We start from the raw sequence: 144,179 nt of genomic DNA, 5'->3' as shown, positions 1-144,179 counted from the left end.
TGGTGGAGAACTGATTAATAAAAAGGAGTCTAACCCAAAAAAGAGAGCACAGCACCTAGATTTGGGATGAAACTAATGTTTACTGAAGGGAGGAAGGAAATGACTGTCTTTTATCAGAAAGCATGCTTAAAGGATTTGGTGCCGTTTGTATTTCGGTGAATTTCTTGCTCTGCATCTGTTTAGGGTGGTGCATTTTTTTTGGGTGCATGTAACTGGAATATGTAAGATCATGGAGGATGTGTGCCAGAACAGAGTAAGGGAGCAAGTCTCCATGGAAATCAGTGCTAGAATATGGAGTTAAAAATACCCAAACAGCCTATTGTGAAAAAGTTCAAGATTCTTTTTAGAAAGTGAGATTTTTCTATATCAGAAATGTTATTCTAATTTTAAGCTAGTAAACAAAGGAATAAGAAGCAGTAAATACTTCGGAATATGAGATGGGTAATAATACAAGTCTTTATCTCCTCCTCACCTCCCCCTCTTTTTTTTTTTTTTTTTTTTTAAATAGAGGTTATTTCAGGATGCCAGTTTCACTTGTACAGGATTCTTTGAGATTTTAGCAGATGTGGCTTTAAAATTTTTTGTGACAAAATCACTTGGAACTCAAAGCAGTTCTTTTAAAAGGCATTTTTCCTTTACCGGTGACTTCCACATTATAGTTTTAGGTGCTGAATGCACAAAGAAGAGAGGAAGAGTAAAATGAGGAAGCTTAAAACCCAGTAAACTGGTGGGGTTTGGGATGTGTGTGTTTTTTAGGCAGGTGACTAAAATGAGGGAGGGGATTTAAAACAAAGAACTGAGAGAAGTGGAAGAATAGCATATTATGGCTGTATTTTTTTTAATCTTACGAAAAATATACCCCATATCTTTAGGTTTTTTCTGCTTGTGTGGAGCTGATTCAGAATACAGTTCTATCTTGTGAGATCCTAGATTTAAGATGATGAAACCATAGACACTTAAAAAAGGGTTTAGGTCTCCTTCTGCCTGCTAGTCGCTAGACAGCCGAGTTGGTGTGGGGGGCAATAATAAGAAAGCAGTTCTACCCAATGCAGAATGCCCAGGCGGTGTGCATAGATGAGTTTTCCCCCTCTCCCTTGCTGTGAATGAATGGGTCCTTCTGTGCCTGGGCCCAATAACTGCAACAAGATGGCGTTTTCATCAAGGCAGCAGCTTTCTCTTTTTCAGAAAGCTCTCTCCTCATCACAGCTTTACTAAATTACATTCTGGGGTTTTGTTTGTAATTTTGCATTTGTTAGTTTTCATTTGCTTTATTTGAGAAGACTTCAAAAGAGGGAGAGAAGAAGGGAAGTGACTAGGTTTCTTCCTATTTTTTGAAGGGCTTCTCTTCAGAACTGAAGACCAGTGGGAGGAGTAAATAGTTCAATTGAAAATTCCACCTATATGGTAACTAGAACATCTGATAATATGAAATTTTGCTTGCTATATTACTTAGACTTATTAAATATATCTGATTATCTTGTTTACATTAGCTTTTAAAACATTTTATTAGCTCAGAGCTTAAACATTTTGAATTTATTAACAATACAAAAATAGAAGATTTCCACCTAATCTACTTGTTGCTAGTTCTTTGTAGCTCATCTTTTGGGAAGGTTTTCAAAGATCTTAATATTGTTTACCTAACATGTTTTTGTGGATGGTTTTCATTTAGTGAAAGAAAATGGTCATTGTTTATACATTTTTTTGCAGAAGTAATGTGTATTACTGACCGTTAAGTTTGGTTGGGGGGGGGCGATTTATAAGACTTTTTGTATTTTAAATTCATTATACACAGTCACAAATATGACATGATGATCTGAAGTATTGTGTAACAAAACAGTATTGTTTTTATCAACTTTATTAATAAAATAACTGATAATAGTTTAGAATGTTTTCACAATTGTGAAATGTTTGATTTTGACCCCTGCTATCTGATATTCTTTTTATTTTTCATTGCTTATGTTACATTAGTATATAGAGCATAATACAGTAATCTTCTGGCTAGGATGAGGGAGACAGGCCCTTGTTTGAGAGTAAAAATTTAGTATGCAGAACTTGTTAAAAGCAGGGGGTGTGCAGAGTTGGGAGGGTGGAAGTAGAGAAATCTCTTAAGATAAACTAGTATTTTTTAAGAGTAGTTTTGGGGGTTTTGGTTTGCTTTTTTGCCATTTGGTTTTAACACTTGCATTTTGTATGTAGGTGGGGATGAAATTGCCTTGGTCTGTATTGCTCCAAAGGCCAGAATTAGGATCTGTGGGTAGGAAGCTTCAGGCAGCCAGATTTTAACTTCATATAAAAATTTTCCAATAGAGAAAATCTCAAATATAATGGGCTTTGCCTTTCTGAGGCCGGCAAGAGTTTTCAGACTTAGGTTGGTTCTATTGTTCAGGTACAGAGAGCCTTGGGCAAGTGTCTTCACCTTCTGGAACTTTTTTCTCTAAAATGAAGGGGGAAGGTGTATTAGAGGATTTCTACTGTTCCCCTCTGAAGCTCAAAAATCATGTGCTTCTCTATATAGAGATTCTTGAATTAAACTAGAAGTTGAACTAGATCTATGATGTGGAAATAGATCAGTGAGATTGCATATTGATTTAGAAAACCAAAAATTAACATTATCTAAATTGCATTGTATTTTTTTCTGTTTTGTTTAACATTTCTCAATTACATTTTAATCTGGTTCTGGCCAGTCTTGGGAGTTTGGGGCAGATACTGCCCCTTGTCAGTTTGACTCCTCTCAACTTGATAGTTTCCAAGATCCCTTCTTGTCAAGGGATTGAGATTCTAGTTACAAAGGAATTTTTTGAAGGTAAGACTTAGGAAAAGTAGGAAAAAGCAAAGTAGAATTCTATATTTGCTACTAAAACCACTTTGATTTATCCTTGCTTACTAGTTAGGTTAGTGTGTAGCATCCTGTCCTTGAAATCTAATACCTAGTATTAGTAGTCCGTTGACATTTTGCTGGAATCAAAAGATACACTGCCTTTTGTTAAAGGAATTAGTACTGGCCTTTCAGAGGCTTGAAGAATTGAATTTCTTATGCGTACATACCCATATAGCAAAACTATACTTGTTTATGCCAGAGTAGTACAAGTAGAGTGTACCAGCCCAGAAAGGCTTTGAGACCAGCTATGGACTCTATGTCTATCATCTGAGGACCAACCTTACTCAGTTTGGAGGCTCACCAGAAGTGATGGATTTGAGGGGAACCATCTACTAAAGGTATATAGCAAGGTCATGATCTGCACTGGTGCACACTGATGAAATAATGGATCTTTAAAGTAAGTATTCCTATTTATGCAGTATCTGATTTTACAACTTTTTTCTATCTTGCTGAATTACAAGTCTGAGCCTGTATGATACACAGCCCATTGCTGTGTACAAGCAATATTATTGTTCATATTGTAGTGTCATACAGCACAGTGCCTTGCATATAGAAGATATTGTTTTAGATTTTTCATTTGAATTTAGAAATTATTAGGAGCAAAGTTACAAATTACATATTTTTAAAGTGTTATTCTTTTCAATTTGCTTAATGGTATTATTTTCCCTTAGAAAAGGGTAGCTCCAAGTTATCTTTTAAATTGCTAACTTTATCTGTCTGAATTATATATTTAGGTTGACTTTTTAAGACAGTATATATCTTAATGAGGAGTAGTACTGATATTTTATTTCAGAGTTACAGTATTGGTCTTCTTCAAATAATTGGTTTTTTCCTCTCCTGATGAGCTTGGCTCATGTTGCCCTCTAAATTGGATTAAATTCTTACTGACAGTGGACTCTAGATTTTCAGCTTTAGTGGATTGGTAATTGATATTCTTAGTATTAGTGTTATTAGTATTCTTCTAGGTTTGGCCACATTAGCACCAGTGAAATTTTGACATGACTAGAAACAAAAATCCCCTGGTTATATAGTTGAATTAGAATTGGACAACAAAATTGTCTTTGGACTTTTTATCCTTTGAAAAACTGATGTTTATTTCTGTTGTTAATACATTAGGTGGATAGACATGGGGCATTGACAGACTTAAAAATATGAGATGTTGGTAAAGGATTAGCAGATGTTGATGACTCTAGTCTAGGGGGAAAAAAGTCGTAGTAGACCTAGTCCTAAAAGGAGATAAGAGAAGTTGTCTCTATTTCTAACCTGAAAAAATTTTCCTGGTTTAAAAAAAATTGTCAAATTCAAAATCTTTTCCAAAGGATAGCATTATGTTAACTGTTTTTGGACAAGGGATAGGGCGAGGACATGGGGATAGGATTTAAAAGCTGAGTTTTGCTACTTAAACCTCATTTTAGAAATACAGGCAATTTGTAGAAATTTGAGTCAGCCAGTGGATTAGTAGAATATTAAAAGCTTTTTAAAAACCTTTGAGCTATCCTGTAAGCAATGTCTCCACCATTAGGTGCCACAGTAATCAGTGGGAATGATTGCTAGGTGTTTCCTGATGAAATAGTAAGCATGCTTTAGGGAAAAGAAGTCTGTTCTTAATTTTTTTTCCTTTTAGGCAGCTACTAAAATATTGCTCTATTCATTTTTAGTAAGACATGTTACATTCTACTGGTTTAAAAGACAATCAAGATCCTCTGAGGCATTATTGAACAGTTTATAATCTGAAACTGCCTTACCATTGATAAAGGGTTATTCTGGCTTAAAATGAATCAGTTCAAGTTGAGGGAAGACTTTAGTATGTGAAGTCTCTAGCTTTCCAAACGTAGAATACTCAGTTGTAAAGTATTTAATGCCATGTACTTGGTTACCTTACATACCTTGTTTTCTTTGGCACATCCACATTAGTATAGGTGTGTTTTCCTGGCTTTGTCTAGCATGTCTAGCAAAAGGATAAGATGACTATAAAATATATGCCTGTGGGTATAACAAAAACCATCTAACTGATTTAGAAAACTATGAAGGGGGAAATCCAGGATTCCCTTCCTGTTAGAATGTGGGCATGTGTCCCTTGTTTAATAGATTTCACAAATTTTTGACTTCCATTTTGGGGGAAGTAGAAAAATTTGTTATAATTTAATAAAAACAGCCCTAGAATGCTTAACCCTTTGTTTCTTTAGACGTCTCCTTTATATTAGATGATTAATTGAAAGCTTTTTAAAAAAATTCCTCATAATTAGGGTGGCTAATTCAGCATTTTTGAGCTTTCGTGTATGTTTCTCTACACAGTCTCTAAGCCATCAGTCTCTAAGCCATCTTTAAAATGATGGAACTGGATTAGATGTTCTCAAAAGATCCATTTCCAAATGTTGTAAAGTCATATGACTTCTACTTCTTTGCCCCAAAGTTTTATATATCATTTCTACTAGTGCTACCCTCCCCAATTTTCTTCTTCCCCCTCACTTTTTTCTATAGCCTACTTATCTAGGCTCTTTATTAATTCTTAGAGTATAGCATCCTCTTTTCTTTATTGATGTCATTTTCAACTGTGACACATCTTTGTATTTTTTACTCTGCTAGAAAATCAGTAAAACATAGATTACTTATCTCAAAAATTTTTACATTGCATACAATTTCCCTTCTCCTAAACTCATCTTTTTATGTTACCATATCACTTAGCTTCTTCAAACTTTGATTACTGATTTCTTTTGATTGATGTTTTCCATTGACTGGTAGTAATGTTTTAAAAGATTTTTCATTTGTTCTTTTTCATAATGGATGTTACTGGAAACAAACTTTCATTGCTAATTAGTTTTAGATTCAAGCCAGAAGCATATATGCAATAAATCATAAATCTATTCATTTCACAAGCTGGCTTTCAACTTTTAACCTTGTTTGGATCTAAAATTTATTACAACCCTTTTCAACTTTAAATTTTTTTTAAATTTGATAAAAATTTTAGGGCAGAGGTAAAAGGCAGATAATTTTAAAGGCATTAAGAAACAGATTTGAGGAAAGTATATAATTCATAGTGTTTCAGATCTTGAACTTGTCTCTATTCCATCTTTTTACTTATAGCAGATGAATTCCTTCCTTGACTCCACTGAAAATCCAGCCCATCTAACATGAGGTTATTATTACCCTCTGCTTCATTATGGCCCTGTCTCTCTTTCTTTTTATCCTTTCAGTCTGAGGAAGATGATTTTTCTCTAAACCTAAAACTTCTCTATGGGTTCTTTATTTTCTCTATTTTCTCTTCTTTTTTCCTGAGAGGTCTGGAACCAATACTCATCTAGTTCTTCTGCAATATCTTCAAGCTTTTCTTCTCTTGTCTAGCTCCTTTTACCCTTCAAACATGCGTCCATCTTGCCTGTCTTGGAGGTGGGTGGGTGGGGGAACCTTACACTTGACTGTCACCTCTTGTAAATTTTATGTCCTACTTTTCTCCTTAGTTCTCAGGCTGTCTCACTAATGAAATACCTTTCCTTTCCTCACTGTTGACTCTCTCCTTAAGACCTTGTCATTGGCATTCTGCTGCTACCATTGCCACTAAAATTGGTTGTTTCTGTTCCACAAATATATAATGCCTAGTACTTGCAAAGTCTCCACTTGGTGCTCATAATATTGCAAAGACAAGAGAAACAAACATTCCTGCCCTCAGATCAGCATTCAACCAAGAGTACAATAAATGTACAGGGAATTTATATGCAAAATAGTTTTAGGAAGAAGAAAGCACTAACAACTAGAAGGATCAGAAAAGGCTTCTGGAAAGAGGACTTCGGAGGAAGCTTGGACAGAAGGCCACCTATTGCTGGCAAGGCTGGAGGATAGCCTGTTAATGCAGAATGAAGGGAATAGAGCAAGTTGGCCAGTTTGGCTGAAGGTAGAGACAGTGGTGGTATTATTAGGAAAAAGAAAGGGGAGAGAATAGAGGTGGGACAGGACCTAGCACCCAAATGATTATAGGAAATGAAGGAGACAATAAAAAATGACTGGAATTTGGAGCCTAAGTCAAGCAAAATGCAGTACCATTCATTGAAATTGGGAGGACATTTAGAAAATGAATGAATGAATGAACGAACAAATGAACAATTTGCCCACTTCACAGGCTTAAAATTTTTTTCTATAGTAATTGCTCAATACAAATATACTTCTTAATTTAAAAACAAAACAGTTTTATGTAGTTTCTTTTTTAGCAGCTTATCTCATTTTAAGAAAAGCTTCCTGAATTGCAGCAAACTATATTAAAGTTGTATTACATATTATAGTCCATTAAATGTTATCTCCCTTAGTTTTATAAAAGTAAGAATTTTTTATAAATCAGTAATTACTCCCTTTATGGATAAAGAACCAATAAATTTATAAGTTGAAGTGTTAAGAAAAATTAAGGCAAAATATCTGTAAAATTATATTTTAGATCAGTGGGAGCATTAGTCTACTTAAGGATAGATTTTGGAGAAGTACTTAATAGTGAATTTAAACCTGTGTTGCTTTTAAAACTCAAAAATATATGCACTGAAACTTTTTGTTAAGGAAACAGTATTTAAATTTTTTACTTACAAATCAGAAGAGGATGGAAAATATTTTTTTAAAAACAATTTAGTTTTCCTGTGCTAGTATAAAAGTGAATGCCCTGTATTTGGGCATTTGAGAAAAACTCCTTACTTATAGAAAGAATACCTACAGAAAGTTTTCCTTTTAACACCCTAACCTCCCTTTAGAATGTAAAGTTTTCTAAAATTTGGAAGGCATGAGAGGAAAAACATTTTTAAGGGGTTGAAGGAATGATAAGAATAGTATAGAGGGACTGAAATTTTCATGGATGGGTTTTAACAAAATTAACACTTGGTATCTTATCTAAAGTCTTTTTTTTTTTTTAAGCTTAGGGGAATAGAAAGGTATGTTTTGTGTGGCACTTAGATTTCAGAGTGGTTTCACATTTCCCAATTCATCCTCACAACCTTCTAAGAACACTTATAATTCCATTCCAAAATTCAGTAGTATCATTAAGGCAGTGTATATATTCTGTAGAAAGAGCATAAGATCTGCCATCAGCTTCACTTGATAATTAATAGCTGTGGGACCTTAGGCAAGTCACTTTCCTTCTCTAGACCTCAGTTTCCTTTGCTGTAAATTGAGGAAATAAACTCTGAGGGCAGGGACAGTTATTTTTAACGTCTGCCATGTGCCAGGCACTGTACCAAGTGCTAGGGGTACAAATGAGTTTTTAAAAAGAAGAAAATTGATGCTCAAAGAACTCACAAGTCTAGTGGGTGAAACAATATACCAACAACTTTGTATACATCAAATACATAGAGGATGAACTAGAGATAACCTCAGTGAAAAGGCACTGGCATTTAAGGTGAGCTGGAAAAAACTTGTTATAGTAAGTGGAGTCGTAGCTGATACTTGAAGAAGGTCAGGGCAGTCAGGAGGCCGAGAGACAGGGACAAAGCATTCCTTGCCCTTAGCATATAGAACAGTGTTTGGTGGATCAGAGCAGTCCACATCAAAGATTCTCCTTAACCTAGGGTTTTTGAACTGGTCTTTTAAAATAGATGTGTTGATAACTCTTTCAACAGAACTCATTTCTTTTGTATTCCCGTGTATTTATTTAAAACATTCTGAGAAGAGTACCATAGGCTTCACCAGACCAAAAAAAAAAAAATGAGCTTTATGACACAAAAAGGTTAAGAACTCTTTTCCAAAATGATTGTAGAGGTCCCTTCTTCTTATCCTGTTAGTGACTGTCATAGGTTATGAAGCTAGTAAGTGGCTAGCCAGGGCTAGAGCCCAGGGCTTTTGACTACTACTAGTCTACTGTTCTTTCTGTCATTCCCAGCTATCTTGATAAAGTTATCATATTTGCTATGATGGAGTTAAAGGAATAATTTATTTTTACAGCAACTGTAAATTTGCTAATTTAATTTACTTTTTTGTGATTGATATAACTTTATGCTATTTGGATTTTTAACCCTTACCTTCCATCTCAGAATCAATACAATATATTGTTCCAAGGCAGAAGAACAGTAAGGGCTAGACAATAGGGGTTAAATGACTTGCCCCGGGTCACACAGCTGGGAAGTGTCTGAGGTCAGATTTGAACCCAGGACCTCCTATCTCTTGGCCTAGTTCTTAATCCACTGAGCCACCCAGCTGCCCCCTAAGCTATTGGACTTTTAAGGGCTTCATTGAACCAGACCTTAACTTCCATTTCCCATGTTCAATACAGGCTCCTGTGACTTTTGAGCAATTAGAGCATCAAATTCCTTTTTTCTAAACTCTACAGTAGAGCTGTCAAAACACAAGGCTGGCAAGTGACTACACTCCCAGGTGCTGACCAAACTAGGTTAAAATTTAATTGAGAGGGGGCAGCTGGGTAGCTCAGTGGATTGAGAGTCAGGCCTAGAGACGGGAGGTCCTAGGTTCAAATCTGGCCTCAGACACTTCCCAGCTGTGTGACCCTGGGCAAGTCACTTGACCCCCGTTGCCTACCCTTACCAATCTTCTACCTATAAGTCAATACACAGAAGTTAAGGGTTTAAAATTTAAAAAAAAAAAAATTTAATTGAGAAACATTTCACAGGATAAATAAAAATATAATAAATATAGTTAATATTAAGTTTAATATTCAGCCCACAGGGATCTTTATTTGAGTCAAACACCCTTTCTCTATAGGAAGAGAGAATAGTGGTCACTCTTTTCCTGGTCCTTTCAAACCTAGTCAGGAAGGCAGAACTATCCTTCAACTTGATCAAGTGTCTTAGGTGGAAATCCTCAGGTAAAGAGTGAAGATAACTGCAGCAGAGTATTACTTTCACTTTCTCCCTTAAGTGTAGGATGTTGCTGATTTTCATTGTAGAGAAATTCTGATGATTTGAGTGATGATTTTTACATATGATTGACATTAGAAGGGTTCCAGCAGAGCACACACCCCCTTTGTCCTCTAGTTTTCTATTTTTCTAATAATTTGAACAGCACCTTTTCTGTTCCGACAACTCTCTGATGACATTTCTTTTGCCATTTCTTATGCACAAAGAGATCTAGAGGAAGGCCCCCAAACACTGGATGGACTCCCATAGAGGATTTATGGAAGGATACAAACAGTAGTCACATGGGATCAAAAGGCATGGATCAGTGGCCATCTGTACTGTTGGCAAAGGATGTCAATGGATTATCAAGACAAAAAGTAGTAGCAATTTATTAATACCATAACAATATTTTATTTCTTATCCTTTTAAAATTATAATTCTCGTTCTTCAGTGTTTTAGAAAAAAACATTAGTCACAGTCCAAAAACTTCTTCTCTATCATATTTCAGTTTGCATCATCCCTCTTCCTTTCAATCACATTTTACTCTTCGGGCCTTCATATTTTGTCATTAATTCTAAAGACAGCTCTTAGGATATGTAGAAAATTGGTGCAAACCAATTTCATGTTGAATGTTTGCAGCACAGTTGATAGATTTAATAGATAACAAGAAGTTACTTATCAAGTGTCACAGCCATTTAAATTGTTTTCTGCAGCAAGGCTTTCTAGAATGCTACTTGCTTATTATACTCTATAGAAAGTTCAGAGACAGAATCCACAGCTTCCTTCAAGACTCAGCCCAATTGCTGTCATCTGTAGGAAACCCTTACCCAGTCCACCCCACCTTCCCCAAATTGATTGCTATAATGATAAAATTTTGTTATTTCAAGTTTTTGTTTGAGCTAAGAAAATGGTGATTGTGATAGATAAGTTTAGTTAAGTACATGTTTGACAGTTTAAGAGAGTGGCATGACCTTATCTATACTTACTGGAGTATTCTAATGATTCATTTTGACAAGTATGTACTATGCTATGGTAGAAGCTTGGGATACAAAGACAAAAAATGAGAGCTGCTCTTCTCAAGCAGCTTCCATTCTGTTGGTGGGATGCAATATGTAGTAAGTAAATACAAAATAATTTGAGGAGGCAGGGACTGTATAGAACTGAACATTGTCCTGTGAAGGGGGTGATGCTTGAGCTGCTCTGAAGGGAGCCAGGGGGTTCTCTGTGTTGGAAGTGAGGAGTGAGTACATTTAAGACTTAGAAATCTTTTAGACAAACCAGAGTTCTATATGAGGCAAGTTTGTGTAGGAATAAGCATTTTAGAACTCAGATATGTTTGGAAACAGCTTCACAAAAGGGAAATGGCACCAACTGGAAATTGCTTCTGACACTTATTCTAATGGGTATGATCACAGTTCAGTCTTGTTCAGTCTTAGGTTCTATTGTTATTTTTCATGGATATTTCCTTTTCAGTCCCCACTTTGGTCTCCTATGCTTCTTTGTTACCTAACACAATACAGTATAATTACATACTATATTATGATATAGATTTCTGGAGAGACAACTTTTAGAAATTCCCAGTGCTGTATTAATACAAAGTTTAAAGAAAATTACAGATTTCAGATTCAACAAATGCTTACTAAATGCAAGATGTCTTGGAGAAGAAAAAGATTAAGGAATTGCCTTAATACCCCACCCTTGTGGAAATTCCAGTCTTAAGTAGCGATGGGACATACAAAACAGATTAGAGCATAAGTGTATAATAGAGAAATAAACAGAAAGAGCACTTCTAATTGTGGAAGGGATTCAGAAGATAACGAAAAGTTTTTATGAAAAAGAATAGGATTTCATCAAGTGGCAATGGAGAACGAGGGGAATCATTGCCCTCATGGGAAACATCAATAAAAGCACGAAGAGGCAAGAATATGCAGGGACAAATCAAACTGACTGAATCATTAAGTGCATGGTGAGAAATAATGTGAGAGTGAATTAGAAAGATTAGGTGGTATGTTACATCCTGCAGGGCCATGTTGAGAACCTTGAACTTTTTTTTTTTTTATCATTTTTTTATTTAAATAAAACTTTTTTTTTTTTTTTTTTTAAGAAAAATTTTCCATGGTTACACGATTCATGTTTTTACTTTCCACTTCACACACACCCCCCCTAATATCCAACGCACATTTCCACTGGTTTTAACATGTGTCATCAATCAAGACTTATTTACATATTATTGATAACTGCATTGGTGTGGTCCTTTTGAGTCTACATCCCCAATCATGTCCCTGTCAACCCATGTGTGCAAGCGGTTGTTTTTTCTTCTGAGTTTCCACTTCTGTAGTTCTTCCTCTGAATGTGGGTAGTGTTCTTTTCCATAAATCCCTCAGAATTGTCCTGGGTCATTGCATTGCTGCTAGTACAGAAGTCCATTACATTCAATTGTACCACAGTGCATCAGTCTCTGTGTACAATGTTCTTCTGGCTCTGCTCCTTTCACTCTACATCATTTCCTGAAGGTCTTTCCAGTTCACATGGAATTCCTCCAGTTAATTATTCCTTTGAGCACAATAGTATTCCATCACCAACATATACCACAATTTGTTCAACTATTCCCCAATCGAAGGGCATACCCTCGTTTTCCAGTTTTTTTGCCACCACAAAAAGTGCTGCTATAAATATTTTTGTACAAGTCTTTTGAACCTTGAAGTTTTCTATTGGTGTGGAGGGAAAGGAATATTAACAGATTTTGAGCAGAGCAATGGCTTGATGATTTTCTGCATACCAGGAACAGTAATCTATGGAAGATGGAGTATTTGGGGGAGAGACTGATTAGGTTATTGCATAATTGTCTAAGCAGGTCATAAAGAGAATTCTCCACAAGGTTATTGACAGTGTGAGAATGACAGGAAAAGTATGATGGGGATTGTGCTTCTGTGCACTCCCACCAACATCATTGTCCTGTCATATGGTATTAGCACCTTAGTATAACACTCTTCTGACTTATTCAACCTTCCTAAATGTTCTAGTGGACTTATTCTCTTTTGGATTCAGATCCTTAACATGACAACATCCAAAGGAAGTTTGATATTAAGAAAGCAAATTAGCTCAAATTTACTAGAAGATTTAAGTGTTAATTTAACTTTATATTAATGACTTTTTTTTTGTAAATTATTTTGCTTAACATGCATTTTAATGGGACAGTGAATTCATCTAGCAAAAGAGCCTTTAAACTTCTCTCAGTTGTGTCCATATTCTGGATATTTTACACCAGGCACAAATATGTAGGTCCCATCTATCACTTGAGAAAATTTTTATGTGATATTTTATCAGTTTTGAAAAGGATATGCACTGTTGACCATATCAGCAATTTAGTTTTAAAGTTATAAATTATACATATTATAGATAGGGGAAAATGTGATGGGGATTTATATTTGAAGATAATGCTACTATCAAAAATAATGGTAATTTTATACTGACCAAGCTTCTACACTTGATTCTAGTTCCCTTGGGTCCACTGGCAGAATGTAAAATGGCTTGCCAGGTTTGAGTACTGAGTTGAGTCTGTAACACTTAAACACATTTACACATTACTTTAACCCAGAGGTCTCCAAAGTAGGAGCCATGTTCCTCCATGACCCCATTGCCTTACTAAGAAGTATGTGATTAATTGGGGTCCCACTGTACTTTTTCCTGAGATGGCCAATTGTGATTAGGCATCCTTCATTGCTCCTCCATTCACCCCACCCTCACCAGTGGGTGGAGGGGTAGGGATTAGAGGGGAGAATGTTGACCTCTTAGGTTTATAACCTAACTTTATTTATTTTATTTTATTTTTAAAATTTTTGGAGTCAATACTGTGTATTAGCTCCAAGGCAGAAGAGTGGTAAGGGCTAGGCAATGGGGTTCAAGTGACTTGCCCAGGGTCACACACAGCTAGGAAGTGTCTGAGGTCGAATTTGAACCCAGGACCTCCCATCTCTAAGCCTGGCTCTCAATCCACTGAGCCAGCCAGCTGCCCCCTATAACCTAATTTTAACTCAGGCATGTAACTGCTTGACTGTGGCAAGAGCCCTGCCCTTCCCCCTTCTTTTCTCCTAATCCTTCCTTTCACACAGGGTCAGAGTTAAGTAGTACAAGGTGAGTAGGTATGGATGAGTTGTGTCCTACATCTTATTACCTTGTCTTTTTCGACAAACTCATCCCTCTTCTAAACTTCCCAGTTACTTCTTAGGAAACCACTTGGTATTATCTTCAATGCCTTACTCTCTCTTACCCCATATATCCATTCAGTTGCCAAATTATATGTTGTTTTTATCTTCACAACATCTCTGTATAAGTGTGGAGTTTGATTTTTCAGCTAAAAAAGATTTGCTAGTTCTTTGATTATGAAATTCTGTATATTAGGTAATTTGATGAGGGCTAGCATTAGAATGTTGAATCATCTGGTAATAATAGCTAACATTTACATAACATTTTTTAAGATTTACAAATTACTTGATGTTATTTCATTTGACCCTCACAGTTACCCTATGAGGTAAATACTTTTTATCTCCACTTTACAAATGGAAAAACTGAGGCAGAAAGAGTTTAAGTGACTTACCTACCATAATACAGCTAATAAGTGTCCAAGGCAGGACTTTAACTAAGGTCTTCCAGATTCTAAGCCTATTGAGATTTTTTTTTTTGGTTTATTTTTTTGCTTTGTCAGATAAGCTGTAGTATCACTCCTATGGGTTAAACTTTGTGAGGTTTTTTTTTTTGTTTTAATAATATTTACTGATATATAAATACTTATGTCTGAAAAATTTTATTTTGGCTTCTGATCTAATAATAAGCTCATTCCGATTTATATGGCTGCATTATCTCCTAAAATAATTTTTTAACAGCTTAAAAAAGAAACCTGACCTTATATGCCATCTTCCACATTCATTGGCCACTTATCCCTGCAAAGAAGTGGCATAGATCCCTTCTCTGCTTTGAAGCCAAACATGGTCATTATAATTTCACAGCATTCAGTTTTGATCATTTTGTTAATTTTCTTCCTATTTACTTGCATTGTTGTAATCACAGTACTTATTGTTTTCCTGATCCTGTCTACTTCATTTCTTATCAGTTCATGTCTTCATGCTTCTCTCTAGTCATCATAGTTTCCTACTGTAATATTCAATTACAGTCATGTCACACTTTGGTTAGCCATTATCCATTTGATGACCATTGTCACTGTTTCTAGTTCTTGCTACTATTCAAAGTACTTCTATAAATATTTGGGTGCATATGAGGCTTGTCTTTTTTGTCATTATCTTCTTTGGGGTAGATGCCTACCATTGAACTCTCAGGGTCAAAAGATATGTATCTTTAGTCACTTTCTTTATATAACTCCAAAAAGCTTTTCATTCAAAATCATTGGACCAAGGGGGCAGCTGTGGAATGAGAGCCAGGCCTAGAGATGGGAGTTCAAATCCTGGGTTCAAATCCGGCCTCAGACACTTCCCAACTGTCTTGACCCCCATTGCCCACCCTTAGCACTCTTCCACCTATGAGCCAATACACAGAAGTTAAGGGTTTAAAAAAAAAATCATTGGACCAATTAATTCTTAGCTCCAATCAGTAGTGCATTAATGTGCCCATCTTTCTACAACACCTCTGACACTGGCTAGTCTCATTTTTATTATCATGTTAGCTAGTTTGCTAGGGATATGATGAAACCTTGAGGTAGTTTCAATATGTATTTCCGTTATTAATGATTAGAAGCATTCTTTCATACTTGTTAACAATACTCAAAAAAGAATTGCAAACTTAACTATTCATATCCTTTGATCTGTATTGTGGAATAGCTTCTGTTCTCATGTATTCTATTAGTTGTTGATTTAAAGGCAACTAGGTGACTGGGTGGATAGAGCACTGGGCCTGGAGTCAGGAAGAGTTTTAAATCTGGCCCCAGACACTAGAGCAATGTGAGTCTGGGCAAGTCCCTAAACCTCCGTTTGCCTTAGTCTGCTGAAGAAGGAAATGGCAAACCACTTAGGTATCTTTGCAAAGAAATCTCCATTAATAGCATTGGTGTGCTATGGTCCACAGTTTCATAAAGTGTCAGAGTTTTGGTAGAAAGATTTTTCCCATTCAACCAATTCCTTTTACTTATTTGCATTAAATTTGTTCATGTAAAAGCTTTTCAATTGCATGTAATCAAAATTACTTATTTTATCTTTTGTAATGATCTCTTAGCCTTTGGTTAAAAATTCTTTAGCTATAGCTATGAAAAGTGTATGATATTTGTTTCTAATTTCTTAATAGTATGAACCTTAATAATCAACCTGAGAAATGAAAAAGTTGTATATACTCTGTGTGGATCTGTAACTCTTGATACTAATACAAGCTATAGCATAAAGTTATTCATGGCATAAGACAGAAATATAATGTAGTGGTTAAAGTCCTGCTTTTGAATCAGGAAGACCTAGGTTCAAGGTCTCTTTCTTACACATGATTAGTTTTATGATCCTCAGGCAAGTGTCATGACTTATCAGTGTCCCAAGGAACTCTCTCCAGATGGCAAAGAATTGTAGATCTATGTTGATGGAAGGAACTTGCAGACCAGAGGTTCCTTAAACCAATGATCTCAAATTGACCATACTTCAAAAAAAGTCAGGTGACATTATATAGTGGAAAGAATTTAGTCAGACTGCAGTCACATCCCATCTCAAACTTTTAGGTATAGAAACTGGCAAGTCACTTAATATCCCCGACCTTTGCTTTCCTAAGTATGTAAAATGAGAATAATAATTAGCTGACTGTCTTGCAGGGTGGTTAGAAGGAAGATGCTTTGTAAACCTTAAGGTGTTAGATAAACATATTAGGGTAGCTAAGTGGTGTTACAGTATACAATATGCTGTATTACAGTATACAGAGAGAGCACTGAGCCTGTAGGATGGCTTCTCTTCATGAGTTCAAATTTGATCTTGGATATTTACTAACTGTGTGAGCCTGAGCAAGTCACTTTACCCTATTTGCCTTAGTTTCCTCATCTGTCAAAAGAGCTAGAGTAGGAGCAAATGGCCAACTACTCCAATATCTTTGCCATGAAAACCCCAAATGGAGTCATGAAGAATCAGTCACAACCAAAAATAATTTAACAATAACAACAGATGTGTTATAGGAAGATGGATACAATTGACTTAAATTCTTAGTGGTAATAGGGAGATTAAATTCAAGCACATTCTATTTGTCCAAAGCAAAATAGTTGTAAAGCAAATTCAAGATAAATTTGGGCAGGAGGGTACTAAAAAAAAAATGAGTCAATTAGAAAAGGCCCCATGTAAAAAGGAAGCACTTGAATTTGGCTTTGTAGGAGTTGTAAGAGATAGAAGTAAGGAGGGGAGCCTTCAGACAAACTTAGGGCTGGTGTACAGGCACTGAAATAGGAGACGGGATGTCCTGGAAAGACAACATCTAATAGGTCAGTTTGGCTGGAATGTAGAATTCCTGAAAGAGAGAGGAATAATTTATAATCAATCTGCAAAAATAGTAGGAATCAGATTGTAATGATTTTTAGAAGCCAAGCTGGTGAGTTCATGTGTTGTTAATATTAGGGAGTCACTGAAACTTCTTGAGTCAGTGACAGGCTTTAGAAAAGTGTAACACATCAGCTTCACCTGACCATCTAAGTCAGTGATGGGCAAACTATGGCCCACGGGCCAAATGTACCCCCCTGAAATGTTCTATCCACCCCACCCACCCCCCACAACATTATTCCTAATCTGACGAATACAATGAGTAGGACACAATACAATGAGACTTCAAAAGAGTTGCCTTAGAAACAGACTGACAGAGGAGCATTTCCTTTCCTTTGGCCCCTCTTTAAAAAGTTTGCCCATCACTGATCTAAGTGATGTAACCACACCAAGATACCTCTGCAAAAAAAAGAAGGGCGCATATTTTCTCATTATTTCTTTAAGGAAAAATGGTTAGAATCATACAGTATTTGTTTTTTAATTGTGCTTGTTTATACTGTTGTAGTCATCATGTATATCAGGGGTCGGCAATGTATGGCTCTTTCTGCAGGAGCCATAAAGTCCATTTTTTTTCAGGCGCTGTTACAGGAGTGGCACTGTGAGCACTGTACGGCTCTCACGAAATTACATTTTAAAAAATGTGGCGTTTATGGCTCTCACGGCCAAAGAGGTTGCCAACCCCTGGTGTATATTTTCAATTCATCCATTCATCTTAAGTCTTATCAGCCTTTTGAATTCTTCTATTTCCAGTAAGATTCTGTTACATTTGTGTGCCTTTGTTTGTTTGTTTGGTTGGTTGTTTTTAGCCATTCCTTAGTCAATGAGCTCGTTTCAAGTTCTTTGCTAGCACAAAATGTGTTTCTATGAACATTTTCTTAAGTTTAAAACTTTTCTGTTTTTAACTTCTGTGAATATGTGCTTAACAGTATAATCCCTGGGTCATTTTAGTCACTTTATAGAATGGTTGGATCACAGTCATTTAACATGCATTATTCTTGTCCTGTAGCCAGGATTAGGCATACCTTCCTCTGCTCCATAGAGTGCCTGTGAATTCAGTGGATCAAGTGCCTTCTCCAGCTTTCCTCCCAGTGGCCCTCTCCTTACCACTTTTGAAGGAAACCCAGATTCCTTATTCAATTCAGACTCTGAAACCTACTTACCCTAAGACAGAGACCTTAAAGTGGAAAAGGTCTTCACCTCCACCCTAATTCCCTATACACATGGCTATTCCCACTGCTTGGATGAGCAACGGAACATTCTTCAAGTAAAATGGAGGCCCTCCTTATCTTCCTTGCCACTGCTATCCAAAAGTCTTTTAGGTCTCACTGTTTACTCAACCAGTTTTGTCCTGAGCATTGCCATCTGATCTGCTGATGGCTCTCTAAGGACCCTTGTCATCTGCTCTACTGCTGTACCCTTAGGACTTCTGGGTCTTTCCATCTACCCTGCAGCAGAACTCTCCTATTATCTTTGTCTCCCTTAACTAGAGTATGAGCTTTTTTAGGAGGGGCTCTCCTGTTTTCTCCCCAATATTTAACACATTTATTGGCATAAAGTAGGTGATTAATAAATGCTTTTTCATTCATTAATCTTTTGCCATTCACTGAGTGAAACACTATGATTTCAATTTGGATTTCTCTGTTTATTAGTGATGTGAAACAAACTTTCATTATTTTCTTACAAAAGATTTTTATTGATACTTTTTTTTGTACCTTGCCCAGGTTTTCCCCTATATTCCTTCCCTTCTTCCCCCTACTCCTGCTATCCCTTATAAAATAGAAATTTTTAAGGGAAGGAGGGAGAGAAAATACTCAGTTGAAAAAAAAAATACCCATTGAAAAAATTTTATTGTTAAATATAGTGTTCTGCACCTGTGAACTCCTCCACAACTTCTGCAAAGGAGGGAATGGAGGAGAAGAGACTAGTCTCCTTGTATCTCTTTGAAGAACCAAGCTTGTTCTTTATACTTTCTTAGCATTTTTTTGTGTGGTTCTTTCCAATTATTTTGTTGCAGTCATAATAGCTTGTAGTTCTTTTGAGAACTGCATGTTCTTATCTTTTGACTATCCATTGGGGTAAGTTTCATATAATTGAAATTATCTTTTATCCTTTGGGATTGCTTCTCTCCCCTGTTTGATTGGGAGCACCCTTCCTACCTATAACTATGAAAGCTATCTTTTTTTGGTTCAAATGGTATATCTATTTGGACTTTACTGTGCTGTATGGTATAAGATCTTGGTAAATCTAATTTCTGCCAAACTCCTTTCTGGTTTCCCAGTCAAATTAATACTCCTAAAGTAGTCATCTGACCCTATTGCTTTTTTGTTTAAGAAACTTGAGTGGCTCCCCAGTGATTCTAGGGTGAGGCATAAACTCTTAGAATATTGAAAGCCTTTTATATTTTGTCTCCTGGTGATTGCAAATTATTCTTCTTCCTCTTATCACCCATACGCTGATACCTATTATTATTATTTCATAAAAAAATCTAATCGATTATTAACCAGATGTCATAACAAAAGGACCTAAAGATTCTAAACATCAGGAAACTATTCATCCTCTGGGAACTTAAATTCTTTGATGAAAAACAAGATGTACACATAGCAAAAAACAGCATGTGTACATGGTCAGTACAAAGCAATTTGAGGGAAGTTCCTAAAGCCAGAGGAATTGGAAAAGGCCTCTTATTGGAGAGAAAAATAGCAAGCACTTCAGCTAAATTTTAAAGGGAGCTGAGGGTTCTAAAAGGGAAAGTTGTGGTAGCCACTGGCAGCACTGGTTTAGAATATGAAATAGTCATTCATGTGAAATCTTAGAGGAAAAGAAATTGAACCATATTGCCTCATAAACATTAAGAAGCAGTGGATGGAAAAATCATTTTAAGTAAAACTGGAAGAGAGCACCAACATGAAAAGTCAGCCCTAAGAATATTTGTGGATAAAATTGGAAAGAGAACAAGAAACAGAAGAAAGTGGCAAAAATCTTACATTTTTATAACAAACCCTTTACCTTTATGGATAATAGAGTCCAGCTCTTATCACAGTCCCAGATGTGCTTAAAGAAGAAATTGAAATAGCATTGAAGATGACAGAGATAGGAAAAGGTGCTAGACTGAACTTAAATCTACATGGAGGAGACACACTCGTGAGGGCATTTGAAGGATTAGTTTTCACACTATTTTATGGAGGGGAGATGTGACATGCACATGGAGCAGAAATTTCAAATCTTATTACTAAAAAAGGATAATCTATACACACACATGAAGGGCATCCTTGATGATAGTATTAGCAGAGGAGCCACAGAGGTCTTTTGGTAGCAATATCCCACAGTAGACCACATCTTTTTGAAGAGTTGTGGAACTGAACCTGGGATTTCATTACTTCAAGGAACTTTCAGTGAAGAATCCTTACAAAGTTTCTTCTAATACAGATCTATAACTACTCTTCAGTTTATAATCTTGTCCATTCCCTGGGGCACTGAAAGATTAAGTAACTTGCCTGCCTACGGTCACAGTCCATTATATGTCCAATAGGAGTTGAACCTCACTATGTGGTTAACTCTTTGTATACACTCTGCTGTTTTGCCTTTTTAGACCACATCTCAACATCACAGAGTTGACTAAGTTCTAGACAAAACAAGAAGATTCCATTGTTCTTTTTGCTTGATTTTTTAAAAAAGCATTTAAATTGTTATGAATGAAAACACATTTATTAAGTTTTTACAGTGTTTTAAGTTCTTTGTTGAACAGAATTCAGTCAAAATGTCTTATAGGTTTTTAAAGCTTTGGATCAAAACTTTGTCCTCTTGGTTAGATCTTATATTTTGATTGCAAGTAGATGGACATTTTACGTATTGACTTTTCATTTGTCTTTCCATTGGTGATGAAAGGCAGCTTAAGCATATTTTAAGGTTTTAATTTATCACTCTTTTCCATATCTCATGCCTAACAGGGACTATCACATAGTAAGTATTTAATAAATTCTAATTGATCGGTCTTAAAACTCAGTTTTTCATAATTCTAAGAGCAGGCTCCTAACATAGCAAAAGTAATCTTTTTTTTTTTTTTCACATTCTAGGTGCTCTTTCTCATCTGTATATTGATCTTTTCCCAGCACCATCAGGAGAGCTAGCTTTAAACAGGCAGCTAGGTAGTTGTAGACACTTGGCTCAACATGTATCCCTGACCTTTTTCTGTTTCAACCGTGAATCTCCAAATGCCTGCTGTATGTTTCCATTTAAATGTTTTGCTTTAAATTCAGTTTCTAAAATGGAACTTCTCCAACCCCTCTCAAAAAAAAAAAAAACTGCTCCTACTTCTGACTTCCCTATTTCTGTGGATGATGACACTGATCTTCTTGTCCCTCTTGCTCTTCATTTCCTCACCCCCACCCCCATCCAGTCATTGGTACATTCTTTAGTGCTTTCACAATGTTTCTCTACATAAGTCAAAAATGCTCAGTAATCTCTTTCCATCTGTTCCTCTTATTTCTCTTCCTTTTGGTGACTAAACTTGAGTCCATAAACCCTAGGACCAAACGTGAATTGGTGCCCAGTTTATCCTTCTTTTATCCTTCTAGGCTCTAGTTAAACTGATATTGAGCCATCTCCCCATCCCATCACTGCTTCTTTTCATTTTGTAGTTAGTTGGTCAGAATTTATCTAAGAGCGATTAGTCCCTCCAGATCCAAATGAGTTTCTTTGGGTGGTTTTGTTTTTGTTAACTCTTTACTTGTGCATGTTAGGGTGGCCTTCTGATGTAGAGAAAAGGTTACTGGGCCTTGAAGTCAGACCATTTGGGTTCCAATCTTGACTCAACACCTGGCAGATCATTTAACTTGTGAACATCAGACTCCTGAACTAAAATGAGGGTTATATTTGTTACTACCTCCCTTTCAAGATTGTTAAGGAAAGCATGCTTCAAAATTGAACATTTAGTATAAGTGTTGACTGGTATATTTGTAAATACATACTCAAATTTAACTACCTCCTTAACTTTTCCTTTTTCAAAAATAATTTTTCATTGTAAATTTAACACTCAAAAAATTCCAGTAAAATATTGAAAATGTGATTAAGGTAGGTAGGTGGCACAGTGTCTAAGAACAGAGTGAGTAAGAAAGTAAAAAATGGTGTTAAGGAAGACGTGAAAATTTCCTCTCTTTACCAATTCCCAAATTGCCATTTTAAAAAGAAAGAAAAACAAATCTTTTATAACAAATATGCATACTCAAGCAAAACAAATTCTTGCATTGGTCATGTTCAAAAACTTGATGTCTCATTCAGCTTGAATCCTTTCAAAGTTGTTTGTCTTTACAGTACTGTTCATTATTTCCATTTTCCCCTAGTTCTTTTTACTTCACCCTGCATCTGTTGTTCATACAAGTCTTCTGAATCCTTTCTACAACACTGCTGACAGAAAAGTAAAATCCAGAAGTAATGAGACTTCTTGAGGCAGTCTATTCCATTTTCTGGATAGCTCTCAGTGTTTGGAAGTTTTTCCATCATTTTTGCTTTCATGTACCAAATCCACCTTCTGGAGGCAGGCAGAACTGTCTAGTCCGTTTTCCACTTGGCCAACCCTTCACTTAATTCAGGACAGTTACTTTGTCCTAGTCTTCCAGATCTCTCTCTTTCCTGGTGCTCTTCCTCTACCTATGTTGCAGCTTATAATGTTCTTTTGAACATTGATACATAGGACTGAACATAATATACCACACATGGAGTGCTAAAGATGGAGAGGAATGCACTGAAATCATGTTCTTTTCTGCATTCTCTTAGTGCATCTTCTAGGGATAATGGGCCCAATAATGACTCATTGAACTTTGTAACCTATTAAAACACACAGGGCTTTTCTACCTGCACTGTTTTCTAGTCATGTCTCATTGTCTTGCATTTTCATAGGGGTTTTTTGTTTTGTTTTGTTTTTAAACTCAGAGGCAAGATTTGGAATTTAGTTGATTCCACAAACACTTATTAAGTGATTGTGGTGTGCCCCAGCACTGTGCTCAATTCTAGGGATGCAAAGAGAGGCAGCTGGGTTTAGAGTACTAGGCCTAGAGTCAAGAAAACTTGACTTCAGATTTGGCTTCAGACACTGTTGTTGTGAGGATCCAATGAGACATTATATGGCTTTTTTCTTCTTCCTTCTTCCCTTCCTTCCAATGAAAGGCCTGCCCTCTAGGATTTTCAGTATAATGAGAGAGAAGATGTACAATTAGGAGTCTACCTCAAATGGAAAGAACTAGCATTGAGGAGGACTAGGAAAATTTTCTTGTAGAAGCCAGGATTTTAGTCAAGTCTTGAAGGAATGAATAAGATCTTGCCCATATTTTTACCCTATCAAATTTGGTCATTATCACAACTGTGAAGGATTATCATTGAGACTTAAACCACAGGGCTTTCAGATCCTAAGTTCACCACAGATTCATGTCACATTTGCATTTTTTGTTTCTCAACATTCATAATCATCTAACATTGAGTATTTTGTAGACTTGGGAATGGTGACACTGAACTAAGAAACATACTTGGTGATGTTTTAGAGTACTTTCATGTAGAGCTCAGATTGTGGTTTGCTATAGATGCCTGGAAAGAAACTAATGAATTTTAATAAGATCAGGTTTGTCATGGACAAGCAAAACTTGTTTATTTTGAGAGTAATTATAGTATGATTCTATCTGAATTATGACCTAACAACAAAGCATGTTTACTTCCATTTAATTTAATTCATTTTTTTATTTTCTGGAAGAAATGAGGCATTGTGTCAGTCTACCTAATGCAATTAAAATTTACTATGCTCACAGTGTTTTTTATTTGAAGTTTTCTAATGATTGTGAAAAGAGACAGGAGGTCCTAGGTTCAAAGCCGGCCTCAGACACTTCCCAGCTGTGTGACCCTGGGCAAGTCACTTGACCCTCATTGCCCATCCTTACCACTCTTCCACCTATGAGCCAATACACAGAATTTAAGAGTTTTTTTAAAAAAAGGAAATAAAAATAATGATTGTGTAAAAAATAACTATGTTAGAGAGTCATATGCTTCTCTTTTCAAGGTTCAGGTACATCCAAGTAAATTATTTGTATTTTAATTATTAATTATTTTTAGAATTGGGGGTGTTAATTTCATTTTTTGTGTGTATATGGGGGGTAAACACACACTCCTATATCGGGGAAAGGGGATATGTATTAGTTTCTAGACTTTTCTGATAGAAAACAGTGATAATTAATTCTTGATTACTAGCATATGCAGTACCTGAAGGAAATTTCAGGTTAGCACACACCATGATATGACATAGACTTGTAGTCTACCTTTCATGGATGTATTTGTATTAAGGGTATGTTTATTTTTATATCTGACTATATAAAACCATTATGAATCTTTACTCCCTTCTACCCCTCTTTCAGAATAAAGTTAGTGACGTATTCCCAAGCCAGATATGAAAACTTTGGGGGTTATATCTTTTCTCACATCAAAAAGTTTGGAAAATCTAGAATTGACTGCATCATTTATGTCAAAACCTACGTGAGATAAATTAATCTTTTAAAATATTTTCTAGTTATTTTTAAAATATATTTTATCCTATTAAAGTAATTTCATTAGGTTACCATCCCTTAATTATATTTAGATTCTTTTTATGTTTCCAAATCATTTGTGCTAAGAAATTTTCATTTGATTTTAAGGTACAGATTGTGTTGGACATTCAGGTGTGTGTGGGGGGGGTCTAATTCACCATCAGTTTATCACAAAGTAGGAATAGGATTTTACCAGGTGTATCTATCAATGATGAGGTAAGAGAAGACGTTCTAGATGTTCAAAATCTGGGTGTTTTGGAAAACCACAATTTAATGTCAAAACAAAGGCTTACAATTTTGTTCTGGTTTAGAAGCTCTCTTCCATGTAAATTGCTTATAGTTATCCATCAGTAATTAGTAGAGTTGTGTCAATAACTTTCAGAGTTGCCTGAAGTGCACTGAGGTTCAGTGACTTGCCCAGGGTCACACAGCTAATCAGAGTCCAAGATGGGTTGAGCCATAGTCTTTTTGATACAAGAACAGCATTCTACTTAACCATCCTACCTCACAACTCACATTTTTATTGGTTGTAAATCAATAGATTGATTTCCATTTAAGTACCACAAGATAGGACACAAGGGATGCTATGTGATCTTTGGTGTAGCAAGTGAAGCTTTTAGCAGAGAGCCAGGAAACTCAGGTGTTCTAGTGTTAATTGCTACTGACTAACCATGTGATTGATCCTGGGTAAATCTCTCCTCTCTAATATCTGTTTGCCTGTGAAGTGGAAGTAATACTGCCCGGACCTGTAGCACTTTTTTCCCAGGATAGTTATGAATCTCAGCCCTTTATACACCATAAAATGCTATATAAATTGTCAGCTCTTCTTACCTTTCATCATTTTTGGAGATGATTGTGTGATTAGTATGCTAAGTCATTTTACTTTTCAATCATTTATTCAACAAATGTTTATTGACCTTCCTATTTGTTCTTGATGTAAAAGGCTTTAGTAGACATCGTATGCAAAGAAATGTTGAACCATTATTGCTATGCCACCCTGTTGAGTTTGGGCTCGGATATATTTGGTTTTCAGAGTCAGTTTTCATGAAGAATGTGTCCTTCATGTGAGACTTAGAAAATTATCCTATTTTAATTTGGATAGCTGTATGATACAAAAGTAGATCTGGAAGGCTTTTTACTCTTTTTTGTTGTTGTTGTTGTTGTTGTTTTTAGTGCAAATAAGATATTTACTTAATAAAATCACCCATTTGTTCCATGTATATGTATTACTTTTAATGTGGGAGCATTAAAACAGACCCTTATGTGCATGTTTGCTTTCTCCCAAGTAAATTTGTACTTATTTATTATTGATATCTCCCCTTCCTGTATCCAGGATTGAGCTAGATATATTTCACTAGATATACTTCAAAATTAACTTATTTCAATTAAGTCACTTTATTACTGCTTTCCTTCTTAAATCTGTTTTGGTGCATAGTACTATAGCTCCCTTCAACACTAAGCAAAAATGATATAATTTAAGGAAAAAATAATTTGTAGCTATAATTTGAAGTTACGGCATACTTCTTTTAAATACAGAAAATAACTAGTACTATTCAATTATACAGTTAATAGTTAATACAGTTGACAACATCAGTTCTCAGAGAGAGTTGGTGCATGGAGAAAGTGCTGGAGTTGGTGTCAGGAATTGTGTGATCATGGACAAGACTGCTTGATCTTTTTGAGCCCGTTTCCTCACCTCTGAAATCGCTGTGCTACTTACTATTAGAGGTTTGTGAAAAAAGGATTTTGAAACTTCAAATCACTGTGTTAATAAGCAATTTTCATTTTAAGAAGCAACAGTGTAAAATTGCTTATATTATTCTGATTCCTCTTCAATTTCTATTAGTAATCAAAAATAATTTTTAACTCGTGAATATTAACAATATTTTTATGAGGAAGAGTGGTAAAGAATAAACTTATAATATTGGGTTTGTTTTTTTTAAATAAGAAAAATGCTTAAAGCAATGGGTTTAGAACTAATATGTTTATTTTCTTGAATGCAAAACTCTCCTTTAAAGCTGACTCTGATCACTTTAGTTTTAAAAAAAGTATATAGCTCTATAACACCCAATTAGAAATTAGGACATTTTTGTAATACTAGTATAAGGGAATGGACTTTTATCCTGAGTAAATCATGACATAAACCTAAATTATAGGCAAATTGTAAGAGTGACAGTATTCAAATAAACCAAGTCTAAATATTAGTGTTAAATGATTTCCAGATACTTCATGGCACTTCTTTTAAGATATTCAGAAATGGACATTGGCTAAACTCAGTTGTGATATACAGCTATGTTTAGGCAAGCTCTTTTTGACCACTTCACCTAGTTTATTAGAATTGTGTTGTAAGGGTGATTCAGTTTGTCCAGATCTGGCTTGAATCATTTATGTCTTATAAAGGTTAATGGAATTTGATTTGGGAATTACTTGTTTATCTCTTAGAGCCAGTGGTTAGCAGGTGTTCATCTATTAGTTAGTTAATAGCTTTTGCCCAGTGGATTGGCATGTGTGTTTAGAAAATGGTACCAGGGGAGTTGGGGAGGATCTTAGGGGTTTTATACATGATGAGTAGCATATAATTATAACTTTCATTTGAGTTCTTAATAACATATACCTTATTTAGATAGCTAGAAACTGAATATCCATTGTCTTAAGATAAAAAATAGATGTAAGTTTTTTTCTTAAGATTTCTGGGAGAGGAAGGTGAAGCTTTGTCATAAAAATGTTTTCTTTTTAATTCAAAGATATTTCCCAATCATATGTAATAATTTTCAACATATGTTTTATGAGAATATCTTTGTTTCCAGAATTCTTTTTTTTTTTAATTTTAAACATTTATTAATATTCATTTTTAACATGGTTACATGATTCATGCTCCCACTTTCCCCTTCACCCCCCGCATCCCCCCCACCCATGGCCGACACACATTTCCACTGGTTTTGTCATGTGTCCTTGATCAAGACCTATTTCCAAATTGTTGGTAGTTGCATTGATGTGGTAGTTTCGAGTCTACATCCTCAATCATGTCCACCCCAACCCATGCGTTCAAGCAGCTGTTTTTCTTAAATGTTTCCTCTCCTGCAGTCCTTCCTCTGAATGTGGATAGCGTTCTTTACCATAAATCCCTCAGAATTGTCCTGGGTCATTGCATTGCTCCAGAATTCTTAAATCTGTCTTCTGCCAGGCCCTTGCTCTTCTTCTCTAATGTTTGTGTGAGTTGATTAGTGTGTTTTGCTGCCTTTTTCACCCTAAAATGCCCACTAGGGTCCAGGCACTGTGCTAAGTGTTGCAAATACAAAAGAAAGATAGAAACATATTCTCTGTCCTTAAGGCGCTCCCTTCTAATGGAGGAGGGTCATGCAGATAGCCTGGTAATCCAACATATGTACAGCATACATGGAAATTGTAGTAAGGAAATTAGAATATTGATTAAGATATTGATTAAAATAAGATATTTGATAAAGAGATCTCTGAGGGTACAAGCAAGGTAGAGAGCAGTGTGTGAGACCAGAATTTAGAAGCAGTAATACAGGAAAAAAATTCTGTCAATTAGTGAGGTCCTCTCACTTTGTCACTGACTCACTGGACTTCAGTTGGTGAGCTTGCTCTCTCTCTCTGGCTACTGTTGGAAACAGACATCAGACTTTACTCTTGGCTGTTGAAAGGGAAGAGAGACCTCTGAATCCCATCTGAAGAGGATTTCTACTTTCCTGATCAAGAAAAGTCATATCTAAGAAGAAGCTGGTAGATCTACTTTGTTGGATAACAGTTTTGGAGGAGAAAGATTGAAGTTGTTTGGCTGGACTCTGGGTCATATCAGGGCTACCAGATTGTCAGTTAGCAGCTGCCATCTTGGCTGACTGAATTTATAAGTGCTTGGAGAATCTCTTTATCAAATTAAGTTAATTGAATAAGGATTTTAGGTAGATTTATAGTCAGATAGTGTTTGGGGTTTTTAGTGTCATTGTAGGTTTAGTAGAGCGGGAAGAACAGAAGAATCCATGGTGAGGTGGACTTAGCAGGTGGGTGGAGACAGTTTCCAGTTAGTGTTACGGTTTCCTTATTATTAATCCTTATTTTCATATTTTTAAACATAAATTGTGTGTGTCGTGTTATGTCGTGTTGTGTCGTGTATCTCCAAGAACCTTCCATATTGACCTAAGGAAGGGAAGCCATCCCTGGCTTTCCTTCAGAGAGGAGAGTTAAAAGATACTTTGTGGACACCAAAGTGTCTTATCACATCATCCTCCTTACAACTCCAATTTATAGACATTATTTCTTCAAAGGTAATCTCAGAGGGAAGGAAGTAGCAGAGGTTGGGGGCTGGGGTGGAGACAAGAATTGAACACAGGACAAGGAAGGCTTTCTAAAGGCTTTTTGTAGAAGGTACGATTTTAGCTGGGACTTGAAGGAAGCCAGAAGGTAGAGAAGAGGAGAGAGAGCATTCCAGGCACAAGAGACATTCCAGTGAAGGTCATGGAGTGAAGAGATAAGATGATTAAGTGTGAGGGAACTGCAAGAAGGTTTACATTAGCACATTTCTATAAAATATTAGTGTTCTCTAAGGGAAACATTAGAGGGACATATTAGATTGGATAACAAAAGAGGCCAATAAAGCAGTCGTGCAGAGAGCTATGATTCACTTACAACCTTGGTAGAGGACTTACATGACACATTAGAGGGCCTCTACATGTGTATGTCACATGCCGTCTGTTATTGATTGCTTTCACCATGTAACAGCCTGCCTCCTTTTTTTAATCCTGCACACAAATCATCATTGGTAAAAGTGACTGCTGTCTGGTTTTTAATCATCTTATATTTGTACTAGAGTTTGACTTAAGCTGAAATTTTTATTCTTCTGAGACTGTGATATTGCATAATTTTTATAACATCACTAGGACAATATTAGTGTTAAAAGATAGACTTTTGTAACAGAGAACAACTTGGGAGTAATTCAGAGAATTTCCCAACTACCTAGCCTACTTTTCTCCACCAATTCAACTTTGGGACCAGCACATTTTACAATTAGTTCAAGGCATCATGTCCTAATGCACTGACTCAACCCATACAAATATATGTCTTCATCTGGCAATATACATACTTTATTATATTTCTGTCCAGGGGTCTTACATGAGGAGACCATGTAACATTCTAGAGGCATATTGGTGAAGACATGGCACAGGTGACCTGGTGTTCCAGAGGTAGCTATACCCACCTTTCCCCCTCTGTTCCCCTTCTCTACTGTGCCTGGGGACAATGTTCCCATGCCTGGCCCTCCTCCCAGCATCCCATTGCAAGTACTTCCTCCCTCCACTGTCTGGGGTTATGGGGGTAGGGGAGTGGCTCACAGGCACCTTGAAGGTGCACTTTGGGCACATGATCTCTAAAAGGTTTGCGAATGTATTCTAGGGTATATTGAGGTATAGTACAGTACATCTGCAAAACCTCGCTGACTCCAAGAGCATCCTTTTGTTGAACATAATTTTGTACTGTTTTTTATGCTTTGCTTTATATTTATACTTGAATATCACTGATAAAATTTTATCTGATTGCATTTATATTAACATACTCATGGAAGATACTTTGAGGAAAACTTTAAAACTACTTTTTCCCCAACCAAATCAGATTTTTTTTTTTTTTTTTTGCACTCAGACACTCAGGATTCTCAATTGTTTTGCTGTGAAAATGTGGTTTTCTGTAGAAAAATTATCTGTGAAAGCTTTCCTGTTCTCTTATGTTCTAACCAGTTACCTTTGGCACCATGCATAAACTCATTCTCATAGAGATGAGAAGCACATATTCTACATGTAATTCTAGATGGCTTAGCTCTTTTTTGGTATAATAATATTACATGTGATCTTCTAGCCACTTTTCCCAATTGCATGAAATGCCATTTGCCATTTCCTCACAGCCCACTGGGTATTGGGGTAGTAGAATTCAAAATGTAGAGATCATTCTCCTCAGTGCTAGAAAAGGTAGCTGTTAATAATGGCAATTCCGGGTCCATTTCTTACCTATTTGTTGCCCTCTTATTTTCATGTTTAAGTGTTTCTGGGATGGTTAGCGCTCATAATAAGTTCTTTATAGGTTTAATTTCTCCATCACTGCTATTTGCTATTTTATGAACACATTCTGCTTATAATATTCCATCCTTTTCTGTAATGTTTTGCAGTAGAACTTATAGTCTAAATCGCCATTGCCTTTGGCTACTTACTTCTCTGCTTAATGAGGAAATCTTATTGCTGGCCAGGAATGTTGGGGATACTTTTTTTGTTTGTTTTATGATCCATTAAATATCTTTAAGATATAGTGATAATAGGTGTGTTGATATCTTTTTTTTCTGATAACTTTCTTTGAGTTACCACTTTTTACATTGGAGCTATTATGACTGCAGTACATCTCATCTGACCCACAAAAACTTTTCCTTGGACCCTGTGACTTCCTCATATACATGGTTTGTTTTTTCATATTTTAAGCGTTTCCCTTGTTTTGTTTTCTGATTTGCTTATTTTTACCTTTTTTCTAGCCAGTTCTGAAATGAATTCTTCAATAGAATTTTTTATGGTTACATTAGTTTCTTGCCAATTATAGAGCATTTAATTCTCTTAAAGGAAGTATTGAAGAGGGGGAAGCTGGGTAGCTCAGTGGATAGAGAGCTGGGGATGGGAGATCCTGGGTTCAAATTTGGCTTCAGACACTTCCTAACTGTGTGACTCTGGGCAAGCCCAGTTGCTTAGCCCTTAGCACTTTTCTGCCTTGGAACCTATACAGAGTATTGATTCTGAGGTGGAAGGTAAGGGTTTAAAAAATATATATTGAAGAGAATTTGGTAGTGAAACATTCCTCTTGCTTTTCAGTAGCAAAGAGTTATAATAGGCTATTGTGTGCTGTCTTCCCCTATTCTGTGGTAAACTCCTTGAGGGCAGGAAATGGCTTTGTTTTTCACGTTTAAATCTCTCACACACTTAGCACAGTGTCTAACTCATAGCATTTTTTTAAATAAAAATTTATTTTCCCCCAGTTATATGCAAAAAATTGTTTAAACATTCTTTTTTATTGTTGCTCTTATTCCAGATTCTCTCACTCCTCCCTGAGACAGTATGCAATCTGATAGAATGTGCATTCATGTGAAACATTTCTATATTGGTCATTTCATGGAAGTGAACTTAAGTGAAAAAAAGAAGGAAGAAAGAAAATGAAATATAGTGTGTTCTGGTTTGCATTCAGACCGATAAGTTCTTTTTTTTGAAGGACAGGTGGCCTTTTTCCTCCATAGCCTTTGGGATTATCTTGGATCACTGCATTGCTGAGAATAACTAGGTCATCCACAGTTGTTCATATTATAGCTATTACCATATGCAATGTTTTTCTGGTTTTACTCACTTCACTTTGCATCAGTTCATGTAAGCCTTTCCAGATTTTTCTTTCTTTAAAAAATTGAATAGTGTACTTTATTATTAACATATCTAATGTTGGTAATGTTTTACTGTATGTTTTTTCTTTATCAATTAAACCTTATTGTACATATGTATGTATAAGAAAATCATTATATGTGAGTCAGTAGGTGTTTGTTTATATTTTTTGATTCAACCATCCACAATAAGGTTTGGAACATATTCCCCACAGATATTTGGCCCTACTGCTCTTATTTCCTTTTATTCATGGGAATCTTGAGAATTTATTAATATTGAAAAGGTATTCTTGCACTCAAAAAAGTTGGAAACATTTGGCTTATTTTCAGACTTTTTCTACAAGTTATAAATCAGCCAATTTTTCCATTAATAAGAAAATCATTATCCAACTTAGGGTATTTTCAGATTTTTCTATCTCCTTTTCTTTTGACTTCCTAATCTTTTTAGTTTTAGATTTTTTCCCCCAGTTTTTTTTTCAATTACATGTAGAAACAGTTTTTGACAATTTTTTGACATTTTAGAATTCAAATTTTCTCCCTACCTATCCTGTCCCCCTTCCCCAAGACACTGAATAGTCTGATTTAGATTATAACTGTTCTTTCATGTCATTCATATTTCTCATATCATAATAGAAGACACATCACACATAAAGTAGAAATCTTCTGGAGAAAATATAGTGAAAGATGGCATGCTGTGATCTGTCCTCAGACTCCAGCAGTTCCTTCTTTGGCTGTACATAGCATTTTCCTCATGAGTCTCTTGTGTTCATCTTGGAGTCTTGCTTTGCTAATAATTTAGGTTTAGTCCTTCACATTTGATTCATCATATAATATTTCTGTTACTATATACATTGTTCTCCTGGTTCTGATCATTTCATTTTGCATCACTTCATATGTTTACATCATTTCTTAAAGCACAGTAGTATTCAATCACTATCATATACCACAACTTATTCAACCATTCACCAATTAATGGACAACTCCTTGATATCCAATTCTTTGCTACCACAAAAAGAACTGCAGTAAACATTTTTGATTAAGTGTATTTCTTCTCTTTCCCCCTCTCCACCTCCCCCTCTTTTTTAAAAATCTCTTCAGGATACAGACCTAGTAGTGGTATGGATCACAGGGGATGTACAGTTTTAGAGTTCTTTGGGCATAGTTTCAAATTGTTTTCCAGAATGGTTGGGTCAGATCACAACTCCACAAACATCCTAGCACATACTTTTGACTGACTTAACATTAAAATTTTGAACAGTGAGTTAAAGTTTGTACAGTTAACAAAAATTCTTTCTTAGTGTCATAAATCTTCCTTTTCAGTTACCAGCCACCATATCTTGAAACAGAATTGTGTTTCATCAGACTGAGGGTCATTTATCTATTTGGTGATTTGCCATATACAAAGAATTAATTTCCTAATAACTCACCTTCTTTTGCTAAGCATTTAAAATAGTCATCAGTCAGCAGACACAATGGGTTATGAAGTCTCTAGCAGAAGAAGCTCTTTATCATTTGGTTTGGACCTGACCAGTGCTTGTCCCCAGCTATTAAAGCCTTTGAACTTCAAGGTCACTTCCTAATCTTTCTGTGAGGCATCTGAAGGAGACTTCTATGAAGAGCTTTAGTATCAGTCATCTTTTTTTCCAATTCTATATCTTGCCACCATTTTCCAAGCCTTTTATTTTTTCTGAGGCAAAGTCTTTATAACATATTTGAAATAATTTTCATATTCTTAGACAGAACGTCCATAACTATCTCATCTTCTTGAAACGTGAGAGGAGTTAGCACTTGTAGGACTAAAATGCTTAAGATTTGTAGGTAAGTATTCATAGTCCCTTTCCTTATCTTGTATGCCCTTCCCTTAATTATTTCCAGTTGCTGTTAGAGAGCCAATGGTTTATTAATCATGGGTTTTTCCTGACCTCTTATTATAAACACCAGGGAGGAGAGGTGAGCCCAATTTCTTTGGATATCCCTTTTCTCTAATGCAAATGTTTCATCCCATTTAGGCCCCATGCCTTCTGATTTTATCATACTTGGCATAGCCTGGGCTGTGCATTGGTTTTTTTGTTTTTGTTTTTTAAAACCCTTACCTTGACCTTGGAGTCAATACTGTGTATTGGCTCCAGGGCAGAAGAGTGGTAAGGGTAGGCAATGGGGGTCAAGTGACTTGCCCAGGGTCACACAGCTGGGAAGTGGTCTGAGGCCAGATTTGAACCTAGGACCTCCCGTCTCTAGGCTTGGCTCTCAATCCACTGAGCTACCCAGCTGCCCCTGTGCATTGGTTTTTAAAGCTTTCTTTTTCTTTAGCCACTAACATAAACTTCATACCCAGATGTTGAAACTGAGACACCTAAGACCAATGCAAGAATGGCTACTTGTTCCCTTCAGTAAGAAGATAGGTCGATCCCTTAGTTCTATAGGACCACAGCAATCTATGCTGGCAAACAAGAAGTTGCTCTTAACATGCACAAATGACCTTTAGAGTCCCTAAATCAGAAAGACTCATAGAGAAGAGTTTTTCAGCTGTCACAGTAATACTCGATTTCTAAGTGTCCGGTAGACTTCTCAAAGTTGATGCTTGTACATGAGTGATTGGATGGATGCAGGTCATCCCAGCCAACCTCCTTATTTTACAAATGAGTAAATGTCATGCAAATGGCAGGGCTGGCTTTGAACCATTCTACTCCAGGGCTAGTGCTCCTTTACATCCTGGGGTAAAAATCAGTAATAGGTAGATGCTTTATTATGATTTGTCTTTTAAACAGTTCTATCTCCCATACCTACAAACTATCATCTAGCCTGAGCCAAATGAATTTTTATAAGATTTTAACCAAACACTTAGGGTAGGGTTAATAATAACAAGGCTGCTGAAAATTTCAGCCAGTGTGGAGATACATTTAAAGCCCCACAACAGATTTTTTTTAAGTTCTTCATAAAGAAGGAGCTGGATGCTCTGAGAAGAAAGTAACTGCCCTCCAAAGAATGATTTAGTAGAGGGGTAGGGATACAGTAGATATTGTGCCAAGTCTGGAGAAAGGAGGTCCCAGGTTCAAATGTGACCTCAGGCACTAACTGGCTCTTAAACCTATTCACCTAGCTCTTGCCCTTCTGTCTTAAAGTTCTTACCAGGACAGAAAGTAAGGTGTTGTTTTGTTGTTTTTAAACAATCAAATGATATCCTAGAGCCACAGGAACTAATAAGTGAGAAATCATTCAGCAAATGTCTGGAGAAGAAAAGAGTTGTACCAGTGGGTAATTCTCTGCCCAGCAATATTGAAGCAGCTATTTGTTGACCTGATAACAACAATAGAGAGGTCTGTTGTCTTCCCAGGGCATTTGTCCAAGACTTAACAGAAAGCCTTCCAGAATTTACCAAAATGGATAATCATTGCCTACTCCCTATGATTCACATAGACACAAATTATACTGCCAGAAGGAACCTAAAGAATATTGCTTAAAATTAGCAAGTATTAACTAAGAAACTAAAGGTCATAAGGGCACAAGTTGGACTGGTTTTTTTTTTTAATTATTTATTTATTTATTTGTTTGTTTGTTTGTTTGCTGTTGCCCATTGAAGGCAAGGGATGCAAAAAAAAAAAAAAAAGACTTGGTTTGGGAAGTGAATTCTTGGCTAAAATGAAGTGGGTTCTAAAAATGAGGTTTGATTTATAGACTACAGTTTAAAATACAGAGATTAAATGTTCCTGGCCAGAGTTGAAGCATATCTTAACAAGGCTGATACAGGAGCACCTAGGCGGTTCAGTGGACTGCAAACCAGGTCTAGAGACAGGAGGTCTTGGGTGAAAATATGAATTCATAAACTTCCTAATATGTGACCTTGGGCAAGTCCCTTAACTTCCATCACTTAGCCCTTATCACTTTTCTGGCTTGGAATCAATACATAGTATTGATTCTAAGATGGAAGGTAGGGGTTACTTTATTTTATTTTTAATTGAAGAATTTTATTAATTTAGAGTATTTTTCTATGGTTACATGATTTCATGTTTTTTCCCCTCCCCTCCTTCCACCCCCCTTCTATAGCCGATGAGCAATTGTACTGATCAAGACCTATTTCCATATTATTAATATTTGCATTAGGATGATCACTTAGAGTCTACATCCCCAATCATATCCCCATTGACCCATGTGATCAAGCAGTTGTTTTTCTTCTGTTTTTACTTCCACAGTTCTTTCTCTGGATGAGAATAGTGTTCTTTTCTCGTAAGTGGTTGGGGTTACTTTAAAAAAAATTATTGACCTTGTGTCTTACAAATCTAACAGAAAGGATTTTGAACTATAAAAGATAAGGAGATGAATGAAAAGAATGTTTATCTCCCCTGAGATAGATATAGAGAAGGACTTATCTAAGCTAGGGTCTCTGAAGTTGAGGGGTGGGACAGTGTTTGGCTTATTATTTTTAACCTTTTAATAATTCTATTTAAGTATAATTGTTTTTTCATAATCTCTATGTATTCTTGCACTTAAAACATTATTCTGAGGAGTCCATATACCTCACCAGACTATCAGAGCAGAGAGGGGGAGTCCCTGAGACCAAAAAAAAAGGTTAAGAACTCCTTACATAGAGAGTACAGGAGACAAAGCAGAAGAAAGGAGCCCTTGGTTTCAAGTGTTCATACACAAATGCCTCAGATTTCTTAAACAACAAGGATAAATTAGACCTATCAGTGAGTCTTAGTGGGATGAAAGCTATGACCAAGGATAAGTACAACGTTTTCAGAAGTAAGATGAGTAAAAGGGGGTGATGGTGGCATTACATATTCAAAAGGTATACTTAGGAGAGAAAGTTTGGGAAGCAAAATGGGAAAAGCATTTGAGTGAAAGAAGAGAAGAAGAAGAACAGAGATTTTTGTCATCACTTGGACAAAGAGGAGGAAATAGGTAAATTTGGGAAATAGAGCACAGGTTTGGCCCAGAGGCATAATAGAGTGATTTCATTTAGCCAAACATCTGTTGGAATTCTCATCCAAAAGCAGAGTAGCTAAGAACTTCTTGACTTGCTTTAAAAAAAATTTCATCCTTCAAAAGATGTAGAAAAATGTAGGAAAATTCTGTTTTGGTACTGATTCTCACTAGCTAGAAGGAACTCGTTGCTGGGATGGGAATGAGAACATGGGGAGGAATTGACTATAACCCTCTAAAGTTGGTGTTAGAGCAGAGGATATTCAGACATATCCAATGTACACCCTAGATAAGGGGAAAGCGCAGTTTAGATGTACCAAGTGTTAGAGCAGAGGATATTCAGACATAATCCAGTGTACACCCTAGATAAGGGGAAAGCGCAGTTTAGATGTACCGAGGGAAGTCTTGATGGGATCCTAAGGGAAAGTCAGCCCAAGAAGACTGGAAGATGCCCAAGAATGAAATTTTGGAAACAATTCTGTTGAAGGGAGGGAATGTGAATTGTATGGATTCATAGGAACATCACTAACCAACTTAGATTTTTTTATAATGTACAGAAAATAGGAAGAAGAACAGGTTACAGAGAATGAATATAAAAGAATGGCATGATACTGTAAAAAGCGTCAAGAATGTGAAAGCTTGAAATGAGCTGAGATTGGCAGAAGCTAAGAACTACAAAAAAGGATGGTATGTTTGGGTTTTTTTTTTTTTTTTAGTTGCATTGGGAGAAGAGAGAAGGCAAAAGAAAGGCTAGGACCTTTGCTTGGGTTGGATGGGATGATGACACCTAAAAACAGCTTCTCAATTCTTGTCTTTTTTTCTCTGTCATAAAGAATTATCTTTGTACCGAAATTGACAACAAAATGACTAATAGTAAGTTGATATTCAAGAAAGTGAGGACAAAGTAAGAGAGCACCTTGTTGCCTTTGAATTCAAGTCATCTGGCCCAGATAAACTCTGTCTTCTGCATCCTGAAAGAAAAGGCAGAGAAGATTGTTGAACCACTGTTAGTGATATTTGAGAAACCATGGAAAGTGGGAACAGTTACTACAAGATTAGAAAAGGACAAATGTCCTTTTTTTTTTTTTTTTTTTTTTAAATGAAGAAAACATAAATGGCAAACTACAGGCAACTCATTTTTGATTGCTGGGGAAATTCCATCACAGATCATTAAGAGAGATGGTTGGTGTACATCTAGAAAGGGAAGTAGTGATTATTACAATTTGAGCTAGCATGTCTTCATCATGAATATATTGTGCCACACTCACTTCATTTACCTTTTTGAACAAGATTTCTAAAGTGGTAGTTGGAATACTGTGGTTAATATCAACTAAGCAATTATGCCATCCTGAGTGACCTGCAGAGGGTGACATCCTTAGTGAAATAGGGAAGTTAGAAGAAGGATGTGTATGAGGACATGGCAATAAGTTTTGTTTAAGACATTGGGGCTTCAAAGAAAAAGTAACCTAGGAGGCAGATAACAATGCATGATCAAAGATTAAGAAAAAAATGATTAGATATTGAATAGTTTTTTGCATGTCTAAGAGTACAAATAAAGTAAACAGGGAACTTTTATTTTTAGCTCTCATTTTCTTAGAATCAATACTGTGTTCCTATGCAGAAGAGCAGTAAGGGCAAGGCCATGGTGGTAAAGTGACTTGCCATGGGTTATATTGCTAGGAAGTGTCTGAGGTCAGATATGAACCCAGGACCCCTAGGGTCTGGCTTTCAATCCACTGGGCCACCTACCTGCCTCCAGGGAGCTAACTTTTTATACAGGAAAACACAATACATAAAGGGAAGCTGAAAAGGATAGCATGTTGTAGATAGCCCAGAAGTGTGGTGGTACCCTGGATCCAGACATGATAAGGCCCAAACTGACCTATCAAAGCCCAGGGTAGTTCTAGGGACAGAGTTCAACTTCCTGGTGACAAGAAGATGGTGATGGCCTGAGTGAATACCACATGTCATGAAGATGTGTGAGAAATATTCTAAGTTCCTCCTATTTGCCAGGCACTGTGTTAGGCACAGTAAGACACAAGTACAAAAAATAAAATCACTACTTCCAAGGAATTTATGTTCTAATAGTGTGGGGTGCATGTATAAATATATAGAAAAGGTAAGAAGAGAACATGCAGCATTATTTTGGGAAGGAAGACAACAAATAAACTGAACAGAGGAATGTAGGCATTTTCTCTTTATTTCTAAAGAAAGACTGTCTCTTGGAAAGATCCCCACCATTTCTCTGGGAGTCATGAGTAACAGAACAGTTCAGAGCCTAGAGTAGTATCCTCTTTTAATATATAATGTGTATATTAAATAAACATAATAACTACTGTATTATATTCAGTAGGGATTGCATAATACATTAAAATACATACTGACAAGCCATTAATTCTGAAGGAGCCCTGGGGAACACATATGCTAAAGGAGCAGGAAATGGATAATAATCTAGCAAAGGAGACTGAAAAAAGTAAGATATATAAGAGAACCAAGAAAACATGGAATGGAATTTGAGGGAGGGGAGAATCTAGGAGGAAGGTAATAGTGGTCTACAGTATCAAGAGTTGTAAAGAGGTGAAACTGAAAGAATTGAGAACTGAGAAAAGGCCTTTGAATTTTAAAAAGGGAGAGAGTATTGGTAACCTGGAGAGAGTAGTTTTGTTGAGTACTGGGATCAAATGCCAGATTGCAAGTGGGTGGTGAGATAGTGGAGGCAGTGAGTGTAGTTAGACTGTTCTTTCTAGGAGGAAACAGTGAAGGGGAGGAGAGAGCTAAAGGAGAGATGGTAACATACAGGAATGGGCAGGGAGGGTCAGGAGAAGTATTTTTAAAGGATGGAGCCAATCTGAGTTGTTTCTTGTCATGAGGAAATAACTGATAATTAAGTAGTAAGAGACTAAAGGTGACAAAGAGATGAATCGATGATCACTGAAACAAGCTCCTGAAGGAAAGATGAAACTGAAGTCAAGCTGGAATTAAAAGTTTGAGGCAAGGAGGGTGAAATTAGAGGTTAGGATTGAGATATGTTGGGGGAGAGAAATTACCTGAGAATTGCATCTATTGCATTTTGGATGTACTTGAGTAAGATAATTGAGATTTACCACTTATGCAATGGACCGTCTATTTTTAGTTAAACATTACAAGAATATAAGAATAATTGAGATGTACCATTAGTCAACCTTAATAAATTTTATAGCTGTTGTGTACTTTTTTTGTTCTTAAAAATGGTGCTAGTGGAAACAAAAGTCAAGAGGATTTGTTTCAGTTAGACAAAGATGTTAACTGTGCTTCACCATTCACTTTTGCTTGTTTTTATTCATAATAGCATGCCTGGTAAACCAAATTCATGGATCAAAAAACAAATTTTTTTTCTTCTTCCGCTATATGACTATCTGCTTAGCCTTCATTTGGACACAGACTGAAAAAAAATCATAATTGCATTCTTAGCAAAATCTATTTTTGAAAAGAGATTTTATGACTTCAGGCTATTTCCTCCTTATGAAATTATTACAATTAAATGGGGGAAGAGGCACCTTAGATAAATAAAAAGAAGCATTACTGAGCACATGCACAGATTACACAACATTTTAAAGATAATAAAAAGCTTATTTCTTGAACCACATACATCCACATGTATAGTAGAATGTGCTCAAAGTTGAAACAGGCTTAGTAGCTGCTTAAAACTCCTGTTGTAGTGAGACGTACTACAGTGATTGAAGATACTTTGTGATAGGATGTTATATTTGTTTTTATTGGGCTCCTTTAAACTCTAGGCATATGCATAGATGCAGAAGCATGAAAGTGATCTCTGCACATATAGGGACCCTATATTTATTAGTGCTTTTTAAAATCCCCTTACTCCCCAAAAGGTGAGTGTCAGATAATAAGGCAGCCACTGGCACATACCCTGGAAAATATTTTGACCTGCTGTATTTGAAGTACTCTTTGGATTTGGTAACAAGCATTACTTTGGGAGAGGAAACGAAAAATTATTATTCCTTGGAAAAACTTTTTGACCTTTCATAAAAGGCTCTTTAAATACCTAAGCTTTGATCTGTGATCTCATTAGTATAGTCAGTCCCTCCACTGGTGCATATTGCAACATATCCATACCCTCTCATTTGCTGCCATTCTTGTCTATGTTTTAAATTCTTCATAGAGTATCTATTCACTGGAAGTCTTTCTCTGCATATCAGTGAAGTCAGGGTTTATCTTTTATCCTTTACTTTTATTATGTGACTTGTCATTTTTTAATCATACATATCCTTGATGTCTTTTGTGCAATTTATCACATACCTTGGTCATTCATGGAATGGACAGAGTACTAGACCTGGAGTCAGCAAGACCTGAGTTCACATGTGACATCAGACATTTGTTAGCTCTGTGACCTTGGACAAGTCTCTTCACCTCTGTCTGCCTGAGTTTCCTTATCTTTAAAATAGGGATCATACCACCCACTTCCCAGATCTAAGGAGAAGTATTTGTCAAGAGCTTTGCAAACCTTAAAGCACCAAGTGTTAGCTTTTGTTATTTATTATTAACATTTTACAACCTTCTTAGACTCATCATTTCCATTGTCACCTGCAATTGTTATTCATAAGGAATGGTGTGGTTCCATGATTTGAAGCCAGATGGCATCATTGGAGAGAATTATTGATGTTTTTAAAGGTGAACTTTTGTGGCAAAGGGGCCCAGGATTATTCAGAGTGCTGCACAATTTCCCAAATACAATCCACCTTGATTGCTTCTTACTCAGTTATGGTCCTAGCATGTTTGGTTTGCAGACTTTGTCCAAGACATATTTATAGACTGACTCATTAGACCTGTTGTTCCATTGCATGGTATCATGTGAGCAGTGGTCAAATCTGGCCTCAGATATTTTGAAGCTGTGTGATCCTGGGCGAGTCACTTTACCCTCATTGCCCTTTTGCTTTGGAATCAATACATAGTATTTTAAGACAGAAGGTAATGGGGGCAGCTGGGTAGCTCAGTGGAGTGAGAGTCAGGCCTAGAGACAGGAGGTCCTAGGTTCAAACTCGGCCTCAGACACTTCCCAGCTGTGTGACCCTGGGCAAGTCACTTGACCCCCATTGCCCACCCTTACCACTCTTCCACCTAGGAGACAATACACCGAAGTTAAGGGTTTAAAAAAAAAAAGACAGAAGGTAAGGATTTAAAAAAAAAAAAAAAAAGTAAGTGGCTTGGTCAATCTCTTGAGTGCTCCTGGATCTCATTGCAGAGGTCCTGTGGCCTTATAGTGCTTTTTATAGTGAATAAATAATGCTGTATGTCACTGGTGAATATATATATCCTTGTTTTTATGTTTCTCGTGATGTTGCTACTCAGAGTAGATCATTGAACACAGGTATTTCAATTTCTGCCATGAGATCTTGGATAATCTTAATGTTTACAAGAAACTTGTAAGGGCTTGACTGCAGAAAGCCATTAAGAGATTGCATTTTATGTCAACCAAGTTAAATGCATTTTTATAATCAAATAATAAAGAGTGGAGATCTTATATTCTCTGCCTCACATCCAGTTATTTGCCTGAAGATGTACTCTTATAGACTAGAGTCTACAAAGGCCTCTTTGTTCTCCCCTTTTTAAACAAAAAATTAAGGATCCAGGGGGGCAGCTGGGTAGCTCAGTGGACTGAGAGTCAGCCCTAAAGACGGGAGGTCCTAGGTTCAAAGCCAGCCTCAGACACTTCCCAGCTGTGTGACCCTGGGCAAGTCACTTGACCCCCATTGCCCACCCTTACCACTCTTCCACCTAGGAGCCAATACACAGAAGTTAAAGGTTTAATTAAAAAAATTATAAAAAAAAATTGGGCAGCTGGGTAGCTCAGTGGATTGAGAGCCAGGCCTAAAGATGGGAGGTCCTAGGTTCAAATCTGGCCTCAGACACTTCCCAGCTGTGTGACCCTGGGCAAGTCACTTGACCCCCATTGCCTACCCTTACCAATCTTCCACCTGTAAGTCAATACACAGAAGTTAAGAGTTTAAAATTAAAAAAAAAAAAATTAAGGATCCCCCTAGATTTAAGTATAAATCTTACATATTGATATTTGTCCTTCCTTTCACAGCCAAAATCCTAGAAAAAAGATATCTACACTTGTTTCTACTTCCTCTCACTCAATTTTCAACCCAGCAGTCTGTCTTCCAAATTCATCACTCAGTTGAAATGACTCTCCTGAGTTATCACTGATCTCTCAATTACAAGATCAGGTATACTTCTCAATTCTCATCCTCCTTGACCTCTGCAACATTTGTAATGATGACCACCTTTTCTTTCTAGTTATTCTTTCCTCTTTGGATTTTCATGAGACTGATCCTCCTCTTTTGCTGTATCACCATCTGTACCCCAATCCCTATTTGTGAGTGTACCCCAAAGCTCTCTCTGGGGCCCAGTTATCTCTATGCAAATGACTCCTAAACATATCCAGCCCTATCTCCTGAGTTTCAGTCCCAAATCATCAACTGAACTAGAGAATCCTGTAAGGACCTCAGACTCACCTTGTCTGAAATAGAACCCATTCACCACCACTCTCACCTAACCAAAATCTATCCTTTTCTAGAATTTTCTATCAAAGGTGCTACCATCCTTTTCAGTTGCCCAGGTTTGCAACTGGGGTTGCATTGACTGTTTCTTCCCACTTGCCTCACATATCTAATCATTTTCCAAATCTTAATTGATTCTGCCTGCATCGCATCTCTAATTATGGGCTCTTTTCTCGATTTATATGGCCACCATTCCCACCACCACCACTCAGTTGAGGCCTTCGTTATTTTTCTTCTACAATTTTTTTAATCCTCACCTTCTATCTTTGTAACAATTCCAAGACAGAAGAGCAGCAAGAATTAAGTGACTGTCCAGGGTCACACAGCTAGGAAGTATCTGAGATCAGATTTGAACCCAGTTCCTCCCAACTCCAGGCCTGGCTCTCTCTTCACTGTGTAGCAACCTAGCCCTTCATTACTTTTCAACTAAACTATTAAAGTAGTCTCCAAATTGACCCAACTCAAGCTCTTCATTTCTTCATTCCATTCTGCATATAAGTGCTAAATTGATATTTTCATGGTTATTTCCCCATTCTTAAATCTTCACTTTATCTTGCTATTTCCTCAAGTTATCCTATATCTTTTCTCTACCAACCCTCAGAAAAAGATAGTTGCACTTACTGACTCCATTTCTTCACTTCTTATTTACTTCAAAGTCCCTTGAATTGATTTCTGCCCTCATTACTTGGCCAAAGCTTCTTTCTTTAATATATCAGTCATCTTTTAATTGCCAAATCCAGGGACTTTTTCTAATTCTTCATTCACATTGATCCTCCTGCTGCTTTTAAGAACCATCCCCTCCCCTACATGGTTTTCTGTTGTCCTTCAGTAACCCAAGCCTCAGCCTTCCTTGACTCTTTTCCTCTTCTCCCTGCAGTATTCAGTAAATTGCCAAGTCTTGTTGATTGTAATTTTATAAGAACTCTCAAAGCTGTCTGCTTTTCTCCACTTACATGGCCATTATCTAGATTAGGCCCTACTTAACTTCTTCCTAGATTACTTTAATAGCCTCTTAATGATTTACCTTTTTCCTTTCAAATCTGTCCTCCACAAAATTGCAAAAATAATCTTCTTGAGACACAGGTCTGACCATATCACTCCCTTCTCAAAAAGCTGCTCTGGCTCCCTTTTGCCTCCAGGATAAAATGTAAATTCCTCTGTTGAGCATTTATTCTTGAGAAGTGGTATAATGGAAGACCTGCTGAACTTGGAATCCCAGGATTGAGTTTAATTGCATTTTCTCATCTGCTAAATGAGAGATTTGGGACAGATAATCTCTCGAGAACTGTCCAGCCCTAGATCTATGAATCTGTTCCCTTTTTGTATCCCTAATTCTAACCCAATAGGCCTGCTTAAGTTCCTCAAACACAGCTGTCTTCTTCCTATGCTAGGGTGTAGAATGTACTCCCTCCATGGTGTAAAAGAAAATTTTGCTTCCTCCAACACAGGGTAGAGTCTTCTAACAGGGATCTGGAAGATTTTTGGTTTCCTCTAGTTCAGTGGTTCCCAAACTTTTTTGGCCTACCGCCCCCTTTCCAGAAAAAATATGACTTAGCCCCCTGGAAATATTTTTTTTATTTTAATAGCAATTAATAGGAAAGATAAATGCACCTGTGGCCATCACCGCTCCCTGGATCGCTGCAGCACCCACCCGGGAGCGGTAGCACCCACTTTGGGAATCACTGCTCTAGTTGTTAAAATGCCCCCTCCTCAAATTTCACGTTTTACCTGTCTCTCAACTAAGAACCTTCCCTCATATTTTACTGAAAACATTGAGGCCATTCACCAAAAGTTCCCTCTTCTCTCCTTCTTAATTAAGAAGTGACCTTCTTTGCCAAGGGTAACTCTTCTATCTTCACAAGAGTTCTCAACCCATCCAAATTTCTCCAGCAGACTTCTCTATCATCCTACTCTATCACTTCTCTTCAGTCTCTCCCTCTCTACTGACTCATTCCCTACTGCCTAAAAACATGACTACGTCTCAACCATCTTCAAAAAACCTTTCCCTTGACCCTTCTGACTTTGCAATTTCCCAATTTTTGTGTCTAAAGTCTTTGAGAAAGCCATATATACTTTTCTCATAAAAGAGGGAAAGATAAAGCAAAGAAAACCATAGAACATTATGATTAATTTTTAAATTTTAAATACGGTTTTAGCTAGGATACTGGCAACTTATTTTTAAAAAATCTCTTTTTACCAAGTTGGATTTATTTCAGGAGTGTAAGAATGATTCAATAATAGGTAAAAAACAAACTACACACACATATCTTGCTAAATGCAAGGAAAAAAAACCCTGGCAAAGCACAACACTTATAAAAGAATTTTTTTTAAATATAATTTCTAAATTTCTAAAACCAAAAGCTAGCATTGTATATAGTAGAGAAATACTAGAAGCTTTCCCAGTAAAGATTGGAATAAAGCAAGGATACCCACTTGCACTGCTATTATTTGACATTGTTCTAGAAATACTAGCAATAGCAGTAAAGCAAGAGAAAAAAATTAAAGATGTAATAATAAATGTAATAACAAACAAAAGGAGATAAAACAATTTGAGGATGATGATTTAATTAGAAAATCCTAGGGAATCAGTGAAGGAACTAATTGAAAAGGTAGTAGCAGATTACAAAATAAACCCACAAAAAAAAGCAGTATTTTTATTATAAAATCTAGATGCAGTGAAAAAAAGAATTATATCAAAGCACACTCACTGCCTATGCAGATAAGTAATTACTCCTAAAGAATGGTTCAATTAGCCACATTTGTACCTGGGCTATGACCAGTATAATAAAAGGCAGTATTTCAGAAATTAATTTTCAGATTTAATGCTGTCAATCAAGTTACCAAAAGGAGTCCTTATTGAAGAAGGTAAAATAAAAACAAAATTCATTTTTAAGGAACAATGAATCTAGGATTTAAAGGGAAATAATTTTTTTAAAGATATGAATGAATGGAAAATAGTACTTTCTGGTGTCAAAACTTAACTATAAAGTAACAGTCATCAAAACTATTTTCTTGTTAAAAAATAGAAAAGATGATCAGTAGGACAAACTAGACATGTAAGAATCAGAAATAATTAAATCCAATAAACCAGTGTTTTATAAATCTGAAACCATTAATTATTTAGGAAAGAACACCTCACTTGGTAAAAACCTGCTCAGGAAAAGCAGTCCTAGAAATTTGGCCTAAACTAATCTCTCTTACCCTACATTCCACAGTAAACTCCAAATGAATACATTACCCAAATCTTACACATCATGCCATAAAAAAATTAGCAAAATACATCATGTGCCTGTCACCACCACACTGGCTTCTAGGATTCCCCTTAAACTCTCCAGCCTCCTTGTAGAGGGCAAATCTATCTCCCCAGTGCCTCAGGCTCACAACTCAAAAGAAAAAATGTTCATCATCTCCCAATTCACAGATCCAAGCTATTGCCCAGACCTGTCATTTTTACCTTGCTCCTAGACTATGGGGGGGGGGGGGGGTATAAGACCAGACGCTATTCCTCAATAGATAAATGGTTCAAGGAAAATTGCCAATAATTCTGGAAAGCAGTCTGAAATTATATAAAGGAAGAATCTTAAAATACTCTTTGACCCAGAGATTGTTATTAGATATTTATCCCCTCAGGAAGGTAGTGACAAAAAAAAAAGGGCCTTTATACAATAAAATGTTGTTTTTGTAGTAGCAAAAGACCAGAATCAAAGTAGGCATTTAAAAATGAAGACAGGATAAGTAAATTTTAATATGTAGATGTAACTATATTAATGTATTACATGTAAGAAATTATGAACATGGCTTTAGAGAAGCTTGGAAATACATAAGCTGGTACAAGGTGGAATAGACAAAACAAAGATTATACAAAGTCATGGTTTGTCAGTGTCAATGGGAAGAATGATGACAACAATGAAATGACCAAAACTGCTGTGGATGACTGAGGTTGGCCACAAAGATGATTAAAAAGACTTCCTCCCCTCATTCCTTTGCATAAGTGAGAGTATATAACTAGATCTTTTTGATAAATTCAGTTTTGAAGAGCATTTAAGTTTTTTTCTTTATTATTAAAAATGACTGTTCTTGGGGAGGGGTAGGCAATACATTAAGAAATATAGGTGAGATAAAAAAACGTGAATAAAAATAAGTTTTCACAGGTTTTCTCCTTTCTCCCAACAAGGCAAGATGGGTTTTTTTTTTTTTACAAAAATGTATTGAGGATATAACATCTAAAAACTTTATTCAACATTGTATGGACAACTCTGAGGGACTTATGAGAAAGAACTGTGGGAGTAGAAATGCAAAAGAAAAACATGATTTATCACATGATTCTATGGGTATATGATTGGGGATATTGACTTTATTTTTATTTTTATTTTTATTTTTTATATTTTTAAACCCTTAACTTCTGTGTATTAGTTCCTTGGTGGAAGAGTGGTAAGGGTAGGCAATGGGGGTCAAGTGACTTGCCCAAGGTCACATAGCTGGGAAGTGTCTGAGGCCGGATTTGAACCTAGGACCTCCCCTCTCTAGGCCTGGCTCTCAATCCACTGAGCTACCCAGCTGCCCCCAGGGATATTGACTTTAAATGATCACTCTATTGCAAATAGTAATAATATGGAAGTAAGTCTTGATCAATGATACAAACCCAGTGGAATTGCTGTTGGCTCTGGGAGAGGGGAGGAAGAAGGTGAGGGAAAGAACATGAATCATGTAACCATGGGAAAATATTCCAAATTAATTAAACTTAAAATTTTTTATTCAAAAAATAATAGCTAGAATATATGTAATTTTGCAAAATGCCTTTACATTTTTAAAGTTTTCTCATGATCCTCTTAACAACCCTAGGAGGGAGATGCTATTATTAGCCTCATTTTACAGGTGAAGAAACTGAGGCAGACAGGAGTTAAGCGGGTTGCTTTGGGTCCTACAGCTAGTATTTGCACCAGGATTTTGCCTGGAGTCTTCTTGACTCCCCAGTGCACTGCTTTATCCACTCACTGTTCACCTAAACTACCTAAAAAGGCAAAAAAAAAAAATCAAGAAAATGGAGTCAGTTGGAGCCCTGTTTAAGTTGGAATTGGATTTTCCTGTGTTGAGATTTGTGCAGTAATTGAAACTTTGACATATCTCTGGGATCAGCATGCAGTTGGTTTTAATTCAACGACCAGTTCTTGGAGTCTAGCCAGAGTAAGCATAAAACAATCCCAGGAAGGGGTGTAGGATTTGAAATCATGTGATTCTGACAATTGTTGACCATGATCAGTTTATGCATCTTTTACATCATGTTTGTGACAGTTATAAATTTGAGAGGAATCTGTTGTATATGTATGCAGTGTTTTAAATTCATAATTCCAAGATGATTAATTTTTAGAAAAAAATTTGACCTTTAATTAAAATTTGGCTTACCCATAAGCAATATTTTTTAATATCCTCTTGTAGAGATTAACTATACACTCTCAAGAGCATGTCTGCTAAGTAATCAAGATGATATATATCTGTGAAGGACATACTGGTGCTGAAAAGGGGAACTTGAGAGCTACATTGCAAACACATATTAATGAATCATTGGAATTAGTGGGGAAAGTTGCTTTGTGTTATTGGGGGGAAAACAATGTATTTAGTTGGTTTTACCATGTGATTTTTTTAAATATTTAAATTGAAAATTAGGTAAGTGATGTGGGAATTAAGGATGTTTAAAAGTAGTAATGCCATACTGAGACTTCTTGAGGATTTACAAGAAAGTAGAATTCCAAATATGCAGACAACTTGGATCCAAAATAGTTGCTGTTTAAGACAAGGCAAAACTGACTGGAGAAAATGGAGCCTTGACTTAATTAGCCAAGATTAGGACATAAAAATGGGTGGTTTTCAGCATTCGTTTCTTATTTTAATATTAGAGATTGACTGACATCCTTGCCTTATAGTTTTGTATTTCAAAGGAAAGATCATCAGATTATTACCTACTACTCTTTGGTTTTATTCCTTTCCTAGATCTATTTTGTTGCCTTGTTGTCAATTTTCTCTTCTGATAGAAAACATAAGAAGGACTTTTTTGTAAAAAGTATATAACATATTTTTGTAATCCACTCAGTTAACAGATCTCTACAATCTGTTTGTTAATTCCTTGTAGGAGAAATAATTTAATTGGAGTGAGAACATTACTAGCACCTAACAGAATTTTTTAAGTAACCAAAAGCCAAAATCATGCCTGCTATCTATGAATTTTTTTTTTTTACTTAACCTTTAAATTTTATTTGGTGATTTTTGAAACTCAGATTTGAACTGGAACATAAATACTGCTTGAGACAGTGCCCTGACAACAGGTTTTCAAGGAGGTAGATCCACTACATGCCAAGTTGTCAGAGCTGTGGTGTGAGTTAAAGGGATTTGGTCTATAATGTTAACACTGCTTTCACAAGATTATATTTTATCTAAAATTGAAAACATCAGACACTTGATAGTTCCCTTATCTTGGCTCCTTTTAACATTTTAGTTTGAACTTGTACACTCGGAACAACTAGTAGAAAAATAGAACTTTCAGATAAATTCTATTGAAACTATTCAAATCTTTGCACATTATAGAACAGACTTTCTCCTTTTAATTATTGGGAACTGTGCCAAATTTTTAGACTGTGTGGTTAATACGTGAATGTATGCTCTTAACTATTGTGATTATAGTTTAGGACACTTGTGCATAAACGATTATTTCGTTATAATAAAAGCCTTTCAAAACAATGTTACACTGTAATACCATCAAACTTCAATGAGATACAGTTTGAAAAAAGAATAGATCCTTTCTTTTCGTCGTATTTTAAAACAAAGAAATTATATGCTTATCAGATCTGAAGACAATAAAAAGCAGAGAGAGTGCAGTTAGCAGATTAGTTGTGACTGGATCCAGAAAGATCCCAATAGGTTAGAATATTAATCTAAAGATGAAAGTCTTGGTTTTGTTTTCCTTTTGTGGAAGCCTATGACTTTATTTGTTAGTGAAACTCCTGATATAGAAATTCTTCAGTAATGGGGAATAGGCAGATGGATCACCTGCAATTTAGACTTGGGAAATGCCTGAGCCACAAATGTTATTTCATTTGATCCTCTCAACACACTGATACGGTTCAGTAATACAAGACTAACTAACATCTTATGGTTGAAGAAACTGAATCTCAAAGCCCAGCTTTATTCAAACCTAGTTCTCTGCTGAATCCCAAGTCCAGTGCTCTATTGTACAGTTTTACCTTTCTGTATAGTAAATGAGGGAGTAAGGTGTAGTGGGCTACAAGTTCAGTGTGAGTCTCTGATGTCTTATAATAGTGGTAGCTTCAGGAATCCACTCCTATTTTATAATGTTTTATTTACTTTAAACCCTTATTTTTTTGCTTAGAATTAATACTGAGTATTGGTTGCAAGGCAGAAGAGAGGTACAGGTTAAGTGATTTGCCCAGGGTCACACAGCCAGGAAGTATCTGAGGCTAAATTTGAACCCAGGACCACCTGACTGTCCACTTGCTGATCCACCTAACTGGCCTGTTATATTTATTTTGAAAATAAAAATCCTCAGTCAAGTCTTAGGGGAATTTTTTGTTTTTAAGTAACAAGAAAATAGACTGCAAGCTGATGGTTATAAATGTCTACCATTTAGGATTACTATGTGAAAAATATGACAGCAGTAATTTTACATGTGCACATCAGTAATGTAAAAAGGGAAAATGGGAAGATTATAGTTGGACTGGATATTTAAAGTTTGGTCTCCAGGGATTGATTACTCAATTCCAAAATAAGAGACTCAAGTCAGGATGACTTTTATGGTGGTTTATTTACAATTAGGAAGGTTGAAGGTAGGGAAAATGAGAGAGAGAGAGAAACTCTGGCCTGGACTGGAGGCCAGAACTAGATAGGCTTCAGGGGCCCCAGCAGAGGGGGGCACAGAGGTTGATTAAATAAGGCTTCTAGCCACAAGGCCTCCTCTAAGAAGAGAGACCTTCTTGAGGCTAGAGCCTCCAGAAACTCCAAGGGAAGAGAAAAAGTCAGCCTAACTTACCCACGTGACAACTTAAGGAAAGCAGTCTGAGGTCTCACCCAAGCACCAAGAGCCCCTCACAGGAAGTTGCCATCATGTTGAAAAGATAGCAAACTTCGTCACTTCCTGCATCCACCTCCAGTTTCACGGGGACAAATGGTAGCCTCCACCCTGTTTTGGGCAGTCCCTTGTTTTTGATTTGTCACTTACTATCACATGTGGGTCACAGACCTCCCCCTCCCCACTTAATTCTAAGTTGGGTGGGGTGACATTATTCCTGGTGGCTAAAGTCTAAATGAATGAGAGTGAACTAATTTCATTTACAGTAGCAAGATTCCAATGTAAACATAGTAAAAAATGACTAGCAAGTCAATTCATAGGCCTTCACAACTCATTTGATTAGGACAAGTACAAAGAGAATTTAAATTATTTTTTGAAGATTATGTTTTGTAATGAAGATTAATGTTTATTGAATACTTGATCATAAAAGACATTACTTTTATTCATCAAATTTTTTAAACCTTAAACTTTTTTCTCTAAAATTGGTGATATCAGAATTTAAAGATACAAACTTTAATAATACCAATTTTTTGAAAGCTTGTATTGTTATAATTAACAATGATAAAGACCAATATAAATATAGAAAGTAGTATTTTAATTAAAGCCATGGCCATGCTGGTAAAATCATTAGACCATGCAACGGTAAGTATTCAAACTCCTGCCTCAGGCATTTTACCTTTTCGTATCTTCCTGCGCTCAGGTAGCTTACTTTCGGATTTCCTCTCATTTAAACTGTCCTCTGCGTGGTGACGCAGGCTTCCTCACGCCCAAAGAACCAGAAATGGAAACCCGTTGGACCACGGGAAATGTAGTTTGATAGTTCCCACGTGTCCATAGAAAATATATATATATTTTTAGATGGCATCTCCCAAATTCCAATTTTACAGTATGCACACCTATTAATCAGATTTTTAAAAATTTTTTACATTACTATTTCTTACCAAATGAACCTGATAAAATAACTGGTATTGAGAATCAAAATGTCCTTCAACTTTAAGTTGGAGCAACTAGGTAATAGTTGATAATGCCTGGATTTGGGAGAACCTGGGTTCAATCTGGCCTCAAAAAAATTCCTAGTTATGTTACCCTGGGCAAGTGCTTAACCTCAGTTGGCTAGTCTATTTTTCTGTCTTAGAATCCATACCGAGATAGAAAGTGTTTTTGAAAGAAATAAAAAGGAAAATGAAAAAAGAAGCAAGCATTTTGTTTTCAACCCATTCTGATGTAAATCTCAGATAATTTAAAAATAAAAACATAAATAATGAAGGCATTGCTATTGCATTAGACTGAATTACAAAACATGCATTATATTCAAGACTTAATGTTCAAAAGAGAATGTTTAACATTGTAGAAAGCTTCTTTAGGTATTTGACCCAAAAATGCACTCCAGGGTCCTCACAAGGACATCCATCCCTTATGAAATGGTTGGAGCTTCAGATTTAAGTTATGGCCCAATCCCCATTTTGGCGACTGACTAGATCTCTCCACTTGACCCCTCAAATGCACCAAGCTTATTTTAAATCCCTAATAGACCTCTAATGTCCTTTCCTCTCCTCCACATAAAAAAAAATTTTTTTTTTAATCTACCCGTTCAGTGATCATATCACCATTCTCACAGACACCCAGGCTCAAAACCTTGGAGTTATCCTTGATCCTTCGCTCCCCCTCTCATCCAACATGATCTTTTTGACAAATTTTTTAGTATTCTATTTCTCTAATATCTTTAATATTCTTCCCCTTATTCCTTTACCACTAAAGTAAACACCCAAATTGTTTGTATAATCAGAGCCATAACCAGAATGAGATAATGTGAGCTTTTACTGCAACCTCAAAATTTCAAGGATCCTGACAGCATTTGTATACCTTAAGCAAATTGTTTCTCCTTGCAGTACCCTAGGGCCTATCCATGGGAATTAGCAACCTGGGTTTTTTATCTTCCTAACAATGGGATTTGCAGGGGAAAACTCCTACAGAGCTATTGTTTAGAATCCATCACCTCTCACTTGGACAATGACAGTAACTTCTTACTTGGTTTCCCAATTATATCACTTTCCAACTTATTATGAGGTTTCAATCCTTTTACAATTCCAATTTTTCTTTTAAGCTCTTATTATTACTTTAACATGGAATTTTTAAAGATCTAGTAATATTTTTCATTCATTGGTCAATTTATTATGTTCTTCAGTTTCCCAGACCATCACCCATTTCTACTACAATCAAAAGTTTATGAATAATTATTCAATTTCTTTGGTAAAGTATAGAATTTCACTCTTGTAATTGTGGAAGTTTTAGTTCAGCCGTCTTATTTATTCTTGTGTCCCCTTTATACACATATAAAAGATTAATAACTTTACCTAAGAAATGGACCAAAATGTTTTTGGTTTGTTTTTGGTTTGTTTGTTTGTTTGTTTTTTCCTGTTGAACCACATTGTCCTAGATCAGCATTGGTGAAGGTTTCAAGTTTGCATGCCCAAACTGCAACATCAAGCTGCCTGTGAGCCCCCTGCACTGCCCCAGAGAGCAGAGGGAGGAAGTGCTTGTTTGGGGTGACTGGACTGAGGGACAGAACATGCAAAAAATGTCCTCAGGTGCTAGGAAGAAAGAAAATGAAACAGCTCCCCAAGTGCCTGCTCAACACACTTGCTAATTCTTCACCAACACTGTCCTAGATGATCAACAGGCAGATTATTTCTCATGGATACACGTGGAAATCCAAACATAAAGCATGCCTAATTTTGGATTTTTAAAAAAATTTAGAGCTTTTCCTCCTTTTGTACATCAGTAGTGTTTTAAACTTGTTCAATGATGTAATAGGATTTGAATGTGTGCATTATGCTATGGTGGATAGCCATATAAAGCTTTGAAAATTCAGCTGTGTGAAATGGTTTTCATTTTTGTTATTTGTGGGATTTGTACTCCAGAGGGGTTTTTGGCAGAGGTGAGAATGAAGGTTAATGGAATGACAGACAGCTCTGATTTAGCTATTTACTACCCCAAAAATTGTGAAATACATTCAGTTTGCAGAATTACTTTTGATGATGTTGTATAAGAAGATCCCTCCTGCAAGAGAATCTTTTTATTTTGTCTGCAGCTATGTTTTTAACCCAAAAAGGTTAAAGGTGGGTAAATGTTGATCCCTATAGGTAATGGGTTCTAGAAAAGTCACATGTTAAATCAACATGTTAAATACAGTGAGGAAGATTTCCTAAATAAGAGAAATTCTATGATGAGTTATTTTGCTAAATGAATCATCCTTCATATTTGGTGAAGTAAGGCACTAAGTTCTATTTTTTTTAAGGTTTATTTTATATATTGTGGCGGACTCAGTTTGGAGGAAAGATTTAGATTGTAAGACGTTTAGGGATTGAAAGATTTCAGATCTATTACTCTGTAGAAACTTGTCTAATAGTGTGTGTTTTTAATTACCAGATCACACCATTGAGTAATTTTTCTGTAGTATTTCTTTTCTTTAAAATGACTTTCTAATTGCTGTATGAAAATAGAATCTAAAGGCTTCATCATGTTTTTTCCAAAGAAGAAATTCAGATCAATGTATACACATTGAGTTTAAATTGCAAAGTACACAACATTTGTTTGGGGGAGATGGGCAAGGGATTACACAGCCTAAATCTTAGTTCTTTGAGATTTAAAAATTTTAAGTAATGTGTATCCCCTTAATTGAAATGCAAACTTTTTCCCTTTATTACAGATAAGTTTACATGTATTGCAGACCAGACCAGAAGCACTTCTGATTTAAGGTAACGAATATAATTTTAAACTAACTAGTATTTTTTTTTTTTTTTAGGAAAAAGTTGTTTGTTTGTTTTTTTTTACTAACTAGTATTTTTAAAGTAAAATATTCTCCTTGTTATGATTCAGCTTCATTCTTCCATATCACTAAAGTTCAGATCACTTTTGTTTTCTGAGCCAATTTCTTATTGAATAGTAATTCACTCTCAGGATAATATATGTTCATTGACTCTTTGAAGGAGGTGTCCGGTTACTGTTCAAAAAAAATCAGAAAGTGGTCTTAGAAGTGGTCGTGATTTAAAGTCCCCTGGCACCTTGATTTAGGGTGGGGTTATAAGCAAGATCTCTATGTTGGTTGACTGCTTTTACATGAGTCATTTTGGCTTCATGAGTGATATAGCTTCTACCTCTGACCCACAGTAATTCCTCTCTTCTCTGAACTCCTGTTACATTGTATCACACCAAAGGTTATCTCTTAACTTTCCATTTTGGGGAAATATAAGGCAGGTTTTCTTTTCTTTTAATTGAAGGTTGCATATGTCATAAAAGCAAAGCTATATCTTTAAACTTGTAGCTATTTAAAATCGAAAGTGTGCTTTAAATCCTATAGAAAGGACACACTGGTGAGATGGCAGCCTTCAGAAAGCCTTAACATGCAAACAGTGGAGAATGCAACTCAGTTGAATTGTAAATTTGACATGAAGAAGAAGGTGCTGGCTATCATAATCAAACATCAGGCATGATTTTGCTTGCTTTCTGAGGATTTAGGATTTTTTAGATGATTTTTAGATAGCTCTGGTCTTCTCAAACTTTTCTATATATAGCTTTTTAAGCTGGTGCCTTTTTTTTCTTAACATGTTTTCTTATAGCTTAGGCATCCAAAATATACCAACATGACCTCAAAGGTAGGATTGTTCTTTTTAAAAATAGACATGGAAACATTTTAAATGTTGAAGGTACCTCTTAAATATGGTCCTCGTGTTATCATTGTTATCTCTGCCACCTCTCCTGCTGGCAAATTACATAAAAGGCAGCCTGAGGATGTGTGTAAAGGCAGGCTGGCCTCCTTTGCCACAGATAATGATAGGGATTGTGTATGGGTTAATGGTATAGATATCAATCTATGGGTTTCTTTAGCATGAACTGGTAATATTAAGCTAGTTCCTTCTCTCTACTAATACTTTTTTCCTTAAATATCCCAGACATATAGAAGGTTTTAGCAGCAAGTCAGATGGGAAGATTCTGTGGACTTTAGGGAGCAGTGACAAAGCCAGGTGGTATTGCACCTTCTTTACTGTCATTTCCACTGATAATCAGATTGGGTTCTGATTTTGAGCCCGAAGGTAATTGTGATGAGAACTTTCTTGTTGGGGTCTTCAATGGACATAATCTTTCATGCCTGCAAAGACAATTACCAAAGGAACTGCTTGCAAGGGTGATGACTGCTAGAAGGCAGTACCTTTGGTTTGGAGAGGTGCTGCCTGCCCTTTGGACACGGTTGATCAACAATCCTTTCTTCGGCAATTGCTCTCTTCAGTAGCGGCTACAGGGAACTAGGCTTTGGAGACAGGGATAGTGATTTCAGGGTTCCAGGCTGTCTCCATTGGAGTCAGAGGGGAGGTGATGGTGCAGTTGATGGTAGTTTGACTTGCCCAGAAGATGCCGTCTGCTGTCTCTCTCATGTTTCCTTGCTGCTTCAGCAAGCTAAACTTTACTGCAGTTTGTAGGGTGCTAGGCTGGAAGAAGAAGCATTGAGTGAAGCTCTGTTATATGCAGTGGTGGAAGACGATAAGTGTGGAATGCTATGCCTAATATTCTACTGTATGTATGTATGTATGTATGTATGTATGTATGTATTAGTGTTCCTGAGCTTTTTTCTCCTTTTATTTTTTCAAATTTTCCTTTTTTTATTGTGAACTGAAAAAAATCAATTAGCACTAACATTTTAATATAAAAAGGAGAAAAGTTCATATGAAAGATCTTAATGAAATTCTCATCACTTAACATTTCCTAGATTAATCTTCCTCTCTACTCCTTCCAGAGAGCCATTTATATAATAAAAAATTAAAAGGAAGTAAAAATTTATCAAAACTGACATGTCTCAGAAAAGTCTGACAATCATGTGTAATAGTCCACAAACACAATCTTCCTCTGCAAAAATGTGATTAGAAGCTATTCTCTGATATCCTTTCTTTGGAGCCAGATTCTATAATCGTCATATTCCATTATTTAGTTACCATCATCTAGCTCTTCCTCCAGTCAATGGCAATCTACTTTTTTTCTAATTCTTTGCTACAAAAGAAAAGTTTTGGTGTGTATGAGGCCATGGTATTTTTTTAATGGCAGAAATATTAAATCCTTTCTTTATAGATCATAACATAATAAATTAGTTATCAATACAGGAAGCACAAACCAAAAAAAGGAGAATTAACAACAAACTCTTCAGTAATGATTGAGTCAAATAACAAAAAAATGAAGAGAAAACATACTAAAATTTCTAGGAGTCAACTAAAGCAATCCTTAGAGCAATAATTTTTTTTTTTAAACCCTTCCTTACCTTCTGTCTTGGAGTCAATACCGTGTATTGGCTCCAAGGCAGAAGAGTGGTAAGGGCTGGGCAATGGGGGTCAAGTGACTTGCCCAGGGTCACACAGCTGGGAAGTGTCTGAGACCAGATTTGAACCTAGGACCTCCCGTCTCTAGGCCTGGCTCTCAATCCACTGAGCTACCCAGCTTCCCCCTAGAGCAATAATTCTTAAAACTTATTTTGTATCAGAGACCCATTTGGCAATCTGACAGTCTTTCTCAGAATTTTTTTAATTTAAAACACACACACACACACACACACACACACAGAATTACAAAAGGAATCAATTTTATTATAGTTAACGAAATATTTTAAAAATATGCTCATGGACCAGGTTAAAAATTCTTGCTTTGTTTTTGGATGAAGAAATTCAGGCTATTTAGGACAGCTAGATGGCTCAGTTTATGAAGAATCAGGCCTAGAGATAGAAAGTCCTGGGTTCAAAATCTGGCCTTTGATACTTCCTAGCTATGTGACCCTGGGCAAGTCACTTAATCCCAGTTGCCCAGCCCTTATCACACTTTTGCCTTGGAACCTGATTTTTTTTTTTTTTTTTTTTATCCTGGGACTCCATTCTAGGAGCATAGGGCCACAACCAGTAGGCAATGGGACACACAGTTGCTCAGGGTCACCTAGCTGGGAAGTGTCTGAGCCTGGACTTGAACCTAGGACCTTTCGTCTCTAGGCCTGGCTCTCAATCCACTGAGCTAGCCCAGCTGCCCCTACTTTAGGTTGCAGTTTCTTTAGCAGATGTAGTTTTTTACAGGGTGGGGTTGCTAGCCCCACGCCCAACCCTCCTCCTTTTTTCATCCGGGCTAGGGACCGTCCTTGGCCCAGGAGTGGTAAGTGTGGACAGTAGGGGTCAAGTGACTTGCCCAAGGTCACACAGCTGGAAGTGTCTGAGGCCGGACTTGAACCTAGGACCTCCAGTCTCTAGGCCTGGCTCTCAATCCACTGAGCCACTCACTTAGTATCAATTCTAAGACTGAAAGTAAGGGATTTTTAAAAAACATCTATACTCATATGGGAAAATGCCCCAAATCACTATTAATTAGAGAAATGCAAATTTAAACAACTTTGAGGTACCACCATAAACCTATGAGATGGACTAACATAATCAAAAAGTAAAATGACAGATGTTGAGAGGAATGTGGTAAAATTGGGACACCAATGAACTGTTGGTAGAGCTGAGAACTGATCTGATCATTCTGAAGAACAATTTGGAACCCTGCCCAAAGATGGGCATACCTCTGTAATCCAGCAACACAAGTACTGAATCTGTATCCCAAAGAGATTGAAAAAAATGAAGACGGGACCTATTTGTATAAAAATATTTATAGTTACTCTTTTTATTGTGGCAAAGAATTGGAAATTGAGGGGATATCCATCAATTGGGGAATGGCTGAACAAGTTGTGGTATATGATTATAATGTGTTGCAATTAAAAATAATAAAGACTGATATCATGCTGTAAGAAATATCAAACAGGACATTTTCAGAAATATCTAGGTAGACTTTGATGGAACGTGAAGTGAACAGAACCAGGGAGAACATTGTACACAGTAATGGCAATGTTGTGCTGTGATCAACTAATGACTTAGCTATTCTCAGCAATAAAATTATTTAAGACTACTCCAACATGATGAAATATGTTGTCCAGAGAAAGAACTCATGGAATCTGTATTCTGATAGGAGACATTTTTTTCACTATTTCTTTTCATGACTTTTTTCTTTTTTAGTGATATGTGTTTTCCAAAACATGACAAATATAGCTATATGTTTTGCATGATAGCACATGTACAACTAAATGAAATTGCATATCATCTCAAAGAAGGAGGGAAAGGGAGGAGAAAATTTGGAACTCAATGTAAGAAAATAAAGTTTAAAAACTTTTCTATATGTAATTGGGAAGAAAGAATAAAATATTACCAGGGGAAAAATTCTTGCCTTGAAAGAAAAAGTGTATCTCTAAAAACATATACTAACAAAATTTAAAAAGATTAAAGATTAATGAATAGATGCCCAGGTTTTTGTTTTTGTTTTTAATGAGAATACTAACAAAGTCAAAATAAACAAAAAAGGAAATCTCAGCAAAATAGATGAATTCAGAGCAATTATTATTTTAAAAATAAAATTTTAAAATATCTGAAAATTTTCTACCAGCGCTTTGAATTTTGAGAATTCAAAAGGATTAATGATTTGTCTACAAAAACTTAATATATCCTTTTGGTATTCATGTCATCAACAAACTGTTTAACAGTGCTTAAATTAACAAAATACCATTTTTTTAAAATCCTTCCCTTCCATCTTAGAATCAATACTGTGTATTGGCCCTAAAGCAGAAGAGTGGTAAAGGCTAGGCAATGGGGATTAAGTGACTTGCCCAGGGTCACACAGCTAAGAAGTATCTAAGGCCAGATTTTGAACCCAGGACTTCCTCTCTCTGGGCCTGGCTCTCAATCCACTGAGCCACCCAGCTGCCCCCAAAACACCATTTCTTTTTTTTTTTTTTTTTTTTAACATTTATTAATATTCATTTTTAACATGGTTACATGATTCATGCTCCCCTTTCCCCTTCAACCCCCCCCGCGCCCCCCCCCACCCTTGGCCGATGCGCGTTTCCACTAGTTTTGTCATGTGTCCTTGAACAAGACCAATTTCCAAATTGTTGGTAGTTGCATTGGTGTGGTAGTTTCGAGTCTACACCCTCAGTCATGTCCACCCTGACCCATGCGTTCAAGCAGTTGTTTTTCTTATATGTTTCCTCTTCTGCAGTCCTTCCTCTGAATGCCCAAAACACCATTTCTTAAGAAATCCTAACTAATCTATTTTCAAAAAAGTAAATTTAGCTATTTGTAAGTGAGCATTTCAAAGGGAAAAAAATCCTACTCCCTATGGATTTATAAAATCATGCCAAATTTTTAAAGAACATTTAATGTCTATGCTGTACAAATTATTTCTCAGAAATTGATGAAAAGGTTTCCACAAAACTCTCCCTCCTTACTGATAACATGAATATTTACTTAAAAATACTAGGGAATCAGCAAAGAAACTGAGACATAAGTAACATTTTTTAAATGAAGTCCACAAAAAACCTTTACAGTAGTAACAGAATCCAGGAAGAAATAAGAAAGGGGGCAGGGGATGTATTCAGTATAACCACAGAAGTCATAAACTTTTGGAGAGTCAATTTACCAATGCACATTAATTACCTCTTTCTGTACTAAAAACTTAGAAAGTTGTTGTGAGCAGCAGTATCGAACACACTGTCCATACACCTAAAACAGATTAAAATATAATTGAGAGATTGTTTTATTTATGTTCCCCAACTACTGGGGAGCAAAATCAAATTCTGCCAGTCAGAAGTATCCTCTAATGATTCTTTTATGTTTATTATTAATAATTTATTCATAAGCTTTCTAGCCCTTCCTCATATTATAGAAGGCATCATTGAGGAGACACACATGTTCATACAAATTTTGTCTTTCATATTTCTACCTTTCAGTTCTCTGTGGAAGTAACATTCACAATTTATTCTTCAAGAATTAAATCTGTATCTGTGTATAATGTTCTCTTAGTTTTGTTCATTATCCTGTGTAGTTCTTTCCAGATTTTAATAAAAAATTGCCCATTCATTTCTTATGGTGCAGTAGTATTCCATCATAATCTTGTACCACAGTTTGTCTAGCTATTGCTGGACAATGTTGGGGCATCCTCTCCATTTCTAGTACTTTGCCACCACAAAGAGCTGCTATTACTATTTTGGAACATATAGGTTCTTTTCTTTTTTTCCCTGATCTCCTTGGGAAACAGACCCAGCACTATTTCTAAGGGTACACGCAGTTTTCTAACTCCGGGTATAATTCCAAATTGTTCTCCAAAATGGTTGGATTTGTTCATAGTTTCACCAACAGTGTATAATGTTCCCATTTTCTCACATCCCCTCCAACATTTGTCATTTTAGCTAGTCTGATGGTTTTGAGGTGATATATCATAATTGTTTTGGTTTGCATTTCTCTTATCAGTAGTGACTTAGAACATTTTTTCATGTACCTAAATATGAGGTCACATTACATTTTGAAATATGATGGCTCAGTGGACAGAGTGCCAGGCCTGGAGACTGGAGATCTTGGGGTCTGCTCTGGCCTCAGACCCTTCCTAGCTGTGTGATCCAGGACAAGTAATTTAATCCTGATTACGTAGCCCTTCCCAGTCTTCTGTCTTAGAATTAATGCTAAGACAGAAGATAAGGCTTGGGGTTTTTTGGGAGGGGAGGGGGTTAAACAAACAAAAAAACAACACACAGCTCAAAACCACCCATGGCCGATTGGGATTCTGATGTTCAGATTGTGGTCCCTATGCCCAGTTGCTTAAGAATACTGAAAGGTTTAGTGACACCAATCCAGGGTCTCATATCTAGTGCTAGTGGGTTTCAGAATTGAGACCAGCCATGCCATCTCTGCCAGCACAGACAAATAATAAAGTTCTGCTTGAAGAAATGCAAACATTTTTGTTCTTTGTCAATAAGAAATGCCTCTTTGTAGGATAGTGTAGGTTGTTAGGAAAATGTAAAGGAACCAAAAACAAAAGACCTCAATGACTCTTAATATTTTTTTTTTTATCCTGGGACTCCATGCTAGGAGCATAGGGTCACACAGTCGCTCAGGGTCACCCAGCTGGGAAGTGTCCGAGGCCGGACTTGAACCTAGGACCTCCAGTCTCTAGGCCTGGCTCTCAATCCACTGAGCCACCCAGCTGCCCCCGACTCTTAATATAGAGAGAGTAAAAGTGAGTGAGCAGCAAGGAAACCTATCCAATAAATTGGTTAAAATTTCAATAAGCAAAGTGGGGCTCTGTGGCCAAAGTGGGACTGTCCTGTGGCATCCTGTTTCATTTGTGCCAGTTTTATCAACTAAAGTACCAGGTTTTTGAAGAAAGGAATTAGATCTTACTCTGTTCTAGTATTTCCCTCTCAGCCTAAGCTCAATTCAATCCTGGAACATGTAGTAAACTCTCTCAGGAAATATATATTAATCATTTGTCCCCTCAGAGTAAGTACCAAGTTATTAAAAAGTTTGTACATTTGTACAAACCTGTCATCACTATTGAAGATTTAGGTGCAGGAGCTCAGAAAAGCTCATATCCTATCACTGTGTTACTTATATCATCTTGACATACATGTGACAATTGTGTGACTTAAAACAAAATGGGTTGGTAATAAGTGAAAAGGGAGTGGAATTAGCATCTTAAATCAATTCCAAGAATGTTCTAGCAAATAAGCAGAAACTATAACTTTCATTTGCTTTGACTTTCCCAGTAGTTAACTGAAGTATAATTAAATTTTCCAGATAGTTTTGCCAGAGCCAAGAGCTTTTCTGTCTTTTGTAGTAGCAAAAAATCTAAAAATTCCTTTCCATCAGTATCTATATTAGAGACATACATGAAATCAGATTCATTTTTCAGGCCTTGATGTGAAATTTCTTGAATAGAATGGTTTTTAAAACAGAGTTCTCCAACCTCTTTAAGTTCTTAGCAGCATATCGAAAGGAACAATTGGTTTCACCCCATTAGGAAAACTATTAGAACTCACTGGCCTCTTTTCTTCTCCACTCTTTTAACTAGTTTCTTCTACCTCTGTCATGACATTTTTTAAGGAATAAATTCCTTTTGCTTTAAGTCTTAACTATTCATATTTTAAAGCCAAAACAAAACTTGAGATGTTATATTAAAAAGTACTTCCATGCAAATGTTTATGCTGATAGAGAAAATGATACCAAAATGGCTTGAATAGTTACAAAGCAATATCAGATATTTTCTTAAAAATAGAACACAAAACTGAATACAGCATATGGCCTGTTGATTGAGAAATGGATCAACAAATTGTAGTATATGAAAATGATTGAATTATGTTATTTTATTCATCATAAGAAATCATAATCATGAAAAATTCAGCAATACTTGGAAATATTTATCAACTAAATGGAGTAAACAGTACCAGGAAAACAATATAAGAAAAAGAATAGCTGACATTTATATAGCTTTTTCTTTGTGCTTTATTTACAGTTATTATCTCATCTGATCTTCACAGCAAACCTAGGAGGTAGGTGTTTTTGTAACTCTCATTTTGCAGATGAGAAAACTGAGGCAAATAGAGGTTATGTGACTTGTCTAGGTTCACACAACTAGTCAGTGTCTGAGGCTGGGATTTATCAGAGGTCTTCATACTCCAGGCCTGGTGCTCTACCCACTGGGCCACCTAGTTACTTCAGTGGACTACAGAAATGTAAATGGAAATAACAGAAAAACAAAACTGAACGCTATAATTGTAATACCCAAACTTGCTCCTAGTAAAGATAAGAAAATGTACCCCTTCTTTCCCAGGTAGGGTCAGTGAATGTAGACCATCACAAAAAGCATCAATTTCAGTAATTATGCTGGGTAGTTTTGCTGAACTGCTTTTATTCCTTGTTATAAAAGATGATTTATTGAAGAGAAAAGTGGCTGTAACTGAAGGTTATACAAAGACAAAAAATATTAATGAAAATGTTAAGTGCATGGAAAGGATAAAGAAGAACTCAATAAATTATTAAATTATATTAATCAAAGAATGGTTAAGGAACCACAGTATAGCATCTCTTTGTATTATCTTCTCTTCCTTCTACCTCACCCCTTTCTTTCATTCAGGTTAAATCCCCCAGGAAAATATTCCTGTGTCACACAGTACCCTGTGAGTTCTCACTCTTAAAACTATAGGTCCTGGGCCCTACTACTTGATTTATTTTAATTTGTTGAATAGTAGTTTTAGTAATTGGATGGAAATCAACATTAGCAAAGAACAAAGGTATTTACTAAAATGCCTGTGTAAGAAAAGTAACTGAAACCTCTCACTCCTGATGTGCATTGTCACATAAAACATACATTGCATCAAAGGTCCAGGTAGATGTTTATAGATTTCACAAATAAATACACACACAGATAGGAAATATAGTATGACATGGTGAAGTAAGTGCTGATTTTAGCCGTGGGAAATAGGCACCTCTGTAACTGTAGGCAAATCACTTTAACCCTGGTCCCTCAAACAACTTGCTAGCATTTATCTCCCAAAGTAACAGAGTGTGAACTGTGTTAGTGGATGGGCTCCCAGTAGTTCTCTTATACTTGATAAAAAAAATCACAGGTGCTTGTTGATATATTCACATATTAACGAAGGAGGACTTCCTAAAAGAGTTGTATATAGACTCCTATTAAGAAAGGCATGGTGGTCCAGGGAAATTATGAGTTAAGCCCTTCATGGGAAATATACTAAAAGGTAAAGCAGTTTTTCTTATATAGCATGGTAATAGCCTTCTTTGATGCTTCATTAATCAGCCAGTAAATAGTGAGCATTTACTCTGGTTAAATGAGTAAAGAAGTTAGTGGGATGTTCAAGATGAAGAAGGATTAGGCCTAGAGGAAATGGAGAAGTGGCAGTGCTATAAAAAGGTGGAGACTAAGGATAAATAAGGTGAGAATTAGTGAGTTGCAAAGAAGGTGAAAGAAGCTTACCGGCAGAGGGAGGCTACAAGGTCAGATAATAGAGAGAAGACTCAGGTCATAGGTAACATGGTAGACTGAAGAAGGTAAGGACATGTGGGGTAGAGAAAATGAGAGTGTAGGGGTCAAGAGGAAATATTGGGGGAAAGGAACTCAGGAGAGCCAAGGCAGATATTTTAGACATGGCCAGTATTTGGATGAAATGTCGGGAAACTTTCTTCCATAGCTAGCTTGGTAGCAATATCTATGAGGGAAGGTAGGCTAAGAGACACAGTACTGGCTCAAGGCACTGAGTTGGTTTTGTGCATAGGAACAGAACCATAGGTACTTATTCTAATATCATTTTTATTGGCCTGTTGAAGCTTTTCTCCTTTACAGGGAATAGAAACCTCAACAGGCAGGGAGACAGTAGATTTAACCCTACACAGTCATATGTGTCTCCTTTTTCATTTATTTCCCTTCCTTATGAGAACTACCTCAAAGTGAAAGCAGGAAGCTTCCTGCCAACATCAGCAGAATCTTAAAAGAGAGGACATACTGCTGCCCCAAGACCAAAAGTGTACCAGCCCTTGTGTGCCTTCTTGGAGGAGGAAGTAGAATTACTTTAGAATGAAGGAGAGCCATGCCTTCTTCCTCCCTGCTGGCACTTCTAAGTAGTATGAGAGAATCAGAAATATTGCCCAGTACATTTTAAGGAACCAGGAAGAAATGGTTTAGAATAATTAAGGTTGCCTAGAAACAGTCTAAAGATCACTCAGATGTCTCAGTTTCATTGAATCATAAAGGTTTAAAATTCAGAGAGACTATCCAAGGCAACCCAGTATTTTATAGCATGAAGAAAATGCAGTTAAGTAACTTGCCCTGGATCCCATGACTAGTAATTGTCAGAACCTGGATCTAGAACTTTGATCTTTAGACTCATCTGTTGTTCTTAACAACTATACTATATTGCTTCCTTTTTTCTATTGTGAGCCATAGTTTAAATCTAATTTTTGTTTTCTTTAAATGTTGCCCATTTAAAGCAACGAGTAACATGATGCTATATTTCTAATTTGCATTGAATTTATGCTTTTTAAGAAAGCAAAATTAGAAGTTTGGATCATTGAAGTATATAATCTATCCCCACCAGGCTTATATTTGGATGTCTATCAAAGTGAGAATTAATGACAAGATGTTTTTTCTTTGGTCAACAAGATTAAGAGGATTTAGACTTGAGGCAGAAACCTAATTAGCATATTCAGCCTTTTGGCAACCATTTCATTTGAGCCCAGCGGAGAAGCTGTCAAGCTCTTTATTCATAAGAAATCTGTTTTGAGAAGACCTAGTACCAGGTTCAAGGGAAACTGAGGTAAGTGTGGCATTGATCTTTAATCTTTTCAAAGGTTTATGAATAATCTTTGTTTCTAATATTAAAGTTCATGATTATAAACTCATAGCTAGTGAGCTAATTCAAGTTTAATTTGTCCCAAAGTGAAATTGTTTCAGATCACTAGCACTTACTACCCAAACCTTCAGATGATCACTCTTATTTGTGAAGATTTTATGAATACCATTTTATAAGCCACATCTAGGCCAACAAAATTCACACGGTAATTTTTTTCTTAACATTATCAGTTTTTTTAAAACCTGAATAACAAATCCTAATTTTTTTACATACCATAAAAAATCCTTTCCTGACTGGTAGAGAAACTTAAGTTCAGAGTTTATGAACTGTAAAAACTTTAGGACAACCAATACAAGAATATTAATTTTGGGGGGCAGCTGGGTAGCTCAGTAGATTGAGAGCCGGGTACAGAGACGGTAGTTCCTAGGTTCAAATCTGGCCTCAGACACTTCCCAGCTGTGTGACCCTGGGCAAGTCACTTGACCCCCATTGCCTACCCTTACCACTCTTCTGCCTTGGAGCCAATTCACAGTACTGACTCCAAGACGGAAGGTAAGGGGTTAAAAAATATATATTAATTTTTTTCTAAGTCTTTATAAAATTGGATAGTTTAAATGTTTATTGCCTAACTAAAGTTGTCATAAGTGATTTACATTTGGAGAACTTAAATGTCAGTAAAATTGCAGTTCTGATGTCTATCAGATAATTTATTGGATTATCTTATCTATATGTATTTTCTGGTTGTGATTTTTTTTTTTAACCCTGTCTCAGAATCAATACTCTGTATTGGTCCCAAGGCAGAAGAGTAATAAGGGTTAGGCAATGTGGGTTAAATGATTTTCCCAGAGTCACACCTAGGAAGTATCTGAGATCAGATCTGAACCCAGAACCTCTCATTTCTAGACCTGGCTCTCAGTCCACTGAGTCATCTAGCTGCCCCGCTGGTCGTGATTTTAAGAATACACAAATCTTTGAAATATGTGTATCAAACTAGAGTAATTCACTTGAGGAATATCACTCTCCCTGAAATATAAATTGCAGACTCATCAAGGTCAGAATAATTATAGGATAAATGATGAATATTAACAGAGAAATTTCTTAAAGAGTACATAAGACTGTTAATAAAAAGTGACAATCAGATATGATAGGTCATTTGGGTGGACTTTTTAAAAAAATGTTAGTAGTATTATTAAAATATGTAATCTTATAAATATTGTTAACTATTTAACTGTTTCAAGTTTCTACCCCTACCCTTTTACTGAATAAAATATTTTACTATCTGGTACTTGGTAAATCTTGGGACTAACCTTAAATATTTTAAAAATTTGATTGTTGTTTTTAAGAATAAGAGCATCTTTTTAAATGGATGAATTCGTTATAGTTAATGGGGGGGAATGGGAAGTATTTCCTGAAATTTTGGGGTTCCATTATACCAAAAAATGAGCTCCTACATTAGAGCATAATAGCAATATGACCCCAAACAGGCTATTTATTCAGTACTTAAATTAGCCAGTTAACTGAACAAAGGGAAAAAAAGCCGTGATGATTGATCTGACTACATCTTCAGTTCTCATTAGTCTTCTCAAATGTCATCTTTTACAGAGAGGAACAGGCAGAATGCATGGGTAGTTGAGAATAATATATTCCTACTGATATATTGGATTAGTAGTATCAAGTTTGTATGTTAGATACACTCCATTTGGTAGGTTTAGAAAGGTTACAAAAGTTAATTCATCTAAATTACATTTGAAAATAGATTTTTTTTTTTAGTGTTTCTGCTTTTGGAAAATTACTTGTCTAGCAATGTTAAGATTTTACCAATAAACTTTACTATTTCTAATATTAGAAAAAGAAATTATAAAGAAATTGGTCAGTTGCATTATTTTGGCTCACTGTAAATATTAACTTAGTTATTGTTTTCTTTGTATGCCATTTCTGTTCTTTGGCCTTATTTTAATGGACCTCATTTTGGTTAGCTTCCTTATGTTTTTTACTTAACTTTCAAATCATTCTAGTAATTCATGTCAAATGGAGAAACACCATATCTTATAAATAGGTCTAGAATACCTTCTTGGAATATATCACTCAACAGAAATTTTTATTCAATGCCTACTTATGTGCCTAACACAAAATGTAGACAAAGTGGAATAGCTCCCTTGAGGAGCTATCATCTAGCCGGGAAGGAGAGCAGGTAGATGTAAGATAATACAAGATGATCAGAAGGAAGAGCCTGCCTTAGCAGGCTTCTTGTAGAAGGGGATGCTTGAGTTGAGTCTTGAAGGAACCTGGGGGTTTTGTGATGAGGTGAGTGTGCGTTCCAGGCTTGAGAAATAACCAGTACAAAGGCATAGATAGGGGTTGGGGGTGGGCTGGATTTAAAGAACAAGACTCCACTCTCTAAAAAAGAGGAACTTTTTATAATGAGACCAGAAAGGAGGAGAAGGCTAAGTTGGGGAAGAACATTTGGTACCAAACACAGGTGTTATATTCAGTCCCAGAGGTTGTAGGGAGCAATCACTTTGGTAACAAGTTGTAGAATGGATTGGAGTGAAGTGGAATTAGAAAACCATTTAGGAAGTTATGGTAGTCGTGACTGCTGAGGGAAGAGAGAGGGGCAGTTTTGAAGAGAGAGTACTGCTTGTTAGAACCAATATTCAAGTGTGTAATCAATAAGGTCCTATAGAAGAATCTGGATTTACTATAAAGTAGCTGAGGAAAAGATAGGATCAGAACAATTTGGTTTAGAAGAAAAGGAACCTTGGAAATCATCTAGTCCAACCAAATCCACCTTATAGGTCATAAAACTAAGGCCCCACAAAGCCAGTACTGGGATTCCAACTCAGATTCTCACTCTGACTGCAGATGCCTCATATTTTCACCTTCATCCTATCTAGAACTTCACCACACTACAGTTCTGTGTCCACTTTATTATTTTGAACTGTAAAGATGATGATCATCACAGCTCAAAGGAGAGGCAAGGTATTTCATTCACATGGCTTGCTTATAGACTGCTGAATGAGATTTCTAATGGAAAATATCTTGAAGGTAAGGATAAGTAAAACATGATGGTGAATATGGGTCAGAAAGGAGAGCAAACTATTTAAGACTCTCAGCAGAATTTGTCTTAGTGGATTTGAACGTCTAAGTGAGCTGATTCATCACTCTTAGAGCTTAACAATGACATTGGGACTTGAAGAGAGAAATCTACATCTACATAAACGTGATAGTACAGCTTTCCTAAGGCTTTGGAGAACAAGGGATGGTGAAGAGAAATAGAACAAATTGAAAGTGAGTAATCTAAGTCTACATAAATTGCTTTCTTTACTCCTAGGGACAAGATTAACTAATTCATATTTTTAATTAGTGATAAAATGCTATCTTCACTTGAAGGTTTGTTTAGGGGTTTGGACTTTGTTTCCTTGTTTGAGGGAAATTTGAAAGTAGTCATGAATTGCTTTTATTAAGTATTTAAGCATAGGGTGCTTAATATATCCTTAAATAGCATCCTATGCCTAAATAACTTAGCTGCATTTCAATGTTTCAAAACAGTTTTTTCCCAATACAAAATTATTCAACTAAGCTAAATCATTCTGTTATAGGAACAGAAAAATGCTAATCTCACCAGTTTTCTGTAAAAGGCTTTGTTGTGAATATATACGGATGCAGATTTTTGTTTTTTTGAATGTCACAATAAAAGGAAATTTTGGTGGATAATAGTAATAGTGTTCCAAACTAAGGTGTAAACTCCTTCATGATGCAGTAGGTTCTTTTAATTTGCAAAAGAGTAAGGACCAAATCCTTTGAATTTAACTCAACAAACATGTTATGCCCCAGCACCCCCTGCATGGGAGGTACTGAGGATACAAAGGAAAGATATTCTGTCTTTGGGGAGTTTGGATTCTCTTTGAGGGATACAGCACACATAAAGTAAGTAAATACAAAGTAACTTAAACAGGGCTGATCAAGAAAGTCCTTGGGTGGGAGGGTGGCAATCCAGACATATCTCGAGGAAACCTAATGATTCTACAAGGTAGCTAAGGAGAAAGCATTCAGGATGAGAGACAGTGTTTTATAACAGCAGGCTAAGTTGACTAGAATATAGAGAAGAGAGAAAGTCTTATAAAATAAGCCTAGAAAGGAAAACAATTGTAGGAAGATTTTAAATACCAAGCTGAGGATTTTATATTTTATGCTAGAGACAGAATGAAACCACTGAAGTTTTTTGAGTCAGTGGCTGACATGTTTTTTTGTTTGTTTGTTTGTTTTTGTGTCTTTTTTTTAAAACCTTTACCTTCCTTCTTGGAGTCAATATTGTGTATTGGCTCCAAGGCAAGAGTGGTAAGGGTAGGCAATGGGGATCAAGTGACTTGCCCAGGGTCACACAGCTAGGAAGTATCTGAGGCCAGATTTGAACCTAGGACCTCCCATCTCTAGCCCTGGCTCTCAATCCACTGAGCTACCCAGCTGCCCCCTGGCTGACATATTTTATAGAATGATTGTTCTGGAGCTGGAGGGGAGGGATTTTAGAGTTCATCTGGTCTAACCACCCTCATTTTACAAATGAGAAAATTGAGGCTCAGAGAGAGAAGTAATAAAGCCCAGGCTTCTAGGACAGGTCCTGGGATTGCCAAATAGAAGACTCTTTCCACTACACCATGCACTTGTGATCTATGCTTTAGGAATATCTACTTGGTGACTAGGTGGAGGATGGATTAGAAGGAGGAGCCCCTGGACGCAAGAGAGCAAGGTTAATATCATATTCGTTTATAAACACCTTAGTCAACAGGTGAAGAAGGATGGTGGCTGTGTGAATGGAGAGAATGGCATGAATGCCAAAGATATTGTGGAAACAGAATCCATAGATCTTGGCACCTGATTGAACATAAAGGGTGAGTGAAAGCTTATGAGAACTGAAAATGTTAATAGCCAGTGTCTTATTGAATTCCCTTTGGACTGGGTGTACTGCCCTTCACATGAAAAGTGAAAACCTAACCTTCCAATATAATATTGACGTTGCATTAATTTTCAGAGGAGAGACAGACTATCCCAGCATTCATGGTGCTCTGTGAATACCCTTGCCCCTCAGTCCAGAGAAAAAGTTGGCCCAAGTTAGAGGTGCAGTCTTTAGCCTAAAAAATTTATCTTCCTGGGACACTGATCAGACCTGTGACCTTGGCCTCATTACAGTCATACTCTAATCAACTCAGCTAACCATCTAGGCACACATGTCTTTTTCAAGATTATCCCTGACCTTAAAATAATCCTGATTAGAATTATTTCCAACACCATCATTCTTGAAGATAAAACCGTCACATTTTACACTCGAACCTTTTTGTAAGCACTGTGACAATGAAATAGCATAGACCTGACTTTTTTAAAGGTGTGCCCTTTAGCACAAAGCAGAGTGAGCTCATAACATGCATAGTTCTGAATTTCAAAAAAACTGGCAGTAGATTCTTCCTCAGATCTTCCCATTCCATGATTTAAATTAGCTGAAAGAGGGGGAAAAATCTAATCTCAACCCAATGGCATGCTCTCTTTTGCCATTTAAAAAGTACTTTGCATTAATGGGGATGTTGTTGTTCGTGAGAAATTTTTTTGAGGCCCCATCGATGGTTTCTGTGTGATGTTATATTCACTTGTGGATACTCTTATTAGTATTCTGTCATGCAAGTAATGTTGGGTTTGGTCTCTAGACTTTGGAAAGAAAACTTCTGAATGGAGTTTCTCTTTCCTTTAGAATATCATATTGGGTACATATTGTTTAATGAGTTTGTAAAGTTCAAATAGATGATTGTAAAGTAAGAGATATATTTCATAACTTGAATATTTAGTCTCATGCAGTAAGATGGATTAATAATGGTTAGTATTATTATGCCAAGAGTAAAAACTCAAAAAAGTGGTGGAAGCTTTGAGCTAGAAGATACCTTTTGGAGTGTATCAGCAATACCCACCTTTCTAGACTTTTCCATTAACTAACATACTTCTGCTTATTCCATTCATATTTATTACACTCCCACAGGTGCATGACTTGGGTTTTGTGGTCATCTAGTGCTATGCCAGGCGCTGAGGGAAATACAAAATTGAGTAAAACCTAAGTCCCAGCTCTTATGCAGCTTACAAGCTGGTAGAAAGTTGTAGCACAGAATCCACTCTGTTGTAAAGAAATAAAAACAAAAGCACAAGAAGTACTTAATTACACTTTGTTTGAATAAAGAGAAAGTTCATTGACTAAGAAAATCAAGGAATGCTTCCTGAAGGACATCTGAGCTGGGTTTTAAAAAACAGTTTCAACAGTCACAGGTCTGGGAATGGGAGAAAGAGGACTACTAAGCATAAGAGAGTGTGAACAAAGATAGAATCAAAGAGATTTCAAGTTTTTGTGATTTTTTTTGCAGGTAACTCGTGCAAAATAAGATTGGAAATGCAAATTGGGAGTGCATCATGAGGCATCTGGAATATTAGTCGGAAGCCATGAGAAAGGCAGTATTGTGTTAGATGTGGGAGAGCAGGCTTTACTGGCTATGTGACCACAGACAAATAATGTGACCCAACTAGGTCACTCCCTATTCCATGAACTCCAGTGGTCCTTCTTGTGGCCCCAGACCTTAAATCCTTTAGGCAAGTCCTTCTTGCCTCTCCAGTCTTCTCACCTTTCTACCTTTTCTTGCACAAGAAGCTCCATCTCCTGACGAGGAATTTTCACTGGCTGTCCCAGTGCATGAGATTCTGTCATCTACACTTTGTTTTCCCTTCTTTCTGAGCTAAGAGTTTGTTTTCAGCAGGAAGCCTTTTTCTGTTATTCTGTCCCACTAATATTAGTGCTTTCTTTTGGGTTCCCCCCCAGTTTATCCTTCCTGCATCTTGTTTTTAGACCTTGCCATTTGCTTGTTGTCTCCCTCATTGAAATAGGAGCTTCTTGAGGGCTGGAACTAACAAACAGTTTTTGCTTTTCTTTGTATCCTCAGGTCCTAGCATCTGCTTGGCTCTTAATAATTTTGTGAGCTGCTTGTTGATTAGATATAATCTTCCAGAGTCTTACAAATGGTCCATGATAGTACTTGTACTACCTACTGTACATGGTTGTTTTGAAGAAAATGTTTTGCATTTAAAGCTCTATAGAAATGTGATTTATTAATAATCAGCAAGTAATAGGAACAGAAACCTGTTACACAAGATATATGCAGCCAAATAAATGCATAAGGGGGGTGAATCTCACAATGATATGACAGAAAGATTGATGGGTAATGAGAGAAGAGCCGGAAAATCTCCAGTTTAGAAGGTTTGGGAATAATCAAGATGAATATTAATGATGTTGGCAGTAGGAATTGGAAAGAATTGGTTGAGGTAGAATTGGCAGGACTCAGTTAAACCTAACACTCAGACTTTACAGAGGTAATAACTGATATCCGTTCATACTTGGTGTTGTCAGAGGTTTATAGCATGCATTTATCTTACTTCTAGGGGGTCTCACGGATGCCTCAAACTCATTATCTTACCCTAAAACAATTTTTGCATCATTGTCATATAAGATTCTGCAAAGGGACTATAGACTTGTTTATTATAAACTTAGTAACTATTAACAAAAAACAAATACTAAAATCTTATCTAAAGTGCTTAGTGTGATATTGAACAGACAATATAGCCAAACAGTGCTGCTTCCCACCCCAGACCTGTCTGAATTTGCACTGCCTTTGATTTTGTTTTCTTTGGAGAGATTGAGTTAGTTAGTGCACATCCAGATTTGACTTTAAAGCTACTTTGCCACATTGTTTAGATTATTCAACACTTTCTTATAAGCTTTGTGTTTATCATTTTTCTGTACTGCTTTATCATTGATAGATCATAATTTATTCAGTCATTCTATTATTGGGCATCCAAGTTTGCAGTGTTTTTACAATGACACATATTCTTTCTGGGTATATTTTGTTCCTTTTAATGACTTTGATTTTTCATTGTCATATTGATTTTCAAACATTTGCATCAGTCTTCTGTTCCATCAAAACAAATACAATAAATATTGTTCACGTTGTCCATATGAGGGCAATGATGCTCCAAGAGGTAAGGTGACATCCCTAGAATATCCAGGAGGGACTTTTCCTCAAGTTCTGCTAACATAGGATGGATACCATACAATGCTTCTCTTGAGGCACCCTACTATTCCTTATCTACCATGTCCGTGTCTGAGGGGTCATCCTCAAATTCACATTTTTGGAAACTAGTATTCCTTGATTTACAGTCATATAATATCACCAGAAAAATAGTATCATTTTTTAAGTAAATCTTTTATTGAGAGATAGGTTTGGACTCCTTAAAGCAACTCTGCAATTTCTCAAAGGTATTCCAGCTCACTCTTCTATGGCCTTCTAAAATATAGAGTATATTTTATACTCTAGATATGTTATATGTCATATATATGCTAATCTTTCCTCTTTTGATTAAAGGAAATTTTTTGTTAATTTTAATTTTATTTAATATTGAATTATAATAAAATAATAAAATTAAATTAATTTTAGTTAATTAATCTTCTGATTAAAGGAAATTCTTCATTACTCATATCATGCAACAGGTTTGTGATTTATTTCCCAAATTTTTCATCTATTTCCTCTTTCTGTCCATGTGATCTATAATAAATTCTTTTTTTAATTTCTTTTTTTAAACCCTAGTATCTTTTATATATATCCTTCTATATTAATTTTATTTGTTACAGGGCTAGGCAATGGAGGTTAAGTGAATTGCCCAGGGTCACACAGCTAGGAAGTGTCTGAGGTCAGATTTGAACCTAGCACCTCCTGTCTCTAGGCCTGGCTCATAATACACTGAGCTATCCAGCTGCCCTATAATAAATTTTTTTTAAACCCTTAACTTCTGTGTATTGGATCCTAGGTGGAAGAGTGGTAAAGGGTGGGCAATGGGGATCAAGTGACTTGCCCAGGGTCACACAGCTGGGATGTGTCTGAGGCCAGATTTGAACCTAGGACCTCCCGTCTGTGGGCCTGACTCTCAATCCACTGAGCTACCTAGCTGCCCCCCCATAATAAATTCTTAATGACTATATTCCTTCTGTTTCTGCCTCTGTTGATCTTTACTCATATGTTCTCTATTATTGTTTTTATATTCCCTCACAAGCATATCTTTTGATATACAATGATATTTTTCTACTCTCATATCCTTCCTTCTACCTGTGAGAGTTTTTTTTGTATATAGAATAACTGTATACAGCCATATTTAGATTGTGAGTTTTATTCATTTAGTTTCAGTGATACTAATGAGGCCAACTTTGCTACCTTATTTTAGGGTCACTGGTTCGCCATATGTTATGGTATAGATAGATATATTTGGTCATGGGTTTCATTGCTGGCTCTTTTCTTGGAAATAGCCATTACAAGTCAAGAAGAAGAAGCACTAGAGTTATTGAAGAAGTTATAAGAGAATTGGGAGCTCATGATATCCTTGGAACCAAGGGAGGAATAGTATCATGGAGGAGAGGAGTAGTGGAAGGCATTACATTTTTTAATTTTCAGGATGAATGAAGCCTCAGAAGCAGATCGTTTTGTAAAGTATAAAGTACTTGGATTGAAAGCAACAAAATATTTGGGTCATATGGCTTAAGGAAACTTACTGTTCCTTGGTAGCTTACTGAATCATTTCTCTTGTATCTTTGAACAAACTGAGAAGATAAGGAAATGCTGAAGGCCAGATACTGCATCCTTCTTTTTTTAAGAATTCTTATCAGTGGAAGAAGTAGTAACAGTCATTTGAATGTCTTTGAATTGCTGGGTATGGTACAGGGAAATTGGAATAGAGAAAAAGGAAGCTTCCAATCAGGCTTTTCTAGATGGCTTTAAAAGACCCGGAACTTCACAATCCTGTAGTAAAAAAAAAAAAAAAAAAAAAAAAAACATTAAAATTCACATGTCTAAAAATCTTACTCTGTGAGAATATGAAGAAAGACAAGTCTTGCCTTCAAGGAACTTACAATCTAGGAGGAGAAAAAAGAACATGTATACAAGGCAGAAAAATAATAAACAAAAGTAAAAAAAGAAATGTGATTGTGGAGGTGAGGATAAGAGGCTTGCTTCTAACTAGAAGGCTTCAGGAAGTAATATCAGAACTGAAGAACAGGAAATATTTCAACAGTTGTATCTCAGAATCATGAATTTAGAGTTGAAAGGGACCTCAGATTAGAGGTTATGTAGACCAACCTTTTCATTTTTACAGCTATCCACAGATGTGGAAAGCAAGACCTGTATAAGTTATCCAAGTCAAATAGGCAGTAAGTAGCAGGGCCAGAATTAAAACCTACATCCAGCACTCTTGATTCTACTACTTTGTAAGAGAGAGGTGTGCAGGTGAATGGATGAGACTGAAACTAGGATATAGATATATATAGGATAAGAGTCCACTTCAGCTGCACCAAAGCAGGTGAATGAGAACTGGGGTGGAACTATAAGAGGGAGTTAGATTATTGTAGAAGACCTCAAATGCTAGAATTCAGAGATTTTTATTGGGTTTGGTTTTCCTTAAGAGCCTACTGTATGTCTGGACAATGAAGATTGAGTTAATAAGAATTTAAATAGAGGACTTGAGAGGTTCACCTGTGAAAAAAGGATAAAAACTTCAAGTCTTGGATTTGACAATGAGGATGAGTGATTGGAAGGTCCTCAGGACCCTTTGTCCAATCCCATGTCTATTTTGACTGCTGTGAGATCTTTTTGCATCCTTGATTCCAAGACAGCTTGATGTTTTTGATTTCTTGATAACATTTCAGGAGGTTGAATTTTCCAAATAAGTAATGGTACTCCACTAAATTCCCTGTGATGACTCTTCAGTTTTTATTCCCACCCACTGTACAACATTAAAAGGAGTTCTCAGTCATTCAACAAATAGTATGACTATGTGCCATGTATAATGTTAGGATACAAGTACAGAGTACAAGATAATCATGCTGTTCACAGGACGCCGTTGTTCCAGTGGGGGAGACTAGAATATGTATGGGAATTTATAACAAGAAGGGGATGTATGTTTATATGTCATCAAATGAGCATAATCCTGGTTTACTATGGCTTTTGGTTTTATTTAAGTGCACCTATAACTGTTCAATTACTTCCATATCACTCCATGAAAAAGCTTTTCTTGAGTTCATTATTTTTTACTTATTTACTCCATTACCCTGTACTAAAGTGCTTCTCTGATGGCTCACTATGAGGGGGTAATGACTGGATTTCAATGAAATTTTCCAGGGATTGAAAGCTCTAGCAGAGTCTTCCAGGCTAGAAAGTCTTCTTGTCTGAGCTGGGCAACAAATCTGTCATTTGAAGGCTAGTTTAGCTAATTGCAGAGAAACTAATTACTGTAAGGTTGGCAACAAAGCAACCTATAAATAGTCTGATATGGGTTTTAAGGTTACAAATGAGTATACTTATACCAGTGAAATAAGAGATATTTTGAAGTCAGTTAACTAACTGCCACAAGGTCAGCAATAGACTCAAGCACATTATACGAGTCCAGAAAATATTATTGAGTAAAATAAAAATAAGTTTGTAAAGGAAGCATGGATTGTCATAACCAAAATAATGGAATCTATAGGAATATCCTCCAAGTTACTTATTTTATAACATATTAGTGGGCAGTGGCAATGTATATGTTTGCATATACATGCACAGAATGGTTTTAATGAAGGCAAAACTATAAAACTGTTGGAATTGGGTTCCATTTGCTTGTCCTTTCTTAAGCTACTCAACATTGATATTCATTAATCCTTTGTGTCCATGTTTCTATTTCAGATCTGTGAGTCTTGGAGGTATCTGCAAAGCAAACCTTTAAGATCAGAAAATGAGTGAGCTTGACCAGTTACGGCAGGAGGCCGAACAACTGAAAAACCAAATTAGAGTATGTAACTAAACATCTCTTCAATTTGTTTGTCATTCAGATATCAGTGCCATTTTTATCCTTTCTGGGAAAGCTGTGTGATTGTTTAAATGTATTAGATTGAAATTTCAGCATAGAAAAAGAAAGGAGGTATGGGTATTGACTTAAGATAGTTGCCTAAGACATTGCAGAGACTCTCTTCTAGTGAATTGGATATCTTGAGTAAGCTTGGTTCTTATTTCTTTAACATTTAAGAAATGTATTGTTAAGTCTTTAACCTCAGGTGTTTTGTTGTTGTTGTTGTTGTTGTTGTTATTTTAATTCTAAATTCAGCCAGATTCTCCCACATTTGGATCCACCTGTCTAAGGGTTAGAGAATACTTTGCAAAATTATCTGCAGTATTTTTAATTGTTTGGTTTTATAAACCATACTGCTCTGAAAACATCTGATATGCAGATTCTCAAACCTAACCAACAGATAAAACCAGAGATGCTTCCTTAAAGCATTTCCACATATAGGCATTTCCTATTTAAGGAGGTTGCCAGGGAGATTAAGAATATTAAAGCACTAGAATTAGGAATCACTTCCAATCACACATCAAATAAATTGATTTCAACATTTTTTTTTAAAACTCTTATCTTCTCTCAGAATTGATACTAAGAATCATTTCTAGGGCAATGGTAAGAGTTGACCGATGAGGATTAAGTGACTTGCCCAGGCTCACACAGCTAGGAAATATCTAACTCAACCAGAGTTGAGGTTCCTGTCTACAGAGCTGGCTTTCTGTCTACTGTACTATCTTGCTGCCCCTCTACATACCTTTCCAAGGATCTACCTATTGTATAAAGTGAGAAATACAAAAACACTATATAATCTTTTAAAATAAACTCAAATTTAACCTGTACAGTAGTTTTTATTTAATGCCTTTAAGGAAAATTATCCCTTCTTAAAATAGTAACATTTCATATCCCATGAGCCTCTACCATAAAAAAAAAATGTTAGGCTAAGTTAAGACAGCAATTAGGCCTAAAACGTAACTTGGGCCTCCTTCACTTTTCACTCCTTTCCCTTCGTTTGTAGGGATATTTATACTACAAGTAATGCTATTATCTTAATGATGTGGTAAGCAATAGGAAAGTTAAGGCTTAACAGAGGGAGGAAACAACATTATAGTGCTTAGATTTCTCAAATGAAAAATGTTTGCTAACCCTCAGTTCTCTTGAGTTTATCTGAGCCATACACCTGTCAACTGACCATCATTTTACACTGATGCATTCATAATGTAAGTTACATCACCAAAATAAGGCATTGGTGAGAAGAAATTAAACGTGGCATAATGGAAAGCATGCGATATATTTGGAGTTAAGGGAACTAGAGTCAATCCCACTCTGTTCCTTTCTTCATGACAAGTCACTTAACATTTGTTCTGACTGGAGCAAGTCAGTTAGGTCAGTGTGTTCATCTCCAGAGAGAGTTTGGACTATAGATGCCTTAACTAAGCTCCCTGTTCTCTTCAATGATCTTCTTTATTGGTCGGGATGTTCTTTTGTAGCATTATAGCCCAATATTCAGAAATGGTAAATGAGCAAAGGAAGGTTGGGAAAGGTATACTAGAAGAACAAGGAGGAATCTGATTCATTTGACCACTTTGATTTTAGCAGCAGATAACTATCGTCTAAGGTGAGATTTAAAAATTCCCTTGCTTCTGGAAAACAAGAGCTTATTAAAACCTCAAAATGAAAGTATTCAGTAAAGTAAGGAAAACAAAAAGGATGTACTCATATGTTTTAACCTGTAGTGATGAGGCCTGTGCTTGTGTCACACTGTTGTCATATATTTAGTTTTAAATCTGTTTTTCAAGTAGTAAGAATTCATTTGCTTCTAGGTACACAGATCTGTTCATTGACAAAAATGTGGTTTTAAAAACCCTATCTTTTTAAAAGACTTTACCTAACCTGACAAATTAAACTGCATTTCATTTGAGTTTATAAAGCACCAGCCACTGTATTTTAGCAGTGTAGAACTTTATGCAGAATTGTAATGGTACCATCTTGTCCTAATTTAATTAGCTTTGTGTTCAAGGGTTTTTTCCCTCTTCGTGTCAATAAGTATTCAGCTGCCTGCCACCCATGTCTTTATGGTAAAATTGACAGGAAATACATTAATACTTAGGATTAAAAACATGGACATCAAAATTTGGGTGGTGTCTGGGGCCATCTTAAACATTTACCTGTAATGACTGGCTTTAATGTTACATTTACCAGTAAGTATTGTGTTATATTGAAAACTCAAGCCTTACATGGTAGCAAGAGATTGTGGTTTGGCTTTGCCTCTGTCCTTTTCGTGTTGTGTTTACAGCAACCAAAATATAAAATGAGATTTTAAAATCAAATTTCCTAAAAGATACAGGTGTTATGTAAAAGCTAACTGATGTCTGTTGTAGAAACTGTAGCTAGAAATTTTGCATTTCTTCCCTTTTTTGAGGTGGAAGGGATAATAGAAGACCCATATACAGTTACCAGTTCTTATGTACATGTGACATCTAAATTCAATAAAAGTCCCAAACCAAGTACACATGAGAAAAATTCTCTCTTTCTTCCAAACCATAAAAATGGTCTTCAAATTCCCCAAAAGAAAAAGTTAGACTCAAATAGACATCAGCTTTTAGTGAGTAAAATCAGATAAGTTCTTGAGAACCATTTAGAATTTTAAATAAATCTCTCTCTTTAAAAGAAAGAACCACAGAATCCGCAGCGAAATGGACCATAAAAATCACCATCATTCAACTCCTTCATTATCCATCAAATCCAACTAGGGCCTGAAGAGGTTATTAGCCCAGATTTACAATGAGTTAGCAGCAAAGCCAGGACTATCAGGTGTCTTGACTCCCCAGTCTCATCTGGTTCTCTTGCCACTAATCTCAGTGTAAAATTAATTTAAAATGTTACATCTTCAGTTACTGAGAATAAAGAGAACCTAGCAGATTGTGAAAACTTTCCCATGTAAAAGTACAGTTGTGTATTGAGGTGTCATGATGTGAGTGCCTGCAGAAATGGAAAGAGACAACAACTGACCAGCACAACAGATACACTGTCCCGAACACTTCTAGTTCGTTTCTATCATGAGGAGAGTAGGAGCAGAGCTGACCATCCATATTTAAAAGAGAGCTCAAACAGGGTTCAGCCTTACCATTTTGGCAAGGAGGGCTAGGATTGATGTGCAGCTGAGAAGGATAAAGAAGTGGCTAGCATAAAGCTTCTTGGTTTAAATGTTTTCATTCTTCTATAATTTAAATTTTAAAGCAATATAATTAGCAGTGCTTAAAACACAAATTGTAATCTAGTTCTGTGAATAAAATGCCGATAACTAGATCTTTCTTAGCCCTTAGCCGGTATAGTCAATTCCCATGAATATTTCATTTATCTATATATTATCCAGTTGTACAAGTACAGTACTATCTTATATAAATAGCTTTAAAAGTGAATATTATATCTTCCTAGCTTCCTTAATTTGGAATTCTTTTAAACAATTACCAAAGCCTGGCTCCAATAAAATTACTGCTTCCTGCATTTTTAGGTTTGTCATATCTTTTCTGAGAATTGTGTACTGTAGAACCTTCGAAAAGATAGTAAAATATTAGTTTACATTCCCTGTTTGAAATGAAGCTATTTGAAGCAGTCTCATTTTGTATATATAAAGTTGGTTGTTTTAATTTTTTAATAATGGAATTGCCCTGTGTAAAATCATCACAGTTTGTCTGCATACTTCACATATTAAATAAACTCTCCTATTCTCCATTTCTTATTTTATCAAAATACTGGGGTTCTTTTCAGAGTTCAGCTCAGCTCTAAAAGGTACAAAATGTCAGCTAGAACTTATTTGGAGCAGTTTATCAAACAGAATTATTTAAAGGAACAGCCTCACTGCTGATAAAATTATTACAGAAAACTTGCGTCTTTAAAAAAAAAAATCTTACTCTGGTGCCTTATTTTGTGATGTTGGGTTTGAATTCCAGTAAGCATTCATCAGAGTCCTGCTATGCCAGACACAATGCTAAACCCTGACTGGAAATAGAAATGTGAAAAAGAAAGAAAGCTTTCCCTCAAGGAGCTTCCAGTATAATAGGGTTGTTTAATATAATGAGAAGGTGTGAAAGATTGGGGACAGTACAGGGAAGGCAGCAGGCCCAAAGCTGATGGAAAAGCCCAAAAACAGGCTACAGCTAGGTAGGAAATGAAGAACTGCCTGATTGGAGGACTTTGGGAACAGTCTTCCAACCTCCATATTCAAGGGGCCTGTACCCTTGGGGCAGAGGGTTCTTGTAATGTTTGAATACAAGACTGATATGAATCTTCCAGGATGGAGAAGCCAAAAGCCAAGTAGAGGGTGAAGACCCTATCAGGGAAGCTCAAGTTCTGGCCACACCTCCCAAGCCAGAAAGGCTTCCCATACAGAGCTCAATGATAGACTGAATGTCCGTCACTTGAGAACAAACCTAATCATGTTCAGAGCAGCCCATACTGCCCCCCTTTGCCATCACATCTTTATGGCAGTAGATTCAGGGGTAGAGAGGCTGGAGCCTGCATAGGAAGGTGGCCACTCACATGGACGACAGTCCTAAACCAATGTGAAGCGGGAGACCACCACCCAGTTACAGCAATATGCTGGCTGGTGTGTAGCAGTATAGTAACAGCAATGTTGAATTAAATGTATTAGCCTTTTAGTAAAAATAGTTCAGTGGGGGGAACGTCCCAGCTGAGATGCCAGTGAACTTCGAGTTCTGCCGTGTGTGCCCCTGTTACTTGGTCTGCTCCCCCGTAAAATATGCTGACTCTAAAGACCTCATAGCACAGGCTTGAGGATCCTAGGGACATAGATGTAAAAGTGCTCATTTTAAAAAGGTAAAAGCACCCTGTCCTCCTTTTAGACTATGGTGTCTGCCAAGTTTAACTGTTGGAAATCAGATTTCATTGAAATAAAGACTAAGAGGCCCTTTGTGAAGTTAACTTGAGAACCTAGGATTTAAATTAAACTAAACTTGCACATTTTCTTTTCTCTCCTTGCCCTCCCATCCCCTTCCCTACCCTTTCCCCCCTTATAGGATGCTAGAAAAGCATGTGCAGATGCAACTTTATCTCAGGTAAGAATTAAAGATTAATTCCCATGTTTTCATACATTGTGCTAAAAGTTAACATTCTTTTACCTACATGGAGAACTTTTGGAGCAAACTGCTTTTGTACTTGAGGATTAATGCATCTCTTTCAGATAGCACTTGTTATGTTTTTGGCCTATTATTATTAGGTTTATCCAAAAATATATTTTCCAGGATGTCATCTGATTCTTTTTTTGAATGAGAATCTGTTAATTGAGTGAGAGGTTAGCTTTCAAAGAGGATTATTTTTGTTTTAAGATGATATTCAGGCCATTCCCCATTTTCTTGAGGTGGTATTTCAGAGAAGCCTGCCTTATTCCTATTAACTGAAATATGACACCTACTTTAAAAATCATGGTCAATTTAGAAAAGCACCCCTTTATAATTCTCATTTTTATACATCTTTGATGTATAATCCTCAGTTAATAGGCTCCATATTTATATCAATGTGTGGTATTCTTTAGTTTTTTTGAGTCTGGAATATTACTTTATATGTTTCTTGCTTACTAAGCTAAGCTCTTTTGACAGAGTCCAAAAAGAAAGCAGGATTTGTTATCCAAACATTTTTGTTAAATAGTCATGTTACATGGAGACAGCTAGCCATCAAATATTATCTATAAAGGCTGATATATAAATTGTACTGAAATCAGTGTACTTTAGACTGACATTAAATTATTTAGTACATTACTGAAAATGTAGTAATGCTTTTGTTTTGGCTAGCTGTCCATTTAACAATAGTAGAAATGTTGATCATTTTATTACTTAAAAATTGCAGGGGGCAGCTGGGTAACTCAGTGGATTGAGAGTCAGGCCTAGAGACAGGAGGTCCTGGGTTCAAATCTGGCCTCAGCCACTTCCTAGCTGTGTGACCCTGGGCAAGTCACTTGACCCCCATTGCCTACCCTTACCACTCTTCTGCCTTGGAGTCAATACACAGTATTGACTCCAAGACAGAAGGTAAAGGTTTAAAAAAAAATTGCAATTTATTATAAAGAATAGGCTTCTAACTTCTAAATTAAAATCTTATTAGCTTAGAATTTGTGCTACTTCACCTCAGAAAAGAAATTTGCCATTATATTAATCATGGGAAAAAAGACATTTGTGTAACACACGAGCAGAATATTTATTGGACAAATTTTGTAGTTTTTTGTAGTTTTACTCCTAGTGTCTAACACAGGGTAAAAATTTTAGAAATGCTTGTTGATTGAAGTATTCAATGCCTCTTCTATTTCAAGCAGTACAACTTGAGACTTTAAGCCACTTTGAGTTTAAATTTAAACTATTTTAAGAAAAAAATTCTGTTTTTTAGAAGTACCATTTATATGTATGTATGTATGTGTTTATAATTAGCAGTAATTGTATATTATTCCCAGTTAGTTTTTAAATACAAGTCCCTTAAAAATTCTGCTAATAAGTCCAGTTAAAGTTACTATTGTATACTTGAAAGCGTTAAGACTTGTCTTTCGTGACAGAATTCTATATTGCTTTCCATGTTTGGGGCTGTTATTTGGCTTTGCTGAAATATTCTTTGTTACAAAGAGGGGGGAGGCATATCTATCTAAAATAAAAGGCAATAATAAAGCTTTAAAATTAAATGTTCTCCATTTCAGCCTTATCAAGCTTTCATTCTTATAAAAATAATTTATGAAAAGCAATCTCCTGTTGTAGAAATAACTAATAGTTGTAGCAGTCAGTAGATATTTTCAAAGCCTAAACCTTATAAATATCTATCTAAGGCCCAAAGAACTCATCTAAAATATGAGGGGGAAATTATATTCGTGATTCCCTAGTGTGTAGCCAATAGATTTTAAATTGTCTTATTGCTGTGCAGGAATTCTTTTAAATAAAATTGAAAAGTAGGAAAAGATAACAGATCCACATTATAGAGACTAACTAAAACTATCAACTGTACTTTTTTTTCCTCCTACATGGTAGTAAACTGTGCTGAGATAGTGCTGATAAATAGAGCCAGTATATGTGTTTGAGCTCATTCTGTGCTCAATCCTAAAAGGAGCCTTTTGTATGAGTACATGTACAAGAGGGTTGAGGTGTTTGCTTTCTAGAAGCTTACAGTCTAATTGAGGGGAAAGACTAACCTCTAAGAGCCAGTAAACTTTATAGAGTGATAAGATACAGTGTATTCAGTTTCTGGTGCAAGGTGTAAATTCAACTATAATTCAGAGAAAGGAGATGGCCTTGAGAATTCTGTAAAAGGCAGCAGAGGTCTAATAGAAAGGGCAAATGCATTCCTATTGATGCACCTACTGTGTGCTGTAAGAGAGAAATTTAGGTATTTTATAGATATGTATTTAAAGTGTGGCCACCAGGAATCAACAATTCAGGTTGATTCCGTAATTAAATCAGACCTAAGTCAGCATCAGGTTAAGACTTTATTTTACAATCAGGAAGGTAAAGGTGTAGGAATAAAGAAAAAAGGAGAGGCTAGTCCAGGCCTACAAAGGCCTGGACAGAGAGAGAAGGTTAAAAGGCTAAATAAATGAAGCTGCAAGCCTCAAGGCTTAGCAACCAGATAGGCTAGTGCCTATTTAAGGCAGAGTTTGGAATCGGTCTAGGTAGGCCAAGGAAGTCAGCCTAACTTACCCACGTGACAATGCAGAGTAGAAGCTGCCTGAAGTCTCAAGAGAGGTCCTTCAGCACCAAGTTCAAGGCGGGAACTGCCTCCACAGGAAGTAACCAACATACTTAAAGAGATCGTGTCTTTCGTCACTTCCCGTGGGTCCACCTCTAATTCAAGTGGACAAATGGCAGCCTCTACTTTGATTTGGACTGCCCAAAGGGCAGACCCTTGTTCTTGATTTGTTATTTATTGTCACGTGGGTAACTCGTCTCCCCTCCCCACTAAGGGAGGTGGGAATGACCTCATCTCAGGTAGGTAGAGTTTTGACTATAGAATGGACTAGAGCTAATTTTATTTACACAGTGCGGAGATACTGCTACCTTCTAGGAATTCAGAGATAATCACTACAAGCTCCCTACTCTTAGCCAACACATATTTACTAGGGTCCACCTCTGGGCTACATGCACAGATGAAACTGTCACAACATTAACATAGATAAGTGAATGGTAGTTAGTTTTAGAAGAGAAAGAGCGCTAGCAATTGGACCAGAATTCAAGTAGGCTTTGGGAGGAAGTGATCTCACTCTCCATTCTGAGAAACAGGTGAGGAAAGAATATAATCTCAGGTAGGGAAGAGCACATAGGCAGAAGGTGGAATATTGGTTCTGGAAATAGCTAGTTGTCCATTCTGGCCAAAATGTAGTATGCTTGGAGAAATAATTTGAAATAAAAATGGAACAATAGATTGGAGCTAGATTGTAGAGGAAGTCAGCCAAACTGAGAACTCTATATTTTAACCTCAGAGTAGTAAGGAGTCATTGGGTTTGGGGTTTGGGTTTTTTTGGCAGAGGGTTGATACAGTCAGCCTTATTTTTTGAGTGAGGTGAAGGATTCATAAGAGTATGGAAAGCCTAGAAGTGAGGAGACTAGTTTGGAAGCTATTAACAGTATTTCTGGTGAGATTATCAGGAACTGAACTAGTGTGTGGGTAAGTAGAAACAAGGCAGGGTTGGGGCGGGGAGGAGTGGATTGGAAGCAAGGAATCTTATGAAGGTAGACTTGACAAGACTTAGCAGCCAAGAGTTAAACAAAGAGAGCCTGGAATATTTATTCTAGATGGTTTGAGTGAGACAGGGAGAGGGACTTAATATAAAGGGCTTTGGAGTTCAGAGAGATAAGTTTAAATTCATTTTGGTAAAAGAGAACTGTTAAAGGTTTAGGAGCAAGGAGGAAAATTATGAAAGGGGTCTTTGAAGTTAATTCTGATAGTAGGTAGAATTAGAGAATAGGGAGCTTCACATTAAACACTGCACCAGAATCCAGTAAGGAGGACCTAAAGAGGGTAGAGGAAACAACTGAAATGATTGCAAGGATTCAAAGGCAGATTTAATAGGACTCAGTGACTCCCAGAACTGAAGGAGAAGAGGGAGATCAGTGAAAGCCAAGGCTAAGAATTGAGCCTGTGGAACAGTCTTCAGTCAATAAGCATTTATTAAGGGACCATTATGTGCCTAGGACAACAGGGGTACTATTAATAGAGTCAAGTTGCAATTGGGTATTGGAAGAGAAAAACAAGAAAGTTCATATACTTTCCAAATCATAATTTATAACAATTTTCTTTCGTAGATCACAGCCAACATTGATCCTGTGGGTCGAATCCAAATGCGTACTAGAAGAACACTGAGGGGGCATTTGGCTAAAATTTATGCAATGCATTGGGGCACTGATTCCAGGTATGTGTGACTGATCTGAGCATCTTTTTTAGGTGAAAGAATGAGGTTTTTGTCATTTTCCGTTCTTCACACTCTAACTTCCTCCCTGCTCCTATCCCTCACTCCCCACCATATCCAATGAATTCCCTTTCCCATTGATTCTATCTTCACATCATTCTCATATTCCCCCTTCCTTCCTCTGTCATTACCCTGGTGCCGGCTCTCATCATTGCCCATCTAGACCATTAGCCTAGCTACTGGTAGACCTCCATGCCTCAAGTCTTTCCTCTCTCCAGCCCTTCTTCCTCTCACCTGCCAGATCTAACTTCCTAAAAGGGCAGGTCTGATCATTTCACTCCCTCTTAGTTATTCCCTCCAGGACCAAATAAAAGTCTTCTCTTTGACTTTTAAAGCTCCTTATAAGCTGGCTACTTCCTTTCCATACTTAAACCTTACCTCTTCCACAAACCCTTAAGATCCAGTGATACAGGGGCAGCTGGGTAGCTCAGTGGGGGGGCAGCTGGGTAGCTCAGTGGAGTGAGAGTCAGGCCTAGAGACAGGAGGTCCTGGGTTCAAACACAGCCTCAGCCACTTCCCAGCTGTGTGACCCTGGGCAAGTCACTTGACCCCCATTGCCCACCCTTACCACTCTTCCACCTATGAGACAATACACCGAAGTACAAGGGTTTTAAAAAAAAAAATTAAAAAAAAAAAAAAAAGATCCAGTGATACTGACCTCCTTGTTGGTTATTCTGCTTTCTAGTTTCCCTAACTTCCTTTAAGTCCCAGCTAAAAACCCATCTTCTACAAGAAGCCTTTCCTAATTCCTTCTCTGTGCTAGCTTACCCTGTATGTATCTTATTTATACATACTTATTGGCATGTTGTCTCCCCATTGGACTTTCCTTGAAAGTCAGAACTATTTTTTGCCTTTCTTTGTGCTTAGCATAGACCTTAGGCACTTAATAAGTGCTTTTCAACTTGAATTCTCACTTGGAAAATAAATTGAGGGCAGTCATATGGCTCAGTGGATGGAAAACCAGGCCTGAAGACAGGAAGTCCTAATTTCAACTGTGACTTCAGACACTTCCCGGCTATGTGACCCTGGGCAAGTCACTTAACTCTAGTTTCCCAGCTCTCAGTTGCCACTGTTCTAATGCCTTGATAATGATTCTTAATATTAATTCTAAGATAGAAGGTCAGAGGTTTTTTGTTTATTTTCCTTATTCTTTTTCTATAAAAGTAACCTGAGCTAGTTTTGAAGAAGGTCGTGATCTCAAAAGTTAGGGACAGAATACTTGAGATGATTTCTCACTTTGTAGCCTTCTTCAACCTAGGAATAGCTTCTTGTCAGATGGTATAGAGAGAACACTTGGATTATATGGGTGAGCACAAAGAGACCCCTGCCCTTTTACTCAATGAATTTATTATCTTCTTCCTTTTATCCCATTCATTGTTTCCTCTCTAAACCCTCTCAGAAGATTGTCTTTCTTCCTTCCCTGTATCCCTTGACTCTTTCCCCACCATCCACACTGTTCTCTCCATTGACTTCGGAGCCTTTTCCATATTAAATAATGTTCCATGTTCATTTATCTTTTTATCTTTTTCTTCCTGTCAGATGGAAATTTCATTAATACATTATATATTACATACATAAATTTCAACTACCTTCCATCTTTTAAAGGCCAACATTTAGCATTTTTTATCTGCCATTTACCCTACACTGACCCATTCATTAATCTTTTTGTCCCCAGATCTTTCTTTCAGGTTCTCATCTATAGTTCAGAGAAGCTTTCCATCCAAATCTGTCAGGCCTCTTTGCAGTTACTTAGTATTAGGGTAGGACAGTGATGGGGGCCAAAGGAAAGGAAATACTCATCAGTGAGTCTGTTTCTAAGGCAACTCTTTCAAAGTTTCATTGTATTGTATCCTACTCATTGTATTCGTCAGATTAGGAATAATTTCCCGAGCCAGATAGAACATTTCAGGGGGCCACATCTGGCCCACAGGCTGTAGTTTGCCCATCACTGGGCTAGGAGAAGAGTTAGGCCTGGAGTCAGGAAGATTGAGCCTCAAACATTTAGTTGTATGACTCTGGACAGGTCATTTAATCTATTTGCCTCAGTTTAAACTCCCAGGGTAGTTGTGAGGATCAGATGAGATAATATTTGAAAAGTTTTTGACACAATGCTGAGCACATAACAGGAAATTAATAAATTCTCTTCTCTTCCCCACCCTTCCCTTCCTCTCTTTAGAGGCTTCTTGAAGCCTCTTTCTACTACCTTTCCACCAAATTGGTTCTAAGGTTTACACTGTCCTTTTAACATTCCACTGGGTTTTGTGGTCCTTGCCCCCGGTGTATCAGTGTATATGTTCTACATTGATCTGTCTCATTGTTTAGCTGTGTCAAATCTTTCCTTAGAGCAGTGGTTCCCAAACTTTTTTGGCCTACCCCCTTTCCAGAAAAAATTATTATTTAGCACCCCTGGAAATTAATTTTTTTTTAATTTTAATAGCAATTAATAGGAAAGATAAATGCACCTGTGACCATCACTGCTCCTCTGGATCACTGCAGCACCCACTTTAGGAATCACTGCCTTAGATAATCTTAATATTTGCTATTTGCTTCCATTTTTATGCAACATGCTTTATTGCCTACATACTAATTGAACCCTTAATGATAACAAGGACTTTGAAAGGGATTTGGTCTATTCACCTACCTTCGGGATATCAAAAATTAACTTTAGCACATTTACATCATAATTCTGCTATTATTTCAAAATCCTAAGGATTGCAATTATGGTTTGTAACCCTTATGAATTTTTACAAATCCATCCAGATTTGTATTCTCAGTATAAATATTCTTAATGTCAAACCAAGAGGTTTAGGAAGTTTGCCCTGAAACATCTTGATTTCCCATCCCTTCTTATAGATCTGCTACTCACGAGTCTATCTAAACTTCTCATCTATAATAAAATGTTATTCTATCATTATCCAAGAGTGAGCTCTGTAAGATAATTGAGTCCTAGCATGTTCCTCTGGTAGTTTTAAAAATTAATATTCATAGTGATATTCACTAAGAAAGTTAAATTCTGTTGAGTAGAGTTATTTTTTTAAAAAAGGACAGGCATCATAGCAAGAAAAGTTTCCATCCTAAGTGGTGCTACAGTGGCATCTCCTCTTTCCAGAACAAGTCCAATGGGTTCTTGATAAGCAAAGTTTTAATGTATTGATAATCTTCATTTTTGTCCTTGGGATTTCAAAACAGTTAATATCTAAGAATGATGAAATGTTTTTAGGAAAATCATTTAGGATGTATGGGGATTGCATAGAAGTCACATTTATGTCTTTTATAATAATGCTTTGAAATCAAGGGGAATGTTTATATTTTAGATTTTATTTTAATATATTCCCTTTAAGTATAACCTTTCTTGTCTGGCAGCATGACTTGGGCAAGAATTATCCTTGGCATTTTCAAAATCTTGCATAAATGGAATGAAAATAGGGTCATCCACCAAAAGTTGTCAGACTGGTTCATGGGATAGCATAGCATAGCAATGCATCTGAGTCAAGGTAAGATCAGAAATAGAAAATTGGAAGTTAGACCAGGGTTTTTTTTTAACCTTTTTGTGTCATGAGACCCCTTTGGCAGTCTGATGAAGCTATGGGATCCCATCTCGGTATAAATGAAAATGAACAATAAAATAGGATTACAACGGAAACTAATAATAAAATGTGATTTTTTTTTCCCCTCTGAGTTCATTGACTCCCTGAAATCTATCCATGGATCCCAGGTTAAGAACCCCTTGAGCTAGAATAGTCTCAAATACAGAATGAAACATTCAGTATTCTTTGGTCCTTAAACTAAACAGACCAGGGCAGGTGAATTTTTTTGAGATACTTATGTCAGCCTTTTGAATAATTTTTCCTCCTAGCCTAGTGTCTCATTCTTTATTTCTCTGGATGGGATAGGTAGTTGACACAATGATAAAGTTCAAATCTGGCCTCAGGCACTTACTAGCTGTGTAACTCTGGGCAAGTCACTTCATTCATCCTGTTTGCCTCCATTTCCTGATCTGTAAAATGAGCTGGAGAAGGAAATTTAGCAAACCACTCCAGGATCTTTGCCAAGAAAGTTCTAACTGGGATCACAAAGAGTCATAACTAAAAAATAACTAAACGTCGGTGGTGAGTCAGGGTGGGGGGTAGGGGAATAAAATAAACACAGTTTCTTCAAGAACCTTCTGGTCTAGGGTATCTAGTATACCGTATTCAAATGCCAAAGATAGCGTTATAGTCAATAGATGCTATTAAGAGAAGGAAGAGATCAAAGTGGTTTGGAGTAGTCGGGGAAGAGAGGGAAGTAAAATGGAGTAAATGGTATTGAGCTGAACCTTAAAGCAGTTATAGAATTTATAGGAAGGAAAGCAAGTCCTAACTGGAGCAGAGGGATAGTAAGACCCAAAGCTTGTGATGGGCAGTGAATAGGAACACTGGACTTCAATTTAGGAGACCTAGGTTCAAATTCTGCTTCAGCCATTGTGATTGTGGATAAATCACATAATTTTCAGAGCTTCCGTTTTCTCATCTATTGAATGGGTGTAATAATATTTATCTCACAGAGGAAGGAAAGTACAAGTTAATATTCTCTGTCAAATAACCAAGCTTTTATAGAATTGTGTGTAAATTAAGAATAAATGGGCACTGAGAAAGTTCTCCAATTAGTAAGTAAAGGAACTTAGACATCAGTTTTACCTGATAAGCTTTTATTACTTGCTTCCTAACTGTTTGTTATGCTCATGATAGGGCTGCCAGATAAACTAAAGTCTGGATCAATGAGATATTTGTTTGTTTCTTTTTTTGTAATGCCCATTAAAATTGGTCATAGCATAAAGGATCATGAATTCAGATTTGAAAGGTAGCTTGGAGGTCATACAGACTTGTTATTTCATAGAGGAGGAAACTGAAACCCTGAAAAGCTTCTTTCTTAAATACCTCTCAGGCATCGTTTCCGGCTTTGAAATGAACAGGGTCATCTTCTCTCACCTTCAAGAAGAATAAACCAATTAGAATCCTGCCCCCCTCTAAAGACAGTCAGTAGGTATTAAGGGTGTTTCTTTTTAGTAGGCAAAAGATAGCCTTCCTGATTGCAGGAAAAGGAGCTGATTTTCTCTCTCTGGGTCATCTTAATTCTCATCATGCCACAGGATATGATATATTTTAAAAGAGCAAAGTGACAGCATTATGCCTAGACAGAGATGTTTGTGATATTTTTGTAAAAATGTATTTGGTAGAGACATGTACTTTGTCTCATTAGCATAATAGCTAATAGGGAAGGGCTTCAAGCTCCATGAAGAGAACTGGAACAACTGGACATGTGTATCCTTACAAGGAAAAGAGAGAGAAGACAGGGACTAGAAGGAGAAGTTCGTGTGCAATGGTGCAAACAATTCACCCAGCCCTTCTTCAGCCCTGCTAGGCCAAGTACCAACTGCCCAGCGTACCAGTAAAAAAAAAAAAAGCCAGGTAGTCTCCTCAAGGAGCTTACATTCTAATAGAGGAGAGGACATTTACAAAAAGAATAAATAAAAAGTAGATGAAGGTGGTGTTTGAGCTACATCTCAAAAAAGTAGGGGTCTGGGGCAGTTGAGGGGGTGCCACAGAGCACCAGGCTTGGAGTCACGAAGACATGAGTTCATATCTGGCCTCAGATGCTCACCAGCTGTGTTACCCCATGATAAGGCAGTTCGCCTGTGTTTGCCTCAGTTTCCTCAACTGCAAAATGGGAATAAAAATAGCATTGTTGTGAAGATGAAATGAGATAATATTTATAAAGTACCTTGCACAATACCCAGTACCATCTAAATATTAGCTCTTGCAATGATTATTTTATGAGGCAGAGATAGAGAAAGTGAGTATTGGCTGAAAACTGAAAAGGCCAGTTTGACTAGATCAGTGAGTGCAAGAGGGAGAAGAGTATCCAGTGAAGCTGGTTGAGGTCAGGTTATGAAACTGTTTAAATGCTAAACAGTTTATATTTTATCCCAGAGGCAATAGGGAGCCACTGGAATTTATTGAGTAGGAGGTGTGATGGTCAGACCTCAAGGAAAATCCTTTTGGCAGCTGAGTGGAGGCGGGGGAGATGGGAAGGAAGGGAGGGAGATGAGACAGTTACACAGCCATTGTAGTATGGGGGGGGCTGGGGGGAGTAACCAAGGACCTCAAGCATAACCAAGAGTAGTGAGGAAAAACTGCAAAAAGACCAATTAGAACAGGTGCAACTTCCTAATAATTGAGGCTCTCCAAGGGAGTGGATGTTCCACTCTCCTAGGAGTCTCTCAAGCTAAGGCTAGAGCAACATGGTACGGTGGCGTGGACTTCTTTTTCAAGTTAGACTTGATAACCACTAGGATCCCTTCTAACTCTGAAATTTTGTCATTCAGTGAACTAATAACAGTGTACAGTCTCTAATGAAACTTTGAAAACTAGAGCCTTGGTTTTATCTTGTTGCATTGAGATGCAAGGGTCACTGTCTTATTCCGTTTATCTTAAGATCTGATCTTTCCAAATACTGTAGCATTGACATATGGCCACTACCAAACAACTATGAAAAGGAATTTAAAACTTAGATGCTCTAGTGACTAGCTCATTTCAGCTTGCACAAAAAGGTACTAGTAATGTTTAGATTTGGTTTAAGGTTATTCATAAGATTTTTTCCCCTGCTCCTTATGGCAAGCATCTACTAAAGTCAGCTTGCAGGTAGACAAATAGGTGTTCTGACTTAAATTATAAAAACTTGTTTGCTAAAATCTTGTGGTCATCTTCAGATAAGTACTCTAAAAATAAACCTGAGATCGAATCCATTTCAATATTCCTTAAAAGATCCAGGGTTTTTGAAAGAATAATGAAGTAGAGGCAGTTAAGTAACTCAGTGAATAGAGAGACAAGAGATTCTGGATTCCAAATTTGCCCTCAAGACGCTTCTCAGATATGTGTCCCTGGGAAAGTTAGCCCCTTATCGCTGTTTTCCCTTGGAACTAAAACTTAATATTGATTCTAAGCCAGATGATAAAGTGATTTTGTTGTTGTTGTTTGTTTGTTTGTAAAGAAAGAATAATGAAATAGCAGTGAACTCTTTTGGATTAGATTACATTGATGTAAAGGGTTTTGTCTAATATACTTTTTTAAAAAGCTAACCTCCTTTCCAGTTTTTAAATAAATGACAATTTCTGTTCAAAATTCATTGCTCAGCAAGGATACGACAATCTTTCAACATATAAATCCCAAAACTGTATAACTGAACTGTTCATCAAGAAAGTCACATTGGTAATTAGCCCAATTACCCAGAGGGAGGAAAAAAGCATGATTAAAATCATTCTCAGAAAGATCTTATAGTCAGGAGAAATTTGGAAGCCTGAAAGCTTACTCCTTTTGTATCTAGTCTTTAACTGTGTCAGGATGGGACAGAAAATTAAGCACAAGGGATTTTCTGTTGCCTGTGGCCTTGGAAGTATGTATATAGGTCTCAAAACTTTAATGAATTTTAGTTGATATCTAGTTTACTGGTTCTCAGAAGATGACTGACCCCAGCAATTCTTAGTAATAGTAATTCAGATGTACATGGTTGTTCACAAAGCACTCTCTCATAACCCTTTGAGAAGAAATGAACTAGTCAGAATTGATTCTAATACATTTGGCCAACTGTGTAGCATGCCATGGGTCTTTTTTTTTTTTTTTTTCATCCAATATTGATGCCTTTTGACTTCAGATCACATTCATTTCTGGTTATATCCTTGATTCCTCCTCTCCCCAGCAAGCCATTGCTTGTAACAAAGTTTTAAAAAGAAGGAAAATTTAGTTCTAGAAAATTGATCCAATACATTAACAATGTCCAAGAGTTTATCCAGTATTCCACATTCCCATAACTCTCCAGCTCTTGTGACAAAAGGAAAACAGTGTATTTTCTTGAGGCTTCTCCATGGCCAGGCTTGGTCATTAAGGACAACAGAGTTGGATTTCAGTTTTCCTGTTCTTTCCATCTACATTGTAGTCACTATGTATGTCATTTTCTAGAGAAGCAGGTATATTACAGTGGAAAGAACCCTGGGTCTGTGGTCAGAGATTGAGATTCAAGTCCTACCTGCCTCTCCTGCTTCCTTTAACTGTAAGCTTACTGCATGGGCAGGTCACTGGCTGTCCCCAGGCCTCAAGTTTCCTCCTGAAAATGGGAAGGGAGAAGGGGTTAACTAGATGACCTTGAGGCCCTTCCATTTCAGACCTCTGGTTCTGCCTCAACTCATAGCCCTTCCCAGGCTTCTTGGAATTCTTTGTTTTCATCACGTACCACAGTTTGTATAGTTTTTGCCCAGGTGATAGATGCTGACTTTGTTTCCAGTCATATGCTAGCACAAAAAGTAATGCTATGAATATGTTTTGATATATTAGGAGACTTTTATTTTCTGACCTTATATGCCAAGATGTGGCACCTCAGACATTTTAACTCACTCTTCATGTAATTCCAAATTGCTTTCCAAAATGATTAGACCATTTCATAGTTCCACTGATGCTGTTTATTTGCCTTCATTTTCCCCAAGACTGGCACAGACCTCTTAAAGGAAAATGATTTCTATCTTTAAAAAGTAATTATTTTTAATGTCTTGCGATATAAAATATATCTTTCAACAAGAACACTGTTTCCCAAGGGCACAAAAACATATTAGAGATGTTCAGAGCTTTGTCCATTCTGACTAAATTATGACAATTTCCACATCTTTCCTTTCCCTCACAAACTTTTTCCATGCCACTGCAAACACTACTTGGTGGTAATATGATTGATTTACAATATAGTATTCCAAAAACTCTTCTTGAGGCTACCTACCCTGATCAGATATCTCTCTTCCTTCTTTACCCTCTCCAAAGAAAAAAAGCCTAACATGGAAAGTAATTCTTGGAAGGGGGAAGGAAGTGGTAAGATAAGGTCGTCAGCAGTCAACAATCAAAAGATGTTGATAAAAATGTTTAAAAGAAAAAAACCAAACTACATTGCATTGGAGGACAGAATGACTGAATTCTTAAGATCTTTCTATGCTTTGATTAGATGATTTGTGTAATTCATAAAGGTTTCCATGATTAAAACGTTCCAGTAAATGTGTAGACTGTTCTGGTGAAGTAAGAATGAACTGCTCTTGGTGCTCATGTGCGTTTACTTTGTGTTTTTCCTCCAGGCTTCTAGTTAGTGCCTCCCAAGATGGCAAACTCATCATTTGGGATAGCTACACCACAAACAAGGTGAGAGAAAGTGGCTCAATATTCAAAGTAGCCTGAACAATTTACTCTTGAACCCTCTGTGCAGATTACGTCTTCTCTTTGGATAGTGTCGAGGACACTTGGGCCAGTGGTAGTGTCATTGGCCCTTGAACTGCTATTAGGTCTAAACATCTGCTTTTAGCTGCGTGGGCACTCCTGCATGTGTGGCCCAGTGCTACATTAGACCCAGAAGCATGCCTTTCTGGAGCTGTTCTGGCCAAAGAAAATGGAAGAGCGGCTCTGAGCCCTGTTTCTTTACAGAGGCAGGCAGAAGTCACACTTTTCTCTATGGCTATTCAGATTAGGCACTTCCAAGTACAGAATACTAATTTGAATACAATCTGAGATCATCTGCTTTATATTCAGAACATAGAGACCAAACAATACAATTCTCAATTTAGTATTTAAATAGACCATTTTTATTCTGAAAAAATGCTGAATGCCAGGGACAAAAGGACTACATCAACTCTCAAATTTTAACACAAAGTTGAAGTTTATGGTTCTTTTAAGATGTCATAAAATTAGCGAGCTGTGCTATCAGAGGTTTTAAAGGCTTTTATTTAGTCTAATCCAACATTAAATCTGAAAACAAAATTCAATGCAGTGTAAGTTACTCATTTTGGTAACATTCACTATTCCTGAAATCCATTGTTCAGGTGATATTGAGCATCATGTTGATAAGCCAAAAGAAAACATGTTCTTCAGTACAGTCATAATCAAGGGCATGCTGTTGAACTTTAGCTTGGTTTTTTGTAGAACTCTAGATCCAAACTGGCTTCTCTGCTAACATATAGACCACAGTGAAATTTGAATCAAATCATTTGTTTAATTTGGCTGTGTGTGCAGATTATTTACAAGATAATTTTGATCCTTGTGATGTGCAGACATACATATTTCTTTTCTGCTAATTTCTAATATTAAATAAAATCTGTCCCTGTTCTACCAAGGTTCACGCCATTCCTCTGCGCTCATCTTGGGTCATGACCTGTGCATATGCACCTTCTGGCAACTATGTGGCCTGTGGTGGGCTTGACAACATCTGCTCCATTTACAATCTGAAAACTCGTGAAGGAAATGTGCGTGTTAGTCGTGAGCTGGCTGGACACACAGGTGAGTGTTTTTCTTTTTATTCTGAGCTAGGGCTTGCTAATAATCTCATTCCTATGTCTTTGGTGTATTTCACTTCTCTGATGTACAGCTTTGGTTTCCTCATAGTGTGTTCAGGGATAAGGAAAATTGGAATTGAGTGAAGGTTTGGACTGTCATGGACTGAGAGAGCTGCCAGAAAAGATGTCCCTCACACCACCTGCCAGTCTTCTCAATACCATACATTGGCTCTGAATGTTGTGCCAAAGCAGATTCTGACCTAATCTCAATAGCTCTCTGCTCTCATCAATACCTGGCCAGCCCCCTCCTTAAGATAACTTCTTCCTTGGGAACTTTTGAAGCACCTGCTTCCTCATAAGCTTGATGCAGTTGTTACATATAAGTTAGTATCCATGGATGCAGTCCTCTTCTTTTTGTCACTGCTGACCCCAGGACATCCTCCCATCTCATAACTTTGGCACCTGGCTCCCAGGTTTCCCTATCATCTTCTGTCATCTTGGTTGAGATCAGCTTTCAGTCTATCAGAGAGATCCTGGGAGACTGTGGACTGTTAAACAGAATTCTTTTCTACTCCCATACTTGACATTTCATGTGCCCTTTTATATTTTCAAGCTGATTGGCATCAACATTTATTCAATGCTATGATTGATAGTTTATTCAGATCCATGTTTGCAGTAAACAACCCATGTCTACATGTTGACACTAAAACAGTGAAATTGGCAGTAATTTATTCCAGAATTTCTATAGGAATTTGTTTCATACATGCATTGTGACATTTTACTTTCCCTGAAGAAGGAAAGAATATTTTTCCTAATTAACCAACATTCCTGCTTCTCCCTTGTTCACACTTGATTTTTTTTGTTTCATTAAGCCCATAAAGTATTGGTCCATGATTTAGGTTAATTGAATGGAATAGTGATGTAGAAGTTACTCATGAAGTTGGAGGGGGGGGGGGGATTAAATCATCTGTTTTGCTGAAGTTAAATATAAACTATGATGGTTTTCAACCTTCACCTTAATATAAATATCTTAGAAAGGGAAGGTAGAGCCAGGTTAAATTAGTATTTGTCACTTTTAGGACATTTTTAAAGATTATTCTAATTCAAAATTGTAAAGTCATCCCTGAAAATCCCTGTTTTCCTGTAAGTTAAAGAAATGTCTCCTCATAGCTCAATTCCAGTCCACGAATAAGAAACACCTTCCAACAGCCACAACTCTGCAATAATAATTCAATGCAACTGCCATTTCAGACCTGTCTTCCTCTTGTGAAGAACCATGTCATTGTTCAAATATAGCAAGAGAGCCAGGGAGGGGATGGTGGAGATCCTGGCCATCAACAGCTTCTCTCTGGACCACAGCTCAGATTGAGGTTTTCTTGTTGTCTTAAAATGGAAGTAATGCCTAGAAGCTTAGCCACACAGGACTCCAGTTATTCACTTGAACACAGGAATCAGGAAGACCTGAGTTCAAATACCACCTCAGATTGTCACTAACTATGTGGCCATGAGCAAGGCACTCTCTCTGCCTCAGTTTCCTCATCTATAAAAGGGGGTGATAATAATATAAAACACCTCCTGGAGTTGTTGTGAGGATCCAGTAAGATAGTTCCTTTAAAGCACTCCAGAATGTGAGGTGCTGTGATTACTATTATTTTTTTATCATTGTTATCTTCAGCATACTTCTTTCACTTGAATAATCTTTCAGATATATGCCCAGCAAACCAAAAGGAGGTCATCAATTTACATTCAGTTGAGGTTTCAGTCCTATGGCTACATGGCAGCTTTATGATTTTGTTTCTTCTTCTAGATCATAAAATCCCAGATGCAGCACAATAGCATCCTATTCCTCTGGAGTTGCCAGCTGGTCCAGAGGGCTTTTAGTAACCCTTAAGAGACCATTGGAGCAAACTCTTTGTGGGCAGCTTCCACCTTTGCAGAATATAAGGATAGGGACTAGATCTGTGATTTCATTGGTATGAGGAACCATTCAGGTGACGAAATTCCCCTCTACCAATGCAAGTCATCACCACCTCCCCACCTTAGAGTCTTAGAGAAATTGGCTAGAGCAGATGAGTCACTGGGCCAGCTCCTTAACTGCTGCCCCAACTACATTAAAATGTAATGGAGACATAGTTACAAAAAGAAAAAAAAAACACAGTAAAACAGATACTATTACATTTTAAATCTGAGTTACTGTGCAACCCACAGGTAAGTATATATACAATATGGGAGCTGCCTATTGACTCATATACATGTTAGTGATGCCCCTATTGCCACAGAGCCCAAACTATCCAAGATGGGACTTAAACTTTAACCAAGTCCTCCTGGCCTCGAGAGCAGTTCTCCTCTGAAAATGATCTGTTCATAAATGAGCATTTATGATAAATGAGCCAGAGCTTTCCCAGTTTGGTTTTGAAGAAAAGAGCAAAATGGCATTGGACTAGACTTTTAGTATAGTGACTGACACACCACTGTATACATTATGTGCATTCTTTATAGAAAGGCTACAGAGGACTGACAACCAAAGCAATTAGAAATGCTCTAATGGGGGCAGCTGGGTAGCTCAGTGGATTGAGAGCCAGGCCTAGAGACGGGAGGTCCTAGGTTCAAATCTGGCCTCAGACACTTCCCAGCTGTGTGACCTTGGGCAAGTCACTTGACCCCCACCCTTACCACTCTTCCACTAAGGAACTAATACACAGAAGTTAAGGGTTTAAAAATATAAAAACAAAACAAAAAAAATAATAATAAAAAAAAAGAAATGCTCTAATTGGTTTGACGACAGAGCTAGTCATGCTCCATTTATAGGGTTTTGTCAATAGCACAATAGAGGAGAAATATTTCATATTTGTTAGATTTTCCCCAGCTTCAGCTCAGACTGTAGAGTCTTCACCTATCCCTTCTCTGTATTCGGTTTTGGTGGTCTAGGCCCCTTTTCTAGAGACTGATGATAGTTCTGTTGACCCAAGAAAATAACTTTGGCCTTCCTTTCTAAGAGAACTTGGCTTGGCATGTACCATCTGTGAGGAGTGGAAGCCTCTAGGTCAGTGATGGGCAAACTACAGCCCTCGGGCCAGATGCGGGCCCCTGAAATGTTCTATCTGGCTGCAAGACATTATTCCTAATATGACGAATAATACAACACAATGAAACTTCAAAAGAGTTGCCTTAGAAACAGGCTGACAGATGAGCATTTCCTTTCCTTTGTCCCCCTCTTTAAAAAGTTTGCCCATCACTGATCTAGGTGATAAGGAGAATGTGAGACAGGGGCTTCTGAGAAGACAGGACAGACAGCTTTTCCATCTTTTCTTCCCCCTTCCCTTTCCTCATTTCTACCACCTGCTTATTGAAGGAAGCATTGGAGAGAAATAGGGGAACAAAATCACAAGCACACCTTCCCTTCTGGGGTGGCCATTTATACAGGAGAGAGTTAGCACTTGCCTTGGATTTCCTTTTGTCCTAAACTTAACTTCTCTCAAAATTCCAGGACCAATAATAAAAATGATTTCATTTACATAGATTTTGGAGACAAGTAGTATAGTGGTCTGTCCCTCTTTTACAGATGAAGGATCAATGACACTTAGAAAAGCCAAGCTAGTTGCCCAGTGCCATACAACTAGTAAGTTTCAGAATAAGAATTTAAACCCAAGTTGACTCCAAAACTAGTTCACCTTCCTAAAGCCACAACCTGGTCCTGAGGAAATAACTTCTTATTGTGAATTGCCCTAAGGGATCCTTCCAGGATCTAAGCAATGAACTTGGCTTGTAGAGAGCAGGCTCCTGCTCCCCTGGGTCTCATTTTGACAGTTGTCCTAGTAAGAGCCTCCCCTGGTTTGATGACCTTTTCTGGAGGTGTAACCTCTTCACTTGCCTGTACCATTCCGCTGGTGCGTGAGGACAGTAGCAGGCTTTCTGTCTTATTTTCTAACACTTCTTAGAGTTTGCCTTCTATCTTGGCGGCTCTGGCCCAGCTGCCTCTTTAGGGGTCTCTTCTCACATCCTTGCCTAGGTCCTGACGGAGAAGTTGAAGTCTGAGCCATCATGAGGACATTTTAACATTAATTACCCTGGTCCTACCTCCCCACCTTGCTTCGATGAGGTTTGGGGGATTTTCCCTTATTGACTTGGCTTCTCACTTTGGATATCTATAGACCTGAAGTTTGCATGGGGGACTCTTACCCATATGTGATTTATGAAAATGATCTGTCAAATCCTATCTTCAGATTCATCCCTGGGGGGAAACCACTGCAATGTGCCTACTCTTATCCAGTCTTGTTTTCCTCTTTTAAGGAAATTCTCATCACCATCGTCTCCCACAATTTCATAGTGATTCAAATTAAACCAAAACAGAAGCATCAGAGCTAGGATTTGATCCCTAAAGCTGCTCTTAGTTCAGTACTTTGAATCAGGCCTCTCAAGAACCTCTGGTTGAACTTGAGTCAGAAGTGCTGTGTATGACCTACAACTAGGGTGTCTCATTTACATTTGGTAATTTGAAATTGTCACTTTGCCTCATTTAATACTAAACCTGGAAAGAGTGGTGAGTGAGTGAAGATCTGAAAAATCTGGGTAGGATTTTGAAAGGAGTGCTATCCTCTCAATGGATGGCTTCTAGAGAGTAGGTTTCTGATCATGGAACATAGAAATGATCTTCATATCACACATGCTTCAAAAATGACACTGTACTAATAGGAATTGTTGCTCATTGTAAACAAGTTCATTCATGTGAGAGTTTAGCATTTTCCCCCTCCTTCAGAGTCATTTTTCCTAAGTATGTCACAGCTATGTAGCTAGATGGTCAGCCAGTAGGCATTAAGTGCCTACTATGTGCTATGCTCTGGAGATAACAATAGTCCTTGCCCTCAGAAGCTTAAAGAAATAATGCAAAATAATACAGGGTCATATTGAGGGCATAGACGGGAGGAATCAGAGGAGACCTTTTGTCTATTCTGAAGGTAGTACTTAAGTTGCCTTTTGAAGGAAGAAAGGAAATCTGAGGCCGACATAAGGCAGAAGTATATTCCAGGCGTGAGCATAAAGTGAAGACCAGAGATCAAGTGTTAGAAACGGCCAGAACTGATGAACCTACATGTGGAAACTAAATTGGGGGAAGGGACTTACAAGCCAATAGGAGAGTTTTACTTGATCCTAGGGCCAAGCCACTGGAGCTTATTGAGCAAAGGGAGTGACCTGGCCATATCTGAGATTTTTAAATCTCACATGCTAACCAGTATGGAGACTGTGTTAAGGAGGGGAAAGGCAGACCATTTTAGGAAACTTCTCTGGGATTCGACACAATGAAAGACCTGAGGGAAGGACACAATGTAAGAAATGTTGTGGAGGAGGGGAGAGGGAATGCACAAGATTGGGTGACTGGCTCGAGGAATAGTGAAGAGTTTAGGATTACTCCAGAATTGTTATCCAATTTTTGGGGTAGGAAATCTCAGATAGAGAGAAGGAGGAAGAGAGTGTATATTTATGTGTATGTATTTAATCTTTTTATGTTAAAAATCAAACTGTTACATTCAAAAATATTTATAATTTTCTAATATGTGGGGGTTTTCTTAAATAAATTAAATTTTATTTTTCCCTGGTGTTCAGTAAATGATAATCTTAACCCTCTTACCTTAACCTTGCAGACAGATCACTGTTTGCCTAGATCAAAAATAGCTTCTACCCAGAAGTAAATACGGTGTTGTGGGTTTGGTAGGTTTATTAATTCTGCCTTGAAGACAAAAAATCAGAAATCTCAGATATAGTAGTACAATAATAGCCTAACCTTAAACCTTTGAACCCCAAACCTTAGGGTTTAGTCTAAACCTTTATTGGCATTTAGAACATCAAAACCATTCACAAAGAATGTGGTTTGACTTTGAGCTTTTGTGCTATTTTCCAGGTTACTTGTCATGCTGCCGCTTCCTGGATGATAATCAAATTGTCACCAGCTCTGGAGACACCACTTGGTGAGTGACAAGCCCAGGAGGCACTTCTCATTCGTCTCTAAGCAGGAAGCCCCTACTTGGAGCCCTTTTAAGGCTATAAAACTTTTGGAGAGCCTGGAGCCCCAGGTGTAGTAGACAGACAGAGAAGTTAGCTTAACTATGGGCATTAAAATGTTTAGCATTTACCAATGCAGATGAAACCAGTTTTTCTGCATTCGTTTTTTTCCAGATTTAGAAATCTACTGTTTGACATATAATAGCAATGAAGCTTGGGACATGGGAATTAATGGTCAGTACAAAGTGATTACCTGAGGTTTAATAGGCTTTTCTCCTGAAGTTCACTTTTGAATCTCCTTTTTCACACACAGCAAACCACACTAAGTAGGTAGAATTTTCTGTAGATGTTGCAGGAGAGACTCCTCTCGAGAGTCTAGTCCCAGCTCTTTATGATTCCTAAGGACTGAGGGAGAAAAGAATTCAAGAAATTATTTTGCTTAATCTTGTCATCATCAGGATGCCCTCCCAAGTTCAGGATCTAAATGTCATGTCAGTAGGCCACAGCTTGAGATGAGGCCATATGAGATTGCACCAGATTTCTCAAGTGTCTGAATTATTCAACCTTTCTGAGGTAGTGAAGACTGCTTGGAAAGGAAAAATATGTAGGTTTTTGTTGTGGGTTTTTTGTTTGTTTTTTTTTTTCATTTGTTGCACCAAATTGTGCAATTAAAATAGTAAAATCATTGTTTACAGAAATTTCTTTGCCCTTAGAATGAAATGATCTTTTGAATTTACTTGTTTTTCTTTACCAAAGTACAACTCTGGGATAGCTTTACTAAAATGCTTCAAGATGAGATTTCATGAAAAGTCCTTTCTAAAAGCTATAATTAACCTTTGGTTTCTCTTAAAAAGTCAAAGAGCAATGACCAATCCTGGTTGCAGAGAACAGATTATCAAACATGCCTTTCTCATCTTAGTGAGGGCAAGGGCTGGAGGCAGAACCCCCCCAGAACCCCTCTTATAATGTTGGTCACAGGCCCGCTTCATATTATTTAGTTTTGTGGTTATAGGGGGCTAGGTGGGAAGAATATGTCCAGAGATAACCGATACAAACACAGAAAACATTAATAAATCCTTTAGGGGAAGGAGGCAAAAAACTCAATCTAAGAAAAATTGTTTTATAGAAGCTATATTGTTTTATAGAAGCTATTATTTAAAAACTCATAAGTGGCTTCTGAATCCTAGAAATCTGTTATTTCTTTCTTAAAATCCTCTTGCTTCCCTAGAAGAGAATCTAAGAAAGAAAATGCCTGTGTAATCAATATTAACAGATTCTGTAGATGTGACTAAATTTGGACTGGCATGCTTAGCAAGATTTTCCTTTTGATACAGATGAAATTGACTCTGGGAAAGTGACACTGATACCAGCCCTAGAGAGCCCAGCAGCGCGGGGGGTGTTTCCTGAGGCTTAAAGCTCATGGTTCTTTTTTTGTGGTGGTCATTCAGTTATCACCTACATAGAACAAGACAGTAAGGAGTTGGCAAGGTATAAGTGTCTATTTAGTCAGACCTATGAGACAACAAATGCTTGTATGTGGTTCTAAAGCCCCATGTCAGCAACGCATTACTTCTTCATTAGTGCACTTCTATGCTTCTCATACATCTATAGTCTGTTACTGGAAGGTTTCTGAATTATACTTTTCCTTGGAGAAAAAAAAAAGTCCACAAATGACAAATGATCTGAGGGGCAGCTAGGTGGCTCAGTGTATGAAGCACTAGGCCTGGAGTTGGGAGGTCCTGGGTACTAAACTGATCTCAGATATTTCCTAGCTATGTGATCCTAGGCAAGTCTCTTAACCTAGTTTACTTAGCCCTTGCCCTTAAAGAGTTGTAATGAAAACAAAAAGCAAGGGTTTAAAAAGTAATCGGAATATCTATGCTTTATGAAGAAAAAGGGAGCTTTGGTGGTTGTTGCTTTTTTTAAATAAATATTATGGAGTATAATAATAATAATAAGCTACCATTGAATGCTTACTATGTGTCGGGCATTGTGCTAAGCCCTTTGCAATTCTCATTTGATCCTCATGCCAACCCTGAAAGATAGGTACTATTATGATCTCCATGTGTCTTGCTCAGGGTCACACAGCTAGGAAATGTCTGAGACTGGATTTGAGCTCAGATCTTCCTAATTCTAGGCCCAGCCTCCTAGCTGCCCAAGCATCTGTTCCCAGCGTATATACAGTTAGTAATGATTCCCAAAGAACATCAGACTGTTAACCAGTGAGAAAAATGTATGAAGGTATTGTATTAGGAGGTGGTTGTAAAGAACCTATGAAGAGCCTGAAAGATCTGTAGGGGCATCTCAATCTCACTAGGAACCATGGGTAAAGTTTCTATGCTTCACATCAAACACATGATACTTGTTTTTCTGCCTTAACCAAGAGCAGGCTGGTCTCCCTCCTAGGGAGGACAGTAAAGGGGCTTGAGGACCACCTCTCTCTCTGCACTTCAGATTGTCAGGGACAGTGGAACAAACTGCTCTTAGACTAGAAGAGGGACAGGGGGTTATTTAAGTCCAAAAAGGACCTAAGGAGACCAAGGAAAAATAAGAGCAGAATGCTGTCCTGCAGAGCAGAGAGGGAAGGAGAGGTAGCCAGAGACTGAGGAAAAAGCAGCTGTTTGTCCCCCAAGGATTGATGAAGCAGATCCATTAGCACTGTTAGAGGAGAGGTCAGAGGAAAATGGGAAGTGCTGAGTTAGCCATTTGTTAACCCAACAGTGACAAAGGCATAAGTATGTTCCTAGGAGAGTATCTGAGTCAAAACCAAATGACTCCCCATTTCTAGCAGTTGACATAAACAAAAAATGATGATATCAGGAGTTACCTAGAAAGCATTACTAAAGGTTATCAGGTCTTGAGCAAGAAGCTGGAAGCTGTGACTTGGGGGAGGAAGGGTGTCATCTCTGCCACCCATTGGAAGCAAGAAACGCCATAGAGAAAAGCCGATTTGGAAAGTGAACATCTGGCTAAGAAGATGTTCTCACATTTCTGAGAATCGGATTTGGATTTCCGGATTACATTATAAAATATGGGGATGACAGGCTCCTGTGCAAGGTAGTGAGTCTGTATCTGTCTACTACCTTGCAAATCCCATCAAAAGGACTTTAACCCAAAAAAGGAGAGGAGAGGAGAGGGAGAAAACTGCCTCTTGGCACTTGAGGTGCCCTAGAGAGGAGCTGCCATATGGGAAGAAGAGAAGCAGCAAGCACCCACAAGTTCACTGGAGACCAGTCCCAAGAAAAGAGCGCCAAATCCAATGCATGACCTCAGGTGTTTGTTTATACACACAGGCAACGAGCAGAGTTAACTAATGGCCCCAATGCAGGGAGAGCAATTTAACCTCATATATTGCTGTCATGGAGATCTCTGAGACTTTGGCTTCAGATGGGGGTAGCTCTTTCAAAAGAAATAGGCTAAGTAAGAGAGGCTGGGCTGGTGGGGGGGGGGGGTCTTAGGGATCCAACCTGGTCAAGAGCATGAGTGGAGGGCAAAATAGAGATGATGTGGCCATCAGAGTAAACTGGCAAAGGTGAAATAGAAGTTTAGGGAACAGCCCACACTACTTCCCTAGGCGATCCATTGTGCTGCTTGAGAGTTCTAATGGTTCACATGTTTTTCCTGACCTCAAGCCTACATTTACCTCTTTGCAATTCCCATCTGTCACTCTTGGTTCTACCTCGGGAGGCCAAACAGAGCAAGGTCTCATCCCTATTGCACAGATTTCAGAAAATAGTGAAGGTCTTTCAGTGTTGGAGGACAAACATCCGGTTGGGGGGATTGTTAGATACCGGGATTGCTAAAGGTCTCACTTCCCTAGATTTCAAAAGCATTTGATGAAGGCGGTAGTACTATTCGAGGCATTCAGCTGGGAGACTGGGCTTTGCAGGTTTCCCTGAGAGCTCAGAAAGGGCAAAATCAGCCCTCACTGCTGGGTCATTTTATCAACAACATGGAAGAAGGCGGAAGGGCATCCTGACCAGCCAACATTGTAGATGACATGAAAGTGAGGAGGGAAAGCTGACACACAACATGACAATGTCGATTCAGGATCTGATGGGTTTTATAGAGCAGAACTTTGGGCTAAATCTGATGATTCCTGTTAAATTTCATCTTGAGTCTTACTTGTGGTTCCAAATACAAGATCAGAGAGATGATTGAATAGCAATTTGTTTGGAAAAAAGCCTCAGGCATTATTGAAATGTGCAAGTTCACTATGTGCCATCCTCAGCTATATTCTGAGGGTCATGGCTTGGCCAGACCACAGCTGGATCTTATAGTCTGCCCTGGGCACCATGAACTAGGGAGAACATTGGTAACTCAGAAGGTCCCAAAAGGAAAAGCTAGAATAGGAAGGGGTTTCATTTATTTGTTTGTTTATTTTGGGGCCCTTAACTTCTGTGTATTGGATCATAGGTGGAAGAGTGGTAAGGGTGGGCAATGGGGGTCAAGTGACTTGCCCAGGGTCACACAGCTGGGAAGTGTCTGAGGTCAGATTTGAACCTAGGACCTCCTGTCTCTAGGCCTGGCTCTCAATCCACTGAGCTACCCAGCTGCCCCCTTAGGAAGGGGTTTTAGATCATGTCAAATGAAAATAAATGGAAGTAAATGGGCATGTTTGGCCTGGAGAGGAAAGGGGCACATGCGAACTTCATGCAGAATGAAATAGGGCAGCTAGGTGGCACAGTGGATAGCATGCCAGGTCTGGAGGCAGGAAGACTGCTCTTCCTGAGGTCAAATCCAGTCTCAGATGCTTAACTAGTTGTAACCCTGGGCAAATCACTTCACCCTGTTTTCCTCAGTTTCCTCATCTATAAAATGAGCTAGAAAAGGAAATGGCCAACTCCTCCAGTATCTTTGCCAACAAAACCCCAAATAGCGTCATGAAGAGTTAGACATGACTGAAACAACATATGGAAAAGGGATTGGCCTCTCCACCAGTAGGCAGCAGCAGAAGCAATGAGTAGAAGTAGAAAGGAGAGAATTGGTTGCCTGCCAGAAAGAGAATGGGCCAGTTTCTCCAGGCTAGAGGACCACTTCTCAAAGGGGTTCTCTTTTGAGTGTGAGTCAAATTAGATTGTATCTAGTTAAATGAGCTGATGTTCTGTGGTTGTAATCTGTTACTGCCCAACAGAATCCCCCTTTTTCTCAAAAAAAAAAAGTGAGGATATAATTTTAAAAAAAAAACTTGCCTGCTTTAAGGTAGAATCTGATCAAGCTGTATACTAAGTGATTTTTGAAGCTACACAGACTTGTAACATAGAGTATTCTCTTCATGGTGGGGACTAACTCCTGCCCTGTTGTCTCCTCTCACAGTGCTTTGTGGGACATAGAAACTGGCCAACAGACAACCACCTTCACTGGGCACACTGGGGACGTCATGAGTCTTTCTCTTGCCCCTGACACCAGATTATTTGTTTCTGGGGCTTGTGATGCTTCAGCCAAACTGTGGGACGTTCGAGAAGGAATGTGCCGGCAAACTTTCACCGGCCACGAATCTGACATCAATGCCATCTGTGTATGTATACACTTGGATTTGGGGGGAAATGTAATTTATATTCATTCATGAGGTAATTCATACTCGACTCCGTTACCAGTTAGAATTCGCTTTTGGAAGTCTTGGGGAATGTCATTGATTCATCTTTGAAAAGTTTTCTGGATTAAGTCATCTGTTTACTTTTAAGAAACCAACTTGGCTAAATATGATATACAAACAGGTTGAACTCCTGCAGAAAATTTAAAAGATTCTTGTTGAAGGGTTCAGACTAAGAAGTCCAGTTTTTAAAAATTCGTTCATTGGCTGTAAGAATATGGCACATTGCCATCTTTTTAGTTATAACCTCTGTAAATGTCCACATTTTCTGTATTTCTTACTGGTGTGTTCCAGTTTTCTCTAAAGCTTTTAACCACATTTGCTCTTAGTATAATGTGCAGCTTAATTTGAAACTCGTTGGTTGTTGTTACCTAGAGAGCTACAGAGGGAAATAAAGTATAAATTAGAAATTACATTTTACTTTTTTAGTCCTGGAAAACCATCCCAATTACAGGTGATTTCACTAATAATTGTCAAAATGGCATTCTGTCTGGCATTTACAAAGCTACCTGATTTAGTGATGTCTGTGTTAAAGGAATTTTACTGTATCTCACCATAACAGGATAGAAAAACTTCGTGTTTTAATGTGAAAATAGAAAGGGACCAGATTGAACAATTTATCTTGGTAATCTATTCATAACGGCCTTTACAGTGAGAGACCTCTCTTGTCGTATCTATCCTGCTTCAGAAGAAGAGAAATTTATTCCAGTGTGCTCCATTTTGTTGGCATTTTATGAGGGGAGAATATCCCATTTAAATATCCGGTTGTGGGAGGGACAGTAGGATGCACGACAGCTTTATTGAGACACTTTCCTTCATGGCTTTTTCATTGTAGAAGTTATGTTGGGAAGTATCAGGTCAACAACTCACAAACTATTTCCAATTCTCAAACCTTCTGTCCTACAGCCACTGAATGTCCTGGTACAAAATACTTATTTACATCACCTCTAGATTGTGCTTTTATATAAAGTCCTAAATGAGCACACCACTTACTAAAGCTCTCATTTGTGTCTCTAGTTCTTTCCAAATGGCAATGCATTTGCCACAGGTTCAGATGATGCTACCTGTAGGCTCTTTGACCTCCGAGCTGACCAGGAGCTGATGGTGTATTCCCATGACAACATCATCTGTGGGATCACCTCCGTGTCCTTCTCTAAGAGTGGACGCCTCCTCCTGGCTGGATACGATGACTTCAACTGCAATGTCTGGGATGCTCTCAAAGCAGACAGAGCAGGTAGGTTTGGCATATGCCCTAAAACTGTATTGACGAAGCTGTGGCATGGCTGCCAGGGCAGCACAGAGGAGCTGCTCCATTCCCCCTCTTCCTAGCACTTGAGGACATTTTTTGCATGTCCCACCTTCTGTCTAGCTGCCCAGTGTGAGCACTTTCTCCCTCCACTCTCTGGGGGTAATGCAGGGGGCTCACAGACAGCTTGAAGTTGCAGTCTGGGCAACACAATCTCAAAAACGTTCGCCAACACTGTCCTAGAGGCAAGCAGCTCATTGGCTTCCCTCTGGTTCTTGTTAACCCAGCTTGATGCTTCCTACAGTGTTACATGGTATAAGCCATACATGAAAACAGGTGTGTATTCTATACCAAAAGGCTCTAAAAAGCTACACAACAGAATGTATTGTAGTTGCCTAAAAATATCGTTCAGATATAAGTTTTTCTGGCTCAGATGAAGTTAGTTACCCTTTGTTTCAGCAGCATACAAAGTTATCTGCTCCTAGTGCCCAGGACTGTGACCATTCTTGGCAAAAGAGCCCAGGTAGCCTCTTTTAAAAGCACATTTCTGTTTGTGTGGCTTGTTGGCCAAGAAACAAACCAGGTGGTAGGACTTCTATTACAAAGAATATCTTCTAATGAGCTTCTTTATTTTCATGGTAGGGGAACAGTGTGATCCATCCTCCTCAGTCCAGACCTTTCTCCTATGTCAGCCTATGTTTCCTATGTCAGCCTCTATTAAAATCCTACTTTCTCATTAATAACAATACCTAGTTTGGGCTCTGCACCTTCTTTTAAAAGGGGATCCTGTGAAGCAGAGTTCCTGACTATTTCATGTTTTCTTGCATGACCCAAACATTTTCTAGCCAAAACCCATGGTTGTTACCAGGTTGGAAGGTGAATCCAAGATTCTAGCCACATGAGGTTCCCCACATCTATCTAAATCCATCTCGCAGCTCCTCAGACCTGTTCTGTTCCCCAGAGGTGATGGCAGGCTCCCTGGAACATACTAGATGTTGAAAAATTGACCATCCCCAGTCTCCAGTGCCTCTGGTACAATTTAGAGAGACCAAATGCCAGTCTGAGCAAAGAGGGCTCTTTCTGAGGGCTCTTGGAACCATTGCCCTTTGCATCAGCTTCTGCCAGCGATTCATCTCTGTGAACGAGGTGTCTGCTTTGTTGACTCCAATAGCCTCTTGGTCTCCAGAGGAATTCAGTGATCCCAATAGATACTATTCCAGTACAAATAAGCAGATGGTTCCACTCTGGTTGCCTTGGCTTTACTTTTTAAAAAGTAGATACTCTCAGGAAAAGGCTATTTGCACCTGAATTTATTTACCTAACTTCCTGTGAGGCCTGAACATCCAGGGGTTGTTTTTAATAACTTTTTTGAATACCATTTTTACTCTAGATGGTTTCCTCCCTAGCAACAAATCTGTAGCTATTTACTGAGTCCATCCGTCATCATGATGTCAGTGACCTTGAGGGCAACTTTTTGTTCTTTTCTAAAATTCTTCCTCCCACTCACTGCAGGTGCAAGTTTTTGTAAATGTTGAAGACAAGATGGGTGTTTAAGATCCTTCCATCCACTTTCTGCTTTGTCTACACAGTGAAAGTTTTTCATTTTCCAAAGCCCCCTTTTCCTCTTCTACCCCCAAGACAAATCTGAGGTAGTAGATATGGGAAATGTTTTAGATAATTTGAAGATTAATAAGTGCATAAAATGAACAGTTCTGTGATGCATGAGATCAGTATAAATTCACCAGGTAGAAATGATCTTTTAACTTCAACTGGGTGTCTAAATCAAGGCCCCAGGTGATCTCTTAGATCAACTGAACCCTAACAAATGAAGTCATTCCTCCTTATACTGTCTACCTTAGGAGGGATTGTTTCTAGCTACCTGCTTTCTAAGGACACTATTTTACTAATATAACTACAAAATGTCAAATGAGTCAAAGCTGGCAGGGAACTTGTGCTCCACTCTACAAAAGGAGGGGTTCCTATTACTGAAGCTCTGTTTACTTCCTAGGTGTTTTGGCCGGGCACGATAATCGAGTCAGCTGCCTCGGGGTGACCGATGATGGCATGGCAGTGGCAACGGGATCCTGGGATAGTTTCCTCAAGATATGGAACTAACACCTATAGGTAATGAAGCAGCCCGTATGCCCCTCACTGACTGTAGTCAGCATGCCTCCCTTAGGTGACATGAGTTAATTTTTCCTGGGTTGGTGTTTGTTTATTTTAATTGTAACTGGTGATTTAGCAGTGTTTATAGTAAGGTTTGAAAATAATTTACACAAAAATATGGAGAAGAATAGAAGGACACGTTTAGATGTTATTTTACTCCCAGCAAGATTCCACCTTGAAGTAGTCTTGTTGAGTGTGAACTGAGTCAAATTTTTAATGCTTATTTCATTCTCTCATTTAAGTTAACAGATGGACTCCACCATGACTGGAAGACCATTCCAACCTTTGAAGATTTACCATGATAGCATATCCAACCCGACCGTACTAACTCGGACACCCCTACACCTCCCTCTCAGAACTTCAAAAGGGCAAGATCTTTTTCCCTTCACCTATTGCTGAAACAAAGAGCACAATTCCCTCTACAAGAAGAATCTCTGTGGTCATAAACAAACAAATTGTGCATTCTTTTGGGACCATTGTCATAGTTTTTCTTTTTTCTTTACTTTTTTTTGTCTTGAACGAATATAAAAAGGAGATATTATAATAAAAATGTTCACCAGAAGGTAAGCTTGAGTTATCGTGAAACAGGCCCACAGCTGATTTTCACTGTCTTTTATTTAAAGTTTAGACCAGTGATCCTGTTTTGTGAACACAAGTTGAGACTTTTGTTTTATCTCATAACGGTTTCAAAATTTCAAGTCATGTTTGTAGCAGGGTTTTGAAAACACATTCTTATTTCCTTTTTTAAATAGATTACTTTATGGTCAATAATGAAGCAAAACAAGAGGGTCCTGCCCAGCCTCTCTGGGATTGTTAATGATGTAAATTTAGTCCCTGATTTTTTTATTATTTTTTGTCTGGTGTCTCAGATAATTGTTGCTGCACAAAAATATGGCATATAGAGAATAATGTTAAGAAGTAAGGTAACCAAGCACACACATGCTGTTAATGGTATTGAATGCTTGTTTCAAGAACCTCCCCCTTTGTGAGTAGTTAACGCCACTCCGTCACCCCATTTCTTTCCTCTTCTGCTCCGTCCTCTCTCCCCATCAATTACGTTTTTCCCTCCTTTGGGTTTCTTTGTGCAGTTGGAGGGCAGCAGTTCATTACCCTAACACTACCCCGCACCCCCAACTATCAGGAACCTCGATTTTCCAGAGAGATGCCTGTCCTGTGCTTGGATAGCCGGTCAAACTTTGTGTATGAAATGATGTACAAATCAATGTTTTGAAAATAATGATCTTGAACTTTCTAAGTTAAAACAAATTTTTGATTGTTTGCCATATTGGGTGGGTTTACTCTTAGAATCGCATGCTGTAGAAATGCTAAAAACAAAAAAACAAAAACAAAACAAAAAAATGCATATAGGACTAAGTCCTTAGGTGTTTGTTTTTTTTCTTTCTTTTCTTTTCTTTTCTTTTCAGAAATAACCTGTTTAAAGTTGTAACCATTGCCGCTATACTTACTTCTGGTCGCTACTCTGTGCCCGCCCTTGTGGTGCACCTTCTTCAGTAGCGCCCTAATCTCCCCCCGCCCTGGCCCCCACCCTTGTTTTTTTACTGGCCCATTTGGACGGTCCACGGGGAGGTCTGGGGGAGGAGGAAGGGAGTCAGAGCCGAGACTGTCTGTCCGTCCTCTAGCAGTTCTCCACAGCCCAGTCCTCTTGTAGAATGAGTCCTTGGCATCGAATGGTCGTTTTTGTAATGACCAGGTTTTCCTGGTTTTCTTTTCAAATAAAATATGACGCAGCAGCATTTGGACAGTAAATTGTTCTGTTAACTCTCCTCCCTTCTCAATGTCTCCAGAATGCTCCTCCTCAGCAGCAGTAGTGGCTTTTCTCCATTCTGTTCTTTCTGCAACATTCTGTACAAAAATGTGCTGTCATCGTGCGTTAGGCCTGGACTTGGCAAAAAAGAAAAAAAAAGAAACCTCTCTTTCTGCCCCCTCCCTCCGCCCCCCCACCCGAGCTCTCCGCCCCCTGTGTCCCTTTTCACCTTTTGTATTTAATTTTAAAGTCAGTGTACTGCAAGGAAGCTGGATGCAAGATAGATACTATATTCAAATGTACTGTTATTTAAGATGTAATAAAGCAGTTTGACATGAGGGGGTTTGGGAGACCGACTGGTTATTTATGAGTCTGCTGCTGTCCCCTCGTGGCCCACGGCACCCTCGGGCAGCCCTCGCGGGGCCCTGCATTCCATGCCATTGGCATCTTTGGAGAGGGGCTCATCGGGGCCTGCAACTGAGCCCATGAGGGAAGCCCGGCTGGGCTCCTGCAGTCTCGGATCATTCCCATAACCCTGTAGGGTGCCTGCGAGGCGGCAGCTCAGGGAGCCCAGACAACCCCAAGGCTCCCGGCCTGCTGCGCTGAGCCCTCTCCATTCGTGCCCTGGAAAACCCCTTTCTAGGTAGGCGCCCTCCTTCCTAGGCTTGACTTCCCCGTCCCCATAGAACCTCGAGGGATTCATGTTTTCCCTCTTCCCAAAGGCAGGTTCCCATTGATTTAGCTGAACCTGGTGTAAAGAGCCCAGCAAGCTGTTCCAAAGGCATCTTTAAAACCTGGGAAATAAAAGTAGTGCCTGAGGGAAAGGGGCGACAAGCCCACCGCACACACACTGAACAGATGACACAAAGTTGCCTACGAGGTTGGGACTTAAATAATTGATCTAGAGGTGAGGGACTCGATGGGGGCAAACGTCAACGAGTCAGCAGCTGGATTATCGCCGGCCAGGAAGCCAGCCGGTGGCTGGGTCTGCCTGCGAGGTCCCCGTTGGTTTTCTAAATGCCAGAAAAGGGTATGTCAGCAGGGGGTTCTCCTGGAATCGCAGGTCATCTGAGGGAAAATGACATGCCAGATGGGATTCAAAATAGACAACGGAAAAATAGGAACTTGGGCTTTGTTTTCATGGAGGAGGCTGTTGGAGGGGTCCCCCCAGAAAAGAGCCTTCCTTCCAAGGACTTGAGCTCTTTTGATGTGGGTCGGGTGGGGAGGAGGGATGGAGAGCCTCAGCAGCTCCACACAAGCTCCCCTCCAAGGGCTGTCACCTTTGAAAGCAATGGTCAGCAGAGGTGGTCAGTTTGGGTGTTGGAGGAAGCCCGGCTGTGCGGGGGAGACGAACCTCCGAGATGCTAGACATTCAGAAGAGGCATGACGTCTGGTCACATCTGTAGCAAAGGGACAAGGGCTAGGCAGAAGCCCTTCCACAAGGGGCCACAGGAGACGGCTATGAGAGCAAAACTGCAGCCCTCTGTACTTTTCAGAAGCGGGTGCCCCGACCACTTTTTTTGGTATTGATCCTAAGGCAGAAGAATAGAAAGGGTTAGGCAGCAGGGGGTTATGACTTGCCCAGGGTCACACTGCTGGGAAGGGTCTAGGATTTGAACCCAGGACCTCCAGCCTCTAGGCCTGGCTCTCTATTCCCTGCCCCACCCCACCCCCAGTCCCCTAGTAGCCCCAGCGTGGACCACTCTTGAAAGCTGGGATTGTCTGGGAAATTCAAGACTTAATAGGATTTGAAAAACGGCATGGTACAATGGAAATGAATGGGTTTGGAATCCAAGGCCCGAGTTCAAATCCCAGCCTTGCTGCTCATTGTGTAACCTCATGTAGGTCACTAACTCGGGAAGCTGAGCTTTCATTTCCTCATCTCCAAAATGAAGGATTTGGATTGGACGGCCTCCGAAGCCCCAGTGGTTCTCTACCATCGAAGAAGCTTTGAGGAATGTGTTTTGGTTTTTAATTCATTTTTTTTTCAATCAATGAAAATACGCCTTCTCTCCTTCCCACCTCCCCTTTGCCCCAGTGAAAAAGAAAAACAAAACCAGCCCCTGTAACCAAATATGAGAGTCAAGCAAAGCTGATCCCAGAATTGGCCTTGCCCGATACACATGAGAATTCAATCCCAACCCTAAATCACCAATAAGGAGAGAAATGCAAATGCCAGCTTTGGAATACACATGAACACACGTATGTCAAAGTCTTAGTGGATGTGGATTCATTCAGGCCCCGCTCCAGGAAATGTTTTTTGCCAGATCTCATGAGGGACGACCTTCTTGAGTGATGAGAGGGGTTGAAGCGATTCGAGATCATCGGTGCTTAGAAGTGCTGAGGAAAGGAAGGATGCAGAGCCTGTCCTCAGACGCTCCCATGCCAAGAGAGAGCACGTGCCACCGCTAGGTGGCTGCCGGATGGAGAGCAGCCTTGGAAAAGTCTCCTGGACTAGATGGGATTGGAGTTGTCATGAAGAAGGAACGGAGGTGAGGGGGTAGAGTAGTCCGAGGGTAGAGAGGGAGGCATGGAAAACAGGGGAGTCGTGTTCGAGGAACCGCATGAGGAGGGGAACCAAGTAGAAGAGCGGAAGTGAGGAGCAGGCTGGGCTACGAAGGGCTTTACGTGGCCCTGGAGGAGAGAGACACTTGGTCAGACCCCCAGCTTTGGGGAAATCATTGGCACCCAAGAGGAAGGTGGATCGGGGAAGAGAGGCGAGGCAGAATGGCCGGCTAGGAGGAGGAGAGGATGGGACAGCAACGGCTAGTGATGGGGTGTACAAAGGAAGAAATGACAAGATTTGGCAACAGACTGAGGAGCCAAAGATGGCACCCAGTCATGGGAGGAGTAATGGAGCCCTTGATAGTAACGGGGCAGATGGGAAAGTTGGGGGAGGACAAGACAGCCTCCACTTGCAAGCAGAAGAGACTTGTCATTGGGTTGCCTCATGTGGCAGATCATTTGGAATTCCTCAGGTTCGGTCCCCCGCCTCCCCACCTAACATACTGCCTTTGCACACAGTAGGTGCTAAATAAATGTTCAAATCAAATTTCCTGATCTGTAAATTGAGGGGAAAGTACTGCCATCTGGACAACTCTCCATACCCTACCATTGGACAGTCTTGCTCCATTAACAAATCAATCCATCTCTGCCCTTATTACCGGTGTGAATTGGGGTAAATGGCCTCATCTCTCCGAGTCTCATTTCCCTCCTCCATCCCGACCGTGACTTCTTGCCCCCCTTCCAGCTGTTTACTTCTACAAGGCTAGCAGAGCGCAGAAGCCTGAGCCTCCACCCTCCGTCACGAATGGCCTTTCTTGCCTAGCATTTGCCCGTCGGCGCGGATGCATGAGATGGGGCAGAGGCTACCCCGCTAGCCACGTCCGTGGGCTTGATCTTGGAGCCCGTTGGAGCTGGCCCAAACTGGAGGCTGCCCCATCTCTGGCCAAATGCCGCGGCTCGCTAGCTAGTCACAGCGGAGCAAGTACAGCCAGTGCAGCCCCGAGACGATTTCTTCGCATTTACAGACACTTGAGAAATGGTTTGAAAGCCAAGACTTGGAGAAACAGCAGATTTGGAACAAGACCGTTGCCAGTTTCTGAGCCTCTCGGCTCTCTTTCCCCACCCAATTATCAGGGACGGGGTGACGGGGCTCAAGGGTTTATGGGGTGCTTCTACGGAGGAGGGAGGAGGCTTGTTCTGCTCGTCCCCACAGAGCCAAAGCAGGAGCAGCCAGTGCAAGTGGCAGAAGCCCTGCTGACTGCACAGGCCCCGATGTGGATGGGTTGCCTTCCAAGACTCCAAATTCCTCTTTCTTGGGAGGTCTCAGGGCTCAAAGAAGCGGCTGGATGATTGCTCGCCGGCTGCCATATTGGAGATTCTTTGGTTGGACCGAATCGTCTGAGGTCCCTTTCAAGTCAGCTGTTTTGTGAATCGCTCCCTTCCATTCCTGCCGTCATATCCTGATCCGACGTTGGAAGAGCTCAGAGAAAGCATCTCCTGCCGATGGCGAGGGACCGAGGACCCCCTGTAACCTGGAAGGATTCTAACTCGGACGCCCGAAGATCGTCCACCCAGAGGTCCCGGCCCCTTCTCAGAATCCTATTTTTAGATGTGCAAAATCAAAAACAAAGGGAGCCGCCTGCACTGAGTGGATTATCAAAAAGAAAAGTCCCCGGATCCCAAGTTAAGACCCTCCGGCCCAGCCCCCTCCAGTTTTTGTTTCTTTGTTGGTTTTCTTCAAACTCTCACCCTCTCTCTTAGAAGCAACGCCGTGTATCGGTTCTGAGGCAGAAGAGCGGTCAGGGCTAGGCAAGGGGGGCAAGTGACTTGGCCAGGGTCACCCAGCTACGAAGTACTTGTTGGAGATCATTTGTACCCAGGACCTCCTGTCTCTAGGCCTTCTCGATCCACTGAGCCACCCAGCTATCCCCAGGTCCCTCTACTCCTGAGCGCTGGCCAGGCAGCAGCACCCTGCACAGCTGTTCTCTGACCCAAGATGCCCTCATGCCAATTTTCTCCCTTCTCTTCCCTTTTTTTTTTTTTTTTTTTTGGAGGCCTTAATTTAGAACAAAGGAGAAGCGTGTTTGGGAGGGTTTTTTTTTCCATCTTTAATTATTTATGAATCTTTTGGTTAATGCCTGGGCTGCTTCTCTAACTGCTGGGCCCAGCACCCAGGGGAGAGCAGGAGGTGTATTTGAAGTGATGGATTTTAAATGACACGAAATACACAAAGGAGCAAACTGGATTTTTGCCAGAGCAGATGAAGGGGACGGGTTTGCTGAAGCCGCCCCTTGGGCAGCCCACCATTGCCAGCGGGATAACCGGAGAGCACCGCCTGAGCTCGGGGGACACAGGCAGCGTTTCCAGCTCTTGTGCCGCCCAACTGTTCCCCAAATTTGTTCTCTCTCCCCCTCCCACCTGAACCCCGCATTAGCCGCATTCAGCGCCAGCCCTGGGCAGGTACCTGGGGCCCCGCCTTCCAAGCTTGGACCTGCCTTTTGGAGCCCCGTGGAGCAGGCCTGGCATAGTGCCCCAAGCGGCACTCCATAAATCCTGGGTGACTTGACACGATGCCATCTTTTCTGCCTTCTCTACAGACTTTAAAAAAAAAAAAGGGGTGGAATCCGGAACCCTCTTTCTGTCCGGATTTACACAAAGCACCAACAACAGCCCTCCATAATTCTTCAAGGTCTTTATGCTTGTGTGTCTCATTTGATCCTCTCACTGATCCGATGAAATCCCTGTTTTCCTTATGAAGAAGAGACCGAAGATCAGAGATCGAGGGGCTTCGCCATGGCCATGCCGATAAGGAAGTGCTCGGCTACACTGAGATCCGAATCCAGGTCTTCCCACTGTACCAAGCTTCAGAATTCCTTGTTTCTGGCCCTTTGGGGCAGCAAGATTCTCAGCGGAACCCAAGACCTAGGATGAGTCTGGCAGTAGGCAGATGGTGTCTACAAGGGGCAGCCTGGCTAAGTTTGAGGAGATGGTCAGCCAACAAGATTGAGTTGGGTTGGATTGAGTTGGGTTGAGGGGGCCATAGTAGGTAGAGGCTGAACTTGGTTTAGAAAGTTGTCATTCAGTCATCCAGACAACTCTTCTTGACAACATTTTGAGGTTTTTCTTGGCAAAGATCCTGGAGTGGTTTGTCATTTCCTTCTCCAGCTCACTTTGCAGATGAGGAAACTGAGGCAAACCAGTTGTTTCTGACTCTTCTTGACAACATTTTGAGGTTGTCTTGGCAGAGATCCTGAAGTGCTTTGCCATTTTCTTCTCCGGCTCATTTTACAGATAAGAAACTGAGGCAAACAGGGTGAAGTGGCTTGCCCTGGATTATAGGGTCTAAGGTCAGATTTGAACTTGGGAAAATGAGCCTTCCTTGACTTCAGGCTCAGCATTCTATCTATATGCCATCTAGTTGCCCATACTTATGAGTAGTGTGACCCTAGTCAAGTCACTTAACCTCTGCCCAGTTAAAAAATGGGGATAATAAGAGTATTCCCCATGGTTGTCAAGAGAATTAAAATAACACAAAATGCATAAACCATTTAGCAAACCTTAAAGCTCCATATAATGGAAATGTTTTGCATGACTGCATATGCATCATCTGTATCAAATTTCTAGCCTTCTCAAGGAGGAAAGAAGGAAGAGAATTTGGAATTCAAAATTTTGAAAAAGGAATAATAAACATTTTTACATATAATTGAATAATAAATAATTGGATGTAACAAATATAATAATATTAAATAATATAAAATGTTAATAGCATGAGTAATATATTAAATATCATTAAAATGGAATATAATAATCTAGTATAATAAAATATAATGCATTATAATCTATAATATAAAATTTGAATATAACTAATATCATTAGTGATGATATATTGAATATAATATAATTTGAATATACTAAATAGTTGAAATAATCTTTCTAAAATGAATGTTCATGTTAATATGTTAAAATAAATAACTAAAGTTTTATAGGAATGATTAACATTCTTAGCAAAGCTTAAAACTATAAAGATGTATACTATAAAAATATATCAATAAATATAAAAACTATATGAAAACATAAATTATATTTAAAAATTATAAACAGTAGCAGGATGGGGCCAAACCAGGCCTAGACTGGGGAATGCTGAACTTCCAGAAGCTGGAGGCAGGAAGCCTGAGCTCAAATCACTGTGTGACTGTGAGAAAGTCACTGCCCAGTTCTCATCATCTATAAAATGAGGGAGATGGACTCTGTTCTTGATTTAAGGTCCTACTACATTGAAGCCGTGGCAGGGGAATAAGTGAACAACGTCGCTGCATCTGCATCACTAGCATGGCTGTTGAGCACAAAATAGTAGCTGATAGCTCTGTTCTGGCTGGTGTCTAATTCTTCCTTCCATCATAGAAATAACCGTTTTTTGTGGATCTGCCCTCCTGACCCATCCAGCTCTGAGTGGCTTGACAACTGGACTGTGTCTAAAGAGTAGCATAGGTTTTGTTTTGTTTTTTAAGATTGGTCCTGTAATTTCATTGGCATAACCAACTCCCTCAACCAATTGGGGAAACCTACTTAAACCCTCATCCATAGTAAAACTGAAATATTCAGAAGTCCTATTTTCTTCTAAATCTCTTTCCATACTCCTCAGAAAAGCCCCCCGGAAAAGTGAGTGATGGGTCTGGTGATGGATCAAAGATGAGAACCAAAATTAATTCTCCATCTACCTGAGTTAGGATCCACTGAGAAACGAATTCTTTCCTAAGAGTAAAGAGAATGAGGGTAGCTAGGTGACTCAGTGGATTGAGAGTCAAGTCTAGAGACAGGAGGTCCTGGGTTCAAATGTGACCCTGGACAAGTCACTTAACCCTATTGGCCTCAGTTTTCTTATCTGTAAAATGAGAAGGAAATGGCAGACCTCTCCAGAATCTCGGCCAAGAAAACCCCAAACGGGGTCCCAAAATTGGACACAACTAAAATAGCTGAACAACAGATGGGCACTGTGGTGAGAGGTTTGAACTTGGAGTCAGGAAGATCTTACTCTAATTCAAATCCTACCTCAGACTTATTCTCTGTCTGGCCCTGGGCAAGTAACAAAAATTAAAGCTAGCTTTGGGGCACAGCTGGGTGACTCATTAGATGGAGAGTCAAGCCTGGAAATAGGAGGTCCTGAGTTCGAATTTGGCTTCATACTTCCTAGCCCTGTGACTCTGGGCAAGTCATTTAACTCCCTTTGCCTAGCTCCTACTGCTCTTTTGCCTTGGAACCAATACTCAGTAGTGATTCTAAGACAAAAGGTATGGGTTACATACTATTTGCCAAGCACTATGCTAAGAGCCTTTGCAAATGTGATCTCATTTGATCCTCACAACCACCCTGGAAGGTTAAGTGCCATTATCATCCCCATTTTACAGATGAGGCAAAAAAGAGGTTAAGTGACTTTCCCAAGGTCACCACTAGATTTGAATTCAGGTCTTCCTGATGCCAAGCCCAGGCCTCTCAAGTCTGTGTTCTTGCCAAACAGGAAAGTACAGAGAAGGAGCCCCATCGTCCCCAAAAAGAAAGGATGTGAAGGTCTGGGACCTCCAGGAAATTAAGCCCAGTACAGGGAGTATCCCCACAATGACAGAGCTCTCCAAAGCCCTGGCTTCCTCCTCTGTCTCGAGTCTTCCTGCACTCCTCCGATGGTCCAGGCTGAGCCTCCTCCAGTGATTCCAGAGAAACTACAGCTGGGAGAAGTCGAGGCTGCTCTCAGAGGCGAAAGGACAATGTCTGGGAGCTGAAGGCGATGGGGAGCCAAGGCTGGCGATGGAGATCCCCCCGACTTTAGGGCGATCACTTTAGTGGCTGAATGGAGGATGGATTCCGGTGGGGAGAGATGGGAGACAGGAAGACCCCCAGATCTGCCCGGGATGGGGGGTGGGGGTGGCACACCATGTCAGAGGATAGAAAGGGGGCACAGGAGAGAGGCTCGATAGCTGCCTGGCCAAGAAAAAAACCCCCAAACCAAGGGAGGGCAGAGGAGCCCCGACTGGCTCCCCTCCCCCCCCCTCACCAGGACAATTTCTTTGCACTCAGTGACTCCCTCACCTCGGATTTCAAGAGTCAGTGGGGTAGGTAGAATGGCGGAGCTGGAGTCCAGAGGTCTGGGTTCGGCTCTGTGTGACCCTGGGCAAGTCACTTAACCCCGATGGGCCAGCCCTTGCCGCTCTCCTTACGCCCCTGGTTCCAGAGAATCCCCGCTCCCCTTTGCCAATCGGCCGGAGGTGGCCACCTCTCGGGGTCATCTTGGGACAAACCCTTTGCTTCCTCGGGCTTCAGCGAGTTCCCCGGTAAAACCCCGGGAGCGTGTGAAGGGGAGAGGAGAGGAGCTGCGCCATAGGCTGCTCTTCCCGCACTGGCCACCAGGGGGCAGCGCAGGCTTAACCCAGGGAGATCTCAGCCCGGACCCAGAGAGAACAACCTCGCTGGAAGCCGCAGGATGTGACGGGAAGCGCGGAGAAGGAGCAGGAGAAATGGCCCCTGACCCTCCGTCTTCGATGGCGCGGCTTGTGTGGGCCCCAAGGCAGAAGAGCCCTAAGGGCTAGGCAATGGGCACGAAGGGGCTTGCCAAGGAAGTGTCTGAAGTTAGATTTGAACCCAGGACCTCCCCACTGAGCCACCCGGCTGCCTCCCTACCACGTACTTCTATAGACCCGTTAAAAGGGTTGCAATTCGAGCTCCGAAAGCCTGAATTCCTCATCCATAAAAGGAGGCTGTTGGACTCGGGGGTCTCCAAGGTCCCTTCCAGACTTAAACCTGCCATTATCTGGCGGTCCCTCCTCTTACAGAGAGGGAAACTGAGGTCAGAGAAGAAAAGTCTTTCGTCCATGGGTGATGCCCGGCTATAAAGTTTAGAGCAGGGACTGAGTCCGGGCCCAAGTGCCGTCTATTAGAGCACTCGGTCCGCATAGAGGAGGATACGGAGGGCCGGGGAGACGTTTGTGCCTTATTGACATGATCTCACTGCATCCTCTTAACAACCCGCTGAAGTAGATGCCGTTATTCCCCCCATTTTACAGATAAAGAAACTGAGGTTTAGAGCCCCGACGGGCTCCTCCGGGGTCATACAACTAACCACTTAGTTATCTGAGCATTTTTTTCTTTTTTTTTTTTCTTTTTGGTGAGACTTGAGTCTCCCTATCTCCTCAGCCAGACTGGAAGTAAACATGGCCTCTCAGGCTCACTGACCAGCCCACAAGTCTGACCGGACCAGATGGGCCCCTCCTCAGACAGACAGCTGTTCCCCTCTGGTTCTGCCCTCCTACCTCCCCTACATTTATCCTCATCCGCTCTGCTGAAGCTCAGAACTCTTGAACCCCCAGCAAGGCAGGATCTTGGGGGGGTAAAGTTTACTCTGGCCCACTTCCTCCCATCATCCCCAACTTCCTTAGGTCAGTTACCCAACAGCCCCAAGAGCCACCATAAACAAACTGGTCCCCAAGGAGGAAGGACGTGCCCAAGGTCAAGGCTTGCGGCAGGGCAGGGCTAAGGGTCACTAGGCTGAGCCCCAGTCCGAGGCGGTTGGCAGGACCCAGACTAGAAGCACATCCACTGCCCATGACGACCGTCATCTTCCGGATGGGAGCCTCGGATGCCCCTCCTGTAAGATGAAGGGTCTGCTTAGACCGTCTCTGCCAGTGGTCCACAGTCTAGAAGTCCAATCAGGAACCCAAGCCTCCTAACTCCCAGTTCTGGGCTCTTTCGAACGCCTCCAATTCTTTCCTCACTCCCCATCCCCTAGGCTGCCTCCTGTCCCCAGGGCCAGTGTCCCCAGGCCGAGGGTCTTTTATCCAGGGAAATGGGGTCTTGGGGACAAAGCAAGCAGGAAACAAAGGCTGAAGGACCAGGACGAGAGCCGTGACTGAGCTATGGACCATTTACCGTGGCCGAGAACAGAACTGGAGATTCCTCAGTTTCCCATCCTTTGCTCCATTCCTACACCCTCCGGCTTTAATCTCTCTATTTCTTAAGAGTTTGCTTTGCTATTGTTTAACCCCATTTTTCCTGTGATAAAGTGGTTCACCACTTCTTGGAGGATCTGCATGTGTTTCATTTTATTTCTCTGCAAATGAAAGACACAAGAGGTGGCCAAGCTCACAGAGAGAGATTTCCTCCCGCTAAGAGCCTTTCTGGGATGGGGGCCCAGAGCTGAACAGAAAGAGAATCGTTGATTGATATTTTGGTCATTTCCAAGAGTCATGAGAAAAACACAGATCTGGATTCCCCTAGACTGGTGGGTTTGGCACTCTTGTTGATGGGAGACTGGAAGGTACAGGAGCTAGGTTGTGGCACTTCCTTCTCCTATTGTTTCTTCCAACCACAAGTTTGAAAGGAAAACCAAGCTCCACCCTAGGACCTGAGCCTAGGGAAGTGAGGACTATTCACATGGGGAAGTAACTAACTCTCTCCTCATTAGCATCATAGATCTACCCCCACTCAAAGCAACTTTTTTTTTTTTTAAATAAAATCCTCCCCTTCCCTCTTGGAGTCAATACCGTGTATTGGCTCCAAGGCAGAAGAGTGTTAAGGGCTAGGCAATGGGGGGGGTCAAGTGACTTACCCAGGATCACACAGCTAGGAAGTGTCTGAGGTCAGATTTGAACCCAGGACCTCCCCTCTCTAGGCCTCCTAATCCACTGAGCCACCTACCTGCCCCATCAGTGCAAATATTAAACATATATTAGCTTATTTTAAGCCCTCTGTAGAATTGTGAGGTTGGGCAGTGAGGTGGTACATTGTATAGAACACCAGGTCTGGAATCAGGAAGACTCACCTTTCTGAATTCAAATCTAGCCTCAGACACTTATTAATTGTTTGGCCTTTGGTAAATCACTTAACCCTATTGGCCTCAGTTTCCTTCACTGTCAAATGGGCTGGAAAAGGAAAAGACAAACCTCTAATATCTCTACCAAGAAAACCCAAAAAGGAGCCACTAAAGAGTCATGCATGTGGGGCAGCTGGGTAGCTCAGTGGATTGAGAGTCAGGCCTAGAGAAGGGAGGTCCTGGGTTCAAATCTGGCCTCAGATACTTCCCAGCTGTGTGACCCTGGGCAAGTCACTTGACCCCCATTGCCCACCCTTACCCCTCTTCCACCTAGGAGCCAATACACAGAAGTTAAGGGTTTAAAAAAAAAAAAAAGTCATGCATGACTGAAAAAACTAAACAATGGATCTGTGAGGTAGGTGTTACAAGTGTCGTTATTTAGAATTATTCTCTTCCCACCCCAAATGGGTTTGGGTATGGGATAAAACTAACCAAAAAAAAGTCTTTCCCATAATTCATCTTCAGATCAAAGCAGCTTAATTCTTCTGATTCCCACCCAATTCAGATCTCTTTTCTGCCCCAGAATCACAGATCCACAGAGTCAGAAGCATCTCAGCTGCTTTCCAATCCAACTCTTTCCCAAAAGGAATTGCATTATAACATATCTGCCAACTGGTGGTCTAGACTCTGTTTGAAGACTCAAAGGGCAGGGGAGTGGGGAGCACTGCTCCCCTACACACACACACACACACACACCAAGGAAGCATGTTAGAGTTTGCTTTGCTGTTGTTTTAACCCATTTTTCCCAGAGAGATTTTAAATGGAGTTTCTCTTTCTAACTCTTGCTGCTGATTTTTTTCTTGGAAATAAATAGAAATGCTGATGATTTATGTGGATTTATTTCATATCCTGCAACTTTGTTCAAATAATTCATTATTTCCACTAGCTTTGTAGTTGATTTTCTCATAACCCATTTTTCCCATGATAAAGTGGTTCACCACTTCATGAAGGATCTGCATGTGTTTCATTTCTCAGGTGCAAATGAAAAAAAGCAAAAGGTGGCCAAGCTCACAGAGAGAGATTTTCCTCCTGCTAAAAGCCTTTCCGGCATGGGGGCTCAGAGCTAAACAGAAAGAGAATGGTTGATGGATTCCTTTCGATTCTAGCAATACTTGTTGCTAGAAAATGATCCCAGAGCTGGAGCCCAAACTAGTCTCTTTATACCTTCTACCATCCACTCTGGACTTCATTTCTGGAGCCAAACATTCCTTCAATTACTATAGGTTCAGGGGTTAAGACTCTTGCTTAGAGTTAAGTTGGTCTAGGAGCCCCAATGTCTCCTCAGCCCAAGTCTTTTCAGGGACCAAGCCATGAAGTAAAGAGAGCTTAGATTACGCCTCTGTGAGTGTTCCCAAACTCTCAGATCTGTGTTTCAGCATCTGTGTGACCATGAATCTTGTCCCAGGAGAGGAGACCGCCTCTCTGTAGGGTCTGGCACGTCCCCCCAAAAGGATCTGGAAGAAGAAAGAAGGCCAACAGGGCCACAGAGCCCACGGGGTCATTGGGCCAGTAGGGTACAGCCTGGCAGAAAACTTTGAGGCAAACTGGGGATAGTTGTCTTGGTGGGGAGGAAAGAAGGCTATCTTGGCAAGTGTCAGCACCTGAGGGAAAGTCCCAGCTGCCCTATGCTAGTTCTAGTTTCATACAAATTCCGAGGCCTTCCATCAGTTATTTATTTCCTCTCCTCTTTAGCCTGCATATCACTTGCTTTATATACTTCTTTCTGTGTGTTGAGTCCCAGATTATAGACACCTGGAGGACAGGGACTGTCTTTTTTCTCATTTCTGGCACACAGTAGGCACTTAATAATTTTTTTTAATAAATTGAGACCATGTCATAGGATCATGGACCCTAGAGGTCCTCAAGTCCAATCTCCTCACAGTGAGATGAGGAAACCCTGAGCCCAAGTCTTACATCAGAGTCATATTTCTCCTTTTCCTGGAGGCGATTTGGCTGCTGGTTTGATCCAATGGGTGGGTGGGGAAGTTTCTTACACAATCCAGGCTTGAGCAACCTCCAGGGGGAAGTACAGGGCCTGAGAACAATTTCCCTCAGACACTGGACTGGAGGAGGAGGGTGTGGGGGAAGTGGAAGGTCCCGTCCTAGTGAAGGACCCAGGCTTGAGGCCCAAGAGCACAGTCAGCCTTTTAGGGAAAAGGAGGGAAAAGATCAAAAAGAGTCTCCCACCTTATATTGTCCTTTGTGATAAGGGCCTAGGGGCAGCTGGGTGGCCCAGTGGATAGAGTGCCAGGCCTGGAGATGGGAGGTCCTGGGTTCAAATCTGGCCTCAGACGCTTCCTAGCTGGGTGACCCTGGGCAAGTCACTTGACCCCCATTGCTTAGCCCTGACCACTCTCCTACCTTGAAACCAGTATACATTATTGATTCTAAGACAGAAGGTAAGGATTTTTTAAAAATAAAAATGTTAACTTTTTTTAAAAGGAAGACCTCTCAAGGGGCAACTAGGTGGCTCAGTCCTAGAGTCAAGAAGCCCGGGGTTCAAGTGTGACCTCAGATACTTCCTAGCTGGGTGACCCTGGGCAAGTCACTTTACCCTCATTGCCTAGCCCTTACTGATTCTAAATCAGAAGGTTAAGTTTAGTTTTTGTTTTGTTTGACTTTCTGACTCCACCTTCTGTGGACATGGAACCTCTCCCAAGTAGAATGAGTTTCTAGTGGGCAGAAACTCTCTTATTTTGCCTTTGCATCACCGTCACTAAGGGAACAGACAAACAGATCAAATCATATCCTGAGAGGTCATACAGATGAGGAAGGATCGGGTTTAGGTTTCAGATTCACGTCTCTCCTGACACCACATCCATGGGAGCACTGAGCACCAGAATCAATAAAACAGTTATTATGTTTGTGGAACAATGGATAGAGCACCAGGGCTCAGAACCAGTAAGCCTCATTTTCATGAGTTCAAATCCAGCTTTGTCATGACCCTGGGCAAATCGCTTAACCCTGCTGGCCTCAGTTTCCTCATCTGTAAAAATAAGCTGGAGGAGGAGATGGCCAACCACTCCAAGATCTTTGCTAAGAAAACCTCAAATGGGATCAGGGACAGTTACACAGGACTGAACAACAAAAACAATGTCTGACAGGCACTGTGCAAAGTCCTAAGGATACAAAAAGAGACAAAAGACAGTTCCTGTCCTCACGCTGCTTACAGTCTAAGAGGGAGACAACATGCAAAAAATATAAACCAAGCAAAGTCAATAGGAATAATTACCAGAGAGAAGAGACTAAAATTAAGAGGGCCTGAGGAGGGCTTCCTGGAGAAGGTGGGATTTGAGTTGAGACTTAAAAGAAGCCAGGAAGGTCAGTAGTCAGAGCAGAGGAGGGAGAGCAGTTCAGGCAATAAAGGATTAAATAGAAATCAGGGACTTATCTCTTGCCTTTTTTTTTTTTTTTTCTTTTTGCATCCCAGCTCTTAGCTCAGAATTTGGCACATAATGTTGTTTGGTTATAGCCAACTCTTCATGACCCCATTTGGTGTTTTCTTGGCAGAGATACTGGAGTAGTTTGCCATTTCCTTCTCCAGCTCATTTTACAGATGAGGATACTGAGGCAAACCAGTTGTGTCTGACTCTTCATGACCCCATTTGGGGTTTTCTTGGCAGAGATACTGGCAAGTGGTTTGCCATTTCCTTCTCCAGCTCATTTTACAGATGAGGAATCGGAGACCAACAGGGTTAAGTGATTTGCCAGGGTCACACAGCTAAGAACTAAGGAGGGATTTGAACTCAGGTGTTCCAGACACAGCACTCTATCCACTGAGCCATCTAGCAACATCTAGACTAGATCCTCAGTATTCTTCAACCTTTTGTTTTCTCTATGTAGAACATTATGCTATTGTCTTTCAAGTGGTTGGGAATCTTGGTGAAAGGCAGCATGACTCAGTGAAGAAAGTAAAGTCTGGACCTAGTGTTAGTTGAGACTTGGGTTTGAATACTGCCTCTGATATTCCCAGCTGTTCCCCTGAGTCAGTCAATTCACATTTCTGAGTTTAAGTTTCCTTGTCTATCAGATGGGAATCATTATCTTCCCTGCATCACTCCAGAACAATTCTCGCCCTCCAGCAGGCTACATCTCCCCAGGCTCACAGGTGACTGAAAGGTACAGAGAACACAAGATTCTATTCTTCAGCAAACTGTTTGTTTTGCCAACTGTTTAATTTGGTAACATAAAACTGCCCTAAAATCTTTCCTTATCAAGCTGTCCGACCCTCGCTTATGTTAAAATCATCTGAGGTTCTTTGAGAGAGGCGACCATATCTGTACCTCTGTTTAGAGCCCCTGTGATCATGATCAATCAAGACAAAAAGAGAAAGATGAGCTTAATGAATGTTTATTAATTGATTTAACTCCAGGATTCTTTGCTTGGCATGGTATCACTGTGTATAGGCCTTGAGCGGACAGCAACAATCTCTGAAGGATTTCAGGTGACCCAAAGGGCAATGGAGACGTGTGCGGTGGACCCACAGGGTCTACAGCAGATTACCATATTGTATTGGCATGTATAACCCAGATTGAATTGCTTGCCAGCTCCAGGAGGGGGAAGGGAGACAATTTGGATTATATAACTTCAGAAAACTCATGTGGAAATTTGTTATCAAAATAAAATTTAAAAATAAAATAAATATAAAATATAAAAAATTAAATATTGTATTGGAAGCAGCTAAGTGGCTCAGTGGATAGAGAGACAGGCCTAGAGATAGGAGGTCCTGGATTCAAATCTAGCTTCAGATACTTCCTGGTTGTATGACCCTGGACAAGTCACTTGATCCCTATTGCCTACCCCTTACCATTCTTCTGCCTTAGAATCAATACATAGTATTGACTCTAACATGGAAGGTAAGGATTTAAAAATATATATTGTACAGGGATTGAGGATAAGAATGTCAAGAGAAGGATAACAAATAGCCAAACAGCCCTAGCACTACCCCAGGACCCATAGAAAACTGAGAGACATAGAACAGGGCCTCCAAGACTCTAAAGGGATTCTCTGGAGGATTCACAGAAAGACAGGAACAATTTACATCAAACATGGCTGAGAAAATGTATAGCACCCAGAACCACTCCACAGTAGATCAGAAGAAAAGGAGATATCAAAAGAAGAATAGCAAAAGGAAAATAGTGGCAAAATCACTGAGTAAGAGAAATCAGTCCATCGATCACCAGGGATCTGGGCCTTCCAGGCACTGAGATTTGCACTGGGGATGGAGGACTTTACATTGAAATGACAGTCTTGGGGTTGTCCCCATAAAGTAACATTCTTGAGGTGGCTAGAAAAGCAGTTCATCTCCCTGAAGCCCCATGCCTTCAGAAGAATTAGCAGAAGGTCAAGTCTAGGGTTAGGCTTCTCTGTCCTAGAGCTCAAGAGCTTGCTGCTTCTCTGGGGCCACATTGTTGAGTTTTAATCCTGCATCGTGCCTCCATTCTCCTTCAGAAAGTGGGGGTTCAGGAACTTCCACCACTTAGCCACAACTGCAGTCTTTCATTATAAGAGGTTACTATAATTCCTTTCTACAGCTGGGTCCAGGATCTTAGGGATGACTCCAGGAATTCATCCCTCCTCCACCCAGTATGCGGGGCCATGGAGCTCCATCCTCTCTTGGGGCCATATGGTTGAGCACATGTATAATTGCAGCTAGGTGCCTCAGTGGATAGAATGCCTGACCTGGAGTCAGAAAGACCCGAGTTCAAATTTGGTCTCAGACACTTACTAGTTAGGTGACCCTGGGCAAGTCACTTAACCCTGTTAGCCTCAGTTTCCTCAACTATGAATATGGCAATTTATAGGTAAATATGGACATGGCAAACCACTTCAGTATCTCTGCCCAGAAACCCCCAAATGAGATGAAGGAAAGTTGGACACAACTGAAAAATGACCAAATAACAACTGTATAATTGCATTGTGCTTCTAGCCCAGAGTTGCCAGTATTGCCTCTCCTGCCACCCCCCTTCATACCCAGGCCAGGACCAAGAACCATTCCTAGTCTGGAGCTTCCACTCTATGCTCATCCCTTTCTGGCTCACTCCTCAAAAGCTCCATCCACTGCCTATTATGGATCCAGCTCAAGCTTTGGCTTCAACTCACAACCAGCCTAAGCCAACCAATTCTTCCTAAATCTCCAAACCATAATAATAATAATAATAATAATAATAATAATAATTTACATTTATAGATGGATTTAAAGTTTACAAAGCCCTTTATATATGCTATCTCATTTCAACAAATGAAGAGGGGGAGAAAACTATTTTCAGCACTTGCTAAATGCTAGAAAGCAGAGAAGACAGACTTTGGGTGACACAGAGATCATTTCTACCACCACAGACATTATCTTACTTAAACCTTACACCAGACCTGGGAGAGCAACAGGACCCAGAGCCAGAAAAAAAATCTCGGTTCAGATCCCACCTTCACTACCTACTAACACTGTGATCTTGGACAGGCCACATTATGTGGATTAAAAAAACAAAACAAACAAACAAAAAAAAACATTTATTAAGGACTGTGCTAGGCGCCAGGGATATACCAAGGGGAAAAAAATAATGTCTCTGTTTTCATGGAGCTCATGTTCTATTGGAAGGAGAGAGGACACGATGTGTATTTAGATAAGTAAATGCCAAGTAGATACAAAGTTATATAAAGTAATCTCAAGATGGGGAGAGCAATGTCAGCTGGGGAGAATCAAGATAGTCTTCCTGTAGGAAATGGTACCTTAGTATGAAGCTACAGATGCTACGAATCAGAGATAAGAAGGGAGTACATTCCAGATGTAATGAGGTAATGGGTGTAGGCTTAGATCTTCTATGAAATAACTCTTATGGGAGATGACAGGAACCTGCTTCGCAGAAAAGGTATAACTACTACATACATGGACTTTAGCTTTTGGCCTACCTTGGGCTTGGGAGCAGTCATTTTCATTGTCTATGTGGCCAAAATAGACTGTCTTTATTTTTTTTTAAACTCTTACCTTCTGTCTTAGAATTAGTACTAAATATTGGTTCCAAGGCAGAAGAGAAGTAAGGGCTAGGCAACCAGGGTTAAGTGACTTCTCCAAGGTCACACAACTAGGAAGTCTCTGATGCCAGATTTGAACCCAGGATCTCTAGGCCTGGCTCTCTATACACTGAGCCATGAAGCTGCCCTGACTATATCTTTAAAATTCTCTGAGCACAGCCTTCCTTGTCTTTCGTGCCAAGGAGTATAGGACTTCTTCATTCATAGAAGTTAATACCATATAGTAAAGGACTACCATCTCCAACCACTTTATTTCATATGACCCTGAGAAATGGGCCCAGAGTCTGCTTCTTAAATGGTCTTTTTTTTTTTTTTTTAATCTTTACCTTTCATCTTAGAATCAATACTGGGTATTTGTTCTAAGGCAGAAGAGTGGTATGGGCTGGCAATGGGGGTTAAGTGACTTGCCCAGGGTCACATAGCTAGGAAGTATCTGAGGCCAGATTTGAACCCAGGACCTTCTGGCTCTGGGCTGGGTTCTCAATCCACTGAGCCACCCAACTGCCCCACTTAAATGGTCTTAAAAGAGAGCCATATTGTAGAACTTTACATACCAATCCAAAATGCTGATAATTTATTAGAAAGGAAGTAAGAAGTCATTGGAGATTTTTTTTTTTTTAACTCTTACCTTCTGTCTTAGTTCTAAAACAGAAAAATGACAAGGCCTAGGCAGTCAGGGTTAAGTGGTTTGCTCAAGGTCACACAGCTAGGAAGTGCCCGAGGCCAAATTTGAACCCAGGGCTTCCTGACTCTGGATATACTGTCCTATTCACTGAGCCACCTAGCTGCCCTCTTTGGAGGTTTTTGAGCAGTCTAGTGACATACTCAGATCTCTGGTTCTGGAATATCAGTTTGGTAGCTGTATAGAAAACTCTTAAATCTTCAAAACAAAGATAATAATCTCTTCTCTACCCCTGTCACAGGGACATTGGGAGGATCAAATGAAATAATGTTTGTAAAGTGTTTTCACAAATGTTCAATGCTATTTAAATGCCTACTATTATTATCCCCATTTTATAAGCATGGGCCCTAAGCTCTGAAAAGGGAATTGACTTACTCAACAGGTCACTTGACTCATTATGTGGGAGCCCTGTAACTTGAACCCAGGTCTCCTGACTCTCAGGCTTGAGGTTAGGCCTGAAATCATGTTTTTGTTATTGTTATTGTAATGAGCATTATTATTATGCCAGAGGTCTCTCCAGTGATTTCAAGGAGCACAGGTTATCCATGTGCCTTTCAGCTGATGGCAATGTGGGGGAATAACTGTGTCCTTTTCTTTCTTACTCCCCCTCATTCCCTCTGGAATCAAGAGAGGGCATAAGCAATAAGAGCTTGTAGGAGGGGTCTGGACTCTAGCCAAAGCCACCACCCTTCCTCATACTCGGCCCAAGACTTCTGGGTAGCCCTGAGATGGTGTGACCTGAAGTGGGCAGACGGGGATGGGGAGGACCAAACAAGGCAGGGTTCCCTCTGAAAGATAGGTATGTCCCCTGAAAGAGTGTTGATGTTCTGGACTTCTAGCCACGGAAGTAGAGCCCATAGGATAGATGGAGTCCCCTGCCCCAGGCTTCCCCTACAAACACATACAGAGACCTTTCTCTGAACTACCCATTCACAAATGGAATAACAAAGTAGGTGGGCAAAGAGAAGTTTTCTATTTGCCAGAGCTGGGGTTTGAGGTGCCAGTTTCTTTGGGACACACTTTAGTCAGTCCTGGGAGGAGGTGGAGCCCCAGAAGATAGAGCCATCTTTCATAGCCCAGTCTTCCCTGGATCTTCAGTAAAGAGAAAATTTGCCTTCTTGGCATGGCCACACTGGGTCACAGTGCCATTCTTCCTGGGCACCTTTCTTATTACATCACTCTTCCCCTCAAATGATGCCTACCGAACAGAGCATGGTCATGCTCTTTGAGGCATGCTGCAGTCTTGTAGCAATATCCTGTATCAGATTCTCCTCATACAACTTGCCTTCGCCTGTTTCCTACTCAAAATGGACCCCCTCCATCCCTTGCTCTCCTCTTGTCCTCTCCGTTTCTTTGATCATGTATCCCATGTGACTCCCAAGCCTAGAATTATTTGCTGTTATTGTTATTGTGATAACAATAATTGTTGTTATTGTTAATTATAATTATTATTATTAATATGCTCTTCTGAAACAGACTTTATTCCCATCCCTGGTTCCTTTAATGAACTTATCCTGTAATATTACCTACTCTGAGTTATGACCCATTTCCCCATCCTTTGGCTTTAGGCAATCAGTTCAAGCCTTGAGGCTTGATCCTTAAGATCAACAGTCAATTGACTTAGGTGCCCAGGAAGTAAGCCAAGTAGGGTTTTGCCAACTTAAAAAAAGTCAGCTACCAAAGTAGTTATAATAACTCCTGGGAGGCAGCTAGGTGGCCCAGTGGATGGAGAGCCAGGCCTGGAGACAGAAAATCCAGGGTTCAAATCTGGCCTCAGATACTTCCTAGTTGGATGACTTTGACAAGTCACTTAACCCCCATTGCTTGGCCTTTCCTGTTCTTCTGCCTTAGAACCAATATATAAGTATTGATTCTTGTGAACTGATCCAACCATTCTGGATGGCAATTTGGGACTATGCCCAAAGAGCTCTAAAAGACTGCCTGCCCTTTGATCCAGCTATACCATTGCTGGGTTTGTACCCCAAAGAGATCATAGACAAAAAGACTTGTATAAAAATATTTATAGCCGCGCTTTTTGTGGTAGCAAAAAACTGGAAAACGAGGGTATGCCCTTCAATTGAGGAATGGCTAAACAAATTGTGGTATCTGTTGGTGATGGAATACTATTGTGCTCAAAGGAATAATGAACTGGAGGAATTCCATGTGAACTGGAGCGACCTCCAGGAAGTGAGGCAGAGTGAAAGGAGCAGAGCCAGAAGAACATTGTACACAGAGACTGATACACTGTGGTAAAATAGAAAGTAATGGACTTCTGTACTAGCAGCAAGGCAATGACCCAGGACAATTCTGAGGGATTTATGGTAAAGATGCTACCCACATTCAGAGGAAGAACTGCAGGAGTGGAAACACAGAAGAAAAGCAACTGCTTGAACACATGGGTTGAGGCGGACATGATTGGGGATGTAGACTCGAAACAACCACACCAATGCAACTATCAATAATATGGAAATAAGTCTTGATAGATGACACATGTTAAAACCAGTGGAAATGCTTGTTGGCTATGGGGATGGGGGGGGGGAGGTCTTGGGGGTATAGGGGAAAGTAAGAACATGAATCATGTAACCATAGAAAATGTTTCTAAAAAATAAAAAAAAATTAAAGAAATTTTAAAAATAAGTATTGATTCTGAGTGGGAAGATAAGGTTTGTTATGAAGAAGTAGGGTAATCTTGGTTAAAAGAGGGACAAAGGTGATGAGGTGATTGGAGGAGCAATGAAAGGGATGGCTGAGTGTAGGGGTGAATGAGGTAGGTGATATACAGGAAGGTAAGGGAATGGATGGGAGTATAGGAAGGCAGCTCAAATAGGCTTATTCACTGAAGGCTGGAGACAGAGGATACTGAGGAAATAGGCTAGGTTCTTCAGGCAGGGAAGATATCTTTGAGATACAAAAGGAGTTGGGCCAGTCAGAAATATTTTAAATCTGGCTGGAGGGCTTCTCTTGTTAATTTCTAAAATCCCTTAAGGAAAAGAGTCAAAGGGCTCCTCCCTGCCAGTGAGACTGATGGCTGCAGGAAGTCTCGGGTAGATACTTCCTGCCAAGATGGATGCCTGCGGCTCAAGAAATAAAAAGAAAATAATTCCTTTCCTCTTCAGCCCTTGCCTTAATCTTTGATACAACGATTTACCAGATGCTTTGAGTAGGTAACAGGGGATTTATTAATGTCAGGGATAATCAGAAGGAGAGAGGGATTTAGGGTTTTGTAACAGCCACTAGGGAGAAAGCTGATGGTGGGGGAAGTCTACTTAGACTTAAAAAAAAAAAAAAAAAACCTTACCATCCTTACCATCTTAGGATCAATATTGTATATTGGTTCCAAGGCAGAAGAGTGGTATGGGCTAGGCAATGTGGGTTAAGTGACTTGCCCAGGGTCACCCCGCTAGGAAATGTCTGAGGCCACATTTGAACCCAGGACCTCGCATCTCCAGGATGGGCTCCCTATTCACTGAGTTACCTAACTGGCCCTACCATTAGCTTTTAAGTGCCTTAAGACGAGGGGTCAGCAAAGTATGGCCCTCAAAAGAGCCAGATATGGCTCTTTCTGCAGGAGCCATAAAGTCAATTTTTTTCAGGTGCTGTTATAGGAGCGCGCACTGTGAGCACTCACAAAATTACATTTTAAAAAATGTGGTGTTTATGGCTCTCACAGCCGAAAAGGTTGCCGATCCCTACTTAAGACCAAGGTTTACTTGGTATATCCCTAGTATCCATCATTAGGTTTTTGTACATAGTAGGTGCTTAATAAATATCTATTGAATTAGAAATGCTAAGAACTATAGAACCAGAAAAAATAACAACAACATTCATAAGAAGAACAAAAGGTCAAGAATATCAAGGGAACTAATAGAAAAAAAAAGTGAAAGATAGAGGCCTAGCAGTACCAGATCTTAAACTGTACTATAAAGCAGTGATCATCAAAACAATCTGGTACTGGCTATGAAATAGAAGAGTGGATAGATGGAACAGACTAGAGGTAAATGACCTCATCAACCTAGTGTTTGATAAACCCAAAGATCCCAGATTCTGGGATAAGAACTATGTGATAAAAACTGCTGGGAAAATTGGTAAGCAGTATGGCAAAAATTAGGTTTAGATCAATATTTCACACCCTATACCAAGATAAGGTCAAAATGGGTATATGATTTAAACATGAAAAGTGATATTATAAATAAATTAAGTGAATGGAGAACTGTCAGATCTATGGAAAAGGAAAGAATGTATGACCAAACAAGAGCCAGGGAACATTACAAGATATAAAATGATTAACTTTGATTATATTAAATTAAAAAAGGTTTGTACAGACAAAACCAATGCAGCCATTATTAGAAAGGAAATAAACTGGGGAAAAAATTTTACAACAGATTTCTCTGTCAGAAGTCTCATTTTTCAAATATATAAAGAACTAAATCAAATTTATAAGAATACAAGTCATTTCCCAACTAACAAATGGTCAAAGGAGATGAATGAACAGTTTTCAGCTAAAGAAAACAAAACTAGGGGCAGCTGGGTAGCTCAGTGGATTGAGAGTCAGGCCTAGAGACGGGAGGTCCTGGGTTCAAATCTGGCCTCACACACTTCCCAGCTGTGTGACCCTGGGCAAGTCACTTGACTCCCATTGCCCACCCTTACCACTCTTCCACCTCAGAACCAATACACAGAAGTTAAGGGTTAAAAAAAAAAAAAAGAAAAACAAAACAAAACTAGCAACAATCATTTGAAAAAATGTTCTAAATCCCTCTTGATTAGAGAAATGCAAATTAAAACAACTCTTAGATTGGCCAATATGACAGTAAAGGAAAATGATAAAGATTGGAGGGGATGTGGCAAAATTGGAACACTAATGCATTATTGGTGGAGCTGTGAATTGATCCAACCATTCCGAAAGGCAATTTGGAATTATGCCCAAAGGGCTATAAAACAATGCATACCCTTTGATATACTCACTACTGGGTCTGAATTCCAAAGAGATTTTTTAAAAATGAGAAAGGACCTGTTTGTACAAAAATATTTATAGTTCTCTTTGTGGTCACAAAGAATTGGAAACTAAAGGGTTGTCCATCAATTGGGAATGGCTGAACAAATTGTGGTTTATGATGGTGGTGGAATTCTAGTGTGTTGTAAGGAAGGATGAACAGGATGATTTCAGAAAGAGCTGGAACTACATGAACTGATACAGAGTAAAATGAGCAAAACCAGGAAAACATTGTACACAGTAACTGAAATTTTGTGGAATGATTAATTGTGATAGACTTAGCTATTATCCGCAATACAATAGCCCAGGACAATTCTTAGGGACTTATGACAAAGAATGCTCTCCACCTCCAGAGAAAGAACTGTTGGAATCAGGTGCAGATGAAATCGTACGATTCTTCATTTGTTTATTTGGGTTATGTTTTGGGGTTTTGGTTTTATATGATTACTCACTTAAAATGAACAATATGAATATATATTTTTTGCATGATAATACATGTATAACCCAGATCAAATAGCCTGCCAGCAAGGGGAGGGGGAAAGGAGGGAGGAAGGGAGATATAATTTAGAAAAACTTGGGTGGAAATTTGATATTACATGCCATTGGTAAAAAAAAAGAGAAAAGAAAAGAAAAGAAGATAAAAAGAAAAGAAGAGAAGAGAAGAGAAGAGAAGAGAAGAGAAGAGAAGAGAAGAGAAGAGAAGAGAAGAGAAGAGAAGAGAAGAGAAGAGAAGAGAAGAGAAGAGAAGAGAAGAGAAGAGAAGAGAAGAGAAGAGAAAAAAGAAATGCTAGGGGCCTTAAACAGAATATTTTGACCAAAAAAGAAGAGGGAGAATGACTGAATAAAGACTGGGGGAAGGGGGACAGGAAAGGCCGAAAGGGGAAGGAACTTTTACACTCCATGATGTTGTGTAGCCCTTCTCTAGGTGTCATTTAGTCCTGCAGCTTGAGGGATGCCGTGGTGGAAGACACTGGGGAACAAGGCGAGAGGGATTCAGACTTCCAGCACTCAGGAAAGCAGGTAAGAAGGCAGCTCTTAGGCTCTCCCTCCTTCCCCTTCCTGAAGATTGTTAGAGCAGCTGCCTGGAACTGCCTGGGAGGACTCTGAGGAGGTGAGAGGAGCTCTTGCCCCCTTCTTCTGGTCACTAGAATTCAACCTGGAGAAAGAGGGATCGGTGAGAAGGGGCTGGGGAGACAGGGGTTGGAGAGAGAGAAGAGAGAGCTCAAGCAAGGGCAGGAGGACAGAAAAGGCAGAAGAGAGGGGGAGGAGATGGGGAGATAGATGTTAGGGGAAAAGAGAAATAAAGAAAATATAGGAGGCAGAGGCACAGAGAGAAAGAGACAGAGAAACAGAGAGAACAGCTCTCATCTTTATTCTGACATTGTATGACTTTAAGATATTTCAGCGAGGTGGCTCAGTGGGTTGAGAGTCAACCCTAGGGACAGGAGGTACTGGGTTCGAATATGACCTCAGATACTTCCTAGCTGTGTAACCCCAGGCAAGTCATTTAACCCCATAGTCTAGCTAGCCCTTACCCCTCTAAAGCTTAGAGAAGGTGAGAATCTAAAAACAAAACAAAACAAAACAAAAAACTACTTCCTCTTCCCTCAACTTCAAATATCTCATTTGTAAAAATGATCTAACCCAAAGGGCTCCAGGACTCCTCTCAGCTCTGGACTATTCTTGTGATTAAATATTTTAGTCTATTCAATTCCTCAACAGCCCTTAAAATCCATCCCTCTCCTAAGCCCTTTCTGATCTCCCCCTACTTTAACCCCCCACCACCCTGACCCATTGGCATTTATTCAACTCAGTAAACATTTATTAAGTGCCAGCCACTGGCCAGGCTAAATACTGTGGATAGCAAGAGGCAAAAGACAGTCTCTGTCCTCATGGAGTTTCTACTCTAATGGGAAAGACAATATGCAAGGAGACAAGTTTAAAGCAAGCTACAGACAGGATAAATAGGAAATAATTAACAGAGGGAAGGCCCTGGAATGAAGAGGGGTTGGGAAAGAAATTAATTCATTAGAAATTAAAAGGGTTTGTAGAAGGTAGGATTTTAACTGGGGGCAGAGAGGAGGAAGAACATTCCAGAGATGGGTGTGAATGGGAATTCTTTGTTCTCTTTGTCTATTCTGAGTTTACACTTGTGAAAAGGGAATCCTTTATTCTCTTTGCCTAGTTACTTGTGAAAAGGGAATCCTTTATTCTCTTTGCCTAGTTGGAATTGACACTTTGGTTAACTGAAGTACCCCTACTTAGTACTTCACTAGTCTGAAGACAGGATTAACTCTCTTTTGTCTACCTTTTAATTTGAATCAATGAAAGATTGAACACCCTACTTAGTGCTAGGTGAGAAGCCAGCAAGATACTTGGGGTGCTCCACCCTTTTTTAACTCAATCAGTCAGAAAATTGTAAATTATTTTACAAGTTCATGCAAGAGTCCACACCCTCAGAAACTGTTCAATCAGGAAACTATGAACCTTTTTGATGAAAAATTGATCTTCAGAAGGTGAGAAGTGGATCACACAGACACTGCCCCCTAGGCTGTGCTAGATAATTTGGAAACTGTGATTGGCCTCTGTGGAGAGGGGAGGAGATAAGAAGTCCCCATAAAAGCAAGCTGGACCGCCCTTAGAGGGGATGGTCTTTGAGAAGATAATCTGAAGAGATTGTCTTCTGGAGATAGTCTTCTAACTGGGGAGAGTCTTCAGGGGAGCTTTGCTGGAGACTGAGGCTTGGATCGTGGGCTTGGAGTTCAGCTTCAACTTAGACTCTGACTCCTGGACTACTTCATTTGGGTGAGTGAAAGGCTGACTCCTTTCCTAGTTTCCCAAGAGACTAGCTTCTATCTTAGAGGAGGCTGCATGATTACTCACCACCAACCTTTCTGGTTGAGAGCTAATTAATCTCTGCCTGGATTAAGATAGGATAGATAACTTTTCTATCTCTTTCACATTTCTCTACCTTACTGTTTCCCCTCTATTTTGTAAATAAACTTCTGACTCAAGATTAAATATTGGAGACCACATAATTTCATAAAATTATTGTCTAGCCATTAATTTTCACCTTTACGTGGGCTACCCACAAAAGAAAATGCCCAGAGCCAAGAGGTGCAAGGTCTTGTTTATAGAACAGGGAGTGGGCCAGCGTCACCAGATCAGAGTGTATGTGTAGGGAGTAAGGTGCAATAAGGCTAGAAATGTAGGAGGATCTATGTTGTAAGGGCTTTGAATGTTAAAGTATTTTGTGTTTAATCCTAGAGGTGATAGGGAGCCACTGGAGTTTATTGAACAAAAGAGAGTGATATGATCCAATCTGCGCTTTGGAGAAATCACATTAGTGACTAAATGGAGGATAGATTGGAACAGGGATAGACTTGAGGCAAATAGATTCCTCCCAGCAGTCTAGAGTGATAAACAGGTATGTGACTTGAAGACAGCATCAGAGGAGAGACTCTTGTCAACACAATTGATTCATCATTGAATACACCAACCCCTGCTACGATCATCCAAGAAGTATACAGCCTCTGCTAGAAGCCCATTTTCTCCTCTTGAATCTTCTCTTCTCCCTGGGTTTTTGTTGTTTTAATGACTCCTCCTCAGTTTCCTTTGCCAAATCATTCATGGCTTACCCCTCTATGTGTGAGCATCCTCTAGATTCCATCATGGTCATTATCATCATGACAATAATAATAACTGGCATTTCTTTGGTACCTACTATGTGCCAAACATTATATTAAGATCTCTATATCTGTATCTGTCTCTAAATATAAAATCTCATCTGATCTTTGACCTCTCTCCCTGATCACCTTCATTAAGAGGTTAAATGATCATCTCCAATGTTGATGACTCCCAAAGGAGGGCTTGACATATATATATATATATATAGTCATTGTTAATAAGTGCGTTGTCAGGGGCAGCTAAGTAGCTCCATAAAGAGCCAGGGCTAAAGATGGGAGGTCCTAGGTTTGAATCTGACCTCAGACACTTCCTACTTGTGTGACCCTGGGCAAGTCACTTAACCCCCATTGCCCAGCCCTTACCACTCTTCTGCCTTAGAACCAATATACAGTATTGATTCTAAGATGGTAAGAATTTAATAAAAAAATTTTTTTAAAGAAAAAGTGCACTGTCACTCATATCCAGCCCTAGTCTCTTTCCTGAGCTCCAATCCTGCATTGTTACCACACATCAACTAGCCATTTCTCCCAGGATGTCTCCCATAGTTATCTCATATTCAATGTGGGACTCACTATCTTTCTTCCCAACTTCCTCATTTCTGCAGAGGGCATCCCCATCCCTCTAGTCTCCCAGGTTTGTCACCCCTGAGCCTTTCCTCAACCACACACCTCATAGGCAACCAGCTGTCAGACCTGTTCATTTTATCTCACCAGATTGCTTGCATCCCTCCCTTTTTCTTCCCACTCCTACCACTGCATCCTGGTGACCCTCCTCACCCACCTCTAAGCCTGGGCTATTGCAATGGCCTTCTGGTTGGTCCTTGAGTCTCCCCAGTCCATTTCTCTCTGTAGCCAAAATGATCTTTCTAAAGCCTAGGGCTGACCATGCCACTCTCCTGTTCAAGAAGGCTTCTGGGAGAAAATTCAAACTTGCTATTTAATGTTT

The 144,179-nt window shown here is 38.8% G+C and overlaps 1 protein-coding gene across 2 annotated transcripts; it reads left to right on the top strand.

Moving 5' to 3' along the window:
- Window positions 1-55,450: 55,450 nt before the first annotated feature.
- GNB1 (G protein subunit beta 1) lies at window positions 55,451-115,819 on the top strand. 2 transcript variants are annotated; one of them, XM_044667555.1, is made up of 12 exons: window positions 55,458-55,495; window positions 64,137-64,173; window positions 78,777-78,882; window positions 83,964-84,002; window positions 88,218-88,324; window positions 97,527-97,590; window positions 98,556-98,718; window positions 104,611-104,677; window positions 110,028-110,229; window positions 111,322-111,538; window positions 113,559-113,674; window positions 113,959-115,819. In XM_044667555.1, the coding sequence occupies exons 3-11, from the start codon at window positions 78,826-78,828 to the stop codon at window positions 113,663-113,665; spliced, it is 1,023 nt and encodes a 340-aa protein (XP_044523490.1). In that variant the 5' UTR covers window positions 55,458-55,495; window positions 64,137-64,173; window positions 78,777-78,825; the 3' UTR covers window positions 113,666-113,674; window positions 113,959-115,819. The 2 variants fall into 2 exon arrangements, with proteins under 2 accessions (XP_044523491.1, XP_044523490.1); XM_044667556.1 differs by lacking the exon at window positions 64,137-64,173 and having other exon boundaries at window positions 55,451-55,495.
- The last annotated feature ends 28,360 nt before the right edge of the window (window positions 115,820-144,179 follow it).

The sequence above is a fragment of the Gracilinanus agilis genome, chromosome 3 (assembly GCF_016433145.1).
Source record: "Gracilinanus agilis isolate LMUSP501 chromosome 3, AgileGrace, whole genome shotgun sequence".
In the NCBI taxonomy this organism is placed as follows: Eukaryota; Metazoa; Chordata; class Mammalia; order Didelphimorphia; family Didelphidae; genus Gracilinanus; species Gracilinanus agilis.
This window is presented reverse-complemented; position numbering and strand designations above follow the sequence as displayed.

Bases quoted from the DNA above. Each gene is read 5' to 3' on its own strand.
- GNB1 (XM_044667556.1), top strand. From the start codon at position 78,826: ATGAGTGAGCTTGACCAGTTACGGCAGGAGGCCGAACAACTGAAAAAC. The intron at 78,883-83,963 runs GTATGTAACTAA...CCCCCCTTATAG, and splicing joins AACTGAAAAACCAAATTAGA to GATGCTAGAAAAGCATGTGC. The intron at 88,325-97,526 runs GTATGTGTGACT...TTTTTCCTCCAG, and splicing joins CATTGGGGCACTGATTCCAG to GCTTCTAGTTAGTGCCTCCC.